Source organism: Glandiceps talaboti, chromosome 2, assembly GCF_964340395.1.
Source record: "Glandiceps talaboti chromosome 2, keGlaTala1.1, whole genome shotgun sequence".
Lineage (NCBI taxonomy): Eukaryota > Metazoa > Hemichordata > Enteropneusta > Spengelidae > Glandiceps > Glandiceps talaboti.
This window is the reverse complement of record NC_135550.1, coordinates 7240041-7384219: the sequence shown is the minus strand read 5'-3', so window position 1 is coordinate 7384219 and position 144179 is coordinate 7240041. Positions and strand designations below refer to the sequence as shown.

General features: G+C 36.9%; 14 protein-coding genes and 1 non-coding gene across 16 annotated transcripts in view; 9 read left to right on the top strand and 6 right to left on the bottom strand.

The window, feature by feature from the left end:
* Positions 1-859: 859 nt before the first annotated feature.
* Positions 860-1861, top strand: LOC144453747 (paired box protein Pax-1-like). Its single transcript, XM_078145089.1, has one exon. The coding sequence runs from the start codon at positions 860-862 to the stop codon at positions 1859-1861; it is 1002 nt and encodes a 333-aa protein (XP_078001215.1).
* Positions 1862-8721: 6860 nt separating this feature from the next.
* Positions 8722-19363, top strand: LOC144450722 (salivary alpha-glucosidase-like). 2 transcript variants are annotated; one of them, XM_078141399.1, is made up of 11 exons: positions 8722-9226; positions 10451-10630; positions 11314-11468; positions 12434-12559; positions 13000-13137; positions 13570-13688; positions 14239-14443; positions 14781-14963; positions 16296-16421; positions 17368-17502; positions 18445-19363. In XM_078141399.1, the coding sequence occupies exons 1-11, from the start codon at positions 8794-8796 to the stop codon at positions 18787-18789; spliced, it is 2145 nt and encodes a 714-aa protein (XP_077997525.1). In that variant the 5' UTR covers positions 8722-8793; the 3' UTR covers positions 18790-19363. The 2 variants fall into 2 exon arrangements, with proteins under 2 accessions (XP_077997525.1, XP_077997535.1); XM_078141409.1 differs by lacking the exon at positions 16296-16421.
* Positions 19364-25641: 6278 nt separating this feature from the next.
* LOC144453743 (amino acid transporter heavy chain SLC3A1-like) lies at positions 25642-33501 on the top strand. Its single transcript, XM_078145084.1, has 10 exons — positions 25642-26032; positions 27788-27973; positions 28710-28870; positions 29150-29279; positions 29727-29851; positions 30410-30516; positions 30886-31099; positions 31628-31822; positions 32418-32543; positions 33034-33501. The coding sequence occupies exons 1-10, from the start codon at positions 25642-25644 to the stop codon at positions 33370-33372; spliced, it is 1974 nt and encodes a 657-aa protein (XP_078001210.1). The 3' UTR covers positions 33373-33501.
* A 1856-nt stretch (positions 33502-35357) lies between these two features.
* Positions 35358-35762, top strand: LOC144453742 (cellular retinoic acid-binding protein 1-like). The gene has a single exon (XM_078145083.1). It carries the CDS (start codon positions 35358-35360, stop codon positions 35760-35762), a length of 405 nt encoding a protein of 134 aa, XP_078001209.1.
* Positions 35763-38631: 2869 nt separating this feature from the next.
* Positions 38632-39756, bottom strand: LOC144453451 (fatty acid-binding protein, brain-like). Its single transcript, XM_078144753.1, has one exon. It carries the CDS (start codon positions 39597-39599, stop codon positions 39189-39191), a length of 411 nt encoding a protein of 136 aa, XP_078000879.1. The 5' UTR covers positions 39600-39756; the 3' UTR covers positions 38632-39188.
* A 1339-nt stretch (positions 39757-41095) lies between these two features.
* LOC144453868 (5S ribosomal RNA) lies at positions 41096-41214 on the bottom strand. Its single transcript, XR_013482444.1, has one exon. It is a non-coding gene; the product is annotated as a 5S ribosomal RNA (ribosomal RNA).
* Positions 41215-42582: 1368 nt separating this feature from the next.
* LOC144453306 (fatty acid-binding protein homolog 6-like) lies at positions 42583-44420 on the bottom strand. The gene has a single exon (XM_078144560.1). The coding sequence runs from the start codon at positions 44261-44263 to the stop codon at positions 43865-43867; it is 399 nt and encodes a 132-aa protein (XP_078000686.1). The 5' UTR covers positions 44264-44420; the 3' UTR covers positions 42583-43864.
* A 2332-nt stretch (positions 44421-46752) lies between these two features.
* LOC144453680 (fatty acid-binding protein-like) lies at positions 46753-48013 on the bottom strand. The gene has a single exon (XM_078145011.1). It carries the CDS (start codon positions 47846-47848, stop codon positions 47444-47446), a length of 405 nt encoding a protein of 134 aa, XP_078001137.1. The 5' UTR covers positions 47849-48013; the 3' UTR covers positions 46753-47443.
* A 4371-nt stretch (positions 48014-52384) lies between these two features.
* On the bottom strand, positions 52385-52723 carry LOC144453739 (cellular retinoic acid-binding protein 2-like). The gene has a single exon (XM_078145080.1). The coding sequence runs from the start codon at positions 52721-52723 to the stop codon at positions 52385-52387; it is 339 nt and encodes a 112-aa protein (XP_078001206.1).
* A 2662-nt stretch (positions 52724-55385) lies between these two features.
* LOC144447085 (uncharacterized) lies at positions 55386-57152 on the bottom strand. Its single transcript, XM_078136995.1, has 3 exons — positions 57090-57152; positions 56346-56527; positions 55386-55781 (listed from the first exon to the last, which is right to left on the bottom strand). The coding sequence occupies exons 1-3, from the start codon at positions 57145-57147 to the stop codon at positions 55686-55688; spliced, it is 336 nt and encodes a 111-aa protein (XP_077993121.1). The 5' UTR covers positions 57148-57152; the 3' UTR covers positions 55386-55685.
* A 7884-nt stretch (positions 57153-65036) lies between these two features.
* On the top strand, positions 65037-68000 carry LOC144453737 (monocarboxylate transporter 2-like). Its single transcript, XM_078145077.1, has 4 exons — positions 65037-65238; positions 65752-65895; positions 66223-67152; positions 67816-68000. Exons 1-4 carry the CDS (start codon positions 65037-65039, stop codon positions 67998-68000), a joined length of 1461 nt encoding a protein of 486 aa, XP_078001203.1.
* Positions 68001-84101: 16101 nt separating this feature from the next.
* Positions 84102-88109, top strand: LOC144453734 (monocarboxylate transporter 12-like). Its single transcript, XM_078145075.1, has 4 exons — positions 84102-84315; positions 85053-85196; positions 85558-86376; positions 87751-88109. Exons 1-4 carry the CDS (start codon positions 84102-84104, stop codon positions 88107-88109), a joined length of 1536 nt encoding a protein of 511 aa, XP_078001201.1.
* Positions 88110-99181: 11072 nt separating this feature from the next.
* Positions 99182-112970, top strand: LOC144453731 (beta-mannosidase-like). Its single transcript, XM_078145072.1, has 17 exons — positions 99182-99377; positions 101826-101907; positions 102715-102779; positions 103462-103610; positions 104153-104364; positions 104852-104919; positions 105913-106112; positions 106748-106910; positions 107213-107517; positions 107716-107795; positions 108457-108650; positions 109417-109602; positions 110320-110417; positions 110755-110890; positions 111260-111477; positions 111972-112181; positions 112728-112970. The coding sequence occupies exons 1-17, from the start codon at positions 99182-99184 to the stop codon at positions 112968-112970; spliced, it is 2805 nt and encodes a 934-aa protein (XP_078001198.1).
* An 11621-nt stretch (positions 112971-124591) lies between these two features.
* LOC144453730 (glycoprotein hormone beta-5-like) lies at positions 124592-132034 on the top strand. Its single transcript, XM_078145071.1, has 2 exons — positions 124592-124786; positions 131598-132034. Exons 1-2 carry the CDS (start codon positions 124592-124594, stop codon positions 131805-131807), a joined length of 405 nt encoding a protein of 134 aa, XP_078001197.1. The 3' UTR covers positions 131808-132034.
* A 2205-nt stretch (positions 132035-134239) lies between these two features.
* LOC144453390 (glycoprotein hormone beta-5-like) overlaps positions 134240-144179 on the top strand; it is an 11189-nt gene continuing 1249 nt past the window's right edge. The window contains exons 1-3 of the mRNA XM_078144674.1: positions 134240-134409; positions 142029-142226; positions 143836-144179. The exon at positions 143836-144179 is cut by the window's right edge and continues 1249 nt beyond it. Coding sequence (XP_078000800.1) covers positions 142035-142226; positions 143836-144024 — 381 coding nt within the window. The 5' untranslated portion in view covers positions 134240-134409; positions 142029-142034 and the 3' untranslated portion in view covers positions 144025-144179. The remainder of the gene's footprint in view (positions 134410-142028; positions 142227-143835) is intronic.

The window sequence follows — 144179 nt, the reverse complement described above, 5'->3', positions numbered from 1 at the left end:
AATGCAAAGCTGATAAACTCAGATAAGACAATGATATCAGGTAGGAAATAGAAGAAGAAAAACAGTGAGAGGAAACAGTATTAAAAATTTTATTTGAAATATACAGAAAATAATATTAGAAATCCCGGAAAATCGAGAGAACAAAATTGAATATTTGTCCTTTTCCTTGTGATTAGGCCTAAAGAGATGTCAAAAATATGCATGGGGCGGGGTGGGGTCATTTTGGAAAATGTTGTGTGTGGGGGGAGGGGGGCAGTTTGGCTTTGGTTTTCGCAGTCATCGAAGGGGGTGGGGGGCGTTCAGTTTGAGAAAAACCGTGTTCAACTTCAATACACCGTCCCCAGTCTGTTAAAAATGACCATCCCATGATAAAAAAAATCCTAAATATCCTCAGCCCCGTCTTGAATTTCTTTTTGAACATAGACCTAAATTGGCGAAATTCTCTGAGCTTTCACTCGATCCACCCAGACTTTGAACGACCAACTTCATGTGAATATTGCGCAAGTCCATGAACTCATCAATACACTCCTATGTAAAATTAGATATGTTGATAAGAAATGTTCATGAGTTGATACAAATGTTCTTATGAAATGTTCCTGTGTTGATACAAATGTTCCTACCAGAAATGTTCATGTATTGATACAAATGTTTCTAAGAATACTTCTCAAAGGGTTGCCGACTGTCTGTGTTCTTTCGGTACCATACCGTACCGACGCGTCATGTCAACAATATATATGCAACATGTTTATGGATACAAAGAAACATGCTATTGCGAGAAAGCGCGCAAATTCGTTATTCGTCGGATTCAGTAGTCGTCGACGAACTTTGGATTGGCGCGCTAAAGTGGGCCACAAACACGATGGAACAAGGATTTCCAACGCCATTTTCTGTTCGAAAAATTATTTTGGATCGCCACATACAAGGACTTTCATTCAGTGAAATTGCGTCAGCTATCGGAGTGTCTAAAGCAACGGTGTACAACATTTGTCATCGATATGTGACAACCGGTGAACTTGCTACGACTACACCGCCACTGCGTGAACGCACAACCGTTACTGACAACATCTTGGAGCACATAGCATTCTATAAAAGAAGACAACCAAGTATCTACGTTGATGAAATTAGAAGAAGTCTAATCGTCGACAACGTATGTACAATCGAAAACGTGCCGTCTAGGTCAGCAATTCACAAGGCGGTTACCAAATATCTAAACATGAGTAGAAAGAAGATTTCTAGTCTTGCGGCAGAATCGATGACACCAGCCGTCGAGCAACGTACACTGGATTTTATGGAAATTGTATCCAATTACAATTTGAACCAAATTCACTGGTTTGACGAGTCATCGGTGATTCGCACTACGGGAAATCGCCGCTTTGGACATGCAGAAATTGGACAGCCTGCTGTGGAAATTCAACGTCATGCATCAAACGCCAATTTCACGATAAATCTCCTCGTTAGTGCGATGGGCGTCGATCATTCCGACATTATAGTGGGGCCGTCGAACGGACTGGAACTACTGAACTTTTTTGACGAGGCTGTTGGTGTTTTGGACGATATTGGAAACCCTTGTTTGGCTGTTGGTGACTGTGTTGTGATGGATAATTGTGGCTTCCACCACGCACGATTTGTTGAACCAAACCTTGAACGGCTCTTAGGCGAGAGAGGGGTACAGCTCATTTTCCAACCGCCGTACAGTCCCCAGTTCAACGCATGCGAGCCTTGTTTCAACTACATAAAAGGCGAATTACGAGAAAATCAAGAATTCACATACAGATTCACCGAACTTGCTACTGCCAATGCCATCGCAAGAATTACACCAGGTGCTTGCCGATATTTTGCAAGAGAATGTGGTTATGTGTAACCAGCTTCAAATATAAGTCTTAGTTCCTTTACAGTATTGTTACGATTTATACCTTCACTCACATGTGCCCATGATGTAATTTGAACCACAGTTGGCATCCAGACTACAAATATAATGACGTTTCACGACTTTATTTTTAATGCTGACAAGACGAAGACAGTAGTGATAGCTACTTGTGAAAGATGACACTGCACCTTTACAAATTACACGCTTTATAACAACTCAAACCATCACGTTAATATATTGGGCAGTGTTGTTTAAAATGACGTTCTCGCGTTGCCTAGTTACCAGCTGACGTTTCCATGATGCCAGTTGAAATAGCAACAGACTTGACTAATTATATTAATTATGAAAGCACAGATTCGATATCAAACTAGCTTATTGTGTGCATCAATAGTCTGGATTATGTGTTACTAAGTTACAACATTGTTTTATTGGTAAAAATCAGAAGGAATTTTAATTTCATTAATAGAAATTTGCATATTAGCCTTCTTGAAGACTGTTAAACCATACCATGGATTCATTGCATTTTTTGTTTTAAAAAAGGCATCAAGATTTTCATAACAGATCTTTTTGATGTTTTGTGAGCAAAAGAATAACATGATTTAGCATTATGAACATTATCAAACATTTGAGATGTTTAGTTGTCACCTAGCATGCACAGATAAATGTTATTAGAATGAGATTCATACCATACAATCATATTGCTGTGTACACCTTTCATGCATCTTTGTCACTCATACAATAAAGCATGTTATACTTCAGAGAATACATGTATCTTTTTTATTATGTCAGTCATAAATAAAAAAACAACCTTCAAACTCAATAACACAGTGATTACATGCAATGATAGCATATATTGTGGATCAACTTGGAAGTATAACCCAGGTACACTTCCTTGGGAACAGCAACTTTCAAAACTCTATTATTAACAGGAAAATGGAAATTAACAACTGTGATAAAATGTAAACCACACTGACTTCTGTGTTCACTGCAATCATTGCAAAACATATATTATAAAACTTCTAAACAAAATGATTTGATTCATTTGAAATTGTTGACAAGTACTACTGCAGGTGAAATTACTACTTTACTGCACCACATGGTCATCATTTTAGACAACTCACTGCAACGTTTACAGTGTGACCTCTAAAGTAGAAAGTTATATCGAGTGATATTATACAGTAACAGTCCAATATCTTGAAGAGATGATATTGCATGTAAACTCAATAACTAAACAACAACTGTAAAAGCTACACTTTTAGAACAGCATAAAATATTCCAAAATCATGTCATAGTACATATTGTATGCACTAGATACATTTTCAACTGTTTGTTTACTTTTTAATAAGAGGTACCAAGAGGTAGCTTTGTCATAATTGTGTCAAAGATGGAGAAAAAACAGGAGCTTCAGTGCAAGTGGTAGTTTTCATTTTATAGGAAATTCCACTTGGGGGAAAAAACTAAAACCAACACAACCACATTAAAACTAGAAAGTGACATGCTTGACTGCAATGTGAAATAGTAATAATCAGTAATAAAACACATCCCCCACCTGAACATCAAGGCCAAACTATCATGTCCCTTAATCATTTAATGGTATCAATTTCTCCCTTGGTTTACATCCCTACCTGATGATAATGTTCAACTATTTTAACTTTCAAATGTTATCAAAATTTTTCCCTTAGTTTACATCCCCATCTGAAAATCTATACCTCCCTAGCTAATTATCCCATAATGTTACCAAAATTTCTCCCTTAGTTTACATCCCCCACCTTATAACTAGGTCAAACTATCTTGTCCCTTGATATCATAATTTTTCCCTAGTTTACATCCCCATCTAGGCCTCACTAGCTAATTATGTCCCATAATTTTATCCCCATATCTCCCTTAGTTTACATCCCCACCTGAAAATGTAGACCAAACTGTCTTGCCCCTTATCATTATCAAAAATTTTCACTTATTTTACATCCCCTGCTCAAAAGCTAGGTCAAACTATCTTGTCCCGAAAACGTTATCAAAATTTCTCCCCAAAATGTACATCCCCAACTGATAATCTAGGTCAAAATATCTTGTTGCTTATTATTATCAGAATTTCTCCCTTAGTTTACATCCCCACCTAATAATCTAGGTCAAACTATCTCCACCCTCACGTTATCCAAATTTCTGCCCAACCTGAAAATCTAGGTCAAACTTCCCTAAGCTTCTTCTGCAATGTCATAAACTGTATACTTCATGTCCCCAAGTCTCAGTGACAAACTATCTTGCTAAATGGTGAGGAAAATAAGATCTTGCCAGCATTTTCTACTGAGCCCATATGCTCAAATGTTTATACCTCACCTGAAATATATATCAAACCATGTTCTAGTAAACCCTGCCCCCATGATAACAAAACCAAATTACCTTGTTTTAATAAACTTACAATGTAACATATAACATGTCATCAAAATTGCTGATAGCTTTTATCATTCTGATATTTCAAATTGTCCTTGTTAAAGTAAACTGGCCACAATACAACATGGTTACAACAAAATATAATAATACATGTCAAACTAATTTCAATGTACAAATAAAGTGATTGAAGTGGAATCATTTTACTCCTATCTTTTCAAAGTCTGATTTTCCAATTGTTTTTCATAGAATAAAATCTTATACTTTGTTCAGTCACAGGTCTATGTTTACAAGTTTTTCATTTAGTGATAATTTTGTTTCTTCACACAAGTATGTTTTTATTGTCATTATAAAATTCACAATTTGCCTGCTTTTTGTGCAATATCAGCTAGATCAAATAATGTCATATGTGCAGATTTTGCAGTCTGCTCAGACAAACTGTGCTGCACTGATGTTGCACCATCGATATCAACAGGGGGTGCATCAGTTCCAGCTGATCCTGGATTAATATCCTGTGTAATACCAGCAGAGGGAGGAACACCAGTTCCTTGGGTTAAATTAGAGATTGTTACAGGTACACTTGGTTGATAAAAACCATGGGATGGGTGTGTTACAGTAGATACTGTATTACCTTGTACGATACTAGACACACTAGTATTACCAGTTCCATGTGATGTATTAGAAATCTGGCTTTGCTGTATACATGTAGGTTGGCAAGTAGTGGGGGGTGAAACAGTCATGGCTGGTTCTAGATTACCTTCGATAACACCAGAGGAGGGACAAGGGATTGTAATGCCAGTTCCCATTGATGTATTGGAGATCCTGCCTTGAACACTTCCTTGGTAAGTAGCAGGGGGTGTAACAGTCATGACTGGTTCAGGATTACCTTCGCCAACACCGGAAGAAGGACATGTGACAATGTCAGTTCCCATTGATGTATTGGAGATCCTGCCTTGAACACTTGGTTGGTAAGTAGCAGGGGGTGCTACAGTCATAACTGGTTCTAGATTACCTTCGATAACACCAGAGGAGGGACAAGTGACTGTAATGCCAGTTTCTGTTGATGTATTGGAGATCCTGCCTTGAACACTTGGTTGGTAAGTAGCAGGGGGTGCTACAGTCATGACTGATTCAGGATTACCTTTGACAACACTGGAAGGACAAGTGACAATCATGTCAGTTCCCATTGATGTATTGGAGATCCTGCCTTGAACACTTGGTTGGTAAGTAGCAAGGGGTGCAACAGTCATATAAGGTTGTGGGTTAAATGGCATGATACTGGAGGATGAATTTATACTTGTTACTGTTGGTGTAGATATTCCAGCTGATTGATCAGGTTGGTAAGTAGCAGATGTAACACTCATGGGATAATAAGGGTCATCCTGCATATCGATTGAGGTGGGTGAAATACATGTTATTGGTGGTGCAATGTTGGAGATCCTGGCAGATTCCATTTGGTAAGTAGAAGAAGGTGTAACAGCCATTACTTGTTCTGGATTACCCTCAGTAAAACACGAGGAGGGGGCCACAGTAATGCCAGTTCCTTGAGATATACTGGAAACCCTACCTGGAACACTTGGTTGGTAATAAGTAGGGGGTGTAACAGTCATAGCAGGTTGTGGGTCATGTGGCATGATACTGGAAGATTGAGAAATTCTTGTTCCTGTTGGCACGACCCTAGCTGATTTCCCTGGTTGGTAAGTAGCAGTGGGTGCAACAGTCATATAAGGTTGAGGATCATAATGCATACCCAAGGACTGGCACATGCTTGTTGGTATAGACATTAGGGAAGGTTCCTGATGTGTGTACATAGCAGGGGGTGTCACAGTCACACCAGATACTTGGTCAGCCTGCACACTAGTGGAAGTGGAAGGAATACTAACATGAGATTGTCTATTGGTCATCCTGGTTGGTTCACTTGGTTGGTAAGATGTACATTTTCCTTTGCTTGAAGACACCATATGTGAATGTGTTAATGTTGATGTAACTCTTGGTACTCTTGTCTCCTCGTGACTTGTCATGTAACCTGGTAGTTGAGGAGGTGGTGCCCAGGGATAGGGAAATGGCATATATGGAAACCATGGATGTGGAGAATGGGAAGGAAAAGTACTTTGAATTGGTGCAGAACTCGTTCTTGAAGCCTCATTCTTCCGAGGTGATGTGATGGATGATTTCTCTATTATACGCGTGGCATCTGTGTCATCATCCTCAATGTTTATGTTATGATCACTAATTGAATCTTTAGCCCTTTGTATTATCCTTGGGAATTCAACAGCATCATTCATGCTTGGTGATGGGAGTTTACCATCCAAACCAACTTTCAACAATCGAATGTCTCTGAGTAACTTTGAACGTCCTTGAGGCCCCAAGTATTTTTCAGGATATAATTTTTGCAGCCTTGGTTTCAGCACTGTTGCAAACTGTGTGTGGTTTTTCTCTAAGAAAATTTTCAAACTATTAAGTTCTGATTCAGTTTCTTTTAATTTGTCTTTTACTGTTTTTATCTCCTTCTCTTTCTGGAAGAAAAAAACAAAACAAGAACACCATATTAATTTTACAACCATGTAATTAAAATATATTAATTGCTTGTTAGTGTATAGCCTTTGAATGGTTGCTGTAGGATTAAATGATTTTTAATTCATAGCTAAAATAGTGTTATATGTAACTATCAATTTACTACCAATTTACAGACCAATTTAAATTGAAAAGGTAAACAAACCCGTGAAACCATATCTACTTTTAAAAAACCCAGAAATGTTATGACATAAAGATTGATTTATTTTCAAAAGATTATCAAACCAAGTAATTACTGTAAGCAGACTGCGTAGACATGGAATTATTTTTGATTATATAATACAATAATCATTCTAACAAATACGGGTTATAGAATTCTATCGACATCTCGATAAATGTATAAACAAAAATCTAGAAGATTTATCATTTTTCGCACGGAAAATCTGAGGTTTTCGGATAGAGAAAACAAACATCCCATAAATAACGGAAAAGGTAAATATCGCACAGACCTGTTTAATAAGTTCAGAATGCTCTCTGTGTTTTTCAAGTTTGCCACAATACATGAAGCCAGGGCAAGTTTCGTAAACACAAGCGGCTTTGTTTTTGTTCCCACTTTCTCGATGTCCTTTATGATGACAGTTCTTACAAGTGGCAGACTCAATAACTCTCAGTCCTGGTAGTGCGAGCACGGGAAGTGGCGGAGGTGTTGATTTTAAATCATCGTAGTCTCGCTCAAATGCCATTTTTTCAGCCAATAAACTGTCCCGTTTGTTGATGATTTCATCTTTCCGTTTCTCTAGCGTAGGCCCTTCCGATGCTTTTATTTTGGAAACCGCAGAATCGTCATCATACTCGAGGCGACGTTTCTTACTTGTATTAGTAAGCTCAACATCAGCATACTTGCCAGAAACTGACGGTGATGTACCATCCTGTACAATAATTTTCCCCTTCAGAACGCCGCCACGGCATTTTAAATTTTGGCTCAGTAGTTGTCTGAAGCGATGATTTTGCGGTATATCAATCAGTTGCTCGTCATCATCCTCAACTTGCAATCTTGGGGCGTTCATACGACGAAGAAAATCTACATCTTGAACGACGAGATTTACGAATTGTTCGTAAGATATGCTCATAAAATCATGCTCACTAATATATACTGGGACGATCCGTGGTGCCCCATAGTACCTGAAATGTATGTTGAAAACAAACTCGGACGCCATTGACACGACAAACAGAGGGGGAAATAAATGCGTGGCACTATCAAGATCAACTTTGGTATAACTTCAGCAAGCTTCAAGCATGTGACAGAATTGCACTGTTCGCATGCCTTTGTAGTTTGCGATGTTGAATAAATATTGTCGACAGAATGTCTACCGAAAGAATACAGACAGTCGGCAACCCTTTGAGAAATATTCTTAGAAACATTTGTATCAATACATGAACATTTCTGGTAGGAACATTTGTATCAACATAGGAACATTTCATAAGAACATTTGTATCAACTCATGAACATTTCTTATCAACATATCTAATTTTACATGGGAGTGTATTGATGAGTTCATGGACTTGCGCAATATTCACATGAAGTTGGTCGTTCAAAGTCTGGGTGGATCGAGTGTAATTTTCAGTCAACTTTTAATACTTTTAAAGCTTGTGAATCTTTATTTTTACGTGTAGTCTATACATGCTTTACCTTTGTTTCCAAAAGTGTGGTGTACGGTATGCAATCAATGGCATATTGTTCAAAAGATCACGAAGAGCGTGACTGATACTACCATGGTTTTTTTGACCTCATGGGCGGGGCGATGCCAATATATTTGAATATCAATAATATTTGTACATTTATTATTGTCAATGACATACAATACAACAATGTGTATTTTGCATGATTTATTCAGCGCCAATAGGACAAGCTTATGAGCGGAGTTTGCGCATTGAACATTAGACCGTCGGGCAGAACAAGACAGGACAACAGTGAAAGTGCGAAGTCTTTTTACGAGATCTACAATTTTACATAGAAAACCACAATCATGTCTGAAAACGACGCCGAAAAGGGGCATATGGACGAAGAAAAGCCAGTTGTGAATCACGAAGGCGAACCTAAAACCGAAGAAGAAGCTAAAGACAAACTCTTGGACGAGAAGGCTGATGCAGTTTACTCTAAAGATGGCGCGGCCGATCCTGGCGCAGTCCATGTAAAACTATCCACCGTGAAACATGCAGGTCTCGACAAAGAACAGCTAATGGAACAATGTAACACGCCGATGTGGAAAGCTGTTCGTATCATCCTCTTGGTGGTTTTTTGGTTGGCGTTCGTGGCGATGTTGGTAGCTGTTATCATTTTGGTCGCTACTGCCCCCAAATGCCCTACAAACAAAGCGTGGTACCAAACTGGTGTATCGTATCAAGTCTACCCAAGATCTTTCAAGGACAGTGATGGAGATGGACATGGCGACCTCAAAGGTAGAATTTTTTTTTAAAATTTGAATTGGTCACCATGTACGCGGTGTAAATATTTGCGGTGTACTATTACTAATTGTTGAAATATGTGAACCAAGGTCATGGTGGCAAAGCCAAAGGCCAACGTGTGTAATGACGTTGTAACTCACTGGATAAAACATCTGTAATAATAATGTTACCGGATCGGACAAAATTAAAATTCAGAAATATTAATGTAGGTTGTTATTTTTCTGAAAATTAACTATAAAATTGTAGAATTGTCGTCTTCTTTAATCTGTTCTTTATTTTACATACACATATTTGATTGCATCAGCCTAGGCTAAAGTGGAGTACATTGAATATGGCGGAATATTTCACACAAAATGGCGGATTATTGATGAGCCCGCCTATTTCTGACAATATGTTGATAGATAATAGAATACTTCACTATTTGCATGTGATTTGGGTGATGCAATCTAATTTGCATATGTATTTTATCTCAAAACATTGAAATGCTAAATAGACAATAGTAGTTGCATGCCATATCTTGCATAGTTTATTAATTGCTATTTCTGAATAAAAGTATATTATTCATGTGAAAATTTATTGAAGATATTCATATTCAAATTTTGAAACTAATGTTACATTCTGTAGATACATAGGTTTTTATTAAAAATAGACAAAATGTTTTTGCTGTACATGATATCTATAGAAAAAAGTACTTTATAATATTTCAAAGAAGTAGACAATGAAACAAAATTTATTATTCTTTTTAACTCTGATCAAATACACATATTTATGGCACTGACAACTTTCATAAAATCAGCACTTATCAAAAGGAAAGACATTCTGAAGAGTTAAACGATATATATTACATTTATCTAACCTAAAGTTTAAACTTTCGCATAAACCTTATTTTGTTATTTTGTTAACTAAATTTATTACTGTACTTTATATATTTACTATTTTTTTTAGCACCAAACACATTGCAGAAAATTCAATGAAAAAATGTATTAATAATTTTTTAACGGATGCAATAAATATTGTATCTATCTAGAATGTGTCTATGAACTGTACACATATAGCAAATATTCCATAATGGAGAAATGAGTATACTGAAATGTGAAAGAACAATGTATATAAAAACTTATGATTATAGTACTTGCTGCCAAGCCTTGACATGTGACTCCCCTTTTATTAAAAATGTATATTAACAGTACTTCATGCTTGCTCTTCAAAAAATTACAGGTATTGAATACAAAGTGCCATATCTACAAGATCTGGGTATTGAAACTTTGTGGCTTGGTGCCATTTACCCCTCTCCAATGGAAGACATGGGCCGTGATGTGACCAACTATACCGATGTACATGAAGACTATGGTACTCTGGAGGACTTCAAGTCTCTGCTGGCTAAGATCCACAGTGAAGGTCAGTCATTGGTTTCATGAGTTATGTCTAAGGTCATTTATGTTTGATGAAATGCTGTAAAGTTCAAAGTCCAAGGATAGAATTTGTATAAAGGACTGTCATTTTCAGTTCATGTCAGATTTAGTCTTTGGACTCAAACTATGTAGAAAATGAGGTCTGGCAGTTGTAACTGTACTGTAGATATTATTGTAGGCAATTCTCAGTACCCATGATAGCATTTTACCTCATGCTAGAGGGTGAAAATAGAACAAGAAGGTCAACTTATTCTCACCCATGCATATAGTAATGCATGTGGAGCGGAAGTAATGGTGTCAACCAAGAAATCGAATTCATTATTTTTTTGATGTGCCTAGGTAGTAATATTCTATTTCAGGTACTGAGAATTACAAGCTATAGCATACATATATTATCAATATAATTTCTTATAAAATATGATTTAAATAGAAAATGATTAGGAATATTTTGTTGGCGATGTGTAATAGAGAGCTAACCTGACCAATAATTAATCATATGAAAAAGAATAACCCATCCATTGGAACGTCGGTTAACAACTGCCAATGATGAGCTATACCTCAATTTTATGTACGGTTTAAAAAATTAAGGGAAATGAAATGAGCTTCATGACAATACAAAGTTGAATACAACACTGACATGTGGGAGTCTTTCTGTATCTTAATTGATAGGTATGCGATTGGTATTGGAATTCATCCCCAATCATTCCAGTGACCAACATGATTGGTTTGAAATGAGTATGAGTAGCAAGAATAATCCATACAGTGACTACTATGTCTGGGCAGACAGTCCTACTGATAAACCTGGCAAGCCACCAAGTAACTGGGTAAGTCATATGAAAATCACTGAAGGCAAAAATTAAGCTGATGGATTTCAGTATGTGGTAATTCGTGTGACCATTTTGTAAACATCAACCTAGGCATGAATGTAGATATATGGAGAAGAATTTAGTTATGATCTGAAATGAATGAATGCACTACAGTTTTGTTAAGCAGTAGAGGACACAGTTGTATTAAGAATGGCCAGTATTCATGTCACATACTTTGAGGTCACAGGGCAACCCTGTCTCATTGACACCAGACCCATGACAGCGGTAATTCTATACACAATGAATAGAGGACCTGACCTCGGTTTCCAGTCATGGGAGTTTGTTTCAACTAGGTCAGGATCACACATGGAGGTTGTCTAGGTAGCAATGATTTGCATACTGTAGTTCAAATGGTTGTGTCACCAATTGTTCACATATAAATTCTATGTTTACAACACATTAATGTATTTTGTTGAAGTAATTCTAATTATACCCAAATTAGAAATCTACTGCAAACTGTACTGATTTGCTCTTTGAAAAATAAGTTACGCTAGCATAAAAACATGATAGTCCCTATGGATTTGTTGAACATAGATTTCCTAGACAAAATGTTTGAAATTCATCAGTGTATTGGTACTCTAGTATTAGAGCCATTAATTAGCAAATTTATCTCATTAGAATTTCTCTACATTACGCTCATTGCAATACCTTGTCTTTCATGAGATTTTACTAAAAAAGAAAAGGGGTGTACTGATAGTTGATATCTGTTACATAGTAGTATGTGAATAGTGTGTTCTTACTTCTTGATCAAAATATTATATAGGATATATAAAAGAACGTAACATCAAGAAACAACACTGGACAGTCTGGTTACAGTCCTTTTAATGTAAAGACATTGATCTAGATGTTGTGTGGTATATATATTTTCTTTTGTTACATTGGTATTTATTTACAAAGTTATTTGCACTGTCTTTTGTTTATAGTTGAGTCGCTATGGAGGGTCAGCTTGGACATTCTCTGATGTACGTAACCAGTGGTACCTGCATACTTTTGGCAAGAACGAACCCGATCTCAACTTCCGTAGTGAAAATGTCACTAGAGAAATTGCTGTAAGTATTAGGGATCAGGGGACCAAGTATCCTGAAACTTAGTGAAAGTGTTAAGTTTTTTAAAATCTTTGCTATTTGAAAACTTGTTCATGATACTTTGCAAATAATAAAAAGTAATTTTTGGGGTTCACCATCTTGTTTTTCAAGGAAACCAACAATCTTGTATATTTGCCACTGTGTTCAGTGGCCATGTTCAAGTGTAAAATGGAATAATTTTGATGGCATTTTGACCTCTACTTTGTACAGAGACCCCTGACTTGTTCTCTTGATTTTACCTGCAAATGGGTTGACTTTTCTTGACCAATGTAATAGAGAAAATTTGTGATTTTTTTTCCTAATGTGCATACTACAAATAAAGGTGATTGCATTTGTGTTATTAATAGCTTCAGTATCATTTTACCGAACATAGAATTGATAATGTAATCTAATTGAAATTGTAGGATGCCATGAAATTCTGGCTGGAGCTTGGTGTTGATGGTTTCTATCTGCCATATGCCAACCAGTTGATGGAAAATGCCATTCTGACCTATGATGAACAAGATAACATATACTTCAAGAGTCATGTCAACGACACCAAGGTAAGCAAAAAGTGTTTCCAATTCACGGTACCTGTAATAGCATTTTACCTCCTGCTAGAGGATCAAAATAGAACAAGAAGGTTGACTTATTTTTGTGCCATGCCTATATAGTATTGCATGTGAAGTGTGTGGAGTGGAAGTTATGGTGTCGATCAAGAAATTGAATGTTATTTTTATGATGTACTCTAGGTTTTAATATTCTTTTTCAGGTACCGAGAATTGTAGGAAAAGGTCAAAACTTAACTCAGGAACAGTTTATTTTAACAAGATGACTGCATGTTTATTATATTAGTAGGAATTTGGGAAAATGTACTGTTCAAATGTAAATGTTTTAATCCATTGAGATTTTCTTTGCTGTATCCGTCATTCTGCATGGAGTTATTTAGTAAATACATAACTGCTAATTTAAGTATTTTTGTGTCTTGCTTTTAGACACCTTATGAGAAGTTGCTGCACAACAACACTAGAGACCAACCAGAAACCCATGACCTGTTGGCTACATGGAGATCACTTATGAATTCCTACAGTGGACCAGATACTGATGATTATAAGTAAGTGATGATGTCCGTAGATGTAACATTTTCACCTAATCAATGGCAGATCTCGGGGCTTGAATGATTCGAATGTATGTCGATGTAACATTTTCAACTAATAAATGACTGATCTCGGGCATGATTGATTCTGATATCTAGATTTTCAAGTGATATGGGACTGACCTCAAGGCTCGAATTTATCGCATAATCTTGATAGTCAGATTTAGCCAATACAAGTGAACTGTTTCAGCTCCAGGTTTCTGTTGATTTTTATCAAACTAACATGCTATAAGTAGACTGTCTCGGACTACTGCTAATTTGGAAGCAAGATACAATGCTTAGTAGTACATTTTCCTTGGACTACTGCTAATTTGGTAGTCTAGATACAATGTTTATTTGTCTTGTTCCAGACTCCTGCTAATTTAGGTGGCTAATATGATATTTAGTAGTGTTCTACCTTTGGAGTACAGCTGATTTCGAGTTCTGAGCCTTTCCACTTACTCAGGTCTATATATGTAATGGAATTGCCACTTTCTTTCAATAATTGCATACGCTGGTTTTGTTGCAGGGTGCTTGTAGCCGGAGCTCCATCGTCCAGTATTGAATCTCAGATGGAATACTACGGAAGCAAGAAGAAAGAGGCTGATTATGCATTCAACTTCCAACTAATGGACTTGTGCACAGGATTTCCTAAAACTGGTGGTCATAAAATTAGTTCCTTAGTCAAACCATGGTTGAATGCCAAATCAAGTGGCAAAATTTCCAACTGGGCTGTAAGTGTTTATTTATTTTTTTGTCTCGCCAAAAAGAGTACACATCAGCGTGTCCTCTAAGCCATTTTGATGCGCCACTGTGACGCACACAATTTCTAGTGCCGCACCAAAATTTGGTGCTCCCCTATCTCTTACTCTGTGGTGACTCAAGAAATGCCAATTTTGATCATTTTGACTCACAACAAAATTTGGCTATCATTAGAGGACACACTGGTCCACATACATCACTAAAAAGCTATATGTTTATATATGTTAGTATGTGTTGTAGATAGAACAGTCATAAAATCCATATTCGGAACAAAATTTTGATGTTTGCATTGGTTGATTTGTATTACAGCTGGGAGATTCTGATCATACCCGTGTTGCTACACGATGTGGCAGTCACATGCTGAAAGCTATGAATACCTTAATGTTGACATTACCTGGCTCTGCCACTGCCTATTATGGTGATGAGATAGGTATTGAAGATCTGGACATTGATTCATCCAAGTCCTTGGATCCTAGTGTCAGCGTTAACACCGTAAGTTTTGGGTTGGTGATGTTCATGATTGAGGGAGGGTGGCCGGGTAGCTAATAGCAGGAGAATGAGAGAGAAGTAACTGATATCACTTTAAAGGAGATATCAGCGGATTTGGAGACAGAAGCTGTCGACACAACTAGGTTTACTGATGCAAAACAAGGATACACATTTTGTTTGATAATGTATTCTATGAAAATGATATTTTTGTATACCACTTATTTTCTGTTTCTGTTTGACTGATTTGTTATTTTCATTTACAGCCTTTGATTTAATAATTCACATCTGAAACAGCAGTACAGAAATGTTTTTAAAAAATTCAGCAAGTTAGTCCTCCCCTATGAACCTATATTGATGAAAGTTATATGTCCACATATTTAATTGCGTTGCCAAGTTGAAACATACCTGTTATCTCAGTGATGCATTTTTCTGCATACTGAGAAAAGTCCCTTTTTGTACACTGACATACCATGATGGACTTTTAACGGAGGTATCGTAGAACTGAAAGTTAGCGTCAATGCTTCAGGTCAATTTAGGATTAGTGTACATGATTGGTGTGAAAATGAAGAATATTGCCTACTTTAGTGTCCCCTAGTCTTTGTATATATGATATTGTGTTTGTATCCTCTTCAATTGTTAGTTGTTTGAGTGGACAAAACCTTATTATGACATCTATTTCTGAAGTGTCCTCTTTGTTTCAATTACTATATAATTATTTGATTATTTATTTTTCATTTGTTTATTTCTTTATAGCATTCTAGTTCACAAATTGCAACACATCCACATGTGTTGACAAACAAAATCCACTCTCGGCTCGGTGCATCCTCAGAGACTAGACTGCCTCAATTTCCCTTCAAATATTACCGCACATTGAACGACAAAGTACCAGAATAAAGAGTACAATATATAGCAAAAGGCCAATACATCAAGGTTCCTTCCCTGGCACATTGACCCAGCTTTTGTCCCATTCACAGCGCGTCATTCGTTTAGTGCAAAAAGAAAGAATGGTACCAGTATATCCACACATACCATTTCTACTTTTCTATTGCTTTTACTTCCATATCATCAAACCAGTAATCATTTACAAGGAACACATAATTGCATGTTCAGATTAGCTATTTCTTCGAAAATTAATTTATTACTCGGATTACTGATCCTGATCTGTCGATCTTGATCCCTTCTATTATAACAATTCTTATTAAATAAAATCTATTTTTTCATTATAAAAAAAAAATGCAAGAAAAATGACTATCAAGTGATTGTGATTCATGGGTGAAGGTACATCATAGTTAAAAATCATTGATGCTTCAATATAACACTGCATTTCTCTCTCAGCGGGATGTTTCCGATCAGACATCTAACTCTACTACTGTCTCTGAGAATAATACAAGCATTGCCCCAGAACTTGAAACTAGTACTCAGATTGATGCCATTTTGTACAAGCCTTCTGAGTCGCCTATGGTAAGCACATCGACATTGACACCAGGAATCCACTCTCAACCTCCATCATGTCTGAGCTAACGTTAAACCTATCAACAAACACTCCGCATCTGCACCAAATCCTCATTTATATCTTACCATGCATCCACAATCATAAATTAAAAAGTGATAACAGGTTTAAGGTTCATCTTGTAAATAATCTTCTAATGGCAATATAATGTAATAATATATGTAATGTACTTGTTCCCTGTAGCCGTTTGTAATTACATGAATGTTGTTTTGTTAGAATTTGTTTGTGCATTCTTTGTTTCTCAACTCAGTTTTGTCCAGAACCACCGCATTTTCCCATCCAGCAGATTTGGAATCCCATGGGCCGTCTTTGAGATTACTCTATGACTTGAAATAAAATATGTTTTGATCATAAGTACACCTTCAAACGACTTCTTGATGTGTGCTTGTCATAAGAATATGCTGTACCAAACCAAAGAAAGTTTTGAGAACGTGCATTGTCATTTATCAAAAATGCAACTTGTAATGACTAAATCTGAACTTGAGTACAACGTGTGCAAAAATTAGATGGCTATAATATATTAAATTTCTTTTCAAAGTTCATTCCTCAAAATTTCACGTGACAGTTTCTGAAGTTTTGATCAGCTGGTCGCTGCTGCATACTTGTCTAAACCCTCAGTCAACTTGTTTTGAAATGAATTATTTTATATGTACTGCCTGTCGTCAGTAGTATGATCTCAGAAAGCCTGTGGTCTGAAGAATCTGTTCTATTCCTTACACTATCACCTCACTTCTTGCAAACAGCCAAGTATCTTGTATGTGATAAGGGCAGATTTTGTGTATTTTCTTGGTTATATTTTGGCTTCTCATGCATAGGTAAGATGCACATGGTCATGGGTGCCCATAGTACGACTTGTTTTGTTTTTGACAAATTCCGGTTTTGCTTTTTTTTACGTAGGTTGTTTATTATAACCTGACTCGTGATAGGTTTGTGTCACCAATGCAGTGGACCTCTGGTGATCTGGCAGGCTTCACCAATGGTTCTGAATCATGGACCAATGTGAATGATAACTACGTGTCAAACAATGTTGACGTAAGTGGACTTTCGTACCAATGACAGATTTCTCCCTTTAAGGGGGGGGGGGGGGGGTTAAATTTAGATAACTTAAGGACATAGTTTTGTATATGTGTTATGATCACCTTCACCATATAGTCAAACTGGTTACTCTAGCACAAGAATCCGTGCTCGCCCCCACCACCAATAGTTTAAGGGTATTGGTTAGTTGGTATATAAACCTGATGACATCACGTCCCATGTGATTTAATCACACACAGCTTTACTACTTGAAGATTAATGAGCAATTGTCGCAATGAAGTAACCAATTACAACTGTCTGTCAGCATGTGATGGATTGCTACTGGCATGCAGTGTCCAGCCTTTCCCCTGGAGGCAGTTTTGTTGAATTTTCGGTTAAATTTGTCAGTTTGACTACGTGGAGAGGGTAGTGATCATAGAGAACATAGGTATAGGATCTAGACTACAAGAACATTCCTATATAAATTAGCACATTGTTTTCTATAAACCAGAGTGTGGAACCCTCTACTCTGAAGTAGTGTAGAGATTGTGGCTATTGTTTCTTCCCATCATGCCTAGCGCAACTCTTAATGGTTGTGTATTCAAACCTAAAATTAGATTGCGACTTTGTACAGCGATGTTCATGATATAGTAATCATGTTCACGTGGTACTGCTCATCTTTCTCATTCTGATCACATGCTGATGCTATTGACTGGGGTAAATTTAAAAACCAAATAACCACCAGTTTTCTGGCCAGTGCTTCATTAAAGTGAGGAAAAAAAATGCTAGGATGATGTCTGACGTGATGAGAAGAGAACCATAGCCAGAATCACTACTTGACTTGACTTTAGGCTAGGTTGAATGTTGCTCATTGATCACCAAAACTGAACACAATTATTTTTGCTGTTCATTTCCAAAGTGAAGTAACCATGGTGTTCAAATATACCTTTACTTCTTCAGAGTCAAGTAAATGACACCACGTCAAGCCTGTCCAAATTCAAGGAGTTGATCTCCCTAGTGAGAGCACAGCCATCCCTGATTGGAGGTACCATGAGAGAAATGTTGGTCAGCGATACCATCTATTCCTTTGTCCGTGTCTTTGACCGCTGGCCAGGATATTTCGTGGCCATCAACTTTGACAGTCGTCCAAATCTACGTCCTTTCAGTAGTCTGGAGAAAGAGTTGCCCACCAGATGCAAAGTTGTGTTTGCTACCCACACAACATATAAAGCAGGGGAGGTCATTGACTTCAATAGTCTGCTGTTGGATGCCTACGAGGCTGTCGTGGTCCAGTATGAACGCTAAGCTGTGTTTCTTATTTTCTTTCTCTAGCAAGGTGAATTTCATGATACATTTGTACTACTAAAGACAAGTTCTTGTGATAAGCTGTTGACAAAGACATGTATCTAACTTAGAGCTTTGATTTTACTGAAAAAAAAGTCATGTATTTGAAAAGATTGTAGTTCACATTCATATTAATATATCAAGCTCTGGAGTACATGTATGTGAAGTACACATTGCTTTTGAAAGAAGAAAACCAGATACAGGCACAAAATAAATCAATGTGATTTATGTAGCATTTTAGATGTAGTGATAACGGCTATCTGCAGTTAAGATACATGTGTGTTTGCCTTCTCAAAATTGTTATTGTTGCAAGAAATAACTTCAAAAAGCTGAAAGTAATAAAAGAGAAAACATGATGCATACTAACAGTGTTCATTGACCATGAGAGAAAAAATGAGCTATCAATATCAATATTATGTGTCAAAATAGAAATATGAAGTTTTGTGTTATGAAAGATGTAATTCTATCAAGCTGTGAAATTGAGAAGGCTCCCCTGGTTTATGCATGGCTGATAGGAAATAAAATGCTAAATGAATGAGTATATCTCTTTGTTGTGTCAACTTGTTATTGTGTAACCAATGGCTGCATTTTGTATTTGTATGATGTATGGGTATAGCAGCCCTTTCCCCCACATGAAAATTTGAAACAGTTCAAATTTGAATCAGAGTTGGTTCTCCTGTCCCTGGCCTCACAGCTAAAAGTGATTTGAACCGATTTAGTTGCATCAGTTTGAACTGCAAACTCGTAATGAAAACCAATACAAAGGAAAGCAGGTCGAAACTGACACAAAAGTTAATTGATACAAATCTAGTGCTCATTTTTCTTGTGGGGGACAGAAACAGGTTGTGAATCAACCTAACTGAATCTATTCTGTTTGAATTGATTCAAGTGGGAACAAGACTAGTGTATCGTGTAGGGTTATATGGGTAACAAGATATATTGGTGCAATGCAGTGTGCATTGGTACAGTATGGCATTGGTTACATGTACATAAATTATTAGTACTATGTGTCGGTGTAATGTGTGTGCGCAATGGTAGAGTATATGACATTGGTTTCATGTACATATGTATTAGTAGAATGTATTGGTGTTATGTGTATTGTAGTGTACGGTGTGCATGTATGTGTGTATTGGTACAGTCGGTTACGTGTATTAGTACAAGATATTGGTGTAATGTGGTAGGGTAGTCAGTGTGTGTGTGTGTGTGTGTTGGTACAGTATTTACGTCAGCATAAACGCACAGCCCTCTTTACAGTACATTTAGAACCACCACAAGTTATTTTCATGGACAAAGAAAACGCCTTCTAGCCTTCGAGACATCCAGATGATACTTTTTACAGGGTTGATGACGATATTGCTTTTAGATTTCACCGTTTGGTTTGAGACGAAACAGAGGCTGTGTTCGGTGAACTTGCTACTGTGATTACGTTAGAGGAACTTATGTATGCTATAAATCAGCTGGGTAACGGTAAAAGTGCAGGACCAGATACGATTTTGAATGAATTCTTAATTCATGGCTCTCCGACTTTATTTTACATACTTTATTTAATATTATTTTTGATAAAGGATACTTTCTTGAACTCTGGTCTTTAGGAGATATTATACCATTACATAAGAAGGGTGGTGTACATGATGTGGGAAATTATCGTGGAATTACTTTACTTAGCACCATTGGGAAATTATTTACTAGAATTCTAAATAACAGACTTGCGGGATGGGCCGAAAATTATTCAGTTTATATTGGGGCACAAGCGGGGTTCAGAAATGGTATGAGAACAATTGATAATAATTTCGTACTGCATGGTCTAATAATCCACATTCTTAATAGTGGAAAGAAACTTTATTGTGGTTTTATTGATTTTACAAAGGCGTTTGATTGCGTGGTAAGAGACAATCTTTGGTATAAATCAATAAAACTTCGAGTTCGCGGTAAGATGTCGATGTCGATGTCGATGTCGATGTATGAAGCTGCAAAAGCTCGAGTTAAATTTGGTATACATACAGCAAGGGGAATGTCTCTCGCCTTTTTTGTTTTCTATGTTTGTAAACGATATGGAAGATGAGTTTGTACTAAACGGCGCGCAGTGAAGGCACTGATGTTGATTCCTTTAAGATGTTAATGCTACCCTATGCAGATTACATCGTTATTTTTTCTGAATCTGAGAAAGGTTTACAGAAAGGCTTTGATATTTTGTTTAATTACTGTCAGAAGTGGCGTTTAAAGGTAAATGTTTTGAAATCAGAAGTTATGATTTTTAGAAGGGGTGGCTCCCTGAGGCAAAATTTGCGTTTTATGTACGGTGGACAACAGTTAGACATAGTTAACAAGTTTACATACTTAGGGATTGTGTTTACCCCAGGTGGGTCGTTTACAGAAGCACAACAGGTGTTGGCTGGACAAGCCCAAAAAGCGATTTTTAAGTTAAATACTTATCTCTACAAATTTGAAAACCTCACTCCAAAACATGTTTTTTATTTATTCGATACGCTAGTATCGCCAATTCTGCACTACAGTGCTGAAGTTTGGGGGTTTACACAAGCTATTGGGTGGGTTCATCTTTCATTTTGTAAGAAACTTGTGGAGTAAAACAATGTACTCAGAATGGTTTCATTTATGGAGAACTGGGAAGAGTTTCTTTTTGTATTTTACGTTTAAACAAGATTCTAAAGTTTTGGCCAAAGATTTTAGATAGTGACCCAAGCAAGAGTTTATAATCTTCTGTTATCTGATATGCTTCTCCACCCTAATCGATCCAGTTGGGCCACTCTTGTTAGTTTTATCAGAGTTAGGTGTTATGTATGCATGGTTACACCAAGGAGTTGGTAACACAGATGTATTTATTTCTTTAGTCAAGCAGAGGCTGTCTGATAACTTTTTGCAAAACTGGACTGCCAGAATTAATGACTCAACAAGGACAAGACTCTATCAACATTTCGACACATTTGGTTTCAAGCCATATCTATATTGTTACTATTCCTTGTTTTTGACAGGCATTAGTTTAAGAGTTTCGTTGCATAGACTTGAAATTGAATCTGGCAGATGGCATAGACCTGTTAGAAAACCTTTAGATGATAGAGTTTGTAGATATTGTGAACTTTTGGAAGATGAATATCATTTCATTTTAGTTTGTTCGAGATATACTAATTTAAGAAAAGATTTAATTCCCGAATATTTCTGGAATTTCCGAATGTTTAAATTTGTTCAGTTATTTAATTCATGCAAAGTGAGACAAACAAGAAATCTTGCTTTGTTTATTTACAAAGCGTTCAAAATTAGATTTGGCAATGATTAACTAATTATTGATTGATTGATTGATTGATTGATCCATTCATTCATTTAATTGTCATTTGTACCTTCTCCAACCTTGTTGGCTTTTTGTGTCGAATTATATCAGCACTTAAATATGCTGTTATTTAACGGTGTGCTCATTGGTGAAGAGACCTAATGCAATAAATTGAATCCACAGGCACTCTTTCTCGCACACCAGAGCTGTTATAGCTCAGACCACTACTTCGTTAGTGGTCTGAGGACAAGTTATAGCAACCTCTCCTTCCCATTTTCTAAAATCCCGCCCTCCACAAAGAGCCGATTTGTAAAGCATGACACCCCCCAGTTCCCTCAGCCCTTCCCCTCATAAATACTGAAGGCTCCTAAGTGGAAAAAAATGTGTATACTCTCAATATGCTCTCAACTATAACTGGTCGTATTGATAGGTGTTCACCTCTGTCATTGTTCAAGTATTGCTAGCAGCTTGACCTTCGTACTTTCTTCTGATACGACAAGCGACAGACGGAGAGGGCGCTTCGCCGGACGAAAGGCCATGGCATTACTAAGTATTAATATTTACCACAGGTACTCGAATCAATGTGTATTAAAAAATGTATTGTATATAAATATAAATAAGACTTATTCTTATTTATATACATATTTTTTTTTAAATCATACATATTGATTCGAGTACCTGTGATATTTACGTTATGTAAAGGCTAACATGTGGACATTGTACCACTAAAAATTCAAAACATCGCAAACAATCTGAGTCGTTAGACACTATCAGAAAATAGATAATGTATGAATTCAATGGAAACAAATAGTTTAATTTTGAAGAACATTCCCTGTTCATTATTACATACCAAATAGTTTATATTTATATACCGATAAACAAATTAATTTTATGCAAATCCTTCAAAGTATGTTGGTTAGAATTCCACAAGCGAGATCTTCAATGATAAGTTTGGACGGAGCGAAGCGGGCCCGGGGCCACCGTTATCAAGAACACCACTCTTTTAATCCAATTCTAACCGACATATACAGTTTGAGATGCAATAATGTTGCAAAGCATTGTAAGTCCGTCAGTTTGTTGGGGAGGCCAGGGGGTAGCCGATGTTAGGTAACACAGCCAAAACCATTGTTTGGCTGTTTTCAGTAAGAAGGATATTGCCCTGGATATTGTAGCAAATATTGGTCGGTACGGTACGTTGTGGTCAACAGATAGGTTGCTTCAGAATCTAATTTAAATTTGTGTACCATAGGTATCAAACTTTTGTTTCGGTAGTTAAAGGCCTAAGGAAAAAAAATCTTTGGTTCCGGTTACCCGACCCAAACTATTTTTTCACGGCCGATCCTAAACTTTCTTTTGTTTACGTATTCGAGAAAAAAATAATAAGATCGCGAAAATGGTGAAGTCTCGCAAGAAACTGTAGATGCGGAACTGACATCAACAATACAAAAACCGTTCTTCCAATCTGTAATGGTTGTACATCTGATGAGAAGAAACTAATAACACAGACACCATATGGAAAGAACGAAAAAAATAACTACCTGAACTAGACACTCACAAAAAAAATATATCAAAAAAATAAAATAAAAAATCTACTTACCCCACCTATTCTAAAATTGAGTGAAATCGGAACCACACGATTTTTTTTGTTAGACCTATTATGGGGTCTATCCAATGCCATAAAAATGCTTGTAGCATCTTTTCGCCAATGAAAACATCGCAAATTTGTCATGAAAATGTAACCTATCATACACTGGATATTCAATAGACACAATGCAAGGATGTTGAAGTCCGGTGGGATTTGACCTATGCACGTGAGTTTTGACCTTCAAATACACAACAAACTGGTGTGGCGGAAAGAACTATGGTCTGTAGATATGTGGTCTCGTGCCACGTTATATATAAACACTATGTAGAAGATTGATTGGGGCTGAACTACGTCAGAGCTACATGAACTATAGTAACGATAGCGATTTTCCAAACCTCGACAGATAAAAAAAAATGAAAGCACAAAATAAAGTGAAAAAAAAAATTACAGCAAACAAAATCAAGGGTTGGACGTTTACATGCTTATGTGAACTATACGATACTACGTACACGACGACGGACTTTACGGTGTAAAAAGTGATGTAATTACCGGTAAAAAAATCCACCTCGCCATCATGGTGTACATACAACAGCGTACACCGAGCTCGAGACTCATAAACTATTATTTTGCGACCACAGTTTATCTTAATAAAGCTGACAGCTCGATTTTCCGACGTTGAATATTTTTGTGAACTTGTACAGTCATTTACATGTAACATCTGAACACCACTGTCTACTGTATCAACGTTCGACTCTAACGTTCAACATCCAAACCCATCAGTGCTAAAATGACAATTTGTGAAAAGAAATACAGTAATAATAATACATAATTAATTGTTTTAAAATAATCAAATGTGTCTACTCATCAGAATTGCTGGATGCACAGCTGTTGACACATTGGTGGTATTCCTGTCTCTCTTTCTATCTCTCTGTCTCTCTCTCTCTCTGTCTCTCTCTCTCTCTGTCTCTCTCTCTCTGTCTCTCTGTCTCTGTCTGTCTGTCTGTCTCTCTCTCTCTCTCTCTCTCTCTCTCTCTGTCTGTCTGTCTGTCTCTCTCTCTCTCTCTCTCTCTCTCTCTCTCTCTCTCTCTCTCTCTCTCTCTCTCTCTCTGTCTCTCTCTCTCTTTCTCTCTGAATACAGTGGTACGTCGTCTGTACATTTACACGTAATAATAATATATACATTTCATTGATTGAAATGTACTGAAGGTCTGTCAATACATGATACCCATCGAAACGATGCTGTTTCGTAAACCCCGACATACTGATATGCATATATTGTTTTACTTTTCGGCACATTCCAATATAAAGCATAGGGGTAATCTGAGATGAATGCCAAATTGTCGGTGTTGAACTCCAGAATTTTAATACTTTAAAAGTACTCATGGCATATGGTACTTTACATCACATCGTCACCCCAACTAAGTACTTAAGAGATATTGCTGTCGACAAGGACGATCTTTCTCGTAATTTTCACGATCAGTGACCTGCTGCAGCTGTATGTCCTGTAGATGGTGAGCTGACTGATAAACAAGATATTGATTTCTACACGTATTGTTATACCTTCTTCCGTAGAGGCACATTTACCAATCAGAAGCAAATTGAGTTTTAAATGAAGGGGTGGCATTGGATTTGAACTGAGCGTAAAAAGTGTTCGTACAGAGTGTAAATACACCATTAGTATGACGTGCCAAACTTAACGAGTTTCCACGCTTATTTGTTTTGACAGAGCCCACCCCCTACATAAGACAAAACCTCCTATCGATATATTGGGAACGACCAAGCTGTATAAGTACTTAGTATATGATCACGTGATCCCAGATCTGCCAGGCTAAAACTTATTAAAAGTTGAGTGACTGCACGAGGAGCACAGGAAAACGATCAGTCCGCTAAGCTCTAGACACAGGCGATCTCCATTTAGAGAAACTTTTTCCAAAAATCGTCTGATATGGGGAAGAAACAATCAAAAGAAAACCCCCAGCCTTTGGAGGAGTCCGTGGCCATGAATCCGGAGAGGTCGCACATGACCGAAAAGGAACAGTTGGAAGCCGAAGAGAAAAGAGCGGCAGCCGAGAAGGAGGAAAGACAATCACGATTCCAAGGGTTGTCGACAGAAGAATTGTTACAATCCGGCAACACTGCCTTCTGGAAAGTCTTCCGGAATGTACTTTTGGCGATAACCATATTATCGTGGGTGGCTATGGGAGTTGCAGCTATTGTTATAGTAGTGTTGGCTCCTCGTTGTCCCGATACAGAATGGTACGAAAAGAATGCCGTCTATCAGGTGTATTCCAGGTCATTCCAAGATTCTGATGGCGATGGAATGGGAGATCTCAAAGGTTGGTAGACAAAAATGAAAAATTTAAAATAACACGTATGTCGGCATTTTCTGGTTACTGCACTTGTTGATGATAACAATCTAGCAATGACGTAACGAGTAACAAGTAAATGGCAAACGAAGCATGTAATGATGTAGTATGTACATGTTCGGACCAGTTGGTGAATTGTTTAGGCAAATTACATGTAACTAGTCTGGAATCAACACTCACTTGATTTGATAACACATTCCTCATTCGCTGCAGTGAAAGGATTATTACACGTAACACGTGAAGTATTCTGTATGGGCTCAAAGTGATACCATTTACATAGACGATTCAGAAAGGGTTCGGGACGCGTACGGTTCACTTTAAACCTTTGGTTCCTTTTTAACAAAGGAAAAGAATATCTATAAGTTGAAAAACAAATATTGATATATGATTACGAAATCCCTACTTGCCAACCATTAACTTTTATATCACGATTTGTGATAAATTGGGTGACATCAAATTATAAGGTTTCCCTGGTTTCTGTAGACTACAAAATACTGAACAACGTGGCAAAATGCTAATTTATAGCCTCTAAACTTTTTGACGTGACATCCTGGTGACACTAACTTGTCATATAGATATGAACTCTCGGTACCTCGTTCATATTTTATACAGAACGAAATACATGATGTACTTCCATATGGAAATACACTTGATTATGATCCAAGTCAATATTGGCATGATAGGCGATGATGCGTTCTTGCTCAGACCACTCTTTAGTGGTCTGAGGTTCTTGTCATAAGCTTGCCTACGGATGTAATAACAGTGTACTGCCTGTATTTCTATTAGTACCAACTTTGTCGATGCTACACAGCGTAAATCACGTACATGTTCACTCGGGAACGCAAACAGGCACTTCTAAATGTGAAACGGACAAAATGTGTTAATTGTGACTGGATTGGATGGAAGTCGTTATTCAGACAACATTTTTACACGACCGTAATTTGGCGTAAAATACAAGTACTATCACAGACATACTTGTCTGTAGTACTATCGACTGTTCGACCTACTTTGATTATTCTAAAAATAAAACCCAAAGATAATAAATAGCATTAAAGCTTATAGATAAACAATAACCACATGGTACTGAAATCTTAGATTTTAGAAGTTCTCGGTCAAGAATGGAGAAAATATGAAGAAGGTGCCTCGTCACGGCGTACCAAGCACAGACTAGACTAGGAGAACAACATCCTCTTCAAAACAATACGTCGGGGATGTATAATACCGTCGCATTGCAAATTCACCGGTAGACAGGCCGAAGTTCAACAAATTTATGGCCGAAACTTTGTGAACTATAGGGTGAACCCTACACTGTAAATAGAAGCTTAGAAGTGATGGGATTCCTTACGATAATAAATGTTTACTAGTTGTTTACACAAATGCAGTCTGGATGCCAACGTGGTTTCTAACTAAACTAGGGGAGGTATGTGTAACTGTAAATGGTAACGATACAGTATAGGAACTAGACTAACACAAATGATTCAGGCGTGAATTGCATGAATTGTAAAATCGTTTGGGGCCGAACGACTATAATTTAATACTTTTCAGCTCCTTTCTTTGTATTATTGTTGTATACTGTCAGTCCCGGTTCCTGTCATATATTCCTGTACCTGAGCACATTGTTAGGGTTTCTCACTGCCACGTATGTGTACTACCATTGGAATCACTTTGACCTCAACGAGAATTAATACGTCACCCATTCCTCATAACTCAATGTTGTCATTTCAGGTATTCAATCACGCATAGGTCACTTCGAAGATATCCACACTCACACTTTGTTGCTTAGCAACATCTTGCAATCAAATGATGACGATTTATTGTATGCTGTGACTGATTTTAAGGCGGTCGACAGTCAGCTGGGAACACAGAACGACTTACATAATCTACTGGAAACTGCGCATCTGTCAGCTAAAGGTACTATAAAATTATATTATTTCTTTTGTGGGGGTCCTTTACAATGAACTGTCGTTTGAGAGTAAAAGCGAAGACGATGACCCTGGAATTTTGTGGGCCTGTGGTCAGATGACCCATTGTATGCTAATAACCTGCCACGTAGCATTCTGTTAGTTGTCCGAGTGCATATCATTGTCGTAAAAACAATACACGCTTTGACCTTGTTGTCTGTGCCGTGACTAACAAACAATGACCGATAAATCTGCTTCACTTGATAACGTATGATTCTGAAGGTTACACTTTGCGATATTGACTATTTCAAAACCTATGACTGCTGCATGACAATATTATCGGAAGTCAGAATATTTTGCTTCCCGCGTACGTCAGTTAGCGTTGTAGTAGACAGGGGACGATGTAAATGACTTTAATTTGCTGAAATAGTTTTTGCCAGTCAGTCAAATTTATCTTTCCATGTTTCTTGTTATATTATTTATTTTATAATTGTGATATAAAAAGTTTGACACTCCTTCACAAGTCAACCACTGAACCATTTACACATCTTTCTTCATCCCCAAAGCTACAGATAACCTGTAGACTATACTAGGCCTAAATTTCCCAAAATTCAGTGATTCAAATATAAATTTTTTTTAAAATGTTGACCTTTGACCTATTCATTCGTTGAAAACAGTGTTTGCTAAACATCACCAATCCTCGTTGTTGTTCGAATTTAAATTGTTGTAAATGCGTTCTCTTCCAGAGTTGAAGGTAGTTTTGGAATTTATCCCTAACCATTCTAGTGAAAACCATCCATGGTTTCAACAGAGTCGTGTTGGCAACAATGGGACCGCCGACACAAAGTTCAGAGACTACTACGTCTGGGCGAATGGTCAGGGAAACCAGTCACCGCCTAATAACTGGGTAAGTCCCCCCCCCCCCCCGCCGCCTCAGCTCTATGACCCTGCAGAAAGTTCACATTGTGTATTCGTCACATGACTGATCACAGACAATGTGTGGGTGATTGTATTTACAGATCATCTCTCTCATTCTGACCAACTCTTCACAAAGTAACCAGTAACCTATCGCACATCAATCATCCAGCAGTTCTGTTCAATAGTGATTTCTTACCAATAAATTTTCTGGCGATGAAATTGGACAAATGATACATGATACTAATGGTCAACGTTGTTCACATTGCAGTTAAACGTGTATGGAGACCCAGCTTGGACGTACGAACCGTTACGTGACCAGTGGTACTATCACACTTTTACAAGCAAGCAACCAGATCTTAATTTAAGGAATGAAGACGTACAAAATGAAATCGAGGCAAGTAGAAATGTTTTGTTTTTCTTCAAGTTCTTCCGTCTGGTCTGGTCTGGTCTGGTCTGGTCTAGTGCACCATTCCTCTACCTGAAATGTTCATTGTTTAAGAATCAGAAACTATATTCCGTCAGCTTGAACATAACACACAATGTATTCTCGCCAACCAGACCTGTTATTTGTTCCGCGACACTGCGCTCCTTGGACGGTGACGCAAAAGAGGCTGTGGTTTACGGCAATGACACAATAGCACAAACCAAACCAAATTACACATCTTTAGCTACAAGTGGTAAAAGATCATTAATACCTTAGATTAAAATTACTCACCGGTCCCTTAAAAAAACATTTGCCACGACATCTGCTGTTAATAATATCAGAGAAATAGTCATGATAATGAATGCACATATTCAGTTCAGTTCAATACATTTCTACTTCTCCATCTTTCCAACACAGGAAGCCCTTGAACATTGGTTGAATGTTGGTGTCGACGGTTTCCTTATAAGAGACGTGTCCTATCTTTGTGAGGCAGAAGACCTCGCGGACGAACCTGTTAACCTTGCCTACGATGACGACAGTGATGAAGTAAGATGAGACATTTATTTACTTTTTGTTGCCAGGTGTTGTTTCAATTACTTTTTGTTGCCAGGGGGATTATTTGTTTGATTTTTTGAGTAATTACTGTATTACATACTCTGAGACACTTAGCAAGTCTTGCGATATGTTGTTCTCAGACTTTCTGTTAAAATGATTCACTATCGTCTAAGATTACTGGCAAGGGTAGTTTTGAATTAATAGTCTGCAACTTGTAAGGTACGCCTTGACGGGGCGCCCTCACACATTGGTCAACCCCTCCCGGTGAGGGCGGAACAACGTATCTTACAGTCTGGTTATGAATTTGATTGTGAAAAACAACAACGGAAGAAATGACACCTGTTGCCATAATTCTAAATGATTATAATGAGAAAGTATAACGCTTTTCCAATCAATTAAGACTCCTACTTCAAATTATACAAGTCCTCTTTTTATGTTGAGTATTTTGAAAGTTTGAAAGATATAAAACAGTGCTGTACGTTGTGAATTGCATTTTAAGGAATACTACCAACTTTTTCTCAATATTTCCATACCCTTTCTCGTTAACAGTACAACAAGCTGAAACACACGAAGACACTGAACCAACCAGAGAACTATGAGTTGGTCAGTATGTTTAAGAAGGTGGTGAGAAAAATCAGTGACCACAGTCAAACTAGGTAGGAATTTATCCAACTTGAGAAGCATTAGTACGTGTAATGTTTACAGAAGAAAACATGATCAGACATTTACATGTCAAAGTGTAACATGACGTCATCAAAATCGTTGTCCAAACTAATTCACAATTTTAATTTATGTTGAGTTTTCAACCTAGAATTTGATCGCCTGAGTAGATTAATTAAAATTAACACATGTGCTTCAATATATGATATAATAGTCACTGATGAATAGCAACATTGCAATGTGGAATATTGTATTGTTATATTCCTACTACAAATGAACGGTGTCAATATTCTTCATAACGTCTGTACACAGTAGTTAACCGCCATTGATATATTTGTCCAATTGTCCATGGTCTCCTGCTTTAGAACTATGATGGTCGAACCACGAGGCTCTCTTGCATCAGCCATGGGCTACTACGGTGTGAACATAGATGATGGGGCCGACGTGTTGTATAACTACCAGTTGTTGGAACATCTTGAAGAGGATTTCAGTGGCACTAATATCAATGCGTTGGTCGACGATTGGACTTTTGCTGCTGGGAATGCGACGGATATCGCTGTCGGGTGGTATAGCTGGGTGGTAAGTGAATATTTGGTGTTCGGTAGATTGATGGGGAGGCATATTATGACCGATGGGTATAACTTATAGGACCGCTGTCACTACATTGTAAATACCATAGTCGATTATTCTCGCAAGTATAAGCATTATTTGGCCTACCGTTGTATCGATGCTGCAAAGAGGTCTATCATGCATTTACGACGATGTTGTCAGTGGGGCAGGCTTGGGTCTAGCTATGACGTCACACTAAGAGCAGCTTTGTGAATCTTGAGATATTTTGTAGAGATGATGTACATGTAGTCAACAATCAATGGTGTATATAGATTGCGAAATGTGAAGGGTGATGACGCGTCGATGAGTGACTTCTTTGCATTGATTTACTACAAGTAATACTAAGCCATATTTGCTTCTGGAGGCATGCAGTGGTCTTCAGTCATATAATACCAGGATGGATTGCAAAAAGAAGCATCTTCCAGGATGCTTCGAAAAATTTCCAATTAAGTTAGTTGAAACTCAAAAGGTTTATGTATTTCTTTCTATCACCAACAGCTTGGAGACATGCATAATGAAAGAGTTGCAAGTCGGTATGGTCATAAGTATATCCAAGCATTGAACGCCTTGATATTTACATTACCTGGTGTACCCATTACATACTATGGTGAAGAGATTGGTATGGAAAGCTCTGACCTTGAAAATGGCGGCGTTGGAGTATATGATCCAGCACAGCCACAAGGAAATAATACAGTAAGTATCTGCTGTTTTCTTCGTCGTCGTCATCATCATCATCATCACCACCACCACTACCGACATCCATCCATTCATCCATCCATCATCGTCATCATCATCATCATCATCATCATCATCATCATCATCATCATCATCATCATCATCATCATCATCATCATCATTATCATTATCATCATCATCATCATCATCATCATCATCATCATCATCATAATTATCATCATCATCACCACCACCACCACCACCACCACCACCACCACCACCACCACCACCACCACCACCACCATCATCATCATCTTCTCAGTCACCCCCTCATTTTCATTTTCTTCCTCCCCTCTATCTAACCCATTTTAATGATATACCTTCACCTTCACTATCAGGACTGTCGCCATTAACGTTATTTAATACATATCTTAAAAACCGTGATAGAAGTGTAACAATCGAAATAATACAGATTTGTGACGTAATTATGAGATGAACTCAAAGAACCACCCCTCACTTTGTCATCCATTATACACTTCCTGTTTCAATATTGGTACTGACATTTAAAAAAATAATAATAACTCAATTATTAAACATTTTTCTTCTTTGGTAGATCCCGGTCAATCGTATCGGACAGATCACACCAATGCAGTGGAACGCTGAAGATAACGCTGGGTTTAGTAATTCTTCAGATACATGGTTGCCTATTAATCCAAATCATCAAACCATCAACGTGGAGGTAAGTTTTCTTCATTCTTTTTTCTGGAAAGAAAAATAAAGTATACTGTTCTTAGCTTTTGCAATACACATGTACTTGTACAACAAGAATCAGTGTTCCACGTTGTTCCGTCTGAGTCCAGCAACTTTCGTTGTGAGGTATAGCTAGCCTTGTTACTTGTAGCTATCCCTCTACCGGTGGTTTGAGGTGAGGATAGGACTGAATAACAATCGAGGTTTTTGTTTAACTGAGTGTAAGTAAAATGATATCATTAGGTCAGATCTAGTGTGTGTGGTTATGATGTCATAGAGAGGATTACTTTATTAATACTGAAAGTTCAGAGTTCAAGATGACAACGTCACGCCATCTACATCTGTCATCTGAGTGGCCCTATTATAAGTTTCGTTTGTTGAATATTGTGAAGTGAAATCAATTTGCCTTTAATGAAAATACGTCGTCCTCGACATTATATTTAATCACTTCTTTCCCGCTATTCTTCTTCGCCATCCAGGCACAGAAAGATGACCCCACTTCTGTCATGGCAATGTACAAAGAGATGGTGATGTTACGCGAGTCACCATCCCTGTTGGCCGGGAAACTACACAGTATCTTGGCCACCGATGCAATTTATGCCTTCAGGAGACAATATCCAGAATGGCCAGGCTATTTTGTCGCCATAAATTTGAGTGATGAGGACGTAAAGGAGAATTATAGAGAAGAAGATTCAGCGCTACCAGCAAAAGGCAAAGTAGTGTTTAGTAGTCATGGTAACAGAGATGGTACCGTCAAATTTGATGGCTTGGTCGTTCATCCTGCTGAGACCATTGTTGTCGAATACGAAGTCGAGTAGGGTGACGACAAAGCTGAACGAAACTCGTGTCATGTTACACCAGTAAATGTACACGCCAAAAAGTAGTGTTATTTTGACGCGATTAATTTCATGTTGTTTGTATCATGAAATGACGAATAATGCTAGGTACGTTCAGGTAAATATAATGACGTCATGTAACTTGAAATGTATGAATAAAAGCAAATGTCGCAAGCACGTAAACATTGCGTTTTCTGTATTTATCTGACTATGTAATGTCATTTATTATATCCAACTACACTCCCACTTTAGTAGAGGTTATGACATTCAATTACGGTAGAGTAGAGTAGCCTGTAAGGTACGTCGTGACGGGCGCCCTCACACATCTGTCAACCCCTTCTCAGAGAGGAGAGGGTGGAGTGGCACGACGTATTATACAGTCTATTAACAGAGGTGAAAGCTGTTTAGAGAGACACTAATTTGATATATCTGATGCGGTGAATACCCACCGATTTCTTTACATCTACTTCCTTCGTTTATTTTTGTTTGTTTTTGATTTTACTGTTCCAGGAGTGATCATTGCTTTCCTACACACACGGTGAGAAAGCTGGCGATCACACCCGGAACAACAAAATAAAAAACAAACGACAATAAACGAGAGAGAGAGAGAGAGAGTTAAACAAAGAAATTGAGCCGTATTCACCGCATCAGATTTTAAATGAGATTGGAGAGAGCCTTGCAATCAGACGTTTGGCTACGTCTCAAAAAATATGTTGCATGGATGTTAGCCTACACTGACCTGCAGCTGCAGATGCAGAGTGTCTTTGGTTTGCTTAAATTTAAAGCACCATAGATCTAGACCTAGAGATCTAATGCCACTGTCTAGGGTCATCACTTAGCTTCCGACAGAAACACTTTACTATATGTATATGTACATATCAAGATAATGAACATCTCCTCTATGTCTAGATTTGATCACATATATGGATTCATATTTATAGACTCTGCACCGTCCGACAGCAATTCAAAGTAAAGTGGTTAATAATCCAAACATCCGCGAGAGCCCTGGTAAATGAAGATGTCGCTTACATAGTAATGAGACGATTGATTTGAACGATATACGATGTAATTAGAATGTGTAGATTTATTTGCTAGTGTGTATGTTGGTTTATTACATGTAAAGTATAGACAATGTGGATGGATGGATAGTTATGATGGTTCGAAGTATGTGTTTTAGGTGATCGTAATTATTAGATGAAGTGCGTAACTATGGTAACGAATATTTAAAATACAGATGAGCATATTTGCAACGATCTGTCGTAGTTATAACATTTCTCGAGTTCTGGCTGCAACTGTTTTTGAATATTAAACATGCCCCCAAATAAAGTCAACTATATGTATGGAACAAAACTATATACCCATTGAAATAAACGGATCGACTACGGGATATATAGAGGTATTGAATGGTTTGATTCCACTAATCAATGTACACATTTGTCGCCATATCACTGGTAGTATCTAAAGATAGTTCATTGCCTACACACAATCATGTAAAAACAGCAACATATTGTACTTTCCAAGCAATTCTGAGTGAAATTACAATTGTATAGTATATGTGCACCCATAGACTGTAACTTATATACGTCGTGTCGCCTCCGCCCCACCGACCTCCTCTCTCCCTCTGAGAGGGGTTGACCGATGTGTGAGGGCACTCCGTCACGGCGTACTTAACAGACAAGTGCACCCATCGTTAGCACGTGCCACGACCAGCAAAAATTGTCATTCCATTAACATCTCATGATCCGCCTAATACTATTTAATGGTACGTTGATACAATTATCGTGGTACCATTCCACATTAGATAATGTCTCATTATCATAGTTTGCTCTCTCCTGGTACCAGTAAATAAACTAGTACTAACGAATGGTAGCTATAAAAGCCATCAAGAAACATCAATCATTTTATTCATCTAGTACACCTCTACAGTGGTACTGTACACAGACTTTCTATATCACATATCTGTTACCATGGCACCGAATTTCGCTGGAAAATGGAAAGAACAGAGAAACGAAAAATTGGCTGAATTTCTCACAGAAATAGGGACACCGTACTTAGTTCGCAAGGCTATGGCACACCTTCCCCTTACCGTCAACATCACACAGGATGGCGACGACTTCGACATCAGGACTGTTACCATGGTGAAAATTTTGGAACAAAAGTTTACAGTTGGGGAAGAATTTGAAGAGGTGAATCCATTTGGTGAGAAAGCTATTGTGATAGCATCGTGGGAAGGTGAGAAGTTAGTCATCAGACCCACGGTGGATCCGGGTAAACCCTGGCCGGTAGTTTGCCGAGAATTTGTGGACGATGTGATGCTATTGACACTTACGGTCAACGATGTAGTTTGTAAAAGGTACTTCAAGAAATCTTAAAAGCATATAGTCTGCAACCTTTGCTTATTTTTCGTCATTTCTGTTTCAAAACAAAAGCTCGCTTAAATTTTGTTCAAAATAACGAGCCATGAATTTCAAAAGCGAAAGAATACGGCAGCTAGGACGGCTGCGTATTGAGAACTACGATCATGTGTTAATTACAATGTCAAAGCAAGGTCATTGTTGAGATGAGCCTGGAGAACTTGGTCTTCAAGAAGGAACACAAGACTTTGTCTACAACGGCTGATCAAGTGAGTTTAGTACACACTGTATGATGCAGTTGGACACATCCATCACATGTACTACTTACTGTTCGTTCAGTAAACTTTTGGAATCGGAGGAATGCTTTTATCTAAATTTAGAATGCAAGAAGCTTAAGTAGTTAATACGAATGACCTAGTTTCGTTATAATAGTTTTATAATAGTTTTGATTAGGATAGATCTGTAAACTCATAATAAGGATTAAGACTTTTCTTTCTTGACTTTTAAACACGCAGGACCATCTTTACGAACGAGTGCTTTTTAATGTTTCGCCAATGAGAGCAGCCTACAGTGGACCAAGATTTTTTTAATTAGGTCAAATTTTTATTAGACTGTGTTTGCGCGGAAAAATATTTAATTTCAATTTCATAAAAAACATTGCATCAAGTATGGTCATTCAGTACATCATTAGGTATGGTAACATGTTTTCATGCTTGCAAGCAAGAGTATTTTAAGTCCCCGCGGACGAAGTCCGGAACGGGGACTTATGGATTGGGTTCCGTCTGTCCGTCCGTGCGTCCGTCCGTCCGTCCACAGCCGTTTCTTGGAGATGCCTGTACCGATTTTTTTCAAACTTGGTACAGGGGCAACATGCTATGGCATACATATGCACGTCAATTTGTTTTATGATACGATCCAATATGGCCGCCTAGCAGCCATTTTGTTTGCGAATTTTCCCTGTCTAAAGCCATAACTCAGACATGCTCACACAGATCTCATTCAGAGTTGGTATTAGGACAGTGTTCTATGGCATATATGTGCATATTCATTGTTGTCATGATACGGTCCAATATGGCCGCCTGGCAGCCATTTTGTTTGTGAATTTTCATGTCCAAAGCCATAACTTAGACATGCTTGAACAGATCTCATTCAAAGTTGGTATTAGGACAGTGTTCTATGACATACATGTGCGTATCCATTTTCATTGTGATACGATCCAATATGGCTGCCTGGCAGCCATTTTGTTTGCAAATTTTCCATGTCCAAAGCCATAACTCAGACATGCTTGAACAGATCTCATTCGAAGTTGGTATTAGGACAGTGTTCTATGACATACATGTGCATATCCATTTTCGTCATGATACGATCCAATATGGCTGCCTGGCAACCATTTTGTTTGTGAATTTTCCATGTCCAAAGCCATAACTCAGACATGCTTGAACAGATCTCATTCAGAGTTGGTATTAGGACAGTGTTCTATGACATACATTTGCATATCCATTTTCATATTGATATGATCCCCAATACCCGACCAATCCTTTATTGTTGTAGGCATGTTCCATGTCCGACAAGCAGACACAACATATCTAAGTCTGTTTGATTTAGGTTCACAAGTGTTGTTGCGTGATCAGAGTAGTGCTAATTCCTTAAAACCCAATCATAGCGGGGACTATGTCATTCTCAATGGCTTGTTGTGTAAGGCCTTATAAAAAAATTAGAATAGGTGCATTTTTTTATTTTACTTTATTATATTTATTTCTGTGTTAATGTATGGTTCAGGTTTTCCATCATTTTCCAAATGGTCTCTGTGTTGTTTATTTCTTCCTATCTGATGTACAGCCATTACAGTTTGGAAGAATAGTTTTATATTGTCTTTTTAAGATGATGTCAGTTTCTCGTGAGACTTCACAATTTTTGCGATTATTTGTTTTCTCGAATATGTAAAAATAAATGTTTAGGGTCGGCAGCAAAAAGCTATAGGTGGGGTCGGGTAACAATAATTTTTTTAGGCCTAACTGATTGGGTGATGTGTTAGTGTGTCAATAAACGCAGATGATGAGTGCTTTTAATACTTTGCTACGATTACTCATGGATGTATTACTCTAGTGTATAAGTCTCTGAAAGAACTGACTCTCTCACAGCCTTCATTGGTTTCGCGAAATTGTCCGTCTTTACTAAAAAGCAGCTATCTGTAGTTCAATCCTATTGGAAACACTGTTCTGTAGCCTCGAACTGGAGACGCCCATCGTACTGAACCGATGAGTAGAAGTGAACGAAGAGGGCACACCACCGTATGGACTCTGGATATTAGGCCCAAAAATATATACCTGGTTCTGGTCAGCGCGCGAGTGCCCTGAATACCCTTTTTTCGATCCTTTTTTCCCGATAATTTTTGCTTTCCCGTTCCTTATTTATTCCTGATATCAGGAGAACAAGCAGCTGAAATCTACCCTACATGCCAAGACTGCAAAGCCTAAACTGCTTCGAAGAAAAAGTAAGTTTTTCAAGAAATAAATATGATAGAACAGAGTATGTAAAGTGTCAAAAAAAATGTGCCAAACTAATAGGAAAAAAAATTCGCGTCGTCGCACCACTTTAGAAAGTTTACCCTGACCAGAACCAGAATTTTTTTTTGGCCTAAACTGCTTGGTGTAACAACAGGCCATGACAATAGCCAGAGAACAAATCATTCGATGTATCCTGATCAGTGGTATATGTCGAATATCGATACTTGTAACTTTAGAAAAACCATCCAGCACTTTTACAGCTGAATATCTCTGTACATTTAGCAGTAAATAAAACTAAAGGTGAATTTTTTTTTCAAGTAATTATATTCTGAGATGAAATGGAATGGTATGCAAACAAAGTATATTTGGGTAATACAATTTTTATTTTCATTTGCTCCTGTTAAGTGAAACTGAAATAGTATAAAAATCATAACTGTAGCAATTACATCTTTCCTAAATGTCTTTTTGAAATGAAGAATGCTGACCGTCAATAAATGTACCTAAAACAATGTGGTTTAAAAAAAACAAAAAACTTTTGCAGCTGATAGCAGGACTGGCAGGAGTTCGATTGTAATATTGGATGCGTTTTTGAACTGAATATTTTATAATATTGATATCAGATACCACTTTAAAGGTCTTTTTAATATTACGCTTGCATTTTGAAGCTGTAACGGCGTGTGCATGCCTTGTGATCAAATCAGCACTGACTCAAACTCAATGGGGCGATAATTATGTCAGGTCACATTGAGGTCACATACGCGCGTACGCCCACTCCCTCATTTCGCACGTAAAGCTCTTCCTGTATACTATACTATGATAAGTGTGTTCACCAAACTCTGATGGCAGTCGTACAGTCGTACCGTTCAATTTAAGCTATACGAGAGTGTAAATCAAAATTAAGACAACTTCAGATTATCTGTTATGATCATTTTTAGCGTTACACTTTCTTCTTAAAGTATCGATTTGCAACAACATCGCCCTTTTGCAAAGTCATGATAAGGTCTGTCCCGTCGTCTCCGACAACTTCACGCTGTATGATGGGATTGTTTTCGGGGTCGTCTGCTGATTTGATAACCAGTTTGCCGTCATCAAAAGTCGCAAGCGATCTCTTCGTGTCTCCTCCCCAGTGAGTCTCTTCAAATACCTGCCCAACAGTGAATTGCTGCTCCCTTGTTTTCATGGTAGTCACTGTACGGACCACGAACTCGTCTCCACTCTGGTGAATCTGTAGCGTCGGCGACACCGATGACATCATGCCCCTCAGCATAAAATTCACACCATTTGCTTTCAAGTATTCACTGAAATTTTCACTTTTTACATGTCTCCACTCGCCTGCAAATTTATCCATGTCCGCATCCAACCCAGGGCTACTAAAATCAGCTGGAAAATGACGAATTGTGTTTGTTGATGTTGATGTCTTGTCTGCATGGAATGACCTGGGTAACCCTGTTATTGACTATATGATTACATATAAATGCGCATGTGCAATGAACCTAATATGTTTGGTACAGCCTAAGTACTTGACAGAGCTGGTAATAGAATATGAGTACTTTCTTGTAGATAAAAAGCAATAGTCATTTTCGTTAAAGTACGTAGTGATAGATAAGAGATGGATTATGTCGCGGGACATTTAGAAATCTTCATCAACGATGTATAAAGTAAATTAAAATGCTCATTCCCGGCCCAACCAAAGTTGTAATCATGGTAACACATCAGTGCCGTGGATCTTTTAAATTCAAACAGCCAATCAATAGTGACTCTCGACTAGGGTCCGTAGAAAATCCATCAGAATTACCTAAAGAAAAATTGAAGGCGTGGAAAAGGTACCTTTTTTGACTACTGGTGGTACTGAGATATTCAGTGGTGATGAAATACCAACTTTCAACTCAGTGTTCAGACCATGGAGATACTTAGTATTGAGGCCTGTATGTCTACACAGTCAAAGCATTAAATTCAGAAGAAAAAAACTGAAAGTGAAATTCCAATTGTTCGATTAGTGAAACCATAAGCTTTTGATAAAGAAAACGGAGAGAAAACTGAGATGGTCATTTACATCATATCATTTCTTTTAACACAATGATTTAGCAACTAACGATTTTATCTGAATATGACAGAACAGAGGTGAATACAACTTTTGCGTAAAAATACATTCAAAATTACATGGCATCTTCATTATTTCGAAAGCTAACTCCATACTCACTTTTCTCAAATGTGTCGGGTATCTCTAGAACCACTGCATTTGAAATAATTAGCATTGCAACAGGTGTCCAGCATTTTCCCCGAGATACACTTAAACTTTGGCTGGTACGTGGACGTCGACAGTTATATAGAGGTTTAAATTGATTGATTGATTGATTGATTGATTGATTGATTGATTGATTGATTGATTGATTGATTGATTGATTGATTGATTGATCGGTCGGTCGGTCGGTCGGTCGGTCGGTCGGTCGGTTGACTGACTGACTGACTGACTGACTGACTGACTGACTGACTGACTGACTGACTGACTGATTGATTGATTGATTGATTGATTGATTCACCCACCAAGCATGACAATATGACCCAATTACATGAGTGGAAATGTACCAGTATACAAAGTGTGTTCTAATATATGTAGAGGGCTAAGCTATCAAAAAACCCTAGGCCTGCTGAATATTTCCGTAAGTTTACTCTGCATCTTAGCTGGTCCCAACGATAAGAAAGCTGTGTTTTCGATAACCCAACCGACTCATGTTGTTGTTTGACAAATACTATAAAATAAATAAATAAAGAAAATAACTATAGAATAATATCTGGAGTATTAAACAGCAGAGAAAAAAGTTATTCAAAAATTAAAAAAGATAAAGCCTACGGCACGTGGTATTCCCAGGCGGTCTCCCATCCAAGTACTAACCACGCCCGACGCAGCTTAACTTCGGTGATCAGACGAGAACCGGTGCATTCTACGTAGTATGGCCGTAGGCAGGTGTTACAGGTAAAAATAAATGACTAAATACGAACGCCTCGTTTAGTATCCACTAGAAAATACAAATTGGAGAGAAGTTATCCGTACTGTCTTGAACACTGCCATTTTCGATGAGGAATGTGAGTGAAAATCTATCGCCATAGACTCACGGTATTCAGGGTACGGCCGTTAGTCGCTCTCAGAACAAGTCGACGACGAATTCATATCTGACATACTACCGAGTAAATAAATCAGTCTAAGTTTACCATGGCTTTTAACGAGTATGGTGAACTACCTTAGGGTAGAGTTTATTCCAATGAACAGAGGTAGTTCAAAGGGGCCTCCAAAGGTGAATGAATTCTACTATTCCACTATATATATATATATATATATATATATATATATATATATATATATATATATATATATATATATATATATATATATATATATATATATATAACTCGGTGAGTATCAATCTGCTAAGATAGTGCTCTATACCGCAGTGGCAGAGCGTAATAGTTTTGGTAGTACTGGAACTCTTTCTTGGGTGTAACTCGGAGTTTCACGCATATTGCGATCATCAGACACTCTGATGTCTGATGATCGCAATATGCGTGAAACTCCGAGTTACACCCAAGAAAGAGTTCCAGTACTACCAAAACTATATATATATATATATATATATATAAATTCTTATTAAAGTTCTTGCTGCGGCATGGCATAATTATAGCTGGATTATGTAAATATTCTTTTTCTCTGACTTCAAATACGTTCCGCGAAGCTTTTTCTATCGCATCTCTCTTTCATTTTGACCTGTGCTTGCTCGATATTTGGTTTTATTATCATGGAAACCAAATTGCCTTTACAAATAATAGACGGGCTAAATTTCGAAAGAGATGGTCACTTCTGAAGAATTTTTTGACTCGGTCTGGGTTGTCACATTTTCTTTTTTTCCCTTTGTATGGTCAGCGTGTTTTGTGCTTTTCTCTTCTTTTGTTTTGTATATTAAATAAATAAAAACTTCGGGGAAAAAGGATAAGTACAATAATGTTTCACTTTTGGTACTCAAATATATTTCACAAATCATTCCAAAACAAATATACTCGCTTTTTTAAATTTAATTTAAAGACAATTGCCAAGTTTCAACATGTACGAATAGAAATTAAATCAACATTTTTCTCTTTAAGAGTGTAAGTTGAATTTAAACAGTATAAGCTTAGTCTGCGAATAAATAAATAAATAAATAAATAAATAATAAATAAATAAATAATGTAAAATTCCGACCTCCCTAGCCTCTTTTCCGAAGTCATGTTGTCGGAAATAAACATTTTTTTAAAAATATTGTTGCCTTTGTACGTGTTGCTCACAATTACGGTCAGGCTGTGGCACAGCTTTCAATATTTCAAGTCCTGAACTAAATCTATTCTACGAAATAAATAAGATGATTATATTATATAGAGGGATACAACTAATAGTCTAGTCACTCGTTTATTACTTTCAAAATTCACACGACGAGCAAATACAATATATACATGACAAAAGGTGGGCCACCAAACTGAACAAAACACTAGTAATTGCATTGATGAAAGTAAAAAGCTTTTTATTTGATATAGTCAGTAAAGGGTGTTTTGTTGGGCTGTCAACCTGTTTAACTGCCAAACAATGATGGAAAGCTTTTCATCAAAGCCACCCTAGGCTGTATAGATGAACTTTCACTTACATACAATAATGAGTGCGAGTTTATTCTAGTGCCAAGTAGTGGTGTTATTTTTACATGTCTAGGAATCATTACGAGTGTCGAACGTAGGAGAAAAGCTGCAGCAATTGATATCAATGTTGCAACATCTGAAATGGCATTTTTCCTTATTTCTTTTAAGAGTAGAGTGCTCATTCTCATAGCTCAAAAACATGGCATATCGTGTGAGAGTAATCAGGCTAGTCTTGGACAACAACTGTGTTGGTCTTCTGAGGTCTCCGGCGTACAACAGTTGTCTGACGTAAAGTAATTATAGTATATAGTGAAGAACAAACATGGGCCACGTACAGTCACCTCGTTGTTCTTATTCTTTACTCGAGGCAATGTGTCTCTCTCTATTCTCCAAGCTAATATATTGCAAAAAAGCAGTTAAAAGATGTAGCGTACACAGTTTGAGAGTTGATAGTTAAAAATTCCAGCAGAAATGTAACACTTACTCAGCTAGCTCTGTTTTTTTTACCTGGAACCCTTCCCCATCCACCACCCACCCAGCCTGAGTATAACGCATGATTGACGTATCACTCCCTCATCTTCCGTGCTTGCTGGTACCTCATTATTACATTTGCATGCTTAAATTCGGTCTGGAAAAATCTCCTATCTCAATTTACCAATCGGTCTTCTTACTTGTCTGTGGTTTTGATCACAAATGTATAGTCTTTGTTAAAAGCATTCCTAAAAGTCTTCTGGTGAACGCTTTCTGTTTTAGCTGTAAATCCAAGTATTGGGAATAAACCTTACTGTAGTTACAGTTGTAGCTAGTACGCTCTTATAAAACGACAAGCAGTATGAATATCATGGATTCTAGGCTTATTAAACCAGCTAGTACATAGCAGAGGTGAGGCTACATTATAGTCATGTTTTTGAACCATGAAGACAACAACTCCTACATGATGTGTCCATACGGTTCTGTTCAAGCCGACTTGAAAAAACGTTTGGCTATGACGTCTCCCTTTGTTAGAGTCATCACTAGTTCTTCGCCGACGATTTCTCGGACCACCACGGGTCCATTTTCCCCTTCGATTGGTTTCATGATAAGCTTATCGTCTTCTAAAGACGCAACCACCTTGGCAGTGTTACCTGCAGGACCCGTATCTTCAAATGATTCACCAATCTTGAACGTACTCTTCTTGGAGGTAATACCAATATTTAGGGTTATTGTCCAAGTGCCATCTTCACCTATCGATATCTCCAAACTAGGTGATGTCGACGTCGCCATTTTCCTTTTCACTAATCCAACATTCATGGCCTTCAGGAAATCGTCTAAATTCTCGCTTTTGACGTGCTTCCATTTGCCTGCAAGTTGTGACATTTTTCTTCGGTATATCACTGAATTAGAATGCGTTCTACAGCTGCAGTGTGGGGATGTTGTTCAAGAAGGCGTACAGAGACGTCGTCACTGTGACTAACACTGAACAGCGACCTAGATAGGTGTAGCTTGGCAGATGCTAGTAGTACTACAACCTCCTGCGAGCTGCGAGATCTACTAATGACGTTGTATTGACGAGATTGTATAGTGCAATTGTTTGCTTTGTGGTATTTCGCTTTCAATGAGTATATAGGCACCATGCCCCAGCATGCATTTGTAATAGCGAATAGTGGAAGGGAAGGAGAGAAGAATAGAGAAGGTTTACATTTTCGAAGTACAGGTAAACTAAAATCGCGCACTTTTGCTTTACCATAGACCCTCCACCAACATCCACCAACAGCATGTTGGTATGCTTTTACCTACTGGGTACAGTATTCATCGCGTACGTACTCCGACACCCAGGTCCATTAGCCAAGAATCCAGGCGATGGGGATTTTGAATTTTTGAGAGGGGAAAAAAAACAAATTCGAAATCCCCATTGGCTGGATTCAAGGCTAACGTTAGATTGAAGATATTACACAGATGTCATGTGTCTTGTTAGATCGTAATATTAATAGCATGTCATAATACAAGTATAATGCAAATTGTGTGATAATGTCATTACAATGCTAGTCGATTGTTTATGTAGGCTGAGTACAAATGCAAATTACTTTTGTTGTCATGGAAACGATGAGTGCCATGATCTTAGTGTAGAGGCTATCCATACGTGACTCCGATTCTCCTTCCACAGCGGCTATCACTCCGAACAAAACAAACGTCACAACACGATGAATAGAGGTAAATAAGGACATCTAGCCGCTTTCACCACATCGGAAGTTTTAATCAGATTGGGGTAGTCTCAGACTTGCTGCTTGACGTTCGGGCTTTCCCTCGATACTATAAGCGAACGAAATTCGCAGTGAGGGCTTTCCCGAATCCTCGATAGTGATGTTCGGTCGTATGTCGTATGACTAGGTCACGGGTAGCATCTTGACTCAGGCATAATCTATATACGAACGCTAAAAAGTGTGTTGACCTTTGTCCATCGTGTCCTAGGTGAATTACGGTCATTGATTCTTTCCATAAATCTAAAACAATTATTGTGGTCTGAGAGCTTACATTTACAAAAATAGCACCAACGACGTTGTGCACAACTGGGAATTCCAAGCTGTTATTTTATAAAGAAGGTATTTCTTTTAGTATGTGGATATGCACGCACGCACGCGCGAACACACACACACACTCACACACACACACACGTGCATGCATGCATACATACATACATACATACATACATACATACATACATACATACATACATACATACATACATACATACATGCATGCATGCATGCATACATACACATACATACATACATACATACATACATACATACATACATACATACATACATACATACATACATACATACATACATACATACATACATACATACATACATACATACATACATACATACATACATACATACAAATTACATGCATATTAATGATTGTATAATTGTTTCATCAACAACTCGTCATCTATACCCCTAGAAACATCATCACCAAATTTCATCAGATTAGCAAGTTAGTAATTTTGAAGTTTTGGCTTTTTGACAAGAAATCACATTTTTAGGCTTTATTTGCCTATCAACAATCAGGTAATATTGTCTTTAATAATTCTTCAACTGAACATATCTACACACATTTCCATCAATTTTCAGAAGATTCTGTCCTAGAGTTTTTGGTGTAGTGTTGGTTTGAATAATCTCCACTATAATATACCTAAAATAACATCGCGATTATATAACAAACCTGAGAAGTTGCACTGAAAAGTCAACTGATCAGATGAAATATTACTCTTAGGGGCATAACTTGCTTTCCCTGATCATATCATTTTCATTTGAAAGTCCGTACCTAATACCAAGGGGTAATCGGACTGGCGTTTTTTGACTTTAGTGGTTCACATCCACACACAACCACACACACACAACCACACACACACACACACACATAGGCATGCACGCGCGCGCGGACGGACGGACGGACGGACAGACAGACAGACAGACAGACAGACAGACAGACAGACAGACAGACAGACAGACAGACAGACAGACAGACAGACAGACAGACAGACAGACAGACAGACAGACAGACAGACAGACAGACAGACAGACAGACAGACAGACAGACAGACATATTTCTCGGTGCCTAAAGCACTACTGAACCCAGTTCAGTTGTGCTAAAAAACAGACACATATATATACACAGACCTTCGACACGCTGACCTTTACCAGGTACGGTAAATAGGGAGTAACATATGGGGGCGAATAGGGGTGTTTATTTCTAAACATGTGGATTAATTTTGCTATTTTGGTTTCACCATGTAATACCAGAAACTTTGTTGTACAAATCTGAGAAAAAATCACACGTTTTTACAGCCCTCTATATTTCAACCCTCATAACATACTTATAACAATTTTAGGTCTATCCCCAGTGTCAGGCAGTGTTTGTTTCATCTGATAACATGGCTTCCTAAATTACGCATTGAGATACTAGTATCTCATACATATCGAGATACAAATGTAATATATACACTTATCTTTGGAAGGGTACAATATTACTGGGGAGTTTATTGCACTCAGGAAATATATGAAGTAAAAAAAAAATGTGCATAATCGGACTGTAGGTCTCGGAAATCGCGGAAACTGTGTTTATCAACAGTATGCTGTGTATGTCGTCATCGTTAGCACCATCGTTCAACCGCACGAGGGCGTGATTCCAAATCTTTTCTGACACCACACTCGTGCGTGATAACTGACGTGAATCTTTGCCCTGACGAACTAAGATATAAATGGGTGACTACTGTTCGTTGTATATTGTTATCAACGGTATCCGAAATGTCATAACATATATAAATGTATCTTATGATCAGATATGATTCGTAAATACGAAACTTTGGCGTGATCAAAGTTTAAATTTGAACATTGGAGAAACTATTGTATGATTATACATCATTACAAGCATATACTGATGTCGGTCAAAGTTCATTATGATTTAAAGTGGTCCCCGGTACAAATCGTAATTGCAATAATATACAACGTGCAAGAATTTGAGTATTGATCAAACTTCACTGAAGTATCACACTCTGACAAAGAATCTTTTGGCAACTACACCCTTGAATTCCAAGGTCATGGTCATGTCATCCTCCTCGACTTCTCTGATACACACGAGACCTTCCTCTGGATTCTGTGCACGCTGTAAGACCAGTTTGCCGTCCTTCAACAATGCGACATATTGTCTCGTAGATTGAAATGGTCCATCCGTGTCTTCGAAAGGCTCGCCGATTTTAAATGTGTTCTCTTTCTTCTTTATCGACAGTACAAGTTTCAGCGTCCAAGTCTCGTCGTCAGCGATGCTTATGTCTTGAGCTGGTGAGGTCGAGGTCATAATTTTACGTAGTAACCATGGCACTCCCTGGGCCACCAGAATCTCGTTCAAATTCTCGCTTCGGACATGTTTCCATTTCCCAACAAACTGTGACATCTCAGCAAATGACAACAGGCGGTGGATTCGGTTGAATGGTAACTCTATATGCCTATATACTAGTATATGTCCAAGTAGAGGTGACGCTTAATCAGTGGCTAACCCCGTGACCCTAGGCCTGTTGTGGCTTTGCATTGGTTTTCTTGTACATGCACACCATGTAAAGCCTACTCTTGTTGTACTCATGACCTACTCTTGCATCGTTTGTACACCGTGTGGTGGCGCCCTTCAATGTCGTTCCAAATTCATAGAGCGTAAGAGTCCAGTGTCGTGAAATCTCGCCCTCGCAATTCAACCAGAGCAATGTTTTCGTGCTGGGGCAGGCGATCCATTTTGCATCTTGTATCATGTATCATGTATCATGTACCATGTGTACTTGTTGCCTCAAAGCGAGGCCCACGGTTTTTGAAGATAGGAAACGTTTCTCAATGAACCTGTGATGTAAGTAGATGTCAATTATCCAAAACAGAAAATGAGACAAACGGTATTATGTAACAAATTTAGATGCTAGAAAATTTGCGATTAAATTGGCATAAGCTGAGTTTATACAACTTTTACTCGAGTTAAAATACTTAATAAAACCTTGATTAAACTATTCTAGTTGATGCAAATCTTCTATGTTTATGCAATTGTCTTTTTACATTGTTAAAGCAGTTAGTTGTATAGTAGGGATTTCCTCGACATTTTTTTTATACGTATGATAAATTACGTCATAAGATACTTGACGAGTCACATATCTTAATACCAGGTTCGGAATGAATAGCAAGTGATGGTTAATATGCTTCAGTAAGCAGAATTACTTGAGTGCCTTTTGAATATGCAGCACAGATTATGCAGTAGAAATGTAGAAACTTGGCGTATGTCCCTTTAAAATGAATGTTTTGTTAGATACAATCACTTATACTCAAAATATTTATTAAAGATGGATGTTTCCGATAATATGACTTCAGAAAATAGGTTGGGTAGGTCGGAATTTTATTTCATTATATTTTAATTTAAAAAAAAAATACTTCGACCCCAAGATAAGATACTCATTGGTCATAATACTTCCCTGAGAGTTTGATGAGGTGGCAGACAATTATAGACGAACACGTTATGCAGACTGTACTGTTATAGTCTAAAAAAGACATGGTTTCTCTCTGGAATACGTTTTTTGTTGTTGAAAAAGTGACCACAGATGAGGCAAAGGCATGCATAGAAATGGAAGTAAATTGTTACCACTTTACCTTTTTGGATACAAAAAATGTTTAGGGTCGGTAGCGTTATCGGAAACACACTATTTTTTGGACCTTGCTCGTTTATAGTACTCGTCAATAGTATTCATCATCTGTGGGTAAAAATATTTGTTGTAGCTGTATATAATACATGTAGATCAAATCAAATTGATTTGGGGTCCGTATCCAAAAAAATCAGCGCCCTCAACGGCGGTCATAATTTCAATCTGTTCCTGTGCTGCTTATGGATAATATTGACCACTGATGAACATGTACAACGTGTGATTATTGGATTTTTAACAATTTTCAGTGAAAGATAGTGGTTGTCTGATCGAAAAATGATACTCAAGTTACAACTAGTAGAGTTTTAAACATGGTGACAGGTCATTCAAAACCGATTCAGACTTGCCACTACGCTGTCTGCATATCATATAATGCATATAGCATTGACCACTAATTAACAGATACAATGTCTTTTTATAAGTAACCGGGCAATTTTAGTGGATATATCTGGTTATTTGATGAAAAAATGGCCCAGTTGCAGCTAGTGTAGGTTTAAGACTTCCAATACAAACACTGTTTTTTGAGAAATATAACGAGAAATGAGTTCCGACCATTGTATGCTACTCTCCACGTGTATTACAAAATGTACACGATACAAGGCAATTAAATCGATGATCTATGGGAGAGGCCTGTGGGTAATTAGTTTTTTAGAACTACGATTAGTTATGGTGAGTAATTTATCACGATGCGAATACATTTAGTAATTTTATTATAACAGGTGAACTCTTTAATGACATGTTGTCGATTTCATAGTCAATCATTCATTCATTTTCAGATCTACAGAAATTGACCTGTGAAGGTCAACTACATATTTACTGTCACAAAACGCGGCAACGTCATTATTATTTAGTTTTTTAAAGAATTTCAAAATCCAGTACATATTTTTTTTTCGATCAGTGATGTAATGTGACACCGACCTTCAGTGACTGCACGAGTACTGTTGTTTTGACGAGGTTTGGTACTTTCGTCCTCCAAGTACAGTAGTGTATTTGTGATTTGTGGCAAATGTAAACCAAACCGATTACTGTCCGTGGCATAGGAAACAACGTACATACGTCGAGGAATGTACGCTATATTATGTATAACTGGGTCTTAACATGTTAACTGGAATATTTGACAAATATAGCAACTTTATCATATTATATAATCCAGAATTTGATTACACAGTATACAGTAATCCAAGTTGACAAGTCATGTCCCCACGACAATTGATTTGGTACTTAGTATGCAAATGATTGCCGGTTGGCCTTGACATAGACTGTGACTTACGCCACAGTCACTTGTGAGCTAATATTCTATTCAATGATCATATTATACAAAATAGTGGCGTTATATAGGTATTTACAAATGTTGATCCGTACCTTATTACGTCATTATGTTGTATTATGACCGTCCTTGAATAAAATATTAGCTTACAGATGACTGACTTACGCAAATATATGGCTAGAATACATACTAGTTGAGAGGGACTCGTCGAGAACCATTTCAAGAACAGTTAATTATCTCCCAATATGTTATCATCATGTCTTGTCAACCTACCCCCATTATGTTCTCATCCGTCAATTCATTACCATGGTTATAGTAAACGTCAACATAGTAAGCGTCATGAAATTGTCACACCACACTATTGCCATGGTTATCATATAGTTACCGTCATCGTAAAAGGTTAGATGGGAAAATAAAACGTTATCAGAAGGCAGCAGACGACCAACATCCGATATTCTTATATATCTTGGCTGTTGTGCAATGTATCTTTACACGCATACAACACCGTATATGAATACTATAAATGCCTATATTTATTCACTTGTACTGTATTCGCTTCCCTGTTTCAGTTTTACTCTCAGAGTGACTTTCATTTAGCAATTATCATCTCAATACCTAAGTAAGTAAATTAGCTATTCACATTTAGTCATAGAGACGAACATGTAGCCTTTTCACTAAATTCCCGGGAAAGCTCTATCGTTACCACAAAAATCAATACCTATACGAATCGAGACGTAGGAAATAAAATACGGAAATTGTTGGCAGTTTTGTTGCATGTTTATTATTGAAAATGAAATATGCATTAGTACTGATGGATTGATCTTAACAATAATGTGCATTTCACAGGGACATCGTGATAATATCAAGTCCTGCTTGCAGTCAGACGGAGGAGTCGGAACTCGATTTTGATAATGTGATATCGTTCCTACTAGGAAAAGAGACTGTGTCAGTATCGAGTCACGACTTATTCCATCTGCCTGTAAGCAAGGACTAGATGATATCCGACAAAAAAAAGTGCGGTATCATGTGTCTACCATTATACTTTTTTAGTCGAATGTCAACAAACCTGAATACCTAAACTCTGACGTACGCTCATCTCTGACGATGTATCATCTATCATGAGTGTCCCCGAAACAACGTCCGTATTTACAGTGGAAATCGTCTGGATGGCATGGACAAATAATCTACAGCCTGTAATCTAGGCTTGTAACTCACGAGGTTTGCACATGACTGCGGTTACGTAGCTCTAGGTGATATGATATCAGGGGTACATCAACGTATAAAATTACTAACCAGGAATATCTGAACAACATGTATTACTAGTAACATGCCTGGCTATTCCCCATATATATTTATCATCTTTCAATTTCATTTAATAAAGGAAACAAAACTATATGAATATAAATTGAGTACTAAGTATTGCGAATAAGCATCATGCCAGTCAAAGTCTATTCCCCATATATTCTGTTCATCAGTTTTTCTATTTCATTTTTTTAAAAGTTAAAACACACAACAATTAACACTAATTATCGTTAGCATGTGATTTTAAGTGGTATCGATCAATTCCTCTGTAAGTAGTCAATATATGTACGGTGCACAGGATGTACATACACTGATGAAATCCGATGGATACGTATGAAATGTTAAGTCCGCCGGATATTTGGTATTTTCCTCATTTTTCGTTTTTACTTGTAAGGTGAACGGCCACGTAGTACTGGCATTTTTTTATGACATTGTGGTAGTACAGATTGGTACAGAAATGGCTTTCCCCGGGATTATACATGTAGTGGATTTGTTGAATACTGAAGTGTTGTATCGATTTCCCAGATACACAAATGGAGTTGACCTTGGCACGGTAGATCACTGTGCAACGTCAGTGTGTGTTATATGGATTTCACTGCCAACAATCGGTCACGGCACCATTCAATGATTCCTCTATACAACCAACCTTAACCTTGTACAGCCATTCAAAGAGAGTACTATTCTCTCGAGGTTACGTCTCCTTTGTAAAATATCTCTTTGCAACGACACCTTGAAAGTGTAAAATCACTACGAGTTCATCGTCTTCTAATAACTCCCGCTCAGTTATTTGGCTTTCTCCGCCATCCTCCACCGCTTGAACGATCAATTTATCGCCTTCCCATTTAGCGACAGCTGACCTCGTGTCGCCATTCATAACAGTGTCCTCAAATTCCTCACCCACACAGAATTTCAGTTCAACTGTTCTGAAAGTTGTAACCGTTCGTATCGTGAAGTGGTCGCCATCTTGGTATATCTCCAAGACTGGAGTCACCCTTGCTATAATTCCACGATGTATCATACCCACGCCCATCTTTTTTAGCAAGTTTTCCAGGTTTTCTGTCTTGTGTTGTTTCCATCGTCCGGAGAAATTTCGTGTCATTATTCAAATTGAAGCACGAAATGGGCCAGTGGCAGTCGTATCTTGCGATAACGCGTGTGACCCGCTTTCTCGGCTTGGTTGCACTTGTTAACTTCGATCGATATACTATGCCCCAGTATACTTGGTCACATGACCCTGCGTCGGTGGCGATTATGGTTTCGGTTGATTGCCAGTGGCCTGTGACATCGGGGACCTTTGCCCTCCGACCATAAAAAATATATATAAGTTTGCATATTTAATGAATGTAACAGATTGATTAGAGCCTGGTGTGACGTAATCCATTCCGATAAATATCAAAAAATCTCGATTTTATACATGCTTTGTCTGGCCTACTAGACACAAAGAACTCATTCATAAAATCACATCGGGATAGGAATTATAACATGTTCAAATTTTTGGTGGTAATTCAAACTAAAAATGAGGGAAACGAACAGAACATTAGAACGACGAATAATGAAAACTCGTCTAAGCCCACCACCCGTTATTATTAAAACTACTTCCGAAATCAAAGTCTGAGAAAACATACTATTAGATACAATAACACGTGTGCATAACATGTAATATAGCTCCACGCTTCAAACAGCAGACGTCTGTCGAGTCTGTCTGTAAACACAAGGTTATGTATAGAGTATTTACATATGCGTTCGTGATATTCACGAGATGACGTTGTCATAGTGACAGAGCACGTGGTCTTGATAACGCTTGTCTTGGCAGGGCGACAATAGTTGGTAGTTCTCTCAGTCTCTATTACAGTGATATATATATATATATATATATATATATATATATATATATATATATATATATATATATATAATTTTTATTAAATTGATCATATGGATGAAAATTGGCTATATATTTATCTGTGAACTGTTAAAATTGATACAATAACTCTACTACGCTGTTCTACTTGGAAATACCATTCGAAAGCCTGATATATACCAAGTCCATGTTTATGATTCAAATTTAAAAAGTGTGAAAAAGTTTGTGGATTTCAAATCCTTGTTTCTTTGGTTTGATTGTCTGATATAAATTACATAAATTAGTTGGATTAGTCTGTTCTCTGCGCTGTTGAGATACATTGTTAGTTGATCATACATACTAGTCCTCGTATCATGTAAAGGGCTGGGAGGTACGATGAGCTAACGATGTATCTCAACAGCGCAGCGCCTAGCAGACTAGATGTATATAATCCCAAGGTATCTTTGCAATCTGTCACATTAAGTACTGTATTCTGCTATTTAGATGCATAGTGCCATGTGGGTCTGTAGCCTTTAAATGGACAATAGACAATGTATGACCTTAACACAGTGTATTAAATCTAATAATGCAATGTTAAAGGTTTGTCGTGATTGACATGTATGGCGAGGTTATCATGTATAGAAATGTTTTGTGAATAAATTTGATGAGTATAGAATTTAACATTGAAAACCATACAATAATGGTCTGCCTGTTGGTGTTATCATGAACTTATGCGCCTCAGCAACGACACCCGTTCTGTCATTCAAACGGTGGTGGCGGAGTCGTCATCATCACATTTCCAGTAAATATTCATTGCTAGTATATATTGCTGAGATATAAAATATCGCTATCGGAAATACGGCTTTAACATTCAAAATTGGTAATTTTGGTATTGTACGCTGAAGGCCGATGAACCCACAGTCACTTGTGGGCCAATATTTTATTCAGGGATGGTTCTAGTATAGAACGTTCGCTTTATTACGAATCCAATCTCTCTGTACCCGTAGCCTAGATTCCATGATGCTTGTAGTTGATTTGGGCTATTGGTTATATGTTACGTAACATTACAAACTTAATCAATGACAATTATAGACTCAAGGGTATTACACCCTTAAATGATATGAATAGAATATTACCCAAAAAGTGACTGCGAATGAATCTTGTACTGGCGCCTAATAACACTAAAGGTTCCGATCTCTCCGCAAGCAGGTTAAATTTTGATGTTATCAGTTACGATCTGTTGATTATCATCACTTTCATACATGGTCATGACTAGTCTGTGAGGTACGCAAATGACGGGGCGCCCTCATACATCGGTCAACCCCTCTCAGATAGAGATAGAGCGAGAGAAAGAAAGAGAGAGAGATAGAGAGAGAGAAAGAGAGTTGAGGGAATGGGAGGTTGGAGGATTCATGTGGCTTCTTTAAAGACTTTGTTTGACAGACAGACAGACAGACAGACAGACAGACAGCGACAGAGAGACAGATGTATATATATATATATAGAGAGAGACAGAGGTGGGGGTCTGGTGAGGGCTATCTGGATATATCATTTATGGAGACGTTATGGACAGACAAACACTAAGAATACACTACGAGTACTGACTGTATTATTTGTAAAATTGTAATTCACTTTATTCTGAAATTCTCACCCTTGCTGTGACGTCACCAATATACAACGAAAATCAGACGCATTAAAAATTTGTTTTCACATATTTTAAAAATTCATTAGTTATCAATATAATTATACATTTAATAATTCAAATCTCCATGTTAACATATTGTTGTTATATAGATCAATGTATCTCTAGTGCCGTTGGCTAAACTTCACTATACTAGTATATAGCTTCTCCTTTTAAGTTGACAGATTATTATACTTTAGGCCAGCTAATTGACGAAAGTTCTGACGTAGGTCTTAGATGACGTCATCTCTCCTGAATACATGCATAACTGATGCATGACGCGGGTCCTAGATAACGTCATTTCTCCCGAATTCTTGTAGAACTGGTGCATGGCTGCATGACGTAGGTCCTAGTTGACGTCATTTGAGATCATTGAATCTTACACAGATCATTGAATCTTACACATGTAACGACATGTTACATGTACATATATACACAACGACTACATAATCAAGTAGATCCCAAGCGTCTTCATTTCTCATGAATGGCATGCAAAACACATACATGAAATAAGTCCCATATGTTCTTGAATTTATCCAGACTGTATTTTTCTAGCCTCAGTAATGCCTGTGTAGTAAAAACAAACAACAACAGATTATAATAAGATACAAGTCGGTTCATGTAGATGGTGCCCCTAACGACCGTCTTCATACTTCTGTCGTTTTTTGAGTATTTTACAACAATATAAAACACCCGTCAGAGCTAGAGCTTTTCTTTAGTCTTGATAAGGACATGATCCAATCTTTTCCAACTATGCCACAATAGTTATTTTCTGAACTCTTAAAGTTGTTTATTTTCTCAGTGTAATGAGTGTAATGAGTGTAAACGCATGTTTACTATTTTGACCATAGTGTGATGGTAATACAAACGATATACAATACATGTATCATGGTAGTCTTATGAACAAGTCCGCTTTATCGGAACAATATACGTTCCTAACGTACATAAAAACTTGTGTTATAGACCACTTTTGATTTGAGTTAGTGCAGTGTGAATATTCTCAAAAAATACCCACTTTAAAAAAAAATAAATCGAACCGAATAGTGGCATGACTTAGCAACCCTAACGGCGTACGTAAATTTACTATCGAGAATATTGTTCAAGTTGTTCCTTCAAAAGTCGAATACATACCCGTTTCATTACAACAGGCGACTGCTTGGCAAAATGCTGGATACAGAACTGGAAGTTGTAATCTAACATCCGGGGATTACTCTCAATAATAACTTTAAGGTGATACCATATGGCACAGGGTAGTTTATATTCATTGCCAATGTGAATTAGTCGCATCTGTTGTGGTTTTGTCATCCTTGGACCTGTAATAATATAGATTATAAAACGTGTGTTAGTGCCGCGTGAATGTTTGTACTATATATTGACAGGGAACACATTCTCGGCGCTGGGAGCTCTACCTACTAGACCACCCCAAGCGAGATGGGAGGTGGTCATATAGGCAGAACCCCCAGTCTCGGTAACCGAGACTAACATCAATAGTGTAATCATACCTCTGTTCCTGTAGGGTGTTCCACATTTACTGTTCATACGTTTCAAATGGATATGGTTAATTGTAATTCTTTGCTAATCACTGCTTGACGTCATGTTGCATTGACTTGCCTTTGACTAGTACTAATATGCGCCACTCTGAAAGTTATTTCGTTTTAAATTAAGACCCGCTATACTTTTGAGCGTATTGCTGAGGACTCGGTAAGGGCTTATTAGATCTTTTTGGTATGGTGCACGGTTGAATAACATATTCATTATATGCTAATGCCCCTTTTGAATGATTACTAGCCAGTTCGTTAAGATATTGTGTTTAAGACCAGAAGAAGTATAGAAAGAAAGAAAGATATGAGATCATAAAATCGGCACTTCACTTACCATCCCAACTTTGAACCTGATAGTTCCGATGAATACCACTTTTTTCTAATCCTTCCATTAACTCTTGCTCTTCAACTAGTTCTACCCACGATCGGTCACACATTTCCTCTTCGTTGTCTTGATGACGTGAAATTGGAGTCCGACATGTAGGGAGTACACGCCTTTCAAGATGTTGTGATTCAGTTTGTGTGGCGACACTGTTCACAGAACTGACGTCATCATCGTTATTATATCCGGAAAATGCACTTTCATCGTCCGATTCCTCATCACTGTACCAAATATCAGAATCGCCACTTCCGCTTCCATGGCAACACGGTGCTGATCCATGACTACAGTAAAATATAGAATTCCAGCGTGTGTTCGCCCCACTTTCTTCTTGTTGGAAAACATGTGGTCCACTATCACCGTTGCTGGCGCCCTCCATCTCACAAGTAGTATATATATCAAAATTTATCTTAGAAAAAATTGGGAAATTTGAGACCGGTTTCTTCTCCTCTAGAAGTAGAAGCAGCGATGGAGTCGGTGTGAAAACCTGAATATTGTACGACCAGTCACTAGTAATTTTGACACCTATGGGAAAATGAAACAGAAGAATAGTTTAATAAATATTGATAAGAACACATAGGAAAATTTACATGATTTCGAATATAAAAAATGAAAGAATAGACAGTCTCTCCTTATACCCCCGTGTTCATACAGAGAACAGCTGAAAATCCCAGCTACGGTACATCTGGCAAACTGTACACGGCGGATTATAACATTGACAATGGGAGGGAAGTCATGCAACTGCAATTCTATTGTCATAACTAAAGATAGGAAGGGACGTGGCACAATTTACAACATATAAACTTCCTTTCAATCTACCTCCATGCTTATCTCATGAAAGTACCATCCACTTCTAAGCTTATCTCACCTTCATGAATTCACTGGACCGCAGTGGAGAAAATGATTTTGCAGCATATCGAAAAGACTGTTACAATACATGTGGAACATGTTAATACGTGTCAAATAGTCTGTAAGATACGACATTCGTGCGACGCTATCAGCCAGCACTCATCTTTTAGAGCATAACGACATTTGATTGGAGCCAACGAGAAATCTGGTTGGCTAGTGGAGAATATTGGCGCAGTTTAGTAAAGTCTGATAGGACTGAAGTCTAACGTGGCAACAGCCAACACACATATCAATGTGAAGTTCAAAACAAAATCTTATCTTTTAAAATAGTAATTTTTTGTTTACTGATGTGATAAGAAAGGGTCAGAGCATACTAGTACTTCATAATTACACGCTATGTCATAGTTATGAGTTTAGTGAGTTGTAACATTTACGAGTTTTACTGGGATTCTTGTCATGGACAGAACAAAAATGAAATAGTGGTACTGGTTTGTAAAGCTATGCAGTTATGGTGAAGTCAATGTTGTTTAGTCACTTGCGTCTTTGCATTGGCTTATCACATACACACGCCTCAACGTACCCCTAATCCCAGTACAACAGTACAACGATAAGGTAGTTCATTAAATTTCAGACCATATAGGAACGGAATTTCATTTCAAAATGCAACGTTTCTGTCAGCGTAGCGTGTTTACATATTGTAATGTTACTGTTGACTGTCCTTCAGATCTTGAAAGCACCTCATGTTGTTTTCTGAATGAACGTCGTGGACGATATGCAACGTTTTGACCTTCCCGGTTCTTAGTGTACTACCTCGGGCTTATACGTGTACATACATACATACATACATACATAGGTATGCATAGCTACCGAAGAAGAGAAGAATACGAGAGTAATTTGTTAAAGTACTTACTTTGCTTGTGGTGGAGATAGTCTCACTTTCCAATATAGTGGTCAATATATCAAGGAAACAGCGCTCTTTGAAGCTAAAAACTTGAATGGCTTCCCCAACTGAAACTGTTCCTTTTGTAGGGTTTCTAGTCTCTCTACTGCGCAGTCGCAATGTAAGCGTGGTAAGGAGGTTATTGTTGAGGGTTGCCCAGTCTTTTGTTCGTTTTTTGATAGTAAAGACGATTTGGTAAAAGCCACGCTTAAAACAACAGACTAAAGCTGTTAATGGGTTACTATGCAGGGGGCTTGCAAACAGTGATTGACACACAGGAAAAAGAACAGAAATCACCTATTCAATTCAATAACTTTATTGTCCTCATATAAATACGGAAATTTGTCATTAGGCTCAAAATACGATTTACAAAATAATTTACACAAGTGCAATATACAATTCTGCGAGTTTGAAATGGTCTTTACAATGAGTTTTAAGAAGACACAGATGTTGGAACGAACGATTTTTTGATCGAAGTGTTTTTTTCCTCGCAAGAGGCATTCTGTAACTTTTATGTTATAATGGTTTGTACACACTTTCCATCATACATATTAAAGGATTGAGAGCGAATATGATGGCAAGCCTCCCCTCTCTAGAACGTAGACAACAAGATGAGTTTATGAACTCTATCATTTCACTTTGGTTGCATCATATACCATGGTCTATAGTCGTATACTAGCATGGATGTAAATCTCCCCCGTATATCTCTATGGTACAAGTATTTGTTTTCCCTTCATCTTGTATCATTCATTTTTAAGAAGTCATGTCCTGACTCAAAGATGTATGTAAATGATCACAGGGCATTGGAGTTATCAACTGTTAGCAACATGATATCAATTGATGGTTTTATGCTCCCCCCAAAATATTTTTAAAAATTTGGTTCGCCGGTTTACTAAATCCTTCTCACTCGCCCGACTGGAGAGGATAATAGTCATAGAGTACAAGAGTTTATAACAAATAACTATATCTGGATTTTGTGATATCTTGTCGTCGTTAAGAAATCCAGAGATACATCATGATCACTAATATCATTATATCTTAATACATTTACAGACACCTGTAAAAAAATGATATACGCGTATTATGTTTAGTAACCCATTTTGAATGTGAGTCATAAACAAATAACAAGCAGGATTCACAATTTGACAATTGAGTTTACATATTCCCAACATTTTTCTTCATTCGGCCAAGGAACTTGAATACGAGTGACCTAAGGGGGCAATGTCTCTACAATTCGCTATAGGAGTAGTAACAAGACCCTTAGGTCGAGTATTTTCCAGCTGAATGAAGACAAATATTGGAAAATAATATAATTATACCTCCTATGCATAATTTATTTTTTAAAAATGAGAACACCGAACCACTGATGTTTAACAACCAGAGTGTATAATCCATATTTTCTGTTCAAAGACAACAACTTGGCTTGTGCATGATATAATAGATAGAAGTGCAGTAGATGTGGCGTCATAGTATTCTTATTCATTTCATGGCTGTGACAGGCGCGTGGTTCCGTAATTATCTTTATCATGAGTTCACGTGTCAATGATTTCACCAAAACACATTAGTCCACAAGAAATAAACAATGGAAAGGGACGCATAAACAATAGCTATGACAAATTAAAAGCTAATGAATAAATGTATGAACTTGGCACCACAACGAGCCTGACTCCCTTGTGTCGCCATACTGGAAGATGTTCATTCGGCATTTTCTTAGGGCATGTACATTTCTAACACGACTAAGGTTAAGATTTACCTTGCAATGAACAATTCTGTTGACGTGCAACACTAAAAAGTAATTCGGTGGTATCCAACGCAACACAAATAACGTTATATCATAGTAGGATCTATGGTTCTAACCTACATCTAAGACAACTAAAAGAATATGTCTGAGCATAGACCCTGCACTAACGTTGGTGGAGGGGCTATGATCTGAGCCTACAGGTAGGATGTGTATTCATAAGTGACAACGACATTATACATTCAACATACTGATTCCTTTCTTTCTTTCTAACAGGTCCCACAACAATCAAACCTGACAAATGTTACATATATAATGTACCTTCTAACTCTCACACCCCACCCCAGTAAATTGACAATAGATAGTGACGCAGTTACCACAAAGACTCTGGTAATAAAATATTGGCCTACTTTTTGGCACAACTGAGTTTCAGTAGTCAGAGTGGTGCTATAGGCTTCGAGAAATGTATGTATTTATTTATGTATGTATGTATGTATGTATGTATGTATGTATGTATGTATGTATGTATGTATGTATGTATGTATGTATGGTCTGAGGTCTATTTAAAATCTAGTGATGACATTAGAAACGTGGATACTCAGTTACCAAATTACTCAGATGTTCATTGTATAGCATAGCTAAGAACACAAAGAATTCACTTAGTCACATTGAAAACAGTTTTGCTGGAGTCACTACACGAGTTAAGTTAAAAGTGCAATTCTGCTGTCTAGGAGAAACCGTTTCTTTTACGCAGAGTAGGGGTTGTACATATTGAGTATTCAGTGTGGGCTTTATTACCAGCTTTGCCTAGCTATGCCGACAATTAGGCATTGATATTTTTGAATCTAAAACCCATGCACCATGAAGCAGACACACCTCCAAAATAATTTATCAACACAGAAATAACATGTATGTAAATAATTGCAAGAATGCAATTATTTACATACATGTTATTTCTGTGTTCTTTTTTAAAAAAATCAAAACGGCAAAACTACTTTTCAGATCTACTTATTAAAAGGGGTACTTTCTTTATAAAATAATAGCTTGGAATTCACAGGGGATCCAGGGAGTTTTCAACCGGTTGATGGCGCAGTACTTGGCCTACTGGTCGGCAGTTGAGGTGAGGACGTCCTTGGGCATGGTTATTTACAAGTGCTAAATACTTTGCAAATCTTTTTCGAGACTTTTAAAGAATGTATACCAATTCCATCAACCTCTTGTTTAGGGCATATCTAACCTAAAAAGCACATCCATGTGTATTGACAAAACACTGTATTGTAAGAGGGTGACCCATTCCATCTCGGACTAGCAACACAAAGTTAGCTGTGTGATATTCCAGCTGCACCTCTGGGTTCATGTTGATGCTGTTTATGTTGGAAGTATTTCCCCTATAGTCTGTAAGGTACGCCGTGATGGGGCGCCCTCACACATCGGCCGACCCCTGAACGTCACGACGTATCTTACAGTCCCAACAGATATAACCGAATTTGCAAGTGTAACTGCATTTCCGACCGCTTTACTTTCAAGAGAAATGAAGGCTATTTCACTTTATGAGACACAATGTTTTCACATATAAACTAGTCTGGATGCCAACGTGGTTTCTAACTAAACCAGTAAGTGGAGATGTAAATGGTAACGATACTGTATTATAGGAACTAGACTATGTGAGTAGAGGTGTAAATGGTAACGATACTCTATAGGAACTAGACTACACATATACAGACAACTTCAAATGCAAAAGAAGTTGACAAGTTATCATGTAGCTTAACTGTTAAAAAGTAAACAATTGAGGCCATTAAAATCATCAAGTCCGTGTGTGATGTTTTCAGCTGAAGCCTGTTTCTACTACTACACTGTAAAAGAGCAATGCTTTAATATCACTTTTCAATGTGATTGGATAAAAGCTCCTGCTGTGTGCGTTGTGTCTCTGTTATTGTTAGTCTAGAGTTGAAATATGACTATCTTTGTGCCAACAAACATAATGTCACATGAGCGAAAAGACCAAGCCAACAACATTTTCTCCTGTATCATTTCTTTGACAGCACGATTGTTACTATGAGTAATAGCGACCCCAACGTTGTGATGTTGTCATGATGTGCTCTGTTGGCACATTCCATACCATAACTACCTGTGACCTTGGAGTAATTGTACTGATATAATTACTCCAAGCTGTGACATTCTAAAAAAATAAAAGTTAACTTTTAACAAAAAAGAATAATCAAAGGGTCCAACTTGGGAAGTCTGGGGGGTCAAAGATCATAGGAATGTATAGAATGTATAATGATGAAAAGACAATTTGTCACCAGATGGCTATTGATGAATATAATTAATTTACAAAGTATAGAACAAAAATGGACCAGAATTGTTTTAAAGTACAACGAACAATAGGATATTAGATTATCCATATCGGTTCCTAATCGCATGATTCCCTCAGTTGAAGATTACGGTCAGATAACTGACTGAGACAAAACACCAATAGATAAAGTGACATACATTGACCATGATCAGAGTTGCAAGTACCGGACTGTACTTGTAGATGAGCCATGAGAGTTCACCGGGGCTGCAAAGTATACCAATTTACATTTGAGACACTGCTCTTGTTCTAGTTTCTATTCCTTGTGCCCCAGTGTGCCTACAGCCTGGTCAAAAAAATAAGACTATAATAATTAGATGGGCGCCAAGACTATACCTAGATGGGCTCCCCGCCCGGCCAGGGTTTGAAATAAAAGACTAACAAATAGATGGGTACATAACCAGTATCGGAATGATCCATAAAGAGTCCGTCTGTACATTGTATTTTGAAGGGTGCCCGGAGTTTCGAGTATGGATCATATCATTTCAATGTCTCAATGGTACAAGCACTTGTCAAAGACTATAGCAAGAGAAGTTCCCATCAACAACATTGCTGCAAAGGCGATAAGTTTATGTAAATAAAAGATTGTATTGTGGTAGTAGTGTGCCAGAGTTCGACAGGCTTTTATCAGGGCCCTGGCATTTACCTGTTGCTGTCCTACTGATGTAGCAACAAATGATGTGTAATGTATAGCCTTCATATTATTGGATAAACTTTAACACCTGTATGTACTCAACGTCGATATCACTTTGAAAGTAAAAGATTACCAAAATGTTATCACTGTTGAAATAAAAATTAACCACATTCACGCGATGCGCCCGTATTTTTTTAATCGCATTCATACGTACAGACAATCAAAGTGTACGTGGGATGGTACGCATTACCCGGACTCTCCCCACCTATCACCCGCTGTGTACATAACCAATCGCTCTCTTCCAAAGCACATCTCTCAAAGCGAACTTCGAGAGACAAACAACTGCTGTATATGTGGCACACGCACAGGTAGGTGGTAATGAATACATCGTGTACGTTTATATTGATAAAGTGTGTATATGGGTGTATCTGTCTGCATGTATGTATGTATGTATGTATGTATGTATGTATGTATGTATGTATGTATGTATGTATGTATGTGTGTGTATGTATGTATGTATGTATGTATGTATGTATGTATGTATGTATGTATGTATGTGTGTGTATGTGTATGTATGTATGTATGTATGTATGTATGTATGTATGTATGTATGTATGTATGTATGTATGTATGTGTGTGTGTGTGTGTTCGCGCGCGTGCGTTTCTATGGGGATATGTACGCGAGTGTGTATGTGCATGCAATAACAAAAAAATGGCAGAAAAATGATAATTTATTCAAGTTTTTTTTTTCTGTCACTTTATCTGTCCCTCTTATCTTTGCAGTACAAAGCTGATTTTTATTTTTCAAACAGGTGTAAGTTTGTTATTGTATCCTCTCTATATATCATATTTAACAGTTTTTTTTCCGTTTTTCGGTTGTATATTTTCGTTCCATGTACATGTGCAATCATTATGTTTTTTGTCTTGCTTTATTTTTTCGTATGTGTATTTTGGGCCGATGGCCTCTAAAATGCGAAATAAAATATTCATATTCATATTTAAAAGTCTTGCTCGATCGTGCTCCAGAACATTTATTGGCAATTGTTTATAGATAAATCGTTTTGTTTAAATATCACACTAGAGGAACTTGCCATGGTATCGTCAACAAGTCATTCAGTCAGGTTTTATCAAGATTGTTATTTCCCATGGCCATGTTTGTCTGCCTAGCTAGCCACTAATGTACAAAGACAGAAGTCATCAAGGTAATGATCGAATCGACAAGTTGTCGAAGTGTGTATCCTATACCGATCCTCTCATTTAGGGGGTGTCTCCTCACCCTAAATCTAAGCACTGAATTATCTTGAAATTGGACAATATTGATTATAACCATCAATTGTTTTCGATGTTATTATTTTCTCAGGTTTACTGTTTACCTGTAGGACAACACAATGGCTGTCGAAGAGTTTGTACCTCCTGATGGAGGTTGGGGCTGGGCTATAACTATGGGTGCTTTCATCGTCCTCTGCTTCACAAACGGACTACCTCAGTCGTTCGGTGTATTCTTCGTAGAATTCAGAAACTATTTCCAGGAGGATGCGAAAACTATTTCTATAATTGGTGGCCTTTTATTTAGTATGGTGTTTTTCTTAAGTGAGTATGGTATTAATTGGAGGTAAAAGCATGCAGTAATATACTGAGTCAGTCATGAACATACTTGTGCCAAAACTAGTAATGTATGTATGTATGTATGTATGTATGTATGTATGTATGTATGTATGTATGTATGTATGTATGTATGTATGTGTGTGTGTGTGTGTGTGTGTGTGCGTGTGTGCGTGCGTGCGTGCGTGCGTGCGTGCGTGCGTGCGTGCGTGCGTGCATGCATGCATGCATGCATGCATGCATGCATGCATGTATGTATGTATGTATGTATGTATGTATGTATGTATGTATGTATATGTGTGTGTGTGTGTGTGTAAAAATGTACAACAAAGTGTACAGTATTACTATATTTTGACTGAATGTAAGTGTGTTTCATCCCAGGCTGTGGTAGCTACTAGACAAAATTGAGTACCCAGACTCTCCGTCTGCAATCGGGATCAATTGGCTTTGGGTAGCTTTATTCCGTTTATGTGATAATGCCAACTTTTTTTCCCTGTACAGGTCCTATCAGTGCAGCGGCGGCGGCTAAATTTGGTAGTCGGCCTGCTGTTTTATTCGGTGGAATCGTTTCTGGATTCAGTCTTTTTCTGAGCTCCTTCGCCCCTAATGTGAAATTTCTATACGTCACCATGGGAATAATGACAGGTAAGTATCTGTTGTTCAGTGTATTTTCGTATCCATGACTGCTTTCGACTGATAACGATACGTGCATTTACTTCTATCCGTTCGTTAATCCATAGACAGTCCACGTGGAGGGTCCGATGAGTAATCTAACGAGCTCTTTATTGTATTATTTCCTGTTTGACTTCATGGTTTAACAATAACAACAATAACGAGAAAAAAAATAGTTTGAAAAACACCTTTTCGTCTATTTTGGGTTTTTATTTCCTTTTTTAACAATTTGCTCAATAAATAAGGAAAGCTCAATTTAAAAACAGATAATCCTTACACGTTCTGTTTTTTTCCTTCCAGGTTTTGGATTTAGTCTCGGCTTTATACCAAGTCTTGGTATTATCAATCGTTACTTTTGTAAAAAAATTGCTTTGGCCAATTCCATCGCATTGTCAGGTGTCGCACTGGGTACTATAGTCTTCCCTTTACTTTCTAATTATCTAATTGAGGTGTATGGTTGGAGGGGTGCCCTTATCATTCTTGGTGGTCTGAGTTTCAATGTGTGTGTCGGTGCTTCTTTCTACAGACCACCCGAAGTCAGCTCTGGTAGAGACGACGAGTCTTCGTTGGATTCGGAAACCGACTCAGATTCGGATTCAGAAACCGAATCTGAATGTTCCAATGAAAAAGATTCAATCGATTCACAGAGCTCAAAGATATCCGATTCAGATTCAGATTCCGATTCGGACACCGAAATAGTAGTCAAAGAACAAACCAAGAAGAAGAAGAAAAGAAAAGCACGTGCCCAGAAACAAAAAATGCTTGACTTGAGTATGTTCAAAGACTCCTATCGGTATGTGTTGTTTTGTCTGGCATTTTTCCTTGGTGGTATGGCTACAGTATCGGGTATTGTGTTCTTGGTGCCACGGGCAGTAGCAGAAGGCTATCCCCGAAGAAAAGGGGCCATTTTGTTATCAATTGTTGGAATTCTGAATTTTCTGACGAGACTTCTCCAAGGTGTGCTGATGAACATGAATTTACTCCCCGCAGAAAGGTTTATAACTATATATATGGTTGTGTTCGCTATTTCAAATTGTCTCTTTCCATTTGGCAAAGCCTATTCTGCCTTTGTATTGTATGCGATATCAGTTGGAGTGTGTATGGCTGGTTTGGCATCCGTATTCCCCATGGTGATCAGAGATTATGTTGGTGCCAAACGATTCCAGTCGGCTCTGGGCATGTCACAAATTTTCACTGGCCTTGGCCAGCTACTTGGTCCATTCATAGCTGGTAAGCACCTTTATACACATATACACATACGCAAGATTTTGTCTATGCATGTCTGATGAAGTGGTTGTAGTAGTAGTAGTAGTAGTAGTAGTAGTAGTAGTAGTAGTAGTAGTAGTAGTAGCATTAGTAGTAGTAGTAGTAGTAGTAGCAGTAGTAGTAGTAGTAGTAGTATATGGCACCATGACGTAATTGATAGATTTAGAGTTTCAAGAATGGGTAGCGGATTGGGAAGGCAAATTGCAGATAACAGAACCTGACTGGCAATAGATACAATATCCTAAAAAGTAATTTCATTTCAACCAAACAACTCATATAATTCCAGCGAATCGAATCCAAAGCAAACTCATGTTGTTATGACACAGATATTGCTATAGGCCTCAATTTCAAAAATAGCAATAACATACACTGACATAAACCTCACTTTTCATAAGACGTTAAAAATCAATATCCACAAAATATGACGTCACGGTGCACCTTCTTAACAGAGTTGGACCAATCTCTCCTTCGACAGCATGCATCTTAATCATTCCTGTAGAAATTTAGATATTTAAAATATACAGCTTAATTTATTTAGATCATGAAGATTGCAGCGTTTATATTAAATTTGAAAGAATGTTATATTTCACCTAATGAGATTTTCCCTCTGATCTCTGACCTCCGCAGGTACGATGTACGACAAGACAAACAGTTATGGACCAGTGTTCTTCTTAGCTGGCATTCTTCTATGGCTTGCTATGATATTGATGTTACTAATGCCATTCTTGCATCGGTTAGAAGTCGCGCGAGATATGGAGTGTGAGAAAAGGAAAAGAAAAAGTCGAGATGTGGAGGCCATTGAGAATAAGTGATGAGAAGCTACTGACTGAATGTTCCAGTGTGTTCGCCTCTGAGAGTACTCTTATCCATCTATACCAAAGGTTGACCTTTGAACTTGAACTACTATGATACCGTTCATCTTACTAACACTAAACAAAGCCCTAAGATGTGCCCCATTCTATCCAGCGTTAACTTTGAAATATCCGGATGTGCAACATGGGCGTCAACCTCTTTGTGTGATGGTTGCGTGCTCGTCATCGCATGTACTACTGTCTGTCTGTCTGTCTGTCTGTCTGTCTGTCTGTCTGTCTGTCTGTCTGTATGTCTGTCTGTCTCTCTCTCTCTCTCTCTCCCTCTCTCCAAATTCTTCACTTAATATTGACATTAAATGACATGACTCCAATGTAGATAATTCAAAGTAGTATTATAAACACAAATGTATGTATGTATGTATGTATGTATGTATGTATGTATGTATGTATGTATGTATGTATGTATGTACTTTTGTATGTATGTATGTACTTTTGTATGTATGTATGTATGCATGTATGTATGTATGTATGTATGTACTTTTGTATGTATGTATGTATGTATGTATGTATGTATGTATGTATGTATGTATGTATGTATAATGATAAGCTTACAGATAAAATACTTTTAAAAAGGAGAAAAGAATAGAAGTTTACATTTGCGGGTTTCTGATTGCACCTTTCCTTCACAGATTTGAGTTGACAGCTAATAAATTGAACAATGTCAGTACAGTCGCAGAATTCTTGCTTACGAAACACGTGAAAAAAAGTTCCATTAAATGGACAGACCTGTTTACATTATTAGAGGACTTTGATTGTTAGTTTTTTATCAGTCTGTATGTTGGTAATAGTAGTCTAAGTAACAAACGATAATGTGGAAAATGTTGTAAGATTTTTTTGAACCACTTGTTACAATACTAGCTATTCAGTGTCATTTTTTGCAATCATTTATATATTTAAATAAAAGTTTTATACCAGTAACCCAGAAATGAATATCAGAAGTGTTTTTTTTGTGTGTGTAATTGGATTTTTCCATAATTATTATATTTTGAATGTCTTTGTAAATACACTTGACTGGTGCCAGTGATTTGAATTGTCATAATGCTTGCTTACTCCGCATAGGCTGGACTGGACTCCCTAGATACTTTTATTTTTATTCAATTTCATGAAATGGACAGTAATACACTGTGTTCCGCACTCTCTTGAAATACCATTTCAACGATTCAGTTGAGGGAGCTTTCAGTAATCACAGGTTATGGGGAGGTGGGTCCAATTTTTACAAATCAGTTCTCGAGGGAGGGCCATATTTTACCACGACGAATTGTATTATCTAACGTAGCATTATTTTGTGGATCTCGCATCCCACCGCTGCCACCGGTTCCACATCCCACTGCTGCCACCGGTTCCACATCCCACTGCTGCCATATCCTATCACTGCCACCATTATACCGTAATATCAGAACATATATTAGTCGAATCGCTCCTGACAACCATATAGGGGAATCAATTGTTAGTTGTGATGTGGAGAAGAGGAGTGGGTCTCACAGAAGTAAAGGGGAACAGTGTGATCAGATGTTGGGGATGATGTGGTGGAGCTGGGATGTTGTCCTCGGTCTAGACAATGTTCGTAGTGAGCCCAGCTTGTCTTTGGGAATTCTGGCCCTTTAACTCTGTCTATTAGATCCAAACATTTTCTTTCACACATTCACTGTGGTGGTAGAGTGGGAAAACACCAACGCCTTTTAAAATAATTAACTTAATGGCAGCGATGAGATGGAGTCCTTATTGATACTGAGACTCTTGTCCCTTTTCATGCCCGACAGCATTGTAACCTGTGAATTTATACATATTTGAACAGGGGATAGGGGTTGTCATGTTTTAAAGAAAAAAATTGCCATTTTTTAGAAAACGGAATCGCGGTTAAACGCCATACTTTATGCAACAGACAGGGCTTGATTTCCTCCGACCGTCCCCTTGTGATTTCTGGTCTGGCCTAGGATCCTTTTTGTTGGCCAAATTCCTACATGACTGTAGCCTCAAATCAACTCGTTGTTTTTTGCTTCACGTACCATATCCATTGCATTATTTGTTCCTTGATAAGACTGCTTCCAATATTATCACCATCAACCAGTCTGTCTGACGCCTTAGCAATGTTCACACAATATTTTATCAAAACAAATTTGTACTTTGTATCGTATATGTCTGAACTGAAATGGAATATGAGTTATGAGTGACGGATTGCATCTAAAGAATCACCTTATATATCTATATATTACGCAATCATCGTCCGATGATATATATATATATATATATATATATATATATATATATATATATATATATATATATATATATATATATATATATACACTGAGCATATACAATATGTCTATACTGGAGAAAACAGTGCTCAATACATATACATGTAGAGCGGTATAACTACTAATAATAGTACAGTACTTACGCAATCATCGTCCGATGAGATATATATATATATATATATATATATATATATATATATATATATATATATATATATATATATATATATATATTGCGCTCTACCACTGCGGTATAGAGCACTGTCTTAACAGATTGATATATATATATATATATATATATATATATATATATATATATATATATATATATATATATATATATATATATATATATATATATATATAACATTCTGGTACGAGTAGTCCCCCTTTCTAGTTCAATATCCACGAAGGGGTGACCGATATGCCATCTTACATGTCAACAGATACCTTAATGTGTCACTAGCTTTTAACCTAAGCTTTTCTTGTTTCAAGTGTCTTGTAACTTTTCTGAACTTCTTGCACCTTGAAGGTGATTGCGTCATGCGAAGCATGCGTGCAGTGGAACTACAACAGTACTTTATTTTTTTGAAGCATGGTCTTGAACTTTGGTGTATTTTTCAGCATTTTTGTTTTATAATAAAATATGACTTATACTTTGTTACTTACTGAAACAAAACGTCAGCAGTCACTCAGTCTGGCAGAACTCTTACATTATAGATAAATGGTAAAATACCGCCTTTACATTTATGAAACACGTCCTTTTTATACGCAATGCTTGACCCCAACTCAACTTGTACGAGGATATACCAAGTGTCAATTTGCATCAATACTATTATCCCCTGCTATACCGATATTATAAAACGTTCTAGGTGTTCATTTTCTTTTCACAAATCTTTTGAATATTCTATTTCCAAATTGCTATTAAACAAAGCGAGCTTTTGAAATGCAGTTCACTGCAGTACCAAGTTGTTTTATATTGGAGGATCATTTGGTGAGCTAGCACCGAGGACAACTCAAAAACTTTTTCGCGCTTGGAAATAACGTCAAAAGACACATTTTGATTCGGTCAAGGGCATGTACTCTGATCAGTAACCAACACTGTTAATAGGAGTTTAACTCTAGACCACTCGGTTATATACAGGTAGTTACTGTACATTAAATGACGTCGGGAAAAGAGTACAGTTACAGCTCATGTAACTTTGAATTGAACTTCATGTCTGAGAACAAATTACGGTATCTTAATTGATGGCAAACTGAACAATACAGTAACACAACACAAGACATACGTTTATAGGTGTATTAAATTGATGAATTCGACAACGATATCGATCATGGAAATTTCCCCCGGCATCAAATTTGTGTGATTTGCTACTTTTACATGACCAATGGTTAAATAATACAACGATGTATCCAATGGCAAAACTCAATCACATCTCATCAGTATTTTCAAAGTTGACTTGGACTGTCGTATCAAAGGAGGTCTGCACATTGAAATTTAACGTGGCCGGCCATGACGCTGCCTATCGCCGAATCAACCAGCGGGACCTTGCATTATCTAGAATACGCCGGTTTACAAGTATGCATTTCCTCTTGTTTGTCGAATCACGTGAGAGCGGCTCGATGATGATGAGGTGAACTGATTGCGTTGACGATGATTATAATGAAGTTCGTAAAACATTGACGATATCCAACCAGACCAGTATTAACGTGACCGAGTTGGTCTTCTTTGGTCAGGCAGTGGACTCCCGACGTCGTAGACCACCGAGGTACCTACATAATTTGACCCCAGACAGATTTCATCCCCAGGTGAGCCACTATCGATTAGTATTCATAATATCGAAATGTTGACTTTTATTACGCTTCTGAAATAGTCTTTACTTACTTTAATTATTACTGATTACATCTGATTTTATTGCTAATTCTAATGATAGCTTTAAAGGTACGATTTTATATTTCAATACATGTACTCGATGAATGACACATGACATCTTTATGGTCGTCTTCTCTACAACCACTGTGCTGACACAGTAGCCGAGGTGAATTTTGGAACGTGTCACAAATAAGTACTTGTGTCAAATATGGATACATGTTTAAGTTGATTTATCCGAAGTGTGATTTCTGTGTTCGTACATCATGCCAGCCTTTTGTTCATTAACATGACCCTGATGGTCACTATCCGACCTTTGCTATATGTATCACAGTCTGACACTAAACAACGTGCTATGCAGTCATTATCCTCAGGGTGAATAGCTTTTAACAATTATAGGGCAGGTAATATTATTTTCTAGCTCTACGTCTCTCTGTTTATCTACACATTATTCATGACAATGACGTTGATGTAGACCAGTAGCCATTTCAAGCTTTCCCTCGCACCTGTGCAATATTTGCATCCCGGAATACAAAATATAGATCATAAGCTTACTATAAAACAAGTAAATTTACCCACACCTTTCAATATTTCAGTTTAAGATGACGTATTTTGTTGTCATCAACTGTCGTCAGAATTCTGACGTGTCACGGACTCCCAAATGTTGTCTCCCTGGATTGAGTAAACTACAAACCTTGAAATTCTTGTGCATCCAAACGCCGAGATAAATGGGGAGAGATAACAGCCCAACCCTATAACCTTAGTTTTGCGTGTAGGTGTTTGATGCATTGATTATTGATTACTACAATAAACAAGTAACGATGTGAAATTAAAAAGCTGATCAGAGTGACTATGTCTGGAAACAAAACTTAATTGGAGAGTTTAAAACTGAAAAAGAAGCATTCAAAACATCGCAAAGTGTTGAGAATCGGACAAATGAAATGTCGTTGTCACAACAGGTAAATGAGAAACTTAGCATCACCTAACAAAATAAAGGGGGGAAATACCCACATAAAAGTACTCAAAATGACTTTTTTTATCCATTAGTATTAGAAAGTATTTTTGATTATTTGTTTTCACGTCAGACACATCTCACAACAAATGACATCAGAATTTACCTACAATTGTTCACAAATGACTCCTCGCTTAAAAACACCCTCTTTTTGGAATTTAGTTGATACAATGGGAGGTCATGATGTAAATATTTAATCCGGAGAACAAATTTATTTCAGTTTTATCTACATCACCACTCAAAATGAATACCAAGCTGGGCTTTGGGATTTAGCGGTTAGGTGAAACATTTGAGAATTCGATCACAAATTGGGTCCTGTACAGTGTAAGGTTATGGGACTTTGATATACGGCAATAGCTCGATTTCAAGTAGTTTTTAAAGTTCTCCAATTACACTTTTCAACTTGATATAATGGAGGCATTTAAATGACAGAAATTACTGATACGGACAGTAATACAAATTAACTTGTAAACTTTTAAAAACTTATTTACTATCTAAATACCAAAATAGAATAAAATTTAAATAAAATGAACCGATAACAAGGCAAAGAGTTTTCGATCACCAGTCCATCGACTTTTTCCTCGACAGTAAAGTTTGACTTGTTGCATAGTTTTTTTTCGTGTTCTGTAGTTCTCTAACTCTTTTCTCATAATGTACTCCGTGACATTTATTAGATACCTGAAAACGTAACTTAGTAATCGGATAAGATTGGGTTTACTAGTCATTCGTGTGCGATATGCTTCGTATCGCATGTTTCTTCATATTTCTTCTCAGTGTGACATTTTCTTGTTCACATTTTAGTACTGTTGCAGTTTATTAAAAATAAAGGTACTCCAGCTTTGTTCACAGTACTGGTTATCCTGGGTTTTTTTACACATATACAGGGTGTATTTATCAACATTTCAGAAACACCCTGCACCTGCAGCTAACCAGAATGATCCGTGACTACGACAGAGAACGCATTCGTATGTCGTTTAGTGTTAGATGCGAATATTGACTTGGTGCAAAGTAACAAAACAAAATATTACCCTTTTAAAATTATATATACTAAAATAAACCTTGAATGGTAATACAAAGTTGTTCAACTTGAAGTTGTAAAACAATATCACGAAGTAACAGCATCTGACCAACAAACAATAAACCGTTCTTTTATATATAGGGCCCCGAATTGTATGGCACAATGATTGTTTGAGCGTGTTTGAAGCTAGCTCGCTACACCAAGTAATGTCGGTATACATGTTTACGGGTACTTCCAAACAGTTAGTTCAATTACTCTGTTTTATAAAACGCTGCATCTCATACAGTGCTGTGATGTGACGTGATGTAAAATGGTGCAACCCATAACAGTGTTTTAGTTCTGAAACCACACTTGAGCTTATTTTCATCAAAAACCTACAATAAAAGTTTACGACTCATTCTTTTAATAAACTGAGGCGTGGTAATAAAACACTTGAGGTTATTTACTCTTAATGCTTTACAGGCAATAATGGCTTATAATACTGTCAATGCATGTGAGACGTTGTTGTAGCATTTAGCTAATATTATATCGTTGCTGATTGGTTTATTTTCGAGAAAGGCACTAACAGGCCTAGAGAGCGTACAAAGCATATCACAATGGAAATCACTTAAAGTACAAACAAATCACCGTCTCGCATGACGAAAATCTTACTAATATTGTTACATTATGTTGTCTGCCTTAACAAAATCTTACTAACTTTGCACATGTTATTGTCTGAGAGCCTGAAAAGTATAATTTGGTGATAATATGCTAAGATAAGGTTAGCTAAATCTCAGGCAACTATGAATATAGTGGTCTGAAGCTAAGTATAGCAATGTAGGTAGGGATTTTGTTAGTTACGTTAGGTGACGAAAAGAAGCAGCGTTAGTGAGATTTTTGTGTAGCCAGACGATAGAAAATGTAGCAGTGTTAGTAAGATTTTTGTTAAGCTAGACGACAAAATGTAGCAACGTTGTCAAGCCGGACGATAAAATGTAGCAATGTTACTGAAGTTTTTGTACCGCCAGACGACTTTTTTGTTTCTACTCAAGTGATTTCAGTTGCAAGTGAAAATACAGAGAAACGGTGAAGACGCCATCAAATACACCTTAAAATGAAAGCCCTTTCTACATTTCATTTAATGCATAGTTAACGACTAATTCATACAGGTGTGTTACATTGGTGTTACTTGAAAGAGAGAAAAAAATCCTTTCAGCTCAAAAGTTGAACTAATATTCTTGGTTAAAAAGAGTACTGAAATAAAACAATATAGGCAAAATACTGAAGAAAAATGTCATTCCTCGGCTATCTAGTCATGCCTTTATTATCTTTTATCGAAATATTCCAATTGACGATATTTGGAGCATTTTATATTTATCAATGGCAATTAAACCCAGTGGATCATCAATTAGGAGATACCGTGTTATCAAAATTGGCAAGTCATAGAAAGAAGCTACGTTAATGAATTATGCTAATTGGCCAAGACAATGCTTGTTGATGATGACAAGATAAGATAGCAGTGATGAATAACGAAGTTAAAGCTCTCTTCAACTTTATACACAAAGACAACACTGCAAAGTGTCACCAGGTTGTTCACATTGAAAAGATATTCAACAAACTCGGGAATTTATTATAAGAAGATAAACGATGCCGCAGATCTATTTTGATTTCAGGGGCTTAAAAGTTATAGATCTGAATCAGTTATCGTCAAAATTTTTAAGCAAAGAGGAACTTCACTTTATTAGGTTGCATCAAGTTGACAAAAAAAAGACTTTTCGAATTTGTCAACTGATAAAAAGTGAAAGAATTGTATCTGCAGACATGGAAGGATTTGGGAACTTAAAAAATGTATTTATTTTCTGAAGAGCATTGTCTTATATTATTCAAACTAATTATTCAAAAGCACTGTACAAGATGACAACAAAATAAACGAGGTGTTATTTAAAAAAACAAAGATATAAAAACAATTTTTTTAAAAAGGTACAATTAGCAGTTACAAATTATCTAAAAAGAGCCGTTATATTTAAAATAATACATTTATACAGATGGCAATAGTGTTTTCTTTAATGTACGCCTTGAGCTCTCTCTTAAAGTTGTTCAATTATATGTTATTTAAAACATTTCAAATCTAAGACTAATGGAACGGAATCACATAACCTTGTACCAAACACGGCAAAATCCCTATCCTTCATCCAATATTTTGTGCAGGATGATACACTTCTCTTTTAGATTTATTCAAGGTAAAAACAGAAATTATCATGCAGATTTTCAAAATTCGAGACAAAACAGGTTGTATCAAATCTTTATTGTTCGGATTCAAAAGGAATACAATTTCGGAACCATTTCAATCCCCGTCATCATTTACATTCAGAAATTTTCATATTAAAATTCAACAAGTTGTTTTTTGGCCTTAGGGGTGAAAATATGGCACGATTTCACGTTTTGACGATAAATCAGCTGCAATGTACTGTTTACAGACGGAGATTTGAGATAGAAATCGATTGATAACTTTTGCCGTTATCTGTTGTTAGTATACCAGCAATTAGTGAGACACCCCATTGACTATTTCATAGCATTGTATGATTTATCTTGTCCTTAGATAACTTATTAAACTTTGAGAGAATGGAAGTCGGACTCAGATGTCATCGGATCATCTCTCTGTCTGGCCAAATGTCACGATCGACTTGTTGAGGTCGTTGTAAAATTAAAGTACTTTGAAAGTGGCTGATGCTACATTTTTCGTTACTGTTGGCAATTAGTGATGTTTGAAGGAACAAGCTGGTTGTATACCTTTTTTGGTGGAGATGATGTGGTGGTGGTGGTGGTGGTGGTGGTGGTGGTGGTGGTGGGAGGGGAGGGATTTAAGTTTTGCTGTCTTTCATTAAACAATCCGTGTAGTATTCTATTCACTGAAGCATACTTAGCTATACCATTACTTACAAAAACGTTTGATGTCATAATTTAGTCTACATATACTAAAAAGTCGGAGGTCCCCATCCCCTTCCAATTTGCCGTTAACTGTATTGTGTACTGTCGAACGACAATTTGTATTTGCCATTGGCATTGAAGACATACATTAACATTAACATTATACTAGAATAATTTAATCAGGGTTTTATGTATGTAATTTTATCCGTTTAAAAATCAGTAACAAACTCAGTTTGTCGCAAATCCTCCCCGATGACGGCAATGTTCGCATCAAATCTTATGTTCCTGGGAAAAAGAAAGCCGTGTCTTTGTATTGCTACATTTTATCGTCTGACTAAACAAAAATCTTACTAACATTGCTACATTTTATCGTCTGACTTGACAGAAATCTTACTATAATTGCTATATTTTAATGTTTAGCTAAACAAAATGATTTGTCTATTTTTGCATTGATTATTTTATAAGAAGTCATTTTTGTTACATTCTCATTCCAAAGACCGATTTCGTTTGATTCATTATTTTATTAGACAAACTTCTAAATGCGATAATTTAGGGTTTTTTCTGGTCCGAGAGTCTGTCATGTTGATACTATCGTAGGACTGGATGTTAAACTATGTACACATAAAACTGATCCAATCGATGACGTCATGATCCATTGAGATTGTTGATCCAACAAGTCAAGTTATCGAATTTCTATGACATCAGTTGATGGAATATATGTTAATATAACCCGTGTGAATATACGACAACTGTCAAAGGTGATTTACAGTTGTGTTGTTAACAACGAGGATATAAGGCTAACAGGAATAAACAATTGCGAGTTAAAAGATTTGAATTGAGTGTTCACTGACCGACATGTCTTTCTGAGTGATAACACTGGCGGTTGTTTCAAATCTGACACACGAACAGAAATTTCTTTAGATTTTGTAAGAACGAATGTAACTTATGATACGAAGCAAAATTCGTAATGAATGGTATTAATTGGTGAACGAAACGAAAGTCATTTGTCTGAGGCCAGATTTAAAAGATGGCGTGTTGCTGATATGTCACCAAATCTAAAGCCAACTATATAAAATATTTCCATGTTACAAATTCTCCTACGTTGGTTACTATGGTAATCTTACTTGGTGTCAAAGTTGATTGGCATTCTTGGCATCGACATAACATGATTACAGGAGCAGAAATTACGAGAATCAAGTTTATGTCCTAGAATATTATATTAGTAACTCTATCTTGTAACTTGTAATTATGTGTAACTTTCTGTTTTTGTCTGAACATTATTGGTACTTTGATTTGATTTGATTTCTAAAAACACCCAGATGCTTTCATTAACACAGACTACAGTTCACGTTGGATGTGTACAGTGGCATACTACATGCATGTTGATATGGGAAAACTGTATTGGTCTTCGTCGTAGTTACTGGCTTTACTCTTCATCAAACCATCATAGAAGGGGTATTCTTACCGATATGTTTGCCTTAGGGTCAGAGCGGTATTTCACGAGCTACCTATAACCTACTTTTTTGAGGGCATGCTATAGCAAATGCACAATTTTTTTCGCCACATTTCCGATTCATATAATTATTTCTGTTATGCTACAATTTTACTCTGTGTGTGTGTGTGTGTGTGTGTGTGTGTGTGTGTGTGTGTGTGTGTGTGTGGATGACCTTGCATTGCACAGATCACAATACTTATCATGAATATACAATCCAACAATATCAAAACTTGATAGTAGTTATCAGATCGAGGCCAAAAAACTTATAAACAATACATATTTTGATTCATAATCATAGTTTTTAATTCATTAACACCAACGACTCGTCAAATGTGTTTATATTACACTTCTGGTCATAATTTATAGGATAGTTTTAAACTAAAACAATTTTCCAAACGCTAAAACGGGTTTTCCCATTTGTGCTATACTACTGAGTAACATTCATATTTTGAAATGTTAGGCCAAGAAAAAAAAGACAGTTTGTCTAAAATGATGTGACGACGCGCTTTTTTTCTCTTAACAAACCTGTCACTCAATCTACTATTTATGGCAGTTACTGTTCTTTTTATTTAGTACTGTAGAGCAAGTGTGTATGTGGAGCAGATGTCATTTGCTTGTTCATGATTGGCTCTGCAGTTGTCTTCACTGAACTAGGGAGGGTTATTTTTGTGTTCCCCCTGGATCTGCAGAGTGCATGGGCTGGACAAACACACAAAAGAAAGACCAACGTGATGCGCATGCTGACCAGAAACAATAACCTTTTTTTTCTTTTCTTTTTTTTCTTTTTTCTTTTTTTTTTTTTGGGGGGGGGGTGGGGGTAGTTCAACTACTTTTAATCAGGGTATTTGTCTCGGAATAATTTCGAAACTGTCGATAATGTATTATCATCCTTATATTAACTTTTCTTTTCAAATTCTAAAGACATCTTAACAGGAGGTAGGATATTTTTAATTTTACTAGTATACAAAAACAAACAGTACTCGACTTCTGAGTTTACGTACTATTTATTTACGTATCATTAGACAGTACTCAGATCTGTCGCCACCAACCTTATTTCCGTAGCTTTACATGAGATAGTATCCCCAATGTGTGACATAACCTCTCTGTATATCAAATTAAGTCTCGGTCATGTTTTTTTCAGACGTATTAAAACTAGAGTGGGATTTACTATTTCAGACAGACAGACAGATAGACAGATAGACAGATAGACAGACAGACAGACAGACAGACAGACAGACAGACAGACAGACAGACAGACAGACAAACACACACATACATACACACACACACACTTACATACATACATACATACATACATACATACACACACACACACACACACACACACACACACACACAAAGACACACCCATATTCCTTATTCAGTTAGAGCATAGTACAGATCACCTTTCTGACCAACGTCACGTCCGAACGTAAATAACGAGTTTGCTTAGTATTGCGTGTGAACTCAGACCAGTCACCACTACTGAGGTGTGAATCATTCTATGGTATCACATATTTGTATTTTGCATTCATACGTCACAGTGTTTGTATCTTTGATATGAGTGGACCTTGCTACCACCTTTAGCTTCCATTCTACCGACTGCTTGTCGCGTCCGTGAGGGGAAGGTTTATCGAAATCAATATCACGTGACATTGACGTGACAGAATGTGACATTTCCTCTGATGTCACACAGAAGTTGTAAATACGCAAACACAGGAATAGAGTGGTATGCTTTTAATACTAGATAAAGAAAAACAAAAATAAGTTGTTGCGTAAATCTGGCAGTACGAACGTGCTCTATCCTGTTTTTGTAACAGATAGGCGATCAGTATATAAGTTGAAAAATATACATATACGTCTATTTAGACATTCTACGACTAGATAGGTTACCAATATAACGGGTGGATCACGAATGTAGTTTCGGTAAGTCGATAAAATTATCAAACTAAGCTTCACCTAATGTTTCAAACAGGAATACATATTTATACAATCAGTAATTTTAAACTGGCATTCAGCCACCACATTCCATTACATACACAGAATCGTATGTATGTCATCATATGTACTGATTACCTATTTTACACCATGCAATGATTACACTGTGTGTATGTGTTAACACGTGTCTGTATCAGTGTAAGTATCTGTCTGTCTGTCTGTCTGTCTGTCGAGGTAAGTTTCTTTGAATGTGAATGCAAGAAAATGTGCCAGTTGATAATTGATGGGTTATGAAGTTTGGGATGAGTTTTACATTGTGTATTGGTAAAACATACTTGTCGGATAAGGTACTATTATCCTTGACAGAAAACCCACAAGTTCAGAGCATACAACATTTAATTTGCTGTTGTACCGTATTTTCAGCCTCGACAATATCTGACCACTGACCTGTTTAACAGTTTGAAAACTTAGATGTTACACGACTTCGAGCACTGTTTCTATTCAGTGTGAGATCATCCACTTCGGAAACCTTAAAAAAGGAAACCCCAAAGTATAAAGTTGCTTGACCAGTACTTAATTAGACCGAGGGAAAATGATCAGTCGTTGCATGACACCCACTTGTAATGTTATAACGTTAACTTTGGTAACAGTTTATCGTTTATAAAGTCTCAATAGGATTACTCCCTAACTGACCATACCTTTTACTAGACCCATAATTTCAAGAAATAATAGCATGTAAACACTCATTGTATTAAATGGTCAGTAGTTTAATTAAATAGGATTTTTAGTATTCATTAAATCGACGCTTTTGATTTGATCCCGGCAAATTTTGGAACAAACGCTTGCATAATATTTAGGAAAGGTCGGAGATTGACCTTTGTGGATGTGATGAATGAGCATATTTAAGAGTTTATCCTGATTGTTGACAAAACAGTACTCTAGTATCTGTGTTGGTCATTTTTGATATGTTCTCTATGGATTAGAATATAACTAGGGTGACTTCGCCCTAGACTCAATTTTAGAAGGCCCTTCGCAAAGATTGTTGAAGGGGGACAAGACTATTACTTTCGCAGTTGGGAGAACATATCATTGAAATTGTTGTTACAAAAGGTAAACATGCAGAGAAACATGTATAAATACCGTGACCTTGAATTGCCTCGACACTAATTTCCGATCTGATCTGTATTTGCAATGAAAATTTACAAATCTCAGGGCCATATATATCTAGGATACTGACATGTTGCATTTTAATGTTATCAAGAATTCGTTAGTTCAATTACATCATGTATATATTCGGCAAAAGACGACGACGATTAAAATGTTAAGGCAAGCTTTACAACCTAATAGAAAATACCCAATAACATAAAAATAAGGCGACTAATCTCTGCAAGCAGAGCTCGAGGCGAAGAAGAAGCGCTGGATAGATTTTACTGTATTGCAGAGGGAAAGTGGATTCGCAGACAATAGATACTGGGTAATTGGAGAAGGCTGAGCCTAATGTTTAAAGACATAGGTTTTGAGAGAACGGCGGAAGGATGTAAGAGACTTGGAGTGACGGAGATCGAAAGGAAGATGGTTCATTGATGCAGGGCTGATGTGAGAGAAAGATCTCTTACCAAAGGTCTCTACCCTTGGGAGACGAAGAATCAGAGGAAGAGCGGATTGTCTTGTCTTGTCTTGTGGAGTATATCGATGAAGGGGGTCAGAGAGGTAATGCGGTCCAGAACCCACAACTGAATTGAAGCTGATAGATGAAGCTTTGTAGTGAATATGATAACTAATAGTTAACTAATGAAGTTATTGCACGAGAGGTTGGGACTTTTTAACGTTACAGATAAGACTTGCGGCAGCGAGGGCAACCAGAATGGAGACAGTTACAATAGTCTAAGCGAGTCAGAAGCTTGTAAGCTTGTAAATAACAGGTATGAGACAAGGATGAAACGTAAACGTTTCTTCCTTGTGGGGCACCTAAATTTCTCTAGTATACCCAAAGCGACCTTGAAGCTTTTCGTAACGTTCATTTTGACTGCCTAGAAAACATTGACAAAAGTGACACCTGTTGCCTGTACTGTCAATGATAATAATAAGAAAGCAGTACAGTTTACGAATGCTTTCCAATCATTTAAAATAGAGAGAGAGAGAGAGAGAGAGAGAGAGAGAGAGAGAGAGAGAGAGAGAGAGAGAGAGAGAGAGAGAGAGAGAGAGAGAGAGAGAGGGGGGGAGGGGGGAGGGGGGGTTGAGGGAGGGAAGGAAAGAGAGAAGGAGGAGGGAGAGAGGGGAGAGGGAGGGAAGGAAAGAGAGAAGGGAGAGAGAGAGAGGGGAGAGGGAGGTACAGAGAGCTTCACAAAAGATCCTGCGTTGACACAAATATTCAGATTGGTTATAGATATAAATTATTTCTATAAATCTACGGGTTACCATAACAACCAACATTCTCTTCAAAATAGGAACATTTGTCATTGTGAAGCTTAGATTGTGACTCGCAAAGCGTTTACAAACGCGTTCAATTATGATATACCATTAATGAACCCTTATGATAATACTCATTTAGTGTCCCATCTGGTCCGCTGCAGGGCTTGATCGTGTTATTCTACTCAGCAAACCGTACTAACATAACTCACACTTGCGAAAAGCTGATTCGACAGTTTTAGTGAAGCTACGGTAAATGAAAAAGTCAAAAATTTAGTAATAACGAACTCATACACGATTTCATAGACATTTTCCACGATTTTAATTAAACAAAATTTTTAAAAATTAAAATCACAGATAATATACATGTAAAACACTCATTGCAGTTTGTCAGTAGTGTAATGAAATAAGATTTTTAGTTAAACCAGCGCTTTTTAATTTAAAATAATCAGAATGGAACGCCCAGTAATTAATTAAATTAGATTTTAATTAAATAGTAGCTTATTTAATTCATAACAACTAAGAAGATAGATAGATACATCAATAGCAAGTAACCATGACTAATTATGGCAAATGTGATATCATAATTTTGCATGACTATAGCGTCGGCCATCGAGCTCCAACTTTGAGGGCACCCTTCTTCAGTTTTTGTGCCTATCAGAACTTAGTGCTAGACTACTGAGCGTTGGAAGTATGCGGTGCACCGAATTTACACTGGGTTTACGTATTTATTACAAATTCATTTATTCATTCTCTGCTATCGACCTGTATATATGACGTATCCCCTTTGTAACTGTTACAAAAATCTCCAGACCATATTCTTATATTCACGGAATGCCAGAATGAATAAAAATCAAAACTGAAAATAGTGAGGGGTTAACTCTGCCAATGCGAATGGTGCTCTAGATTTGACCTCCAATGTCGTCTGCTTGACATGGAACGAAGTGTGCCAATGATTTACAAAATTACTACGTTGTCACAAGTAAGACTAGTGATATCGTACTTTTTTGTTTAGGACATGCACTTTGACTATTTCGTGTTCATGGATCACTAACCTTTCATACATCCTGATTGTAATTATTTCATTTAACCTGTGTGTTTTCTTTCAGACATATCGCAACAGTAGAAATCAAGATGGCTGGAGAAGGTCCGATCCATATCTACCAATCCCCCGATGGAGGGTATGGCTGGGTCGTTGCCGCCTGTGGGTTTGGCATCTTCTTATTTACGCCTGGACTGACGGAAGCCTTTGGCATCTTTTTTGTCAAATTTCGAGAATATTTTGAGGTAGACGCTCAGATGGTATCTTGGATTGTGTCAATCATGATGTCAATGACTTTCTTTGCCAGTAAGTAAAAAAATAGACTCTAACACCCCGGGAAAGGTGGGTGAAGGGGGTAGCTGTATGGGGAGGGTCCGCGGGCAAGGGGTCCCTTTTTTTACTGTCCTAAGATATACTTTTCATGTTAGAACTTAAAATAGAGGTTTCCTTTGAATCTGAGTTCTCTCAATGATAATATTAGTAATTGTAACCTTAATTGCCTTTCATGCTAGGCTGGTTAAAACCACAGCACAACAAATGTAAGAACAACTCCATGACCGTGTCAGAATGTACCAGACGCTAAGCTTTTGCATGAGAAAGGATATCCTTTTATCATAACATGTGCTATGATAAGATTCTTAGTTTGGAAGTCTACGTGAAGCCTCCAAACCCCACAGTCCACACTCTCAATCCTAACTGTTCTTTCTTAAAGTGGGACATATAGTCGCCGGTATGTGAAATAAAGAAGTCACTTTTTAAAAAAGAAATGGCCAAAAAAAAAAAATATATATATATATATATAAAACTGGTATGTGTTTTTTCAAGGGTTTAAAACATCATGTTATATCACATTCAGATAGTAGAGTGTTATGTACTAGTCTCATAAAAAAACTGGAAAATCTTATTTTTCAGACTAAATTATTGCTTGTGCATGGTTTGGCGGGGAAGGTGGGGGGGGGGGCATGATGTATATGCTCTGGATGCCCGATATTGTGATATACTGTATTTTACGAACGTCTTTTTATCTGATATGTATTTTATAGGTCCCGTTGCGTCTGCTCTCAGCAATAGATTTGGAGCTCGTCCAGTTATTTTCGTTGGTGCTATCATCTCCAGCCTAGGATTACTGCTCAGTTCCTTCGCTACCAGTGTGCCATTTTTGTACATAACTTTCGGTGTAATCACAGGTAAGCTGACTACGCTACATTTTTTTTCATAATCGTCAACTTAATTCAAACCAGTTCATGAGTGTTTGACATTATGCATAATCAAAGATAAAAATAAAAACACCTGTACACCTTTTGAGTTTTTGCACCATATCGTTATGTCTGTCTGTCTGTCTGTCTGTCTGTCTGTCTGTCTGTCTGTCTGTCTGTCTGTCTGTCTGTATACGTCTGCCTCTGCGTGTTTCCACCACTCTTTCACTTAGATATGAAGCTACGTACCTATCTAATTGTCCAAATGGCTAGTAAATTTGCAACTACATGTATATAAACACAACTTTTTTGAACAACTGTTTGATTTTAAAATTTGCATTATATTCTACAGGTGGTGCATATGGTTTGGTTGCTATACCAGTCATTCTTTTAATTGGCTGGTATTTCCAACAGAAGCATGCCATGGGTAACGGTATTGCGTTTGCTGGGGCTTCATTTGGAGTAGTTATCTTCCCGCCTATGTGCCATTTCATGGTCGAACATTTGGGTTGGAGGGGGGCGCTGTTTCTTATCAGTGCTCTCAACATGAATCTGTGCGTATTCGCTGCATTAATGAGACAACCTCCACTCAGGAAAGACTTGCCGGACCATGTGTTCGTGCAGCCATCTGAAGATAAAAAGAAAAAAGGAAGGGGCAAGAAGAGCTCAAAACGAAAGATCAGACCGCAGTCGAAAGGAATGGATTGCAGTTTATGGAAAAGAAACTACCTGTTTTCGATTTATGTGATAGCTGTCTTCTTCCTTGGTTTCAGTACCTTCACACCTCTTGTCCACTTAGTCCCACGTGCTGTGTATCTCGGTGTTCCTCATGGCAAAGCGGCCTGGATTGTGTCCGTTATTGGTATCACTGGTTTCATTGGCCGAATAACACACGGTATACCCATCAGTAGAGGATGGGTTACACCTTACACATTATTCGTGGTTACGATTTACATGATTGGTGTTATCACGATAGCATTTGGACCGTTGGGTTTTAGCTATGCCCGCATTATGATTTATGCTGTTCTGTATGGTGTATTAAGCGGTTTCTATAATCCAATGACTATGGTAGTGATGAAGACTTTAGTCAAGGACACAGACCTACCCACTGGTATGGGTATAACCCTGCTTGTTTACGGTCTTGGCCATCTTGTTGGCGCACCAGTGGCAGGTAAGCAGATTCACACAAGTGGTTGTTGAACATATTTCAGGTATTAATACAATATTTACACTAGTGGTAGGTAAGTTCATTTACAGTACACTGGTGGTAAGTATATTTCAGTATTTACACTAGTGGTAAGTTAGTACATTTATAGTATTTACACCAGTAGTAGGTAAGTACATTTACAGTACAGTAGTGGTAAGTACATTTACAGTACACTGGTGGTAAGTACATTTGCAGTATTTACACTAGTGGTAAGTTAGTACATTCACATTATTTACACCAGTAGTAGGTAAGTACATTTACAGTACAGTAGTGGTAAGTTCATTTACAGTATTTACACTATTGGTAGGTAAGTACATTTACAGTACAGTAGTGGTAAGTACATTTACAGTATTTACACTATTGGTAGGTAAGTACATTTACAGTACAGTAGTGGTAAGTACATTTACAGTATTTGCACTATTGGTAGGTAAGTACATTTACAGTACAGTAGTGGTAAGTACATTTACAGTATTTACACTATTGGTAGGTAAGTACATTTACAGTACAGTAGTGGTAAGTACATTTACAGTATTTACACTATTGGTAGGTAAGTACATTTACAATACAGTAGTGGTAAGTACATTTACAGTATTTACACTATTGGTAGGTAAGTACATTTACAATACAGTAGTGGTAAGTTCATTTACAGTATTTACACTATTGGTAGGTAAGTACATTTACAGTATTTACACTATTGGTAGGTAAGTACACTGACAGTATTTACACCAGTAGTGGTAAGTACATTTACAGTATTTACACCAGTAGTGGTAAGTACATTTACAGTATTTACACTATTGGTAGGTAAGTACATTTACAGTACAGTAGTGGTAAGTTCATTTACAGTATTTACACTATTGGTAGGTAAGTACACTGACAGTATTTACACTAGTAGTGGTAAGTACATTTACAGTATTTACACCAGTAGTGGTAAGTACATTTACAGTATTTACACTATTGGTAGGTAAGTACACTGACAGTATTTACACTATTGGTAGGTAAGTACATTTACAGTATTTACACTATTGGTAGGTAAGTACACTGACAGTATTTACACCAGTAGTGGTAAGTACATTTACAGTATTTACACCAGTAGTGGTAAGTACATTTACAGTATTTACACTATTGGTAGGTAAGTACATTTACAGTACAGTAGTGGTAAGTACATTTACAGTATTTACACTATTGGTAGGTAAGTACACTGACAGTATTTACACTATTGGTAGGTAAGTACACTGACAGTATTTACACTAGTAGTGGTAAGTACATTTACAGTACTTACACCAGTAGTGCGTGTAAAATTCAATTGCTACAAAGCTGGTTTCTTGTTGTAACCTGTAGGTCGATTATATGATAAGACAGGTTCATACAGCGCATCGTTCATGCTGGCCGGCTTCACATATATTATATCTGCCCTTTTGCTTTCTCTGAAAAAATGCTGCATGAAATGCCAGGCCGGGAAAGACGCAGAAATTGAAAAAGAAAAGCAACGTCAGGAAAGGAAAGAAAGGAGACGACTGGAGCGACAGGAGAAACGTGCACAAGAAAACGAACACAAGGAATTCAATCTGTTAGCGAATCTCAATAACCAACACAATAATCCGTACGTCGCGACCACAGCAGTACAAATGTACAATGATTATGACGATCATGACAGGCACAGTTACCAAGACAGTTTAAACGATGATACGAAAGTATAAATAAACTCTATACAATAATAGACTTCATTGGTCAATAACTCAAAACTCACGTGGAAATGATTCGTCTACGCCAATCAGCGACTAGGTTATACAGTATTGGTTGTCATGGGCGACTGTTTTTTTTCAGCATCTCTCTGTCTAAGACCATATATATAAGTCATTAGACATACCAGACAACTGTGTAACTGAGTTGGTAAAAAAACACCTTGTAAACCTCAAGAACATTGAAGATATTTCGAATTTTTTGTTTCCAATTTTGTATATTTTATGCAATGCAATCACCTTTTTATTATCAAAGTATTCATTTTCGTTCATTCGCTTGTTCAGGGACATTGTTGTTGCACTTTTACTGCTCCAACGCACTTTCAAAACACGATTTTTATGAGAAGTCATCTAATGTGAAATTTTTTTAAATATGCCAGTTTTCTTATACTTTTATATTGGTACCTTTGTATTTTGTGCTACAGTGACAACTGTTAAATGTATTTTGACAATTACATATTCAATGTAATTCTCAAATATCACTTTAGCTCAGTCAATAAAAAATACGAATGACCAAAGGGGCCTTTTCACTTCGAGTCGAACATGAAAAGTGACAAAACCCCTTAGGTCGCGAGTATTTTCCGGCTGAATAAAGAAGAATATACAATTCTGCCCACGCAAAGACAATGTATGTTTAATGGAAAAATAATGTCAGCTTCAAACATTTTGACTCATGGTACTTTGAGCACCACAGAACCAATGACGTAGACACACAATGTCGTGACGTAGAACGACCAGGGTATACATCCCACATTTTTTTGTTCGAACGAGTTTAATTTGGCTCGTATGTGGTACTATGGTGTCATGCAAACTAGAAGTTTTACCCACTTTGAAAATGTTAGTTTTTCAATTTGATATTCGTCGAAAAAAAAGGTTATTTTTACAGTCATGTAGGTTTGAAATTTAGCAAGAAATTGTTGTTGTCACTTCGGTCCAAGACAAAAATCAAGATCTTATAATGTATTGCAGTTTGTTAGATAATTTTATCCGTGCCAATTTACTGCATAATTCAGTAAAATGTAACATGATTTTGTTGTCATGGTAATGAATTTTTTTTTATAAATCGTTATCCGATTATAGTAATCGGACAACGTATAGATGCAAACAAATGAAGTCAGCTTTTTCGTAATTTTGTTGTCATGGTAATGATTTCTTTTTCACAAACTTGTCTTCCATTGTAAAAGAATTGCCGGACTATTTACAAATGCAAACAAATGAAAATAAACTTACAACATTTGTTACCGAAAATTCGAAAATTGTACGAAATATTACTGAATCTTGTTGGACTATATTTAACTCTTTTTTCAAATTAGATTTGTATGTATCCGGTTTTCCGTTTAAACAGTCAATTTTTCAATTCAGATCTCTAGATCTAAAACTGCTTACAATGAACTTTAATATGTACATTTACTAGTTATGAATTATCTGTAAAAAAAATTATCGAGAATTATGTTTTGTTTTGATGTATTTGATGTAAAAACAATATTGGAAATTGGTGTAATTTGTCCCATAGAATAAGTCTAAGAATGTGAGCTTGCCATGCTACTCTTTTTCAATTTAGGCCAAATAAAGAAATAGTAAAATACATGTTTTCGATAACCCGACCGACCCTAGTTGAAACCCCCGACCCTAAACATTTGTTTGCATGCAAAAAAGGTTAAATGGTAACAAATTACTTCTATACCCGTGTACACCTTCGTACCTTTGCCTCATGGTTTTTTTAATCGTATTCCAGAGAGAACCCAGGTCTTTTTAGACTATAACACTGAGTACAGTCTGTATAACGTGTTCATCTACTTAACTTATAAAAGTCTTCATTGACTTCTTTTTACACCTCATCAAACTCAACGAGTATCTTATCTTAGGGTCAGTTAAGTAACAAATTTCAAGTGAAATAAACTAAAATTCCGACCTACCTACCCTATTTTTTTTTATTTTTCTGTTCGTCTTTTTTTGTGTGTTCTGTTTTTATCCCTTGCATACTTTGTTTCTACTATAGTGATTAGTTACTGTAGTTAATTTTTAACTTTATAAGCGATTATAAAAAAAATCTACATTGAACAATTAATGACGTCATCAATGTGGCATAATTGATGCATGTATGTTCGTGTGTATGTGTGTCAGTAGTGTGTGTGTGTGTGTGTGTACATGTATGTGTGTCTATCTGTGTGTGTCTACATGTGTGTCTAATTGTGTTTGTATCTGTACATGTATGTATGTATGTATGTATGTGCATGTGCAAGTGTCTGTCTCTGTGTGTCCCTATGTGTGTGCGTCTGCCTGTGTGTGTATTTGTGGCTATATCTGTACAATGTAAATCTGTGCGTGCATGTATGTTTATCTGTCTACGTCTCTGTCTGTCTGTCTGTCTGTCTGTCTGTCTGTCTGTCTGTCTGTCTGTCTGTCTGTCTGTCTGTCTGTCTGTCTGTCTCCCTGTCTTTTTTATCAAGTAACATAATATGTATCAAGTGGGTGAAAAGTTAACCTGTTGCTCAATACTGACATTTTAGTACAAATGTCTACACAGAGGCACATCAACACGGTAATATATCGACAATTATCATGAGAACTAGTATCACGAGTAATGTACATGTAGGGTATGGCTGGCTTTGCTTGGTTTTGACATAGTTTTCACTATGCCAAAAGGGTAAGCTCAAAGGACATGTAGATGGCGATGATAATCTTAACTATTATCAAAACACGGTTTGATGTCTCGTGCTAGTAATGGGGACGACACGTCATTAGACTGTGTACGGACTACCTTCAACAAGATAATGTGCCAAGTACCCAGACCACTATCTTTAAAGATTGCTTACTATTTTAGTTGAGCTATTTTTCAAGTGTGTCATGGCACACAGCGATATTCTTACTAATCATAGATGGACAAAATGACATATAACTACTTTATTTTTTGCCCACTTATTTGATATATTCTCATGATATTCGTAATTGCCATCGAAACAGAGGTACTTGGTAGCTGAGTTTAGTGGTTGGCCTATTACTACAACGGTGTTGGCTTGAGCCCACCCAGCGCCAACTGGGTTTGGTTAAGAAACCAGGTATATGTATTAATGTATTACTAGGAGGACATTACGGGGCAGATTTACCCAGGGTACATTTATTCAAATTTCCACTTGTTTTAACACTACTATACTATACTTTATCAACCCACCTTTATCACCTCATGCGAGAAATTACCGCTTCATTGTATCTTTGTGAGGACGTGTCCACCGGAGACGTGTTAGAAAAACAACAACATTTCATAATGTTTCATATAAATATATGTAGCAATATCAGACTTTGGTCTAGTGCGCCAGTATTAACGTCTGTGTATTGTATTTCAATAACAACTTGCAAAAACTGTACAACTCAAATGAAAGTCAGCAATCAATATTCTGCAGATCTTAAATGCAACTGTTGAAAGGAGGATAATAAAATTTAGGTAAATTATGAGTAGTAAATAAAACTTATAGTTTGATGTTTTATGACAGTGTAATGCACATGTACATACACTTATCAAGTATTAAAACCCACACAGAGACGCCAATAATTCAATTCAGTTCATGGTGTGTTTTTTTACTCTAAGTAGTCGTCAAAACCTGTAGTTACGGAATTATGTCTCAATAGTTGTGGGCACAGATAACATACCTGCATGCTATCAATGTAGCTTTTGAGATAGTACGGTGTTTAAAAAAACTATGGCGGTGTCTTTGAGACTGCTTATCAAACACATGGTATATATTTGTACACGTCTCCTCACGTGGTCAAGGAATGTCCCTGTGTTTTCTTATCACCTTGCTAATTATAAATAACGAGTTATTGCAATGATTGAGTATGGTGGGTATTTTTAGCTTTTATTTTTAAAAAACAAACAAATTTTTTCAGTTAACACTCATGCGACTTGTTGAATCAGTTGTCAACTGCTTATTTAACCTTTGACCTTTAACCCGATATATTTTGTAGAAATAGAAAATAGAAAAAAAACATCCATCAATCATGCTATACTATGCATTATGGTCACAAGTTCCGGAGTGAATGCAACCAGGGTTGGCAAAATGGTCCACTGCAACATGTCAGAATTCGCGACTCTCTCTAAACATGGTTGTTATTTATCTTGTGTTTTATGTTCCATGCTAAAAAAGAAAGTGTTACGCCTCTGCATGTTACTCGTTTCTAGTCTGTATTATTGACACTGAGCAAAAGATGTTGTCGCCATGCAGGTCATGCAAACGACCTGCACTGTACCTGGTCACCAATCTCACAGAACGACCGCCCTCTTGCGCTAAAACAAATTCCTGATGTCCACAGAGAAAGTGATCCGTGAGAGTCATAAAAATGTGAAAAGCTAAACATCAAATTTATATGTTGATATCAAAGAAGAAATAATAGGTATATTACGTATGAAATGAAATACTATTTTCTAAGTATGCTATATAGTATTATGGTCTCGGTTACCCGGACTCTCACCGTTGGGGGCTCTACTACGAGAAAACTCAGACGAGACCCCAGCAGTGTATGTCTGGGTTATCGACTCACTATTGTGGAATCTTGAATGCATTTGCATTCGTTAATTATGGACATTAATTGATTTTAAAAAAATGAATAATATGCATAATGATATGCATAGAAATTATGAATAAAATATTGGGATAAAAACAACGGACTCTTAGACCTAAAAGGCCCATGATTCAATTCCAGGTTTCTACTATCAGTAGAGTCATGGTGACTAGATAGATAATTCTGTATTCATGGTCAAATATTTCTAAGGTCTTTCTGAAAATGTTTTGTTTTATCCCTGATCCAACTTTCACAGTACAAACTCCAGAGGTCGCCATTTTGGATGGTGCAGCACAACAAAAAAACAACATCAAAAACGTGGGTGGCGATATGTCTGTCTCTGTCTGTCTCTGTCTCTCTGTCTATGTCTCTCTGCCTCTGTCTGTCTGTCTGTCTGTCTGTCTGTATGTCTGTCTGTCTGTCTGTCTGTATCTCTCTCCCCCCCCTCTCTCTCTCTCTCTCTCTCTCTCTCTCTCTCTCTCTCTCTCTCTCTCTCTCTCTCTCTCTCTCTCTCTCTCTCTCTCTCTCTCTCTCTCTCTCTCTCTCTCCTGAAGACTTTTTTTAACATTCAAACCTTGTAGTTTGCAAAATTGTACACTTCATTTACTTACCATACATTTAATTACGAGGCAGTCAATAGCCAAGCAAATGCAAAAATATCTCTGCAAAAATAACTCTTAAGAGGTTAGTTAAAGTGTGGCTAATATAGCCATAGAGTTGTATAATAATGTATTGACTCGAGTAAAATTAGGGTATTGAAGACAATTTTCAAGTACTCAATGGCTTTCGATAATGTGTATGGTTTAAAATTTTATGTAATTAAATGGCTTCCTGCATATCCTTATTTTTTTAAATGCTTACTGTGGGAGGGGGACACCCCTCCACACTCTCCCCCACTCTCCCTACTAGCTGTCATGGGGGATGCTTTTTCTGCTCAGAATCAAAATTGAAAGATAAAACCCTGCTCACTAATAAGTATCTCCAAGTACAGCCCAATGTGAGACCTTTTTTGGAAATCCCACATACATTTGTAAAGAAATTTCTCATGGACGCTTAAGTTGATTTCCATTGTTAGTTTAATGTAGTGTACGTGCTGAAGTGGAGCGGGGGACTCATTAAAATATTGTAGCCAGGAGGGGCTACGAAAATGCTTGGGTTCATTTCGGGGGCCCATGAAATATTTTGAGAGCGCGAAGGGGGGGGGGGGGGAGCTGCGAAATTTTTTTGACCAAAATAATTTCTCCCCAGCCCCCACCCCACTCGTAAATCTGACCCCAGCCTAAATACAAATTCTATCAAGCAATTTTCACATACTACACAGTTTACGCCAAACCAGCGATGGTAAATGGCAAATATCATCAGGAGACAAACGGCACTGAACACTTTGCGATGTTGTCACCTTCATGTCGACAAGACATACCCTGGAGTGATTCAATCCAGTGTTTATGGCAAATGTATTCCTATCATCCTTGTTCAAAATCAGATTGGCCAATGGCCTCCGAATACGGAATAAATAGACCACAATTCAAAATCAGGTTTACAAACTATTCACATTGGTTAAATACTGAGTGCAGTGACAAAATTCCCACTGAAGGTGGCACCAGTCACGGCGCTGCAACCTTTGAGGGCGCCCTCGGGGTTGACGAAAGAATGCACTCTACCTCAGACCACTATCTTTTTAGTGGCCCGAGAGTCTACGTACCTCAGACCACAGAGTACATGCAACGTCTATCGTGTATTGGTGTGAATCGCCGATTAAGAAGTCTATGATTGCCTTGTTCGACGCCCATGGTGCCTCCCCCTCAACTCTTTGTTTTGGCCATGGAAGGATAAACCCCCCCCCCACACACACACACACACACTGTGGAGGTTATACTTCCATGGTTTTTGGCCTATTGTGTTGAACTCTTTCCGAAGTTTGTCGATTGCCCGCTTTTCGGACATTTCGTAATTGTCGATTTGCGCGCTCCTGACATCCCTTGAGTTATTCGAGACAGACACCACTTAGATAGCAGATGTTGCAAGGAACGCGTTGACTTTAAACACCACCGAAGTTGGTCATGTTTTAGTTAAGTTACAGCTGTTTGAATATTCCCCTTTTGACTCCGATTTAATGAATTCATGATGACATGTACTGAACAATTTCTAACTCGTAAATTAATTTTCTAGAGTGCCTTCTAGGTTTGGATGTTACTCACCTTTTTGGACGATGTGTATTCATGATATTTGCATTTGTATGCATATGACACTTGTACAGGATATGTACGGTGGCTTGTTAGTGCCATTGGGTGATTTTGAATTTTCGGCGAATGTTTCAGTTGATCATCAAACTGAAAATGTGAAAATGTCGGAAATTGAAAATCAACCTCAAATAATTTCCAATGTAGTGGAAAAGTTTTCACCGCGTTGGAAATTATTTATCATTTTACACCGCAGTTGAAATTTTTCCACTTTGATGTGGAAATATTTTCACTAAGGTTGAAATTATGTTCGCTTCCTTGTAGTTAGGACCATTTGATAAGTATGGGGATAGGCCTAGGAGTGAAGATGAAAGTAGTACGCCAATAACCACTTTTTTGTTGTTGATCATCTTGACTGTATGTGTGATTGATAGTTTTTCTCGCTGCTATTTTGATGTGACTTTCAGCACAATAAACACATACGTAATCAAACCACACACACACACACACCGTCAAACACAAACACACACACACACACACACACACACACTCACACACACACACACACACACACACACACACACACACACACACACACACATTTGTATCATTTTTGAACACCTGAAAGTTTAATTTACATTTCCTCCTAGTGCATTTAATTCGTCAACAACCGTTTTAGTCTCTGTTGGCTTTAATACGACAGTACTTTTGTTGCCAATAAGAAAGCCATTACACCTCATAGCAAATGTTTTTTACCCGAAGTGTGTCTTTCATTAGTTGCGCTGGAACAGCTTGAAGATGCTTTCCGTTGAAGAAAGAGGTAAGTTTTTTTTGACTCGTTGTTATTTTTCTGCTATCCACCATTTTAAACTTATATTACAATGAAACAGAACTAATATCATGAATCGTGGTATAAGTTTCGTAAAGCATTACTTCTTGTGTGTTTCTTTTGGTAGTAGTTTCCTAAGGGTCTCTTTCCCCGCCAATGAAATGACAAATTAAATTAAACGTTGAGAGGACACGGGTCGTATATATGGTTATTTATATAATGGTTATAGCCTATGAACCCAAGGACTTCTCAGTCAAAAACTCATTAACGTTTTTCATGGCAAGTGAACTGTTACTGCACCGTTTTTAGTTTAAAACTACGAGGTTCCTGTTACTTTCAACGATGAAAAAATGAATATGATGTATTCTATCACTAATCCAGAAAAATGACCACATGATCAATAACGATCACTGTAAATGCAGTGAAAACATTTCCACCGTGGTGTAAATAATTGAAGTTTGAAATTATTTCATGTTGATTTTGAATTTCCGACATTTTCACTTTGTTTCTTTATTTTTGCAATTTCCAGTTTTGGACTTTGATAATCAACTGAAAAAATCACAGGTGAAAACGTCGGAAAGCCACCTTGAGAAGACCTATACTACTAGCTAGTACTCCATGGGAATTTTTCCATTCCACGGAGCATGGAGGTAAAATATCCCCGGGAAGGAGCTGTACTTCTAGATCTGTTTCCCTCAACTGATCACACTTTCGGCGTACACTACAGTCGTTGATGACAGATATCCATTAGTCATTCTTAAAAAGTCAGTGTGTATTATGTCAACAACATCACAGTCTGCAAGCCTATAGCTTATACCACTGTACAAAGTGTCGCACGTTGAGATATTACAACCTCACCTACTGTACAATTTATCCGCTAAAGAATTAAAAAGAAAACAAGCCATTCATGCGAAATGACCATGTCAATTATATTTATCTACGTTTGTGATTTTGAAACATCTTTTTCATGTTTAGACGTGCGTTCACATGACGTGCCTTATGGAGTCTCTGCTATGATCCCGCCCTCTGGAGGTACTTATTGAAGATGGTTTCAACATTTCAACATTTCAAAATTGGTTAATAGCTTCCGAAAGAGTCAATTTATATTGAATGCTGTCGTCGCTATGATATAATGGCATTTAAATATTATTTGTAAGTTCCGTTCAGCTGTGTGCCAGTAACCACATGAGATTTAAGGTCATTTTAATGACAGAGGATTTAGGGCACTTAAACACAGTCAACTTCCTTGAGTTTGCCGGTGACTTTGGCTTGATATTTCTTACCAGAAGCTCTTGTGTTGAAATCACTTTGGGTATATCAATTGTCGTGGAGGGCATGCTACATGGATCTAAATACGTATGCACAGTGAACGATCAACTATTCAATCTAAAACAAGAACTTGATGTGTTAATGTAATGACGTAACAGTGTGTGTTTTCTACGAAACTCTCTGACAACGTACCACCTCGAGTAAACCACATTAGGACATTAATTGTGGACGTATCTGTTTAAATATCGTCGTTACATCGAACGATTTCTGACCGCGGCACTTCCCTCTCATATTATTTGAAGACTGAACGATTCGTCGCTGTGTAAACAGAAGATAGCGCCAACAACGGCGACTCTCTCGGTCTACCTATGATTCAATGTGAAAGAGGAATTCGCGATCGTCATCTCGCTTGTCCAGATAACAAGGTCCGAGATGGTATTCTGAGGTGGTGTACTAAATACCACAACTAGGTGAAAAATCAAAAAGCTACGATATGTATATATCGATATTGAACACATTCAACAAAAACATTTCAGCAATGATTTTTGAAGCAAAGACTGTGTACACAATTACGGCAAATTGCACTAAAACATATCATCATTTATTTATTATCCATTTGTTACAGCATTGAAAAAGAAAAAATATTTTACATTCTTGGGTAAAAGGGTAAAAAGGGGAATGGAAAAATACAACAGAAACTTACATTACAAAATAAGATTCAAACATTGCTCATAGCTTATATTGTAAACAGTAATTCCTGAAGTCAGTAGTTAAAATCACTCCTAGAAAAATTTAACTCAAAGATCAAGAGATAAATTGTTCCAAAATACAGCACCAATATAGGAAATTGTAAATTTTCTGTGTTCAATTTTGGGATGACGTAGTCGATACTGTGTTTTATAGAAGACCTCCATTTAGTCTCGTGATATAGATATCTGATTAGAAGTTTGTATATGAACATAAGCGATACATGGAAATTTATTATACATGTTATGCTGTCGTGTTGAAGTATTCTTCGGTCACAAGGTTTGTGTTGTGAGTGAAATATTGCCCTAAGGATATATTATTTTTAATCTTGCGTTGGTCATCAGTATGTCGAATTTGCCACCCCATATCAAAAACTCCGCCTGTCACATGATAACTTAAATTCATGACCTAACAAATCACGAATTGGGTCTATGTTACAATAACATAGTTACGTGATGGAAATGTTGGGTTTTGGTTTTTTTTGCAGCTGCTTCGATATTAATTATTGAATTAATTAGTGATTGAATTTGAATAATTGACCGCGTTATCGGTGATCTCAGACAGACATACGTAAAAACGTCCAGACTTTGATTTATCTACCAATTAGGCAGTAGGTACAAATGTCGTGATCGTTAATATTTGATCTGGTGTAAATCATTTGATGCGCTACCTTTCACACACTTCTTATGACCACCTGTGGATTCAATCTATGAAATATTCTATTGAGCGGAGCTTGTATATAGGTAAGTCTTTCATAGCACGTTATTATTAATATCATTTGATCAAACTGACCGAGTTGATTTAGACTAAATACTAGAGATAGATCGGAAAGTGTTGTTTTTTGTTGGTGGCGAACTATGAGCCCGTTCTGTCAAGTCACACAACAACAACATCAACACACCAGGATGTAATCACTATAGGCCAACGTACACAGTTTTTTAAAGCTCAAAGTCAAATTCTACGAATATGCTTTGTTTTCTTGTCAATTCTCCCCAGATTTCGAGTCAATTTTGTTCGTCAAAGATTTCACCTTTCCATGGAGTGTTGTTTCAAACTTGGAATACGTCATTCGCAAATTACCAGTAACGTAAACTAGTTCAGTGACGAATTTCGTCCAATTTATGGCATATACAATTCAGAATTTCTTTTGAATATAGCTTTAGAAAACTGTTATACATTTTTGTATTGCGCATTCTGTCGATTCTCAAGGTTCGTTTTTTATTTAAACAGATATATATCTTAGTCATTTCACCCAAAAATATTTCTTATCTGCGGTTCCGTGTCTGTCGTGCCACAGAACTGCAATTATATATCAGCTTGTAAAATGTGAACTTTGTCTTGGTTCTCTTCAGCTAGTTATATATACATATACTAAATGTCAAAACTCACTGAAATATAAACTGATCAAATTTTTCCTGTTTTTGTTCATAATTACAGTTGGTTAAAAGATGTGTAGGAAATGTTTCAAGTGTCTTTGTAGTAGCATCAAGACACTTATCTGCTGTATATTCAGCACAGTTATTGTGGTGGTCATTATCGGCTTTGTTCTGGCACTTATTATCGTAAAACCGTGGAATACAGATGATCCAGTCGAAAATCCGACACTTGCCATTGACACCTTATGGACCATCGAAGATGGGACAGGTCAGTGAAAGAAACACAAACACAGGTACAGACACATGGACAGACACATGGACAGACACAGACACAGACACAGACACAGACACATGGACAGACACATACACAGACACATGGACAGACACAGACACAGACACAGACACAGACACAGACACAGACACATGGACAGACACAGACACAGACACAGACATACAGACGCACAGATACAGACACATATATACACACATTTTAATTCTGCATTGTATTCAATGTATATATATATATATATATATATATATATATATATATATATATATATATATATATATATATATATATATATATATATATATATATATATATATATATATATATACAATATCGAACTTTTTAGTACGTGTTGTCGTTTTAACCATGGAGATGGGAATGTCCTTCATACCTAACTTAAAATGTAAGCATTGTAATAAAATAATTGCTGATCTAAAAATCTACTTTCGATTTGTCCAGCCATACTTGCCTACTCTCAATACTCTGATCTACGATTGTACGATTGTTTCTTTATTTGCCTAAAGTAATGTGATAGCACACTGTACCGGACACTGATATCGCCGCTGATAACTTCGATTCAAATGTCATGGGAACGATGTTATTCGGTAACCATCCTATCATCAAGCCAGTGATGTATGATCAAACGTCATAGTCTCGCTCCTTGGCGGTGTCAATACACCCCACCCTCTAAGCTTTAGTGTCACTTACACAGTTATACACGTATGGTGGAAAAATAAAGTTGATTTATGCCGAAAATTATAAACGCTATCTATGAGGTTACTTATTTATGTAAAACGAGATACCCCATCCCCATTTCATCCGGTGTTATGTTTCCTCGTAGGTTCAGCAACTAACAGCAATATCACAAAGATATTTGCATTTGTTTTTTTTGTTTTTTTAGATTTTCCAATGTGTGCCATTTCTTTTCAAAAGTCTCTAAAATTTGAGAAAATATTAATTTGAAATAAAATGTTTCTCATCGCCCCCACATTGCTATCAGGCTATAACGGGAACTGTGCTGGTTGGTAACATATTAACTAATCGCGTTAATCGACTAAATATTGTAATTTCCAGTCTCTGCAAATTAACTGACAAGTTAATTTTTTGGGAGAGATAATGACGTGACTATTTTCCATGTGTCAATTCGCCTCAATTAGGCGAGGTTGATCTTGCAAAGTACGCCCGTGTTGACTTGATAACGTCAACTCACCACACTGTAAGGTACGAAGTGGCGGGCGCCCTCACACATAGACCCGCGAGGGCAGAATGACATGACCGTTTGTTTTACTGTACTCCCCTAATACCTGAGGACATAGTCTTAAAAAAATTAACATTGGCATTTCCTTGATGGTGATAATTTTTATTCATATTCAACTAATGTTTGTCATGAAAACCGTGATGGTTTTTTATATGTATCAATGTGTTGTATTCCATTGCTACTATGTTTACATTCATATGGGTTCAAACGAGGTCAAAACGTCAGTATTAAAGTATTGATTTTACCTCACATGGTATACACAGACTTGTGCCTTGTGAGTGACACGAATCCTCCCCAAGTTCTCTAATTACATATTTATAAATGTGTTCAGTTATGTTTTTATCCATCCATCCATCTGCATTTACAGCATTTGGCACCTAAAAGACAGCAACATTAATTACGACGTACACTGGTCAGTTCTCAAGCAGGCTTCCTCATACTCTAACGTTACCAAACGATGTCAACTATGCCTCTGGGAAAAATATTTTATTATAACTGCCGACAAATCAACAAACTTGAACAGCAGAACTGAATTAATCAGCAAATGCCGGCACGCTAACAAGTTCTTACTTAATAATACGTAACCTTTGTTGTCAATCTTTTTGTGTACACACAGCCGTCAGTGAACACACATAAGTTATGTACATAAAGCAGGATGTATAGCTAACGAATACTATTAAACCACACTATTACACCTGACGATCCTTCGGGTGAAACGGTCCGTAGTGTAATTCCACAATGTAATATCAGACTCGTCTTCTTTCATTTTTATGCATGATAGCTCTCCAAGGTGATCGAGCACTCTACTTGGCGAACGAAGAATGAAATTATATGGAATGAATATATATATATATATATATATATATATATATATATATATATATATATATATATATATATATATATATATATATATATATATATATATATATATATATATATATATCTTGCAACGCTGCTTATAGTTTACACCACAGATAACACATGCGCGCATCTGCTTACTTGGTATCTTATTAAAATCTAATGTGGTGAACCAGCTATCAAATCATTTGGGACCAAAACAAACCACACAAAACGATATAAATAGAGGTAAATAAAGACATCTAGCCTGTTTCACCACATCAGATTTCAATCAGATTGCTTACTTGGTTGTTTTAATGACTTTTCAGGAGGTGTCTGGCGGAGTTCCATGCCCGGAAATGTACACACAGCTCTTATTTCGTCAGGAGACATTGGTGATCCTTATTATAGGTCAGTGTAACATAAAATGATATATCCACTCTCACTCACTTGTCTCACAGAGTTACAGTGAATTTCACATTTACCGTGCAGCTTTTCTGTTTGATACAACCACACAGAAACCAACAAGAGACTGTATATGCCACACTTCAATAGCAAGATCACATTTTTTGCTACATTTAGTCAATAGCAAGATCACATTTTTTGCTACATTTAGTCTAAATGAAATAAACCATTCCAATGTATTGCAACTGCATGCAGACGTTCGGGCGTCAATAGTTTGTTTAGTATCAAAACTGAAGGGCGCTTAAAATGTCCTTTGCGGTATTCATTTGATGTCTGTATGCTGGCATATTTAGTTCTTTTCAATTCACTAAGACAAAATGTAGTAAGAAACTGTACTCAATGTTGCTATCTTAAAGTGTAGGATGTCCAGTTTCTCATTGGTTTCTGCGTGGTTGTATCAAACAGAAAAGCTACACGGTATTGTGAAAATCGCTGTAAGTGAGTAAAGATGACACATATGAGCAATCCTGACATAAAAATACACAATAGCCTGACTTGGACAAAACCGTCATTTTGGTACATGAAATAATGTGGATTTTCCATATCGAAAATCAAGGTTCAATAAACTTTTTTATATTCCGTATATGCGTTGACATGAAAACTTTATACCCGTGTCTCTAAACAATCCAAACTATACATGAGCATTAACATTAGTTCAGTATGAAGCATATTTATATAAACAATTGTACGAATGTATGAAGTATAAATGATAAATTCTGATTTTTTTTAAAAAAAATTATATTTTTTTTACAGATTTAACGACATCAACTATGGTGACATAAGTTATAATAAGTATAAATTTACCAATAGAGTGACAGGTAGGGAATTGTTGTCATAGAAGTACACACACACATATACATACATACACACACACACACACACACACACACACACACACACACACACACACACACACATACATACATACATACATACATACATACATACATACATACATACATACATACATACATACATACATACACATATATATGTGCGTGTGCGTGTCATACGTTCGAATACAACCTAAGACATGGCTTCTCTGTTAATTCTCTTGGCGTCTTATTCATATCTTACACTCAAAACGTAAACAGACTCAAAGTACTATCTTTGCTTAAAGCTTCACAAGCTAGCTGCAACCCATTTTTTTAAACTCCATAATATTGTATTATTGAATCAAATCACGTGAGTAAATGTATTTACACATAATGAACACATAAACGTTGTGTTGGTCCGCACCCTAAAATCAGCACGATCACAATTTCGACCTGTAAATTTTACTTGTAATTAACACGAACAGTGGCCAATTATTTGTACACATTTTCAGTGAATATATTTTTGGTTGTCTGATCAGTAAAATAATACCCATGGTACAGCTAATGCAGCTAAAAATAGCACTCTTTAAATTTGTCGAGGAGATATTTGTGATATAGAATAGTTACATATATTTTTGATTATTCAACATCGTCTAATGTTGCAGAAACAATTTGTGTTTTACAGTCGGGAAAGATATATTTGAGAAGAGCTCCATTTTGTTGGTTTGTGAAGGGATCGACACGGTTGCTACAGTAACAGTAAACGATGTGGAAATTGGTACCACTAATAACCAGTTTAGGCGATACGTATTCAATGTATCAGACCATATAGTGGTAGGTTGATTTCAGTGGCTCTGTAAAAGACCCATAGATTGATTATTTTGTTGTAGTGTGTCAAATGTCATTGGTTGGATCCGGGATGAGTTGTGAGTTGCTGTATACGTCATCAAACTGTGGGGGAAATAAAGTGTGACGCAAGTAGGTTCTGGACGAGTTCGGTTGGGCGCTATTGCGATACACGTCTTCATGTTGTGGGCAAATCAAGTGAGACAATGATTCATTAGAACAGCATCAGTCATTATGAATATTATATTGAATGGGGTACACATTATGTGTGTCATGTGTCAAAGGTCATATTGTCCTGTCTATATTGACATGGGTAGTATCACAGGCACTCGAATCAATCTGAATGATTTTTAACAAATGTAAACTATACACTTTTTAACATACTGATTCGAGTGCCTGTGGTAGTATCGTAGATTGTTTTTGGTAACCGCTTGTAATATGGAGATAGTCGACATCCTTAACGTTATTCTTCCCCTTCATTCACAATTGATAAGAGTCTAAATGGAATGAGTTGTTCTTGTGATTCGTAGGAAGGAAGCAATACTATTGAATTAGACTTTGAATCTAACGTCAACTATGCTAGCGACCAGGCTGATGAACACGATACTACGTTTGGATACAGAGTGTTACCTGATTGTCCAATTGATGACTATCATCATGAATGTAGCGCCAACTTTATAAGGAAATCACAGTCTTCATTTGGTTGGGATTGGGGACCAGCCTTTCCCACACAAGGAATCTGGTAAGAATTGATGTACCTGTATCAGTGGGGATGGATATTGTAGTTGTTGTATCGGATATCTAGGGGATATCGATTATATTGTTAACTCTAATACGTAGCTTTATTGTATGGAATGGCCAGTCAGATCGGTGTGTCTGTATTTACGTTATACTTTGTCTGCATATAGTAGTAGAGATAAGGAGTGAAACAGAGGGAAAGGGGACAGCAAGGAGAGGGATGGATAGCTGGATGGATGGAAAAGGGAGAGATGGTAGAGAGAAGAGAAATTGACAGACAGACAGACAGACAGACAGACAGACAGACAGACAGACAGACAGACAGACAGAGACAGACACAGGCAGACAGACAGACAGACAGACAGACAGACAGACAGACAGACAGACAGACAGACAGACAGACAGACAGACAGACAGACCGTTGTATATACTATAGTACATTTTCCATAATAATCTATGCGACTCTGTCTTCACCATATAAACCATTTTAGGAAAAACATGTTCTTGGAAGGTTATAACCGTGGCAGGATCAACGACGTCATTGCCTGGCCTTTCAAAGGTACGAAATCAAAGAAACTGTACTATCTCGCTATTCAGTAACAGTGTATCATTATTTATAGGAACTTGACAGTTAAACGTATTCACATCGAACTAATAGCCCATATCAGTAAATGATATATATATATATATATATATATATATATATATATATATATATATATATATATATATATATATATATATATATATATATATATATATATATATATATATATATATATTGTATATGATTAGGTATGGTCGTAAATGCTTGCTGCGATATATCTTTAATTAGCACAAGAATTCTTTTTAAATTCTAAATAATGTGAACTAAACCACGATGAGTATTACCTGATGATACTACCAAACCAGAATGGCTATATAGAATTTCAATAAGGCAGCACGATGTTACATACGAACGTTTTTGTTACAAATTAGAAGGAAAAAATACAAATAGTAGCGCTCAAATAAAAATCAAATGTTACATCTTTTCTCACTGTGAAAACAAAAGAAATAGTTTTGTGTTTCAATCTTCCTTGTTTCACCCGACAGTGATTTTAATTTGTGTGCAAAGTGAGATAAAATGTATCATTTGATATGTATCTGTATTTTGTTTTTTTTGTTAATTTGTAACAAAAAAAGTTTGTATAGGATATAAAAAAGATCGTGCTGCCTAATTGAAACTCTATAGTCACTCTGGTTGGTAGTAACATCGTGCTGCCTAATTGAAACTCTATAGTCACTCCGGTTTGGTAGTAATATCGTGCTGCCTAATTGAAACTCTATAGTTACTCCGGTTAGGTAGTAAAATAACATTGTGCTGCCTAATTGAAACTCTATAGTCACTCTGGTTTGGTAGTAACATCGTGCTGCCTAATTGAAACTCTATAGTCACTCAGGTTTGGTAGTAACATCGTGCTGCCTAATTGAAACTCTATAATCACTCAAGGTTTGGTAGTACATATTTTCATGCACATATGTAATTTTTCACTATTCTTTTTTTTTTAAAAAGATGACCCAACTCAATTGAATTCCACATGGATGCTAAATACCACCATTATACTTGACATTTATGATGATAGTAATGACATTAAACCTGACGAAGGTGAACTTGTCATTGAAATCAAAGAACTTGGATTTAAGAAAACGGTTGAACTTAATGAACTGGAACATGGAGAAAACGTCATCTTTGAGACATTAGAAGTGGACAATGTAAGATGTACATCTTTTGTTTTTTTAAATGATGCTGTGCTGTGCTGTGCTGTGCTATACTGCGCTTTATTGCACAATATTGTATTGTACTGTACTGCACTGTTCTGTACTGTAGTTATGTACTGTACTGATGCGTACTGTACTGTACTGCACTGTACTGTACTGATGCGTACTGTACTGTACTGTACTGTATTGTACTGTACTGTACTGCACTGCACTGCACTGTACATTAATGTACTGTACTGTAATGAATTTTACTGTTCTTTACTGCACTGCATTGTACAGTACTATACTGTACTGTACTGCACTGTATTGCACTGCATTGCACTGCACGCATGCACTTTACTGCATTGCATTGCATTGCACTATACTGTACTGTACTGTACTGTGATCTGATGTAATGTAATATAATGTAATGCGCTGTAAAGCCTTACATTGCATCGTATCGCATCATGTCGCGTTATATCATGGTTTGCTCCTTGTGTTATATTGCAATGTATTGACATGGTGTTGTGTTCTGTTTTAAATATATTATATTCCATAATTCATTAGAATTGCATTTCATCCTATTCTGTTCTGTTCTGTTCTGTTATATTCTGTTCTATTCTATTCTATTCTATTCTATTCTATTCTAGGCTGAGACGTGGTGGCCTATTGGTTATGGCGATCATCCAGTCTATAACTTAGATATCGTCTTTAGTTCATACAAATATATGGAAAAGTCTACCAAGACAATCAATGTGGGATTTCGTCTGATAGAGGTAGTTGAAGATCAAATTGGCACGTCGCCTGATGATGGTGAGAATTTGTCCTCCGATGTTACATGATGCTTATCAAGTTCTCCTTCCATCGAGTTTCATCATGTAGTGTTAATTATGGCAATTATTTTTCAGTTTCGTTTTCTTGTTTGTTTATAATTTTTACGAAGGGGCGAAAAAACACTTTATAATACTCAAACATCTATCATGTTAAAATATGATATATCCTGAACAAGGGTTGACACAAATATTTTGGCAGAAAATTTGTTTTTAAAAAATTAAAAAAATATTTTTTTTTTTAAATTTTAAATTTTAACTAAAACTGTTGCTTGTTCTGTTTAGGTTACTCTTTTTACTTCAAAATCAACGGTTTGCCAATCTTCCTGAAGGGCGCCAGTATGATCCCAGTGGATGCCTTCCAAGACCGGGCATCTCCTTACAGAGTGAGGAAATTGCTGGAGTCGGCGGTATGGGCTAACATGAACACGGTCAGAATAGCTGGCAGTGGTGTATATGAAGTTGACGCCGTGTATGACTTCGCTGATAAGAATGGTCTGATGGTGTGGCAAGACTTCATGTTTGCCAATTCTTTGTACCCTGCCGATGAAAAGTTTTTGGAAACTGTCGAGGAGGAAATACGTCACCAGGTAAAAAACGGGTGTACACATCAAGGGTTTGGTTGAAAACGTTCAAATAGAAAATTCGAAGTACTCAGTATAAGCAAAAAACTATAGCTTTTTCTAGTACTTGGCACAATAACTGACAGAGTAAATGTCTGAGGATCTATGATATTAGTACACATCGTAGTTTTATTAACACAGTTTGTTTTATTTGCTGTCTATCAGATACGCCGGTTATCAAACCATCCTTCGGTCATTATATGGACGGGAAACATCGAGACGGAATTAGCCATCTGGGAAGACAGGTAAATAGGAATACACAAACCGCTTTGATAGTATAGTTGCATTAATTATACAAGTAAAATCTGTTAAGAGCCGAAGCAAATCGTACTCAGGTTCAACATAAAACTTGTACATGTTGCTACATTTTATTGTCGACACAGGAATTGATGCCTGATTTATCGACAACCTTCTAAGGGGGGGGGGGCAATATGAAAAGCTCAATGCAGGATAAAAAAAATAAATTCTTTAACTTTGGGGGTGGGGGTTTGAACCATTTTAGTTCTCATCCTATAAAAACGATTTTACTTTTCATGGATCTGTTTTGTGCCCCATAATTTTCAATTTAGTTACAAAGGGTGAGTCTGAGGCCTAATTAAAATAATTAAGTTTTTTGTCCTACATTGGACTAATGATCTCGCCTCTAAGACAATGGTAGCTCACACAAAGAAAATGTAACAATGTTGGTATGAATTTTATTGAGCTAGACAATGATAGTTGTCAAGCGAAGCGAGTTTCTACTCAACTCGTTGTAAATGTACAATTTATATGAAGAAAAGTATTTGTTGGTGTTTACCTGGCACCTTGGATTAACAAGTTGCATAATTATATAGTATGTCATCTGAACAAGATATGTTTTGTTATACCTGATTAGCTGAATACGATTTATTTTATGTAACCCTTAAGATTTGGCATGGGCGGCAACGAAATCGATTATAAGACTGACTACACAAAAGTATTTGTACAAACCGTTGGTGGCGTAGTTCAAGACGAAGACCCTAGTCGTTACTATCTTGTCTCCAGTCCGTCCAATGGAAGGAAGGCAGAGGAAGAAGCAGACAGATGGTCAATTAATCCAAATGATGAGAAATACGGAACATGTGAGTTGAGTATTTAGCGGAGATACGTTTTGACGTGACGTGGTTCTAGATATCATGTCATGTACACCATATCAAGGAACTGAATGATGCTTCAACATCTTATATTGATTTTGGTCTTCTTGAAAATACTTCTGCCGCTAATTTCTAGTGAACAGAAAATTACGTCATAAGTATTTTGACATTTGTACTTGTATGTAGATTACCCATCAAACGTTAATATTAATGATTCCTTCTGCCTCGTTATCAGAACGTGAAACTTTGAATTAACATCAAAGAAAGACGTTCAAATAAGGAACAAAAAATTGTATGATTCCGATTACGCTCAATTTTAGAATAGGTGAGGTAGGTAATTTTTTTCATGTGTGTGTCTAGTTCAAGTAGTTATGTTTTCCATTGTTTTCCAAATGGTCTCTGTGTTGTTTATTTTTTACGATCAGATGTACAGCCATTACAGATTGGAAGAACATGTTTATTGCGAGACTTTACACTAATCGTCATTTTGTTATTTTTTTCTCGAATACTTAAAAAAAAAGTTTAGGGTCGGCAGTGAAAAACTAGGTGGGGTCGGGTAGTTGGAACCAAACAATTTTTAGGCCTAAGTAGACATGTGCATATCACATCGATATAGACACACACACACACACACACACACACACACACACACACACACACACACACACACACACACACACACACACACACACACACATACACACACATTATACACGTGAACCTTCTAACAATATATCTTATTTCTTCCCAATAGATCATCGTCACAATCTTGGCACTGGCAAAAATTGCTCGGATCACACCATCTACCCCAGTCCACGATTTGTCACAGAGTATGGTTTCCAGTCATGGCCATCTTTTAAAGTATTGGAAAGAGTGTCTATCGAGGAAGACTGGGATTTCGGCACCAATTTTTCAGAGCATAGACAACACAATGCAGATGGTTTGTTAGTCTTGTATTTTAGTGTCATAGTTTGAAATGTACATGTTACAAATGAACTAAATCAAATATACTAAAACCGCATCTGTTTCAAAGCTTTCCCCGAAGAGCTTTGAAAGACGGGTAGATTGTTTAAGTGCATGATCTTATATTTAGTTCGAGGTCTTCGTATTTTTATCCCTTTCATGTGCGCCAGACAAACCACCATTAATACATGTACTATACTGCAACAGCGTTTGATCCATTCATTTCGTAAGACAACATACCAAAAGAAAAAAGACGTTGTTTTGGTACAGTCCTAAAAAGTACTTAATCATAGATTTTTCGAGTTAAGACTCTTTTACAAAGGTGGAAGCATACACCCTAGATATATAAGGTATATTTTGGAGTTAAGTACGACAACCGTGTGTATAACACGACGAACTCCTGTGAAGAGCAACAAACCAAGTCACCATATGAACCGTTGTACCGTTCGTTATAGAAATGTAGGTTGAAGTACCAGTAATGTTACAGGTATGTCAGTCATTGATCCGTCAGTTGCCATTGGTAACTATTAAATTCGTGACAAGAAATGAATGCTTAAACTTGAACTGCATTACACAAACTATACCTGCAAAGGGTATTACAAAGATAAATAACAACCAACAAATAAACAAAAACAATTGTAACGTCAAAAAGAATAACAAATGTTAAAAAGATCATTTTTCATGTTGGTTTCAGCTGGGTTGTATATGGAGGAAATGCTGAATGTATATTTTGATCTGCCAGAACAAGATGATGAGGTGGAGAATTTTGAAAACACACTGTATCTTTCACAGGTAGATATGATTCGTTATATCAGTCATCAAAATAGATCTGATACCATTATGTCTGACTGATCATCGTCTGGAACACCACACTGGAAAAACTGATATTCATGTACGGACAGAGACTGAAAGATCAGCCGTTGTAGGCGCTCTTCTCATCCCGTTCCACAATATTGGGAATAGGTGATAAGGACGCATTTCACAGTCGCGTACTTACACAGACAACTTTTTAAAACTGACAGTGATTATTGTTAAAAATAAAACGAAAGTGTTGTTTACAGTATAGCTGTTTATACTACTATTATTACATTGATGGTATTTTTAATGCTATGTTTAATTTTTCTATCAGATATCGCAAGCTCTTTGTTCTAAGGTGGAAACTGAACATTACAGAAGAAGCCAAAGTGACCCCGACGTGATGACAATGGGGGCGCTGTATTCACAACTGAACAGCATTTGGCAAGCACCGAGTTGGTCTTCGATTGGTACGTTATCTAAAATGTATCTTACCTCCCAGGTTTTTTTTCGAGGCACCTACTTCGATTCAGCATGGCTAATGAAGTAAACGAATAATTCTAAATGATTTCATTTACGAAAGACGAAATTTACTCGTTATATGTTTTAATTAACAAATCAATCCCCTTTGACTTTATTGATACAATATTACGTGTTAAATTTATGATATTGCAATCATCTTGCCCTTCTTATTAGAGTTCAAATTACTTTTTGTACTATAAATCAATATATCGTCATCAAAATCACCCCAAAACACGTAAGAAAATTGTTAAATACAACACAGATAACTGTGAATACATACAAGTACAACATATTGTATGGTTTGTGTGTCTCTTCAGAGTATGGTGAACGTTATAAAATGCTCCATTACTATGCCAGGAAGTTCTTTGCACCACTGATCGTGTCTCCGTACGAAGAAGCTGGCTTTCTCTATGTGCATTGCATCTCTGATTATGTTGAAGACTTTGCTGATCTAGAATTGGTCGTTAGTATGTGGGAATGGAATTCTGTGTCTTTTGAACCTCTGCGTGCTTGGACTAAGTCGATAATTTCGATGGTAAATATTAGATCGTTACTGATTTTATTGTAATACTAAGCTAAAAGTGTGAAATCACTATATGAGAACATAGATCCAACCTAAGATCTATACTGTTGTATCTGTGTTCGTGTGTGTGTGTGTGTGTGTGTGTGCGTGCGTGCGTGCGTGCGTGCGTGCGTGCGTGTGTGTGTGTGTGTATGTATGTATGTATGTATGTATGTATGTATGTATGTATGTATGTATGTATGTGTGTGTGTGTGTGGGGGGGAATGTGTGAGGGTTTTGGGGGTTTTTGGTGAAGATTTCAAGCTATCGTATATGCCTGTTTCTCTCTGGGTTTTTTTGCCGCGCGATAATTCCATTCGGCAGCTCAGTAGAACATTTTATTCTGAACCAGTAGACAGACTATATAACGGCACAAGAAGTTTCGCATGTCACGTGTATATCACGTGTACCCTCACAATATGCAGGCATAAATGAAAGCGACATGTTTTCCTCCTTTTTCGTAGAAGGGACAATCATCCGAGGAAGTGTTTTCCAAAAATATCGCCGATATGATGGGCGAAGCTGGTTGTGCTCGGAGAGCGGATTGCTTTTTGACACTTGACCTGTCTAACCCGAATACTACCTTGTATGAAGACCCACCTAGAGCTGAATATTATCTGTCGTCATTCAGAGCCGCAAACATGAACGTACTACCAACTGTCAAATTTGAATTGGAGGTAAGAAACCACATCTCATTTTATGGCAGAGCACTGAAATGATAAAATATGGAAGCAAGACCAACAACGATGAAACATACATACTTTTATTGTCGAAGCCGTTACTTATGATTTAGGGTTAAACTTTCCATTTCAACTGGTAGTATATATACTACTACATTGGTATATTTTGTTGAAGGAAACGTTCATCATTAACAAGCTTAGGACAGCTAATTGAAAGACACAGACGGGGTGCATTTAATTTTAGGGTTTGGCAAATACAACATTAATTAGTTCGTAGATTTTAGAATGACTAGTGCGATTTTACTAGAAACGCCAATTTGAAAATCGAAACTTGTTGCCACATTCATGCTGAGTCTCAGAATAATGAATACGAAACAAGATTCAATTTAATGTTTTTCTTGTCAATTAATCGTCACGCTAAATTTATATGTGATGTGAAATCATGAAATGACTTTAAAGAACCAAAACCTTACGAAATTGCCTTTTATTTCCTTTAGCGGTGTTCCCCCCAACACTGTGTTCTTTGATTTTTTTATTTTTCAGGAACTAGTTGATAATAGTGCCGAACTGGGAACACACTTCACGGTGAATATTACTACTGATGCCATTGCTGCTTTTACATGGTTGGAAACAGATATGACAGTGACGGGTCATTTCTCAGATAATGGTTTCTTGATGACTGAACGTGATAAATCTGTTAGTTTCACAGCCTGGCATCCAGTTGACATTGGTTTCTTGAAAGATAGAATAAGTGTTCGTACTCTACAAAATATTTATAAGCTTTGAAGTTTGCAAGTTTATTCATATTTACTCTTACGATTTGTGGGACTCAAAAACGTAAATGTACACGTACACTGACATTACAAAAAATGAATTGAAGAACAGGAAAGACCAGCTATAATCAATTTATCGAAACTTCTTTATTTCTTCTTTATTCTAAAAATTGAATTGGACGGATTATTCCTTGTGTTTCCAAAGATAATCTAGTTCCTGACGGACCGTGGCCGTATTCCATACTATGTTATCTTTGTACCGTCTAGTTAGTCCCGTTACTCAAGGCTTTAATTGTGGTTCAACCCCATGGTGGGCGAAGCGCGAACGGCACATGTCAGTAGTAATCCATCACAAATTGACAGGCTGTTGTCATCGTTCTCATGTTTCTAGGACTGACATGATATGCAAATGTCCAACCAGGAGTCCCCCTAGAGCCTGTTTAAACTAAAATCACATGGGGGCGCGATGACATCATCGTGTTTATATGAACCCTGTAGAGGAAGCACAGAATTCTGTTCGAGAGTAATGGAATTGACTAGACGGTATAGTATGAAGATAATGTAGTATGAAATACGGTCCGTCAGGAACTAGACTAGTCCAAAAAAAGGCTATTCTCGCTGACATTTCTCGTAAAGATGTTGTGGATGAACCAATATCGATAATGAAACTTGACAATATACGCCACATTGTGTAAACACACGCATTACTAGATTATGTTCTAACTACGACATACAAATACTACTACTACTAATAATAATCATTTTAATTATCATAATAATATTAATAATAATAATAATAATAATAATAATAATAATAATAATAATATAACGCCATACAGCCTAATAGTTCATAGGCGCTGAACAACAAAGTGATACAAAATAACAAAATTAAAAAAAACAACCTACAAACTGGAAGAAAGTAGTCACTTATAATGAGAGTCACGTGATGTAATAAAAAGTCACTTCATATAAACAAATTAACTTACAATAAAAAGCGTAACTTTTAAAATAAACTTAGAAAAAGAGTAACTTTTGGTAAACATCTTTCTAAAAAGGTGAGTCTTCACTTTAGCTTTAAATCGGTGGATTTTACTGACAATGTTTTTGCTTTTGTATGAGATTTCTCATCTTAAATCTCGCTATTTCTGTTCTTTTGTTTCCGCCTCATCTTCTAAGTGTTTGACATTGTTATCACGATTTTGAAGTGATATCAAAACAAATATTATATTGAATTGAATTGAATTGGACGAATTGTCATTGTGTGTCCAAAGACATTCAGTGCAAATCTTTAATCAATACACAAAATACTCAATGCGGGAAGTTGCAAATACTAAGTAAAGAACAGTAAGATACGTCGTCTCGGTCCGCCCTCCCTCTCGCCGAACGACCGATGTGTGAGGGCGCCCCTTCACGGTGTACCTAACCTCAGACCACTATAATTGTGGTCTGAGACCTAACAGACTACTACATGTACTACTATCCACAGTATATATCGTCATTCTTCACGACATGTGTAAGTGCGCGACTGCCTCTAATTCAGTAAAACGAGGAAGTTATAATTCCCAAGACTTTGGTATGAGTATTATATTTCTACCACGTTGCAGTTTTGAAAAGAATAAAATATTTCTACGATTTGCAGAGATGTATGATTTCAGACGGAAAAATAAAACAATCCCTCGTACAACACAAACTCATTTATTTTGTAACTTTTATGAACGGTGACATTTTTTTTTTGCTTTTAAGGATTTCACTAATATTTGAATAATTCATTTCAAATTGTGTTTGATGTTCAACATTTTAATCGTGTCAGGATAACAAATTGAAGTTTGGAATTAAAATGAATTTCTTTTTGATCAAGATTTTCCACAGAGCAACGAGGAAATGATGAGGACGCCCTCACAAGCTTTGGTTTCGAAGGATATGCCATCCGTATACCAATGCTTGTATATACTGCGATTTATTGTTGTTTATCGAACCAAGATATGCCCACGTTACAAATAAACGGTCACTAAAGCAAAAACATCCTCTTGAATACATTTACTGACTGACTGACTGACTGACTGATTGACTGATTGATTGATTGATTGCTTGATTGGTTGATTGATTGATTGATTGATTGATTAATTAAGTGATCTAGCTATTTACTGACTGACTGACTGACTGACTGATTGATTGATTGATTGATTGATTGATTGATTGATTGATTGATTGATTGATTGATTGATTGATTGATTGATTGATAAAGTGATCTAGCTATTTACTGACTGAATTACTACATTGTCAAATTTGCGATGTAATTGTGAGCATAAAAGTTTATAGTTCAAGAGTCCATTTCCCAGTTTGCTAGACTCACATTAATATCAACTATAGTGGGCGCTATAACCTACTAGCGTAGGCCAACGTTTTTAGTTTTTCAAATGGTAATTTTTTACTGACAAATGATGAGAAAAGATGTTCAATGATTATTTCTTAGGTACTTTTTTCTTGGAAAGATACGCGGCAACTTGGCTATTTATCATACCACAGTACACCCGCCCCCCAGGACCACACACCCACCCGACCCCCAGGGACCACACCCACCCGACCTACCTTGTGAGCAAACTAAGACAGAAATTATAGAACAACGAAATCAGAGAAGGGTAATATTATTCGTGATCAAAGTAAAAATGTCGATTTTTATTTATGTCCCATTATCCAGTCTGTATATGTGTAGTACAAGTCATACCGCAACAACTGCGATAGAATTGCGCCATCTCGAGTCACATTACGGAAATGATGTGGTACTGCGATAGGGCTATTCGCATCACACCAGCACTTTTTCTATCCGTGACCGGATATTCGGGCAAAGTGACGATTCTTGATATAGACAAACACTATTTCAGCCATAAAATATTAGTGTCTAAAGTGTTTTATTTGTCGTTAACGCCGACGATAACCATCTTGTTGCATAAAGTCCGATTACGTTAATGGCCATCTTGCGCTGTATATCTATCATAAACATTGACTCTAAATCGACTGGGGTACTGGGAGAAGAGACAACAGTCGATGATTAGACTATGATGATTTTTTTCATCTCACCGCAAACCTATATTTCCGTCTCCATAAAATATCGCTAATCGTTAAAGGATGTCCAATGTAATCGTGCACGTGTTTGTAACAACATTTGTGGGTGTACTAAAGCGTCAATGTTGACGCTGAACTATAACATTTGTTCTCAATCGATTTCGTTCTCAATGTTACGTACACGCCGTTATAGGATCTAGATAACAATTACACTATGGTGTAGTCGTTGCATGGCCTTACATGTTTTTGTAGGTGATTCAAATATTTGAATACTAACATCAAAACATATCAAATGGGGAGGGAGGGAGGGGGAGGGAGACAGACGGACAGACAGACAGACAGACAGACAGACAGACAGACAGACAGACAGACAGACAGACAGACAGACTTAATTACGTCTCTGAATGTTTTATTTTTCCCAACACAGTATTACAAACGGGTTGACTTTGTCCATCTGTCTACCGCCTACAAGTATTTCATCTAACCGGTCATTATTTTGCTGACCTTCGCAAGGTCAGTAACTGTATTTAACAAATTTAAATAAACCACGGCTGGTTTGCGTGTTTTGGAAAGTCGACTCTCAACATTATCTCAAGCCTGTGATTTTTTTACTCATTTTTCCACCATCGAAAAACATGACCACGGATGACTTGCAATGATTACCGTCGGGGGGACAGTATGTTACGACGGTGGCAGACACACTAACGACCATTGAAATACTACATGACAACTGTTCCCTGTAGGAAATGAAACCGTCCATGTCGTAAAAATCTCGGATCACGTGATTGCAACATACTTACTTTGTAGCGTGTCCGCAATAAAGCACAATTTGCCACAAATCGCACCTTTATTCGTTTGAATCTATGCTGATCAAAATGCAGATTTTTTCATTCACTTTGGATGACCACGTCTTTGATGACTACATTACTATTCAAATACAATAATTGATTTGGTCGAGGTGAATTTGATGTAGATGTGCACGAGAAATTTCTACCTCCTCTTTGTGTTTAGTGATGATCTGTAGTGACACACGCTACTATAATTCATCCCCAATGTTGGTCCAAATATTCAAAGGGATTATCACTTTTCTGGGAGATATATCATAAAATAAATGCTGCCCCCAAATGTTCTCAGAAGTGAGTACGTTAAAGGGCACGCTATATGACGTTGACTTTGTTAATGTGTTTGGCAATTTGATGACGTCATTCAAAGCCCCATTAGTACTGGTGACGAGGGGGAGGGGGTCAGCGTTACCTAATATTTCAATATATTATGATTCATTTTTCCATATCAATGTCTAGGCCAAAGTGGTTCTGTCTGTTTGTCTTAATTTTTTTCTGAAAATATAGATTAATTTAATTTTGATGTTTAAGTTTAACGACTATTTCACACTCAATAATACCAACGATACTTTTCACAAATAGTTGAGGCTGTTCTGTTTAAGCATAGACCATGGAGAAGAAAGTAGCTGCCAAGAGGATAAAGAAAACAACTTCACTTTGGAACTTGAACATATCGAATGTTGTCAATGAAAGTGAAATAGCATTGAAATAGTGTACATAATTTAGTCGTAAACAACTCAGAAAAGTCATTTATTTCCAAGTGTTCTGTCTGGACAATACAATACAATACGATACAATACAATACAATACAATACGATACAATACAATACAATACAATACAATACAATACAATACAATACAATACAATACAATACAATACAATACAATACAATGCAATGCAATGCAACGCAACGCAACGCAACGCAACGCAACGCAACGCAACGCAACACAACACAATACAATACAATACAATACAATACAATACAATACAATACAATACAATACAATACAATACAATACAATACTGATTCTAATGCTGTGCACGAGTCAGCACGACCATTTTAAATTGTTTCCCATCTATTCGATGCTGTGGTAAAGTAATGAAGGGACAAATTGGCACAATTCTTGTTTGATAGCCATTACAATACAATACAATTCAATACAATACAATACAATACAATGCAATGCAATACAATACAATACAATGCAATGCAACGCAACGCAACGCAACGCAACGCAACGCAACGCAACGCAACGCAACGCAATACAATACAATACAATACAATACAATACTGATTCAAATGCTGTGCACGAGTCAGCACGACCATTTTAAATTGTTTCCCATCTATTCAATGCTGTGGCAAAGTAATGAAGGGACAAATTGGCACAATTCTCGTTTGATAGCCATTACAATACAATACAATACAATACAATACAATACAATACAATACAATACAATACAATACAATACAATACAATACAATACAATACAATACAATACAATACAATACAATACAATACAATACAATACAATACAATACAATACAATACAATACAATTGATAGACGGAATAGAATAGAATAGAATAGAATAGAATAGAATAGAATAGAATAGAATAGAATAGAATAGAATAGAATAGAATAGAATAGAATAGAACAGAACAGAGCATAATACGGAGAAACACGTGCGAGCTGGAGAACATTTCATGAATTAACATTAAGATATTTCCCTCTTTATCCTGAAACTACAGCACGATTAAAGAGACCTTATTCAAACGTTGGGAACTAATCAATTTATTTGATTTACCTAATTTACTTTCTTTCTTTGGAGCATTAAGTCTAAAAGCTAAATCAAAATAATGGAAAAATCCATCATAGTCGAGCCTAATGGCTCCATAATACCATGGCCGTTAATACACAAAAAAAGGAACGGGAAATATAACGACCTCCGACTAGCACGATTTTTTTTTTCGAACGTGTAAAGGGGGTTAGGCACGTGAAGTGAGAAAATAACAAAAAATTAAACCCCACGTGTACGAAAGCCGGGAAGAGACTTCAGACTTTATTCTTCTGGGTCAAAATCTCAGGAGTCTGAAGTCCCTTGCCGGCTTTCGTACATAATGGATATGATTGATCTAATAGGTACATTGGTTAAAGCTAGCATTCCTACTTTGTAAGACTACAACTTTTTGTAACAAAGTTGATACGAATAAAAAAAGTCCATTTTTAAATCTTTTTTTTTTGGTAGTTAGAGATGAGGTGGCATGACGTCACAGTCTGTAACCAATTAATGTGGTTGGTTCATGGCTGACATTAAAAATCGTGATCGTTACAAATCAATAGAGTAATCGGAGAGATTACAAATATGACTGTGATAACGGAATCACCTGTCTACATTCATACATTTATGCATTGCAATCGAACCGTGTCAATGTCTTAACTTAGATAGTCCATCAGTAGCAAATGATCCTCATCAAACAAACAAAAAAAAACTACCAAATGTTATCAAACTACTCTTAATGGTGTATTTTTATATATATAATTTTTTGTTGCATTCCACCGAGACCAGAACTGTATAGCTTGTTTGCCGGATTGACGGACAGATTATCGTTTCTGCATTAAATACATGACCTGACGTGTACGTATTGACTGTTTTTCTTCATGATGACGTCACAAAGACGGGGTTAAACGTATCGGATCGATCCTACAAACCCGTTAGTCGTGGAGAGTAAACAAAGATGAATCTTTTCCGGAAGTCTGACATCAAAAATAATTGATGACCAGTCAACTATATCGTCTTTTATTTCTTGCAAGATTAATATTGTCGTTTATGCGAGGAGTAATAACCAATCCCACCCCCCCCCCCCCTACTGTTCAATCTGAAAGCCTCGCACTAACCACCGTCGATAAATAGTGAACATCCAGAACGTGTCGTGTTATCAAACAGCCCTGTACACATATTGATCAAGTTGAAATGACCCTAGTTTTATATCCTTTACATTTTCATCGTCACAATTATGGCTTTGTCAATTAGTTTACCACGACCCCCCTCCCCCCTCCCTAACATTTCATTCTTTGTCATGTCTTGTTAATCGATAGCAGTTATTTTTCATTAGCTTCGTGATGTTTCGCTCCAAACAGTGTTTGATCTGTCATGTTAGCGTTTTTATATATATTTAACCTTTCCTTTTCAGCGCTAGAGATCACCTTGATTTTACCGACTACCTGTATATATTCTTATCACAAGACAGCAGTCTTTAATAACTGCGTCTTCTAATCTATTATTTTTCATTAAATGTTGGCATTAAATAATTTTCATTAACCCCCCCCCCCGTCCCACCCTCGCATCGTACTAATCGTAAAAATTAAACGCCATTTATTTTTTTTCTCTTACACTTTTAAAGTCGATGTGTAATAAAAAGAAATTGAAGACAAGACAACATATGGTAAAGTATGCTTGGCATATAAAACACTATACGATTCTAATAAGAGCGCGAGGGTAATTTGAGGTGACTTGATTGTTCTTCTGCTAATAAAGGAACTTTGATTGAAGCCACGTGTTTGAAATGAAATACTTAACATGAACCTCAAGTCAACTGGTAAACGTGCTGAAACTCATCGGTTCGTTATTAAATTGATATTGAACAGTAACTGTCACAACCGATACGTATTACGAAGATAAATGATGTGCAGTGTGTGTATCCTATCAGTGGTACCCGCCGAGTGTTATTGCATTATTCAGACATAAAAGATAAACCACCGTTAACAAAATTATTGTCCGTAAAGTAGCGATGACTAATACACAGCCATTAATCTTCTGTTTGTCTAATAATGAAAACGAACCTGAGTAGATTCAGTGTGGTTGCCAAATTTCTCACCTAATCCCACCTGAGTTTGACTAAAGTACAAACGAAACTAGAAAGTTTTGAGTTCAATGTGACGAGTCATCGTGATGGTTTCTGTTTTGTTATATTCATGAATCATTCGCTGCGTCTCGGTCAACGTCAATACTATTGTGTGCACAGGCACTCCTTATGTTTGAAGTTCAGGGTGTCTGAAGTTTGAGATGAATGTATGGTTATCTCCGGATGCATTTTAGAGAAATGTGACGTCACCCTTGTATAATAAACAAATGTACGTAATACACAATACACAAGGTAGTGTTTGTCATTAAAATCAAGCCGTCCGGAAAACAGTCAGCATCCGATGCTTTGGTTTCACAACTTCCGATTCTAGCGCGTTTCTCCAAAGAAAGGAGCCATGGCAACGCTCTAAACAAGTTGCGCTCGCGTGCAAACATTTGTTCCGGCACGCGATCATTGGTCCTTGAACATATTCACTTTAACTCTCAGAGATAAAGTTACAAACCTTCTATGACGTCACAGAAAGCACCGATCTGGATGTAATTTCTTAGGATTTATTTATCCGATCTAATCTTAAATCAGATTAAACGTCTGAAGACAGCACGCCAATTAAACATCTTTATTTTATAGCCGCACATCAATTTGTATCTGTGGCTGAAATATCCCACGCACTAAGTGGACTAACCCACTTTGCAAACAATGTATGTTGTAAGTGACTTACACTGTTGACTATTGGCCGGGTCAACAGAGTACCAAGGGACGTTGACACGTGTAGGAAATCCCACCAACCTTGAATCGACTTTCTATCATATAGATTAATTACTACAGCATTCTTGGAGAAGATAACGAAGACGAGAGACAGTACTAGTGTGTGTATATCATTAATGCCTGTTTTCCGGGGTGCTAGTAAGGTAAGATATGAACACAAAAAATACCGAGTTTTTTTTCCTTCGGTTGCTATCCAGTTATTACTGTTTGCGGGGAAACTAGCTTACTTTTCGTCTAAATGGTATTTTCACCTGTACAACTAATACCTTTCGACCACACCTGTCTTAGATAAGACGACGGTGAGCTATCAAAGGATGTAATAATTGTAAAGTACGCGGGCTGGGCGAGTAGGAATATACGAATATTCTTTCACGATGTCACATTTTCCTATGTCTTAGTTACATTCTGTGAAGTGTTGCAATAGTTAATGTACATTTCACATACATTATCCGTGTTTGCTCTAACATGTAGTAATTGATCCGCAGTTCAAAGTTCAACTACATCTTATCAAATAAACGAAATAACAACCTTATTTCATCAATACAGTAACTGGTGACCGTTTAGGTCAATTTCCTTATCTCCATATCACTATGTTCATTTCTGGCTAAGACGAGTAAAATTTATCAATTTTGACATTAACTGGGTTAGTGGCGATATCGATTTATACACGGGCAAGATATAACATGCTACAAACTATCTTAAAGGTCACGTGACTTTATTAATTACGTAACGGCATTTTGCGTACGTGCAACTCGGTGTGTGAAACGAGATGATTCGATATGTGTTTCCTTCTTAAACACATAATGGTTAGTAATCTTCTAAAATATGAACCTAACACCCTTAAAATGTTCTAGAGACATTTAGCATATTCTCATGTAAAAACAGGACAATACCGATACCGAGATGCCTATCGCCTTATGCTGCGTGGTCCGTGATTTCACATTGTTTTGAGGGGAAACTTTACTCATATAGTCACAATGACTCACATAAATTACAAACCAATCATCGATTTAGCGATTTAGCGATCGCAGGTTACAATACACACATTCAACACATAAAGTTTAAAGTTAAAGGTGTATTTATTTTCTAAAGCGTTGAAACAATCAAGCAAAGAGTGAGCTAAAAACAAGAAACTGGTTACAACATGGCTAAAATGACAACTTAGTAAAACCGCACATGTAATGCATCAATGCAGTTTATAACGTTGTTTGAAAAGATGAGTTTTTAGTTCACCTTTAAAAAGTTCAATGTCAGCGATCAGCCTTAGTTCTCTAGGAATTGAGTTCAATAGCTTTGGTCCACAAATGGTAAGCGGTCTGTCATTTACTATATTATATGGTCGAGGTACAACAAGATTTTGACTACAGTCGTTACGTAAATTGTAACGAGAATTGTTGGTACGTGTGAACAAATCCTAGATATACAAAGGTGCTTTACCATTTACCGCCTTAAAATCTAGTAAAAATTACTTTCAAATGAACTCTTGCCTTTTAACACATAACACATAATGATTTGATGAGTAAACATAACTTCACTTGTCATGTTGGAAAATTGTGACAGTTAAAACTTTTCCTTTGAAGTGTGACATAAAGTTAATCTAAAACCCATCGAGTTCAGCTTACATTCAATATGCGCTATTTGAAGTAAGACACAAAAACACAATGTGTAGGGTCTATGGTTTATCGTACATGTTGATCGTTTTCGCTTCATAATCTCACAGGACTCTTCAATTTTACATCAACCCACGATATAATTAGCGTCTTTATTTACGCAAGTATGCATCGTTAGTATGCCACCCACTTAACTTTGGCGTGAAAATGACGACATGTATGACACCCCCTCCGTACATCATGTACATGTGGACCGTCTGTTCTAGTACTAAAATGGAAGAAGTGACTATCTGATAAATATTTCAGATTTTACGGCCGTCGTAAAGTTAACGAGTCTCTAGTATAAGACCGGCATATCAAAGAGAACGAAAGAGATGACCATATTAGAGAAACACCGTGTCGAATCAACAGGTAGCCTCGCTAGCTATACGTCCTCTGCTACGTCACAAGTTGTAAAAATAAACTGCTAGTAATCGGGTTGTGTTGACTCGACATAATCGTCGTTTTAAAAATAGAAGCACATTCCACAACTTCAACTTGGTATCCCAGAGAAAGAGATTTGTTGCTGTGGAAACTGACAAACTAAATAACTCCAAACATTGAATAATACGCACGTGACAATTACGAAAAGTTTGCTGATTCGGAAATCACTGCTTGCTTTTAAGTTGAACTTTAACATATTGTGTAACATCGGCATGATGTTACAAACTTGACAGCCTTTCGAAAAATAATGAGCGAATTAATCTTGAGATTCATTTATCCGTTACATAACAGTTCAAATAATAGAATTTGATAACCCATGTCGACTTAGCCACAAATAATGAGAAAAAAAGTATTAAAAAAATAAAAAAATAAAAAAATGGTTACAATGTGAAATCCTTAGTCCTATTCGCTTATAAAGGCTGCAATGGATTGTATGCTCCCCAGGGAGTTGAGCAAGTATAAAGGACTGTTGTGTTACTATAGATCCGTGCCAGGGGTAATGATTGTAAAGCGCTTTGAGCACTTTGAGAATGCGTTACATAAAAATTAACATCATTATTATCATTAAAAAAAGACAACTTTCTCTTCCGAAAATGACGTCAATTTTGGTCAAAAAATGACGCAAATAGATAGCGCGTGCGTACGTGCGTAAACGTGTTCAATCAGTCGACTGCCTATCCCAGCAACAGAAGTGTCAATATCGATATTATTATTATCATCATCATCGTCTTCAAACAGCTGCCGTTTGTAATCACCAATTGAATTCTACTTGTAATCTTTATTGAAAATTGCTACATTAGAAATCTACTTCCTACGTCACAAAAGGTCACTGATTTTGATGAATATCATATCTTCGAACTTCCCCGAAGACGCCCTATTGTGTTACATACGAGTATGTTAAGACCCTGTACACGTCAACAGTATCAATCCTATTATGATCGAAATATAAATATAAATTTCACTTCCATTTCCATACTATATCTGTCTTCTTCTAGGAGTGAGAATAATGGTCCTAGCATTTTGTCGCCGTGCCGTGGCTTTCCTTCTCAGCTGGCTGCTACTTTTGTCCGTGTTAACGGCTGGATATGATCCTTTACAATGTTACAAGCACACAAATATGAAACACACCGCGATGAAAGAAGGCTGTCGTCCTCATGTTATTTATGTATCAGGCTGTTATGGAATGTGTGAGACCATGGAGGTGAGTAGAATATATCGTCTGTTCCGGTCTATTACTTTTCCCGCCGAAATATTTCGTGTTATTTTGTGTCCATATTTTTCATTTCTGACATAGATTGTGGTATCTACATGTGTCATTGCTTTAATATCATCATAGCTTCTATCCTCATTTTTCTCCTCTTTCTTTAAACAAAAGGTGGGGACAGCTGCCAGACGCATCTGTCGACTGCTCGCATATACAATGGTTGTGTGAATAACACCATCAAATCTAATTATATTGAACGATAAGACATCTAATGATATTTTATACCTAGTAATATATCTAAATATAGGTCCACTGTCAGTTTAGGTCCACGAGGGAAAAGACGTGATCAGATAATTACCAGAAATTGGCCCAAATATTTCATACATTTGGCAACAGCGATCGATGGTACATACACGTTCTGTCATATTATATGTTTTTATCTGTCACTGTCGACTTCATTCGCCATGGAGAAGCACCGAGTAAACATGGGATTTAAAAAAAGTGGATGATTCTGTAACGACGACCAAAGTAATTTTCAGAGGTGTACAGGGACACACCGCGTAGTTGCAGTATATATGTTAATAATTTACGACGCTTGTAAATGTCACTGGCAGACGATGTTTCATCGTGCCCCCAAAACCTCACGATGTCATCGACTTCTACGCCATCTCAGTAGTTCTGTAGATTCCCTGTAGTGCCAAACATTTGTGTAACATATTATTGTACTTTCTGATCGTCTCATAGTTTTATAGTCAACTTTTGACACTTGAGGTGAGAAGGGTAAAATTGTTTTTGTATTAGAGAGTACCTTGTCCCTCTAGATGATTTACCTTGCGAAGAATTCGTTCATGTTACTCTTATGGCAACGAAGGACAAAAAAACTCTACGTTTGTCTTTTCCTGTTTGTAAAATGTTGGGAGAACAATACCCACAGTTCTAGATGTACACTTAATGTGGTGTTTTTTTGTAAAACGGAACCTAGTATCTATGATGAGGGGATATATTGCCTTACACAGTCACTGGGCTATGACCACGGTCAATATTTAGAACATTTGCAAATGGTTCTGTACAACACATATAGTGTCCTAGGAAGGGCAACAATTTTACAATGCCACTCCAAACTTTATTTTTTTTAAAACAGGAAATCATTATAGAAATCCACTTCACGGCTTTATAATTCATATATCACCTTCTCCTACTGTATCGTGCCATCAATATTTCAAAATATTCATTCCCTTATAACTTTCAGTGATTAGTGGAATCCTAGCTAATAAAACCATGTTTGCAATATGTATGTTTTAATTTTTATCTTTAATGCGATGATTGGCAGCTACTCCATATCCCTCCAGTAGTATTACAATAGCGAATATGGTTCTATTTTTGTCAACATTTTCCACTGTAAGCTGAGCCGGTAATAACGAATACAAAGCTAATAATATGATGAAAAGGGAATCGATGCGAAATGAAATAATTCTGTTTGTGTGAAAGTAGACAAATAGAAAATTTAATTGATAAAAGCCCGGGGGCGCTGACTGGCATTGCTTTATCCGGTGTCATTATTTCTAAATGGAAAGAAGACGGTGTGGCTTAAAATTTGTAGTCAACATAAATTTCGTGCAGTGTATCCCCTATTATAATTTTCCCATTGTCTGTTTTTTTTTCTTAAATTTGATGCATTTATACTGTCAATAAAATTATATAAAATATATATATTAGGGTTTACAATTAGCAGACTGGTACGAGTGTATAACCAAGAGCTTGCGACGACAAAAAACAAAGCTAGTGGATATTAGCTATGTACAACCAGTAACACACGACTGGTATGACTATATTGCCGAGTTTTACCCACCCTTATTCTCTGCTTACAGGCTTTGCCGTCATGTTGTATAGTAAAGTTGTAACGAAACGTTGTGAAGTAAGCATGCCGCTGATAGCAACAGTTTTCGGTTCTGATTTGTCCTAAAGTATTTTATTAAAAAACAAAAATAAAATGATTATCCTGGAGCAGGCATGGGTGTCATGCAGCCCACCTTTTATTGTATAGCCTGCCCGTGGTGACATAAAAATGTGTCCTGCAGTTAACAGCACGGATTCCGTCCAATGCTGTTAATTTCCCTTGGCTAAATATCCACTACATGAGAAACTATGTCCGAACTACATCAATAAGCCGAGCAGAGAGATTTGTTTATCAGGTAGGCTTGACACTGTGACGTTCGTTATTCACCAAAACATCTGATAAACCAATATGTCGAATCAGATAACCAATTCTCTGGGCTACGATAAACTCCGAGTGGTTTAAATATGTCGGTAGTAGATTTCTGTGCAAGGTTAGGTTGGTTAGTTGATGGATCGGTTAAATAATCAATTGCTCGATTGATTGATTGGTACATTCCGTTATCAATATAATGGATTAGCTATTCCTAGATTTCTCTCCTGGTTATTTGCCTATTGGATGGATTATTAATTGATCAGATTCTTCAGGAAAGACTCACTTGACGCGCAAAAAATGAACAGAGGATGTTCCTATTCTAATCTTGTCCAATAAATGTCAAAGACTATATCTGGATGTCAACGTGGTCTCTAAACATGGTGAGTGGAGGTAGAGGGACTAGACTAGACAAAGACATGCTTATGTGTACAATAAAATGAAAAGTAAATAATATGTTCCACGTGAGCAATTGCAAATTGAATTTGATGGTCCAACATTAATTCAGTGGTCATTTGACTCTAATACCGCTGCATTTGACACTAAATTGAACCACGTGTTACAATAATATGAACTGTAAGGTAGAAATGAATAATTATGCAAATTAGCCTAATCAATTATAAACAAATTTCTAGAAAACCCATTCAAACCACACTAGAATCTAATAGCATCGGTTTAGGATAATGTGCAGAGACAGAGATTGGCACAAGCAAGTAAAGATTAGGTCAGAAATGCCAGAAATTGTACAAAGGATTGGAACATAGACATTGCGGGTAATCATTGATGGACATCAAGACAAACTAATTTTGAGACGATCAACATTTCGATATAGAACATCATGTACTTATGTATCTATTTGATGTTCTTCGTAGAATAAATCCGATTTTGTGGCAAAATTGAATCTCTGCACCACACTCCCTAATTTCATAATAATTTGCAACCGCTTTTAAAAACAAGGATTGCCATTAAATATTTAATGCTTCAATATTTGGCATGGACACTCAAAAAATAACAATATGCGAAGTAATTGAAACTCGATGCAAATACATGTATCTTAGCCCTTAAACTTTCTTTCAATGGAAGTGTTGAATGTACAACCATCATACGCGACAACATTCTTGGAGAGGTTAGTGGTAGAGTATTTATTACCAATACAGCTTAAAAATTGTGGAAAATAATCAATAAAATAAAGCTTGGTATAATTGGTGAGACAGTTTTTGTCGTCTTGCTACTTTCATGGAATGGGGTGTACTGCAATGACCAAGTGAATTGTTTGAAGTGTAGTATCACTGCATGCATTGGTTGGGGTGTACTGTAGTAGCCACATGTAGGGATAAGCTTGGGGTGTACTCTAGCCACATCTAAAGTTTGGGGGTATACTCTAGCCGCCATGTGTATTCGTTGGGATTTACTCTAGCTACATGTAAAGATTGGAGTGTACTCTATCTAAGTGCATTTGATTGGGATGCATTCTAGCTTCATGAATGGGTTGGGTGTACTCTAGCTACATGCACGGGTTGTGGTGTACTCTAGCTACATGCATGGGTTGGGGTGTACTCTAGCTGTATGCATGGGTTGGGATGCATTCTAGCTTCATGCATGGGTTGGGGTGTACGCTAGCTACATGCATGGGTTGGGGTGTACTATAGCTACATGCACGGGTTGGGGTGTACTATAGCTAAATGAATGGGTTGGCGTACTTTAGCCACATTCATGGGTTGGTGTGTACTATAGCCACATGCAACGGTTGGGGTGTACTTGTAGCTACATGCATGGCCATGTCACGTGTTGAGGTATACACATGTACTATAACCATATGCATGGGCTAGGGTGTACTATAGCTGCATGCATAGGTTTGGATTTACTCTAGCTACATGCGACGGTTGGCAGTACTTTAGCCACATACATAAGTTGGGATATACTATAGCTACATGCAATGGTTGGGGTGTACTATATATAGCCACATACATAGATTTGTGCGTATAGCTACATGCATAGTTTTGGGGTGTACTTTAGCAACATGCATGGGTTGGGATGTACCATTATAGTAAGGGGACAAGCAGAAGTTGTTGCGGGGGTGAGAAAGATGAGATGAGAAAGAAAAAAATTCGCAGCTTCCCTTCGTGCTCTCAAAAATGGCATACCCTCCTCCAAAAATGTACTGTGAGTCAAGAATTTTCGTAGCCCCCTAAAGGCTACACATATTTTCATTTTATACGTGTAATTATACGGTAACAATTCATATTCAAGGTCAAACAGCAAATTGGTCAATAAATCATAAAGTTTTGTACCTAAAGACACCATTCAAATTTGCGCAATAACACAAGTGGGGGGGGGGGGCTATGTCTTGGATTAAAAGCTTGTTCTGTTCTGTCTTTTGGTGAACTTATGAGTAAATATGTTTATGATTCTATTGACACTGTTGGAACAATGAAAGTGTCTATGTTAAGTTCCAATGCAGGCAATGGAGAGATATTCTATATTAGCTTCCTGTAATTCTGATCCATTTGTATCTTTGGTCTGTGACAGTTTTTGTATATTTTTATTTTCTCCTTTTATTAGTTAAACCATTAAATAAAAATATAACCAGTTTTAAACTGAATGACTTCTGTAAGGGCAAAGATTTAACTGAATGTCTTTCACAAGGGCAAAGATTTAAACTGAATGCCTTCTGTCAGGGCAAAGGTTTAACTGAATGCCTTCCGTAAGGGCAAAGATTTAAACTGAATGCCTTCCGTAAGGGCAAAGATTTAAACTGAATGCCTTCTGTAAGGGCAAAGATTTAAACCGAATGCCTTCTGTAAGGGCAAAGATTTAAACCGAATGCCTTCTGTAAGGGCAAAGATTTAAACCGAATGCCTTCTGTAAGGGCAAAGATTTAAACCGAATGCCTTCTGTAAGGGCAAAGATTTAAACTGAATGCCTTCCGTAAGGGCAAAGATTTAAACTGAATGCCTTCTGTAAGGGCAAAGATTTAAACCGAATGCCTTCTGTAAGGGCAAAGATTTAAACCGAATGCCTTCTGTAAGGGCAAAGATTTAAACTGAATGCCTTCTGTAAGGGCAAAGATTTAAACTGAATGCCTTCCGTAAGGGCAAAGATTTAAACTGAATGCCTTCTGTAAGGGCAAAGATTTAAACCGAATGCCTTCTGTAAGGGCAAAGATTTAAACTGAATGCCTTCTGTAAGGGCAAAGTCTTTTGAAGTTTCGTTTCTACATACAATAATTGTTGGAATGCAACAGAACATATACAATTAGTTTTGTGTGAAGAATGTACCAAATTTTATTGAATTTGAAGAGTGCATTTTAAAGAGATAGCCTAATTACTGAAAGTCGTTAATTATGCAAACGACTCATTAAAACTAAGAGTTATATCAATAAGCTTTATGAGACATGTGCACCCCGGTATCATGAATGTATGTACCTAATTATATAGAACTTGAAGTTTACACTCTTCATGTATAGCCTAATTACTCAATATCATTAGTAATGCAAATGACTCTTTAAAACAGAAAGCTACATCAACAAGCTTTGCAGGATGGGTGACCTTTGTTACGTTTGAAGTATGGACCAAATTATATTCAATTTGAAGGGAGCATTCTTACTAGTAGGATATAGCCTAATTACTGACAACATTAATTATGCAAATGAGTCTTTAAAACTACAAGCTATATTATCAGACTATATATGACACATGCACTTTGCTACCATCAATGTATGCACCAAATTATATTGAATTTGAAGTGCGCATTCTTAAGATATAGGCTAATTACCGAAAACCATTAATTATGCAAATAGATCATTAATAAAAGTTTTTACCTAATCTGTTCAAGCTATTACACTAAGAAAGATGTGCACAACTTTCGTTTCAATTGAGCGAGAAAATGATGACACTGACAGACACAGACACAAGCACACGCACGCGCGCGCGCACACACACATACACACACACACACACACACACACACACACACACACACACACACACACACACACACACACACAGACTGTTCATCCCTTATATATAACCTTCCCTTACGCACGGTTAAAAATAATGGTGAGAATCCAGAATGACCATCCCGCTAAAATGAACAACGTCGCCATTTTTATGCGTGCCCAACATCTCCGCTATTTTTTTTCCGGGGGAGGGGGGCATTTCATCATGCCTTACTAAGTACATTGCACGGATTTGTGGTATGGGTTTCTTCTAACAAAGCAATTCTAAGTTCTGACCAATCGGATCAATAACGTATTACACCATCTGTGTAATGAACATGATGAATGGAATTTTTCACTATTTACATAATATTGACCATTGAAGGCTGGTACATATATGGAATGTTTGTCCAAAGTTCGTACCATCTTTCAATAACATCACTTAAAAGAATACAAACACAGACAGTTCTCTTTAAAGTACTACGTCAATATCAAGATTGTGTTTGTCTAAATGTCTGCACTTTGTCATTCGTTGTATTAACTTTGGCTTTATACATATACAGTGTTATATGCAAAGAAATGCAACAATTGTATTTTTTGTGTGTAAAATTTGATTGATTGTTTTTAACACATAAATTAATTTTTAGTTTTCATTTTATTCCCAGGTTCCAACTTTAGGTCCACCATTCAAAAAGTCATCACACTCTGTTTGCCACTACGCTACGTACGAGTACAAGACGGTGGAGTTGCCAGATTGCAACCGTGGAGTAGATCCGACATACAGATACATCAACGCTGTTACATGTGCGTGTAGTAAGCCCTCTATCGAAAATACTGCATACTACTTTCGTGTAAGCAATAGAGCTGGGAGATAACATAGGTTGACGAATATCGCCAGATTTGTGTCCAATCATATCTATGCCGGCCACAAAAAATGAAGACACTTGGAGTGTAATATCTGAGAGAGACTTATAAGATTGATAACACTGCCAACGTAAAGAACACACAAATCAAGGAGAGCATATTTTGTGATGAACAATAGTTCCTGTCCGTCAACACCGGGACTCTAAAATTTGACTGGTGATGTTGTGGCATATAAATACTGCAACCTCACTTATCTTGATGAGGCCTATTACAAATCAAACCTTCTATTTATTCCATCTTTATTTATTTGTTGGTTTTTATGTGTAACATACTAAAACTAATGTAAATATATTTCTCTTGTTGATAGTAAAGCAGGTTATATCGTTCCAAAGAGGGTCACTCGAAATGTTGTTCGTGATTTTTTTATATAAATGTAATTTATTCATATCTAAGCTTAAGTGAGAGGAGGGGGGCATAAGATTAAATGACGGGGAAGGCGTCGCATAAATATATCACATATTTGTTTGTTTTTAAAAATAAGTTTGAAAGAAATAAACAAGTTGTAAAAGGTACATCAGCTCGGAGTCTTTTTGAAAACAATGGTATTATAGTTTGTGAGACGAACATCGAATGTAATTTTCTACCGACTAAAATATGACCTATAGATGAACTACATGCAAAGTCGAAAGAAACTTTAACCGTGGTTGGTCAATAAATGATTTGACCCTTGACACTGACCACAATAGTACCACTTCTTTTATCGTTGCTAGGTACAAACCCAGGTCACATGACAGGCACGTGACATAAACCCTTTATATTGTTTCCAGTCCTAATCTAGACGAACAGTCCCTTCATATGAAATCATTTAGTAAGAAAATCCTTAAAAGTTGACGACAGCTCACGTCAAAATTATTATCTAGATTCCATTTCAGTGCAATTTTATTCGAATCTGGGGCTAAAAATAAGATCTGGCTCTTCTTAATGTTGCTTTACATAGTAGATATTTTCAAATCGGATGGTTTTTATCACCCACTGACTATGGTTTTATCTGAACATTTGTTGCATGCATCTCGTATCTGAATATCATAATTTACTTCAGATTGGCTCGTGCTTTCATCTTAAACAACTTCTTTCCCACCCGCCTTAGGGCGAACATATCGCAATACCTGTACTAGAAGTCCATATTCATTTTTACAACTCGCAAGTAGAGCAAGTCTTCTTGCAATAGCAGGAGCCTAAAAGGATTCATTTTGTTAACATTGTATGTCGACAACTTAATTCTGTGGTACGGACATGTGTCATGTGACCATTTCATATGTTGCCACTTAGACGAATTACGTCTATAAATTGTGAAACGGATGAAATGAACAGATGAAATGTATCGTATGAGATGAAAAGTAGGTACACCAAACCCGATGATCACGACTCGAGAAATGTACACTGTATGGCACCCACTCGAAGGTTGTCTTGTTGTGTTGTACAAATCAATTCCATAACACACAGTGATGAAGTTTTGGGATGGTATAATTTCTACTTAGTACTTTCTTTTATTATGCGATTCTCATATTATGTTATAAGCTCATTTCTGAATTAGACGCCGTTCTTACGAGACAAAAATGTACGCATTTCTCCAGATGACTATACCTGAACGTTAGCAGTGATTGAATTATCTATGAATGTACGTACTCATCATAACCATTACAGTATGATCGTGTATATTATAGGGTTTACCTTTCTGCGTTATTACCCATGCCAATTATGAAGTCATGAAGTAGTCATGTTGCATTTAGAGAGCAATTTTGTCATTATTTGCTAATTTTAGTACGGCAAATAGAGCGTGGTGAACGAATAGTATACGTAGCAATGTGTAATGGATTGTATTGCAGTGTTGTTTTATCTCACAGTACTCGCCATCAATATTATATATTATTAATGGGTCTCTAGAGAACGCCACTTTTTTTTGTAGAGCATAGAATTTAGTGAAAGTATCATCCACTAATGCCAATTAACTATCTTATTTCGGTACCTTCCTGGTCTTGTATTTCCCTGAATAATCCAATACCGGTGTCACATTTTCCATTACACCTTAACCTTCAAGGACGTTTGTTAAGAGATAGGGGTTAATTTGCTGTATACGTAGTATTAGGAAATTTTGGTTTCTTTTGCGGATGCTCGTCAGAAAGATGAGAATTTTTTTAAAAGGTGGAACTGGATCCCCATTTCGGTATTTACATATCTATTTGGCCGTTACGCTTAGATGTCCTTAGAAGTCATCAATGATGTCACGGAATGCAACAATTTGATTGGGTGATCCAAATCAGATGCATCCAATGACATTAAAGTGGATATTTTATGATTGACAGAAGGCCATTTAGGTAGAAAAGGCGACCACGGCATTGCATGGTTGTAAACTAGACAACTGGAGCTCGTGCGGAGATGGATTAAGTAACTTGAAAATTGGACTACCTTATTGACATTCTTTCCTCATATATATATATATATAATTCTACAGATAGATTCAAATCGGGCGGTCAGAGACCGCGGAAGGGAAATTTCGCCCAGGTTTGCACAGAGTGTGTCATATTCTTCATCTAGTACGGAGACTCATTGTAGGTAAGTTTAACCTTTGAGGGGGGGGGGGATGCCGGTCAGTCGACAATTTAAATGTTTCAGTTTACAAAAGTTGCACATGCCTCACGGAAGCTCTACAGTGACGATTTCCAGATGTAAGTGCAACGGAGGAACAAACACGGTAACTTTGACGTATACACGTGAGACTGTTGACAATTTGTTGAAAAGTCGGATAAGGAAGAATACTATTTGTCAAACAAACCTGACGCCAATACTTGCCTTGGGCTAGACCGCACGCTACGCTATAATTCCAAATTTAAACTTAATCAACGCAAGGCAGCAGTAAAATAATGTAAAGCATTAGGAAGTGGTGATGAAAGAGAGGGTTAACACTGTCGTACCGCCCACGCCGTCCGTTCTACGGCAACTGGCAATTCGCATTTTCCGCCATTGATTTTAAGTCGACAAAAAAGGTACTTTGAATATGTCCAGTACAGATTTCAAACAAAAGCAGATTGAAATGACATTTCCACATAATTGTCATTCCAATCCCCTGTTCATACATGTTTTTTTTTTAAATCCGAATTGTGAAGAAAATACAAGTTGTATGCCGTAACTAGGGTGATATATACGTGCGTTGCTACTGAGTAAGTAAAAAAATTATGGGTGCGTCCAGTAACATGGTTGGAATATGACCAGGAGAACCAGGTATTTGTGACGATACAAGGTCTTGCAATTAAACTATAAGTTGCCATAGCAGCACACAAACTAATAGGTGAGTGTCATAGGGTGTGGCAACATAACTTGAAGATGTGGAATTTTCTAATATTGATATAATGTGTTGAGCAAGCATTCTGTATTTGACTTTTGTCTTAGGTGATAATGACAGAGGCAACCTCAAATATTTGATATTAAATTCAAACAAAATATCAACGAGATAACGAATCCTACACGTGCAGGGTACAATTTCTTTTTTGTTTTCGGCAAGTGACTTCATCACATGATGATCACTGATCAGTTGCCTTACTCACTCAGTTTTGATAAGAGAGCTGACTTAGCGATGTATTATACACTTTTGATGACGACATGAAAGTACCTTTTTATTTGGTGAGAAAAAGATGTTCCGTAACTTGCGTGATGTGATTCTGAGCGACCATCATCTGTCGCGTAATGAGAAGCAGCAGCTGCAGTGTGGAGAATACAAAGCCTCAATTACCGGCTTCTAGTCGATTTAATACTACCAAATCATACCTATTATGTTAGGCTCGCGGCTTGTTGAGTCGTTTATAGTCGATACAAATTATACATAAATTGCAATAAAAAAAATAAGTATAAAAATGAAATATGATATGAACGACTTGAGCTCCTCTTCTCGTGCTGCTGAGTAATGGTAATGCCTAAATTCATGCCTTGAAAGAGTGTAACCATATCCGGCATATTTATAGATTTCACAATCGAAATATTGAAGCCGCTCATAACATGATAATCAGTAAGCTTAAGCTCAGGGCAGTAAGTCGATTATTTCATCAAACCATATCAAAGTTACAGAACCTTTACCTTCAGGTTTCAACTCACACGGGACATTACAGGGGTTTCTACTGTTAAGTGGTAATTTTTTTTAATACCACGACAGTACTTGACATGAGACTGAGACAGCCTACATATGACCAACAGAGGGCACATCTACGGGAATAATTAATAGCTAGTCGTATTTGTGGTATGTATTATTACCTGTCTTCACTCAAATTATCGCAATACTTAAATTTATAGATTGTTTGTTAATATAGGTCTTGTCTCGGACTGTAATTTGTATTGGCTTGCGGCATCAAATTAGTTTCCACCTACAAATGATACTTGAATGCGTATAATACATTATTGATAGCCGTTGGGTGGCTATAATGAAGTAATCTCCTGTGCACGATACAAATTCCGAAGATATTACAAGAAACATGAGTAGCACCTTTCGATTTGTCATCAGTTCTGTCCATCTGTTCCAAAAAAGACTACGTAAGAAACAGTCCACAAATTTCACCCATGGGTTTGTCTCTCCTAACATCTCAGTGTCGGAAAAAACGGTTTTGTTCCTACAAAACACTCATGCTTGTCAAATGTATGTAATAGTTGTGAAAAGATTATACACGAAGATAGAGTTCCGAACCAGAAAGGTGTTAATTCGTATCACGTCAAATACGAGGTAATAAACGTGCACAACAGAGGCTATCAAGTACATTGTCCCCTCTTAACATTATGACGTTTTAATTGCACTATCTTGTGCCTAGAGGATAAACCAACTCTCGTTGTCTGCTTGATTGGCTAACTTGCCTGTTATATAGTATAACGCCTCAATCTAACAATAACTTGCATTTGTGTAAATGCAGATAGAACGTGGTGCAACTTTGCAACGCCACTCATAATGGGTGTCCACGATTATAACGCCACAGTTTTTGTGATGGGCATTTGTAGGATGGTGTAGGATGGGTCTGTGAGTGAACTAGTAATTTGCCCGACTGATAAAAACTGTAAAATGTAAAAACACCGTGATGATAAAAACAACGAATGATTCTATACAGAATACGGTAAGGAACCAGGGTCAATCGTGTTCACTCATGTCGACTAAAATATACAGTAAAAACCTCACGTTAAAATCCGGAACACATTAAATCGCGGACTTTAAATTGAAAGTATTTCCGTTTAAGTTCACTTTTGTAATTGACCGTGACCTTGGAAACCATATTCTGGTTCACAGGCGATACCGAAAGATTGAAATGACATCGACAGTTGAAATAATATACTTAAAAAGTTCCACCCACTTTAGCCTGGAATCCATGCGGATGGGGAAACAAAACATTTCTAATCCCCATCCGAGGCTAACCCTACATCATCCTCCCAAAATCTGAAGAAGAAAACATTGATTTTGACAACGTCGTCAATTGCACTCATGATGTCAATTTTCCGATTTCATGCTAAATTATAAATTTTCTTATCAAAACCTGATAATTCAAATCTGATGTAAGTACAAGCCATTATACTACCGTATTATAGAAATCGCGTTGAAGGGGGAATTCTCCATGGCAACATCTATAGTCAAAGTGGAGAAGTAATCCCACTATTCTCATGTTTTCAAAAGATATTTGCTTCTATTTGAATGAACCTTCAGTGATTTCGCCATTCACATAATGTACGTACATATACTTAGACGTCTTGACTGTCTACGAACATACTCGATATCTGCTGTATGATCAATATTTTGAATGATTGAACAGACAATTTTGAACATACATACATGAATGGATACATACATACATACATACATACATACATACATACATACATACATACATACATACATACATGTATGCTGTAAATAACAAATTAAGTAAGTTTCTAGTTTAAAATACAAAGAGTGACTTCGATTAGGAAGATAACATTGTCTTATAGAGTACATCGACTAAAATTAGTTAATCTAATGATCTGAATGGATTATTGCTATCTTAAGTGAAATAGATGGCTATGTGGAACACCTTGTTATGTGGACTCAAATATCAATGAACTCTGTAACTTCTTGTCAGTACTGTTAACTACAGTGTGTCTATTTCAGCATTTGGCCCTTCGCTACAAACATCTCCTGTATTCACCTTTCATTAATTTCACTCTAATCTGACGACCGTTAAGTACACAGATAGTATTTGCCCCTACCCCATGAGATTAAAACTGTTTCTTTTTCCATTTACCAAGTTATCAAATGACCTTACAGTGACGTAGTTTTGGACAACAGGACTATAATGCGACTTGCAATAAATCCTTCACACTCCATCATTCTTAGTTTAATCCTGTAATTGTTCATCATGGTATTAGAAGGAATTGCACGACTTTGTCAAATGTTTCACTTGATCCTTTTAAAACACACAAAACAAGAGAATTGTCTGCAAATGGACGTAGTGTGTAAAGGTGACGTGATACACTGAGCCGTAGCGACATGTATGTTTGCATTACTTGATTCATTTCAGCCTAGATAATGGCTTTAAAATGAAACACTTCGTTCATTTAAGCTTCAGCAAATCAGCCATATAATATTACGTGATTGAGTGCTTTTCTCCGAGTTTCCAGGCTCGATTTCCGTTTTCCTGTACGTTTTGTTTCCTCAATATATAAATACATGTTGCCATTCGCTTGAAATCAAAGATTTCGCGATAACCGAGTTTTTTTTTTGCTTTCCAGTCATATATACTTCTTTTATACGATTTCCTCAACGTTTGGATATGAGTTCCTAAGCTTTTTACGAGATCACGCGTTGGACACATAAATTGCTTATTTAACATTTTGTCGTCTTCCCTACATATTTTATTCGCCTGAATCATTAAAAGTGCTTGAATTCAGACTAGTTCTCAAATTAGGTAATAAATAGTTGAAGTGCCTTTTCATCTATTATTGAGAGTATGTAGACACATTTATCTCCAAATGGATTCTCGGCATTTACAATGCATGTAATAATACATGTATATGTAAACCCAGCTGCTTTTTAGCACTCCAAAAACACATTCATTTGTGTGGATTGCGTAGATGTGAACTATTTGTACACACAAATATATATATATATATATATATATTTAAAGATAACATTTTGTTAAATGTGTGTTGAATCCGTTTGCAACGTCATTGTATAACACATCAAGATCTAATTTAGGATATGATTTACAATAGCTATAGATACATAAATCTCTCACAAACATTATCAATCACAAAATAGCTAGTTTTATTTAAGGCGGAAAAATCTCTCAAAGTGTACATCTAAATGACTGTTGTAAATATACACATATAAGTTCACATGACTAATGTTGTCGTAGTGATTCATCAACGTTTCCATGAACATTCTGAAACGTGGATATTTTACCCTGACATTTCATATCCAGATATGCCAACCAGCATATACATGAACAATGAAAGAATTCAATAATTTTGAGTTGATGCGAAGGTTACTGTACTTATGCATAGGAAATTATTTATGACATGCAGAGAGTCTGAAAATAGATTTGTGTAAGTTCTTATACCTTTAATAATATATTCTAAACGACGTCATCGAATTTCTATATACGTCGAAAAACATGAATAGGTGAAATTCGCTTTCATCGATAAGAAGTAGCGACGTCTTCGATTCATGCTATAATCCCCAAAGATAGGTAAAACTCTTGCGGCTTTTTCTTAAGTTTCCGAATAAGAAATCATTAACTTTCTTATTAACTTTCGTACCATGCGTAGATATTGGATATACATTTTACATATTACGATAGATAAGTTTTAAAAAAACTCATACCCTTAATCTATGAAACACAATAATGAATAAATGTCATTCTTAGTCAAATTATAGTCGTGAATATACCACGAGTATTCCAAAAAGCCCTTTCTAGAATTTTATTTTCATAAAACTGAAATGTAAGGCAAATGATGGATGGTGAAGTGGTGATATCTTAGCAGCGTGTAATATGTGTGAAAGTAGCGGAGTTAAGACAGTTCATATGTCATCGCTCTAAAATGAGTCTGTTGGGATGTATAAACACATGATAACAATCCTAAACATTATCTGCAGAGATTTTCAGAATGCTAACGATTGTACAACAGTAACGACATGTATCGAGCCTGTTTTGGTTGGAAACATCAATTTTTTACTTTTCGCGTAATGTGGCCAAAGTCAGTGATTTTTTATTCGAATCACTTGCATCCGCAGTATACTGAAGTAGAGTCCAGTCTACTTGTTAGAGGCAAGTCATTCTGTCAAACAGGTTATTTTGTTATAATTTCCGTTTCCTTGAAAAAGATAGCACAATTAGCAATGTACATGCAACATGCTTTAAATAGGCCAAATAAAACAAGTTGTTTGGTTCCGGTTACCCAACCCCACCTAGTTTTTCACGCCGACCCTAAACATTTTTTCTAAATGTATTCGAGAAAAATAATAACAAAATCGCGAAAATCGTGTGAAGTCTGGCAAGAAACAGTGGGTGTGGAAACTGATATCAAATTAAAAAGACAATATAAAACTATTCTTCCAATCTGTAATGGCTGTACATCTGATAGGAAGAAATAAACAACACAGAGACCATTTGGAAAACAGTGGAAAACCCGAACTAGACACTCACACATGAAAAAAAATATAATAAAATAAAATAAAAAATCTACCTACCCCATCTATTTTAAAATTAAATGCAATCGGATCCACACAAATTTTTATACGCATTATCTTGTAATGTTCCTAAGTATTTTCAAAACTCTTAATGTGACACTTTTCTACTTTCAGCATGCACAATACATCTATAGCTCAAACGAGGGATTCAATATCACAATTTGTACAATGTTGCCATTTGCAACAATTTTAGCGCCAAATCATGCTTTGATTACATCCAACTTGGCCGCAAAGGTTGGCCGCAAAGAGTCATGGATACAAAAGCGCTTGGTGAAAAGAATCACTCAATACTATCGACGCTGAAAAAAAAAACCCTGTCGATTGACAGTAAAGAGAGTGATACTGCAAAAGCTCTGACAATTTCAAGACACCTTGACATTCTCGCAAAATAGCCACGAGAAATATGGAAAATGAATTCACTGCAAAATTTAACAACTGGCGGTCGATGAAAAGAAGAAAATCTATTAACTATAATACAGTGTGTCGTTTAAACAATTTCATCTGGTCACAGTGATGAAGGGAAAGTTGGGTTTTCTTTTGGAGCATAATCGTAGGAAAATGCCCATATTTTAAAGACAAGCACAATCATGAAATATGTAGTAAGCTTCACATCTTAAGTTTTAACTATCCAATTATATTAAAAGTATGTGGGAGGTACTCGGTCACTGCCAAAGGAACCAAAAATACAGTCAACGAAGCAGGTAGAGTCTAAGACTAACCTATCAATGTAGAATGCTCTAACAATAAATGGTAGTCTTGGCAACCTCTGCAAGTGTACACGTCAGCATAATGCATTTGTGATAGAAATACAGAGAAGCTTTCGTTCACTAAAAGATTACCTTCTGCGATTTAAATCTTCTTTGAACTCGGTCTGTGAAATTTGACTAAATTTGACCACTACCCACTTACCATCATACCACACGAAGATATGTATTTAAAAATATGATCATTCTTGAATTCATTTTTAAGTTATAAAAACTGAGCTCGTTATAGCATGATGCAAATTACTTGCAATGTGTTGAGGCTATGATAGAGTAATTACGAGAATGGCATGGCCGGAAAACACTGATGTAGACCTTTCACGCGGTAACATTTCAAGGTTTACGATAATAAATCATCTTGATGAAAGTAACGGAAATTAAATATGCCGAAAGTCACTCACAACCTAGATACAGAGAAACACATATTTTTTCCCCTCTCAAAATGTCTTTATTGATTTTGTGGACCGCTCAGTTATGAAACTGGGCTGTATTAGTAAGACGCTGATTAGCAAATTGGACACGTCGTTACTACGGGATCAGAGTTTTGCGGCAGGATCTACGTCACTGGGTAAGACGTGAGCAAGACATCGCCACGCTTACATTCTCCCACAGAATTGGGAAGTTTTTCATCTTTAAGTGGTTAAAGAAACAATCGATATGTTTTCGGGGTTTTTTTAAACCACACTATTCCCACATTCATGATTGTCTCCTTCGTTTTGTAGTTCACAATGAGTTCGCAGAAGCCGTCAACGATTATACTCATGTCCCTATTGGTCTTGGCCGTTGGATTCACACTAGCAACACAGAGCATCGTAACATGCGATATAAAAGGATATACGAAATATGTCGCCGTCAAACCAGGATGCAAACAACAGCGTTTAACTATAAGTGCATGTTATGGAATGTGTCAATCTTTTGAGGTACGTATTTTTTTCTCATTACCAACTCCATTACAGTATATTTCCACGTTTACTATAAGCAGAGACATCGCCAAGAGCAAACCTCCGCATTGCTGTGCGTTCTAGTTTGACCATATTACTCAGCGCAATGACTTACTTGTTTTTAGTATCCTTTCTGAACCCTTAAGAGAGTTAGCCTAGTATGTGAAAATGCATTGTATTTTTGTATTTTTCTTCGATCTGTCTCTGAATGAAACGATTAATTAGCCTCTAGTTTTGTCACTGTCTGTCTCAAATGTCCCAGATAAGGATCATGGATGTTGATCAAATAATTACAACGTCAATCTATCACAAGGTCATGACCCCATCTAAGTGCACATAGACTGACAGGTCAAAATGACGTTGCAGTTAACGTGATGATGTCATCCCTCACAGAAAAGATTAAAGATCTACTTTTCTGTTTACTTTTGGTTGGTCATTTGATATAATGTCCATATATTAAATTGTGATGTATACGATAAACTTAAAGTTTGCATAATTTCTCACCCACACGTTTGATGACGTGGCGAGATTCACAGCGCGTCAAGTTGAAATGACGTGGGCGACTCCTTAAGACACAATAATGACAACTCTCGGTTGTAGTCCAGGGAGTAACTAGGTGTACAAATAAGTAGAAATCACCGCATGATTTGGGAACTAATAAAATACACAGCAAGATGTGTGAAAAGTCAATTGGTTACTTCTTCTTTTTTAAATTACAACACATATTCTTGTGATAACAGATAAGAAGAGTCTATATATCAGTGACAATGGCGACAGTGCATGATATTATTACCATGGTGTTCCCAGTACGTGTTCTAATCCTTTTATAATTTAAGTTTATCTCACTACATAGTTTCGAAGTTACCCGTTAAAGTGGCCATATGAAGTGGGTTATATATCATATTTCTTACATTTGATCAATAAAACAATGTTACGATGTTTTTCTACTAAAAAATAATTCGACATAACGTGGACCAAGTCCGTTTTGTAACTCAAAAATTGCAACAACAACAACAACAACAACAACAACAACAACAACAACAACAACAACAACAAAGTTGTTTAAAGTTTGATTTTGTATGCAAGAATGTAATTTGCAAAGAAACTCGATTAGTCAGTACATCCCGCCGAGTCTGAGCGTAAGCATGCACTTCCAAATATATTGAAATGTTAGTATGCATAAATGAAGTGCCTTTGTACGTGTGTTAACCCAGTTTGTTTACAAGTCACTTCCCGTACGTACAATAACATAACATTTACGTATATATTAGCTTTTTTTCGCAATTTACTGTGTTGCAGATTTGACTTGAGCCATGTTGTTTCACATGATTATTTTTTTGCGATTAAATAGCCATACTATAAATATGTTTTATTAATTAGGGAGAAATCCAAAACAAATATTCATTTCTCATCCAATGACCACTTTAATCTAAACATGGTGGATGTATTAAGCATGTCCTCGATTACTTGTAAACTTTGTTCAAGACATTTACCTTCTTTTGAATTATTCACAACTTGATTAAGGTTGCCTGTCAATTTCAGACTTTTATCTGTGTTTTTTCCTCTTTTTGTTGTTTTTCTTGTTTAGGTACCGCGTTTGGATGCTCCTTTCAAGCGTTCCAACCACTCCTTGTGTCAATACGACTTAAGCGAATGGGTAAGCGTTGAACTAGATGATTGTCAACCAGGTGTAAATAGAACGTTTGTTTTTCTGGAGGCAAGAAGATGTTCCTGTAGAGCTTGTACCAGTACAAACACTTACTGTGGTTACGCCTAATTTCATCACTGCAACATTTACATGTTACCTCGAGGTTTATTAGGGCACTGCCCAATTTAAACAACGGCGCAACATCTGGTCAAAATCCCTACACCCGAGAAGAGCAGTTGTGGTATGTTAATACCGTAGGAGTAAACAGAATGGACAAATTCTAA

Excerpts from the sequence above, each read along its gene's own strand:
- LOC144453747 (XM_078145089.1), top strand. The coding sequence starts at position 860 with ATGGAACAAGGATTTCCAACGCCATTTTCTGTTCGAAAAATTATTTTG.
- LOC144450722 (XM_078141399.1), top strand. The coding sequence starts at position 8,794 with ATGTCTGAAAACGACGCCGAAAAGGGGCATATGGACGAAGAAAAGCCA. Across the intron at positions 14,444-14,780 it reads GCAAAATTTCCAACTGGGCT|CTGGGAGATTCTGATCATAC; the intron begins GTAAGTGTTTAT and ends TTTGTATTACAG. Across the intron at positions 16,422-17,367 it reads AGCCTTCTGAGTCGCCTATG|GTTGTTTATTATAACCTGAC; the intron begins GTAAGCACATCG and ends TTTTTTACGTAG.
- LOC144453743 (XM_078145084.1), top strand. The coding sequence starts at position 25,642 with ATGGGGAAGAAACAATCAAAAGAAAACCCCCAGCCTTTGGAGGAGTCC. Across the intron at positions 28,871-29,149 it reads AGTCACCGCCTAATAACTGG|TTAAACGTGTATGGAGACCC; the intron begins GTAAGTCCCCCC and ends TTCACATTGCAG. Across the intron at positions 30,517-30,885 it reads AGTGACCACAGTCAAACTAG|AACTATGATGGTCGAACCAC; the intron begins GTAGGAATTTAT and ends CTCCTGCTTTAG.
- LOC144453742 (XM_078145083.1), top strand. The coding sequence starts at position 35,358 with ATGGCACCGAATTTCGCTGGAAAATGGAAAGAACAGAGAAACGAAAAA.
- LOC144453451 (XM_078144753.1), bottom strand. The coding sequence starts at position 39,599 with ATGGATAAATTTGCAGGCGAGTGGAGACATGTAAAAAGTGAAAATTTC.
- LOC144453306 (XM_078144560.1), bottom strand. The coding sequence starts at position 44,263 with ATGTCACAACTTGCAGGCAAATGGAAGCACGTCAAAAGCGAGAATTTA.
- LOC144453680 (XM_078145011.1), bottom strand. The coding sequence starts at position 47,848 with ATGTCACAGTTTGTTGGGAAATGGAAACATGTCCGAAGCGAGAATTTG.
- LOC144453739 (XM_078145080.1), bottom strand. The coding sequence starts at position 52,723 with ATGGGCGTGGGTATGATACATCGTGGAATTATAGCAAGGGTGACTCCA.
- LOC144447085 (XM_078136995.1), bottom strand. The coding sequence starts at position 57,147 with ATGGAAGGATTAGAAAAAAGTGGTATTCATCGGAACTATCAGGTTCAA. Across the intron at positions 56,528-57,089 it reads TCAGGTTCAAAGTTGGGATG|GTCCAAGGATGACAAAACCA; the intron begins GTAAGTGAAGTG and ends ATATTATTACAG. Across the intron at positions 55,782-56,345 it reads CGCCTGTTGTAATGAAACGG|GCATTACTGAGGCTAGAAAA; the intron begins GTATGTATTCGA and ends TTTACTACACAG.
- LOC144453737 (XM_078145077.1), top strand. The coding sequence starts at position 65,037 with ATGGCTGTCGAAGAGTTTGTACCTCCTGATGGAGGTTGGGGCTGGGCT. Across the intron at positions 65,239-65,751 it reads TAGTATGGTGTTTTTCTTAA|GTCCTATCAGTGCAGCGGCG; the intron begins GTGAGTATGGTA and ends TTCCCTGTACAG. Across the intron at positions 67,153-67,815 it reads ACTTGGTCCATTCATAGCTG|GTACGATGTACGACAAGACA; the intron begins GTAAGCACCTTT and ends TGACCTCCGCAG.
- LOC144453734 (XM_078145075.1), top strand. The coding sequence starts at position 84,102 with ATGGCTGGAGAAGGTCCGATCCATATCTACCAATCCCCCGATGGAGGG. Across the intron at positions 85,197-85,557 it reads AACTTTCGGTGTAATCACAG|GTGGTGCATATGGTTTGGTT; the intron begins GTAAGCTGACTA and ends TATATTCTACAG. Across the intron at positions 86,377-87,750 it reads TGTTGGCGCACCAGTGGCAG|GTCGATTATATGATAAGACA; the intron begins GTAAGCAGATTC and ends TGTAACCTGTAG.
- LOC144453731 (XM_078145072.1), top strand. The coding sequence starts at position 99,182 with ATGTGTAGGAAATGTTTCAAGTGTCTTTGTAGTAGCATCAAGACACTT. Across the intron at positions 101,908-102,714 it reads ATTGGTGATCCTTATTATAG|ATTTAACGACATCAACTATG; the intron begins GTCAGTGTAACA and ends TTTTTTTTACAG. Across the intron at positions 106,911-107,212 it reads TGGCACGTCGCCTGATGATG|GTTACTCTTTTTACTTCAAA; the intron begins GTGAGAATTTGT and ends TGTTCTGTTTAG.
- LOC144453730 (XM_078145071.1), top strand. The coding sequence starts at position 124,592 with ATGGTCCTAGCATTTTGTCGCCGTGCCGTGGCTTTCCTTCTCAGCTGG. Across the intron at positions 124,787-131,597 it reads GAATGTGTGAGACCATGGAG|GTTCCAACTTTAGGTCCACC; the intron begins GTGAGTAGAATA and ends TTTTATTCCCAG.